Here is a 144,179-nt window from a genome sequence, read left to right on the forward strand (position 1 = left end):
GGGACGCCCAACCTTGCCCTGATTGGTCTAACCCTTGTGACGCGGATCGTGACCGCCGACCGTTGATCGTATGATCTAACGGGCAGGATAACCCATCTCTCTATCCGATCGGGGCCACCACCCTCTCTCTGTCGACGACTAGCTTCCTGTTGGAGATATGCCCAAGAGGCAATAATAAAGTGGTTATTATATATCTTTGTGTTTATGATAAATGTTTGCATATCATGCTATAACTGTATTAACCGAAACATTGATACATGTGTGTTATGTGAACAACAAGGAGTCCCTAGTAAGCCTCTTGTATAACTAACTTGTTGAGATTAATAGATGATCATAGTTTCATGATCATGAACATTGGATGTTATTAATAACAAGGTTATGTCATTAGATGAATGATATAATGGACACACCCAATTAAGCGTAGCATAAGATCACGTCATTAAGTTCAATTTGCTATAAGCTTTCGATACATAGTTACCTAGTCCTTCGACCATGAGATCATGTAAATCACTTATACCGGAAGGGTACTTTGATTACATCAAACGCCACTGCGTAAATGGGTGGTTATAAAGGTGGGATTAAGTATTCGGAAAGTATGAGTTGAGGCATATGGATCAAGAGTGGGATTTGTCCATCCCGATGATGGATAGATATACTCTGGGCCCTCTCGGTGGAATATCGTTTGATTAGCTTGCAAGCATGTGAATGGTTCACAAGAGATGATATGCCACGGTACGAGTAAAGATTACTTGTCGGAGACGAGTTTGAACAAGGTATGGAGATACCGATGATTAAACCTCGGGCAAGTAAAATATCGCGTGACAAAGGGAATCAGTATCGTATGTAAATGGTTCAATCGATCACTAATTTATCGTTGAATGTGTGGGAGACATTATGGATCTCCAGATCCCGCTATTGGTTATTGGTCGGAGAAGAGTCTCAACCATGTCTGCATAGTTCACGAACCGTAGGGTGACACACTTAAGGTTTGATGTCGTTTTAAGTAGATATGGAATATGGAATGGAGTTCGAAGTTTTGTTTGGAGTCTCGGATGGGATCCAGGACATCACGAGGAGGTCCGGAATGGTCCGGAGAATAAGATTCATATATAGGAAGTTATTTTCTAAGTTTGAAAATGATCCGATGTATTTATGGAAGGTTCTAGAAAAGTCCGGAAGAAATCACCATGGAAGGTGGAGTTCCGGAGGGACTCCACCAACCTTGGTCGGCCAGCCAAAAGGAGGAGGAGTCCCAGGTGGACTCCACCTTAGGGGGCCGGCCACCCCACCAAAGGGAAGGGGAGAGTCCCTGTCCCTCTAGGTTTCGTCCATAAGGCAGTTTTTGAATTGGGGTCTTATTCGAAGACTTTGGGCAAACCCTTGGTGATCCACCTATATAATGAGGGACAAGGGGAGGGGGCCGGCCACCACAACACCACCTTGGCTGCACCCCTCAAGGCACCCAGGCCGGCGCCCCCTCTCCCGAAACCCTAGCCGGCCCCCTCCTCGTACACCTCTAGTAGTGCTTAGGCGAAGCCCTGCCGGAGTTCTCCACCACCACCGCCACCACGCTATCGTGCTACCGGGGTTCCGAGGAGGATCTACTACTTCCGCTGCTTGCTGGAACGGGGAGAAGGACGTCTTCATCAACACCGTACGTGTGACCGAGTACGGAGGTGCTGCCCGACTGTGGCACCGTCAAGATCTTCTACGCGCTTTTGAAAGCGGCAAGTGATCATCTTCTGCAACAACGAGATCTAATCTCGTAGGCTTTGGAAATCTTCGAGGGTTAGTCTCATGATCTTCTCGTTGCTCCCATCTTCTAGATTGCATCTTCGCTTGGTTTTCGTTCTTGCGGTAGGAATTTTTTGTTTTCTATGCTACGAATCCCATCAGTGGTATCAGAACCGTGTCTATGCATAGATTGGTTGCACGAGTAGAACACAATGGTTTGCGGGCGTTGATGCTTTTGGTGTCTTTAGTTCGTGTACTTTGCATCTTGTGAGATGGTGGGATGAAGCGGCTCGGGCTAACTTTACATGACCGCGTTCATAAGATTTGCTCCACGCTCGACATGCAACTAGTATTGCATAAGTGGCTTTGCGGGTGTCTGTCTCTCCCACCATAGTGAAGACTCAATCTACTCTTTCTATTGACAATACTAGTATCACCGTTGTGGTTCATGTGTTCGTAGGTAGATTGGATCTTACTCGAAAATCCTAAACCACGTAAAATATGCAAACCAAATTAGAGGCGTCTAACTAGTTTTTGCATGGTTTGGTGATGTGATATGGCCATGATGTGATGATGAATATGTATGAGATGATCATTATTGTATTGTGGCAACCGGCAGGAGCCTTATGGTTGTCTTTAAATTTCATGTTGAAGTATTATTTCAAAGTAATTGTAATAGTTGCTACATGGGAGAACAACCATGAAGACGGCGCCATTGACCTTGACGCTTCGCCGACGATGATGGAGATCATGCCCTTTGATGATGGAGATCATGTCCGTGCTTTGGAGATGAAGATCAAAGGCGCAAAGACAAAAGGGCCATATCATATCACATATGAATTGCATGTGATGTTAATCCTTTTATGCATCGTCTATTGCTTAGATCGCGATGGTAGCATTATAAGATGATCCCTCTCACTAAATATCAAGATAATAAAGTGTTCATCCTTAGTATGCACCGTTCCTAAGACTTGTTGTTTCGAAGCATCACGTGATGATCGGGTGTGATAGATTCTACATGTGCATACAACGGGTACAAGCCAGTTTTGCACACGCGGATACTAAGGTTTCCTTGACGAGCCTAGCATGTACAGACATGGTCTCCGAACACGGGATATCGAAAGGTAGAGCATGAGTCATATGATTGATATGATGAACACTTTGAGTGTTCACCTTTGAAGCTACATCTTTTCTCGTGATGATCGGATTTGGTGTAGTGGATTTGGTTCGTGTGATCACTAAGACAATGCGAGGGATATTGTTTTGAGTGGGAGTTCACCTAGTTAATTTAAGAATTAAAATTTGAACTCAATTTATCATAAACTTAGTCTAAACTCTTGGCAAATATGTTGTAGATCATGGCGTCCCCATCAATCAGTTTTAACCAGTTCCTAGAGAAAGAAAAGCTTAAAAGCAATGGTAGCAACTTCACCGACTGGTTCCGTCATGTGAGGATTTTCCTCAATGTTGGAAATCTGCCATTTGTGCTCGAAGCACCGCTAGGTCCCCCACCACCTCCTGCAGTATCCGAGGACGAAAATAATGTTTACGAGACTCGGGTGATTCGATACTCTCAAGTTCAGTGTGCCATCCTGTGCAGCCTAGAGGTGGAGCTCCAAAAGCGTTTTGAGCACCACGACCCATATGAGATGGTCCATGAGCTAAAAGCTATCTTTGAAACTCATGCGGCCGTCGAAAGCTATGAGGCCTCGAAACACTTCTTTGGCTGTATGTTGGAAGAGTGCAGCTCCGTTAGTGAGCACGTGCTCGCTATGTCCGGGCACGCGAAGAAACTCAGTGACTTGGGGATAGTGATTCCTAACCAGCTGGGTATTCATCGTGTCCTCCAATCACTGCCACCAAGTTACAAGAACTTCGTGATGAACTATGACATGCAGAACATGAACAAAGAGTTACCTGAACTCTTCTCCATGCTGAAATCTACTGAGATTGAGATACAGAAAGAACACCAAGTGTTGATGGTCAACAAGACCACCAGTTTCAAGAAGCAAGGCAAACCTAAGAAGGGCAACTTCAAGAAGGGCGACAAGAAAGTTGTTGCGCCTCCTGTGAAGCCTAAGGCTGGCCCTAAACCTGATACTGAGTGCTATTACTGCAAGGAGAAGGGGCACTGGAAGCGGAATTGCCCCAAGTAGATGGCTGATTTGAAGAGCGGCCTTGTCAAGAAGAAGAAAGGTATATTTGATATACATGTTATAGATGTCTATCTTACTGGTTCTTGTAGTAGTGCCTGGGTATTTGATACTGGTTCGGTTGCTCACATTTGTAACTCGAAATAGGAACTACGGAATAAACGAAGCCTAGCGAGGGACGAGGTGATGATGTGCGTTGGAAATGGATCCAAGGTCGATGTGATCGCCGTCGGCACGCTCCCTCTACATCTACCTTCGGGATTAGTTTTAAACCTCGATAATTGTTATTTGGTGCATGCATTGAGCATGAACATTATATCTGGATATTGTTTAATGCAAGACAGTTATTCATTTAAGTCAGAGAATAATGGTTGTTCTATTTTTATGAATAATATCTTTTATGGTCATGCACCTGAGATGAATGGTTTATTCTTGTTAAATCTCGATAGTAGTGATACACATGTTCATAACATTGATGCTAAGTGAATTAAATTGAATGATAATTCTACTTATATGTGGCACTGTCGTTTTGGTCATATTGGAGTGAAGCGCATGAAGAAACTCCATTCCGATGGACTTCTTGAGTCAGTCGACTTTGAGTCACTTGATAGATGCGGAGCATGTCTAATGGGAAAAATGACTAGGACTCCATTCTCTGGTACAATGGAGCGAGCTACAGACTTATTGGAAATCATACATACCGATGTGTGCGGAGCAATGAGTGTAGCATCGCGCCATGGTTATCGTTATGTTCTAACCTTCACGGATGATGTGAGTAGATATGGGTATATCTATTTCATGAAACATAAGTCCGAAACTTTCGAGAAGTTTAAGGAATTCCAAAGTGAAGTAGAAAATCAACGTAACAAGAAGATTAAGTTTCTGCGTTCTGATCGCGGGGGCAAATATCTGAGTTATGAGTTTGGCATGCATTTAAAAAAATGCGAAATACTTTCACAGTTGACACCGCCGGGAACACCACAACGCAATGTGTCCGAACATCGTAATCGAACTCTCTTAGATAGGGTTCGTTCTATGATGTCTCTTACTGATTTGCCGTTATCGTTTTGGGGTTATGCATTAGAGACAGCCGCATTCACTTTAAATAGGGCACCATCTAAATCCGTTGAAATGACACCGTATGAATTGTGGTTTGGGAAGAAACCTAAGCTGTCGTTCCTTAAAGTTTGGGGTTGTGAAGCTTATGTAAAAAAGTTACAACCTGACAAGCTAGAACCCAAAGCGGAGAAATGCGTCTTCATAGGGTACCCTAAAGAAACTATTGGGTATACTTTCTATCACAGATCCGAAGGCAAAATCTTTGTTGCTAAGAACGGATCCTTTCTTGAGAAGGAGTTTCTCACTAAAGAAGTGACTGGAAGGAAAGTAGAACTCGACAAGGTTATTGAACCTTCTCTCGTAGATCAGGGTAGCGCAGTACCGGAAGATGTTCATGTGCAGCTTGCACCGGTAAGAGAGGAAGCAAATGATAATGATCATGAAACTTCGAACGAGGAAACTACTGAACCTCGTATATCTATGAGGGGACGTACCACTCCTGATTGGTATGATCCTTGTCTAAATGTCATGATTGTGGACAAGAATGATGAAGACCCTGCGACGTATGAAGAAGCGATGATGAGCCCAGATTCCAACAAATGGCATGAAGCCATGAAACCAAAATGGGATCCATGTATGATAACAAAGTATGGACTTTGGTAGAATTACCTGATAGCCGCAAGGCTGTCGAGAATAAATGGATCTTCAAGAGAAAAACAGATGCTGATGGTAAAGATTTATAGAGATAGATCAAGACGCCTAATAGGGATTTCACGGAGTACATACCTGGACAAGATTCTAAAGAAGTTTAGAATGGATGAAAGCAAGAAAGGGTTCTTGCCTATGTTACCAGGTAAGGTCTTGAGTAAAACTCAAGGTCCGGCTACGACAGAAGAAAGAGAGAGGATGAATCAGATCCCCTATGCCTCGGCAGTAGGCTCTATCATGTATGCCATGTTGTGTTCTAGACCGGATATCGCTCATGTTTTTAGTTTGACCAGCAGATATCAAAGTGATCCAGGAATGGAACACTGGACAGCGGTCAAGAATATCCTGAAGTACTTGAAAAGGACTAAGGATATGTTTCTTTGTTATGGCGGTGACCAAGAGCTCATTGTAACCAGTTACACCGATGCAAGTTGGAACACTGATCCTGATGACTCTAAGTCTCAGTCTGGGTACATGTTTATATTGAATGGTGCAGCAGTAAGCTGGAGTAGTTCCAAGCAGTGCACGGTGGCGAAGTCTTCAACTGAATTGGAATACATAGCGGCTTAGGAGGCTTCATCGGAAGCGGTATGGATGAAGAGGTTCATTGTTAAGCTTGGTGTGGTTCCGTGTGCATTGGACCCACTAGTCATTTATTGTGACAACATGGGTGCCATCGCCAATGTACAAGAACCAAGGTCACACAAGAAGCTGAAGTATATCAAGTTGTGTTTTCATTCGATTCGCGAGTACATAGAAGATGGAGAAGTAAAGATTTGCAAAGTACACACAGATCTGAATGTGGCAGATCCGTTGACTAAATCTCTCCCTAGGGCAAAGCATGCACAATGCCATGGGTGTTAGGTACCTTACAATGTAATCTAGATTATTGACTCTAGTGCAAGTGGGAGACTGTTGGAGATATGCCCAAGAGGCAATAATAAAGTGGTTATTATATATCTTTGTGTTTATGATAAATGTTTGCATACCATGCTATAATTGTATTAACCGAAACATTGATACATGTGTGTTATGTGAACAACAAAGAGTCCCTAGTAAGCCTCTTGTATAACTAGCTTGTTGATTAATAGATGATCATAGTTTCATGATCATGAACATTGAATGTTATTAATAACAAGGTTATGTCATTAGATGAATGATATAATGGACACACCCAATTAAGCGTAGCATAAGATCACGTCACTAGGTTCAATTTGCTATAAGCTTTCGATACATAGTTACCTAGTCCTTCGACCATGAGATCATGTAAATCACTTATACCGGAAGGGTACTTTGATTACATCAAACGCCATTGCGTAAATGGGTGGTTATAAAGGTGGGATTAAGTATTCGGAAAGTATGAGTTTAGGCATATGGATCAAGAGTGGGATTTGTCCATCCCGATGACGGATAGATATACTCTGGGCCCTCTCAGTGGAATGTCGTCTGATTAGCTTGCAAGCATGTGAATGGTTCACAAGAGATGATATGCCACGGTACGAGTAAAGAGTACTTGTTGGAGACGAGGTTGAACAAGGTATGGAGATACCGATGATCAAACCTCGGACAAGTAAAATATCGCGTGATAAAGAGAATCGCTATCGTATGTAAATGGTTCAATCGATCACTAAGTTATCGTTGAATGTGTGGGAGCCATTATGGATCTCCAGATCCCGCTATTGGTTATTGGTCGGAGAAGAGTCTCAACCATGTCTGCATAGTTCATGAACCGTAGGGTGACACACTTAAGGTTTGATGTCGTTTTAAGTAGATATGAAATATGGAATGGAGTTCGAAGTTTTGTTCGGAGACTCGGATGGGATCCAGGACATCACGAGGAGGTCCGGAATGGTCCGGAGAATAAGATTCGTATATAGGAAGTCATTTTCTAAGTTTGAAAATGATCTGCTGTATTTATGGAAGGTTCTAGAAAAGTCCGGAAGAAATCACCATGGAAGGTGGAGTTCCGGAGGGACTCCACCAACTTTGGCCGGCCAGCCAAAGGGAGAAGGAGTCCCAGGTGGACTCACCTTAGGGGGCCGGCCACCCCACGAAAGGGAAGGGGAGAGTCCCTGTCCCTCTAGGTTTCGTCCATAAGGCAGTTTTTGAATTGGGGTCTTATTCTAAGACTTTGGGCAAACCCTTGGTGATCCACCTATATAATGAGGGACAAGGGGAGGGGGCCGGCCACCACAACACCACCTTGGCCGCACCCCTCAAGGCACCCAGGCCGACGCCCCCCTCTCCCCAAACCCTAGCCGCCCCCTCCTCGTACACCTCTAGTACTGCTTAGGCGAAGTCCTGCCGGAGTTCTCCACCACCACTGCCACCACGCCGTCGTGTTGTCGGGATTCCGAGGAGGATCTACTACTTCCGCTGCTTGCTGGAACGGGGAGAAGGACGTCTTCATCAACACCGTACGTGTGACCGAACACGGAGGTGCTGCCCGACTGTGGCACCGTCAAGATCTTCTACGTGCTTTTGAAAGCGGCAAGTGATCATCTTCTGCAACAACGAGATCTAATCTCGTAGGCTTTGGAAATCTTCGAGGGTTAGTCTCATGATCTTCTCGTTGCTCCCATCTTCTAGATTGCATCTTGGCTTGGTTTTCGTTCTTGCGGTAGGAAATTTTTTGTTTTCTATGCTACGAATCCCATCACTTCCACCCTCTATGTATGCTAAATACCCAGTTTGCCACCAGATTTAGCAATTTTGGTTTTCTGTATTATTTTTCACGAGCTAAAAATTATAAACTCTTTTAGGCATTACTTTTCACGCAAAAAAGGATAAACAATCACCGATTTCTTGTACTCCCTCCATACCGGTTTATAGGCCTATTACGTGTTTCGAGAAAAACTTGGATCATTAATTTGGTCAAACCAATATAATTCATATGAAAAAGAAGTTTCCAACGATATAATGTTTGTGATATATATTTCATATTTTGTTGACCAAATTAATGGTCAAAGTTCTTCTCAAATCAGGAAATGTGCTTCTAAACCGGTATGGAGGAAGTAGCCATTACTTTTCACGCAAAAACTGATAAGCCATCACCAATTTCTTGTAGCCATTACTTTTCACGCTAAAAATGATAAACGAAACAATCTATCTATCTATCTATTTGAAGTTTGGGAGGGTTCACCATCTACTTATGTTAACTTTCGAGGTTTTGACCTGAAAATCAACTGGGTATTATAAAGGGAAATAAAATTCAAAAAAATGTGAAAAATGAAACAATCTACCTATCTTTCTATAGAAGATCATCTATATGAAATTTTAGTTCATTTAGAGAAGGTCGAAAAACCTAACTTGTTATAAAGCTGGTTTCAGTGAGACCAAACGGCATGCGCTTAAGCAAAGTGATTTTTTTGAACATCTCCAAATGACCCCAAATTTTCCATACATGATGCCATAAGTGTAACAACAAGGAATATCCAAAAAGTGTCAAAAAAAATTGCCAAACTGTATAGATCTATCATAAAGAACCTCACCATGGTGCCAATAAATTTTTTAGTTACAAACTTTCGTATCTAGTGAATGCGTATGCCGAACGTAGGCAGGTATACCTGACCTTTGATATTAAGCTATGATCTCTATTCTCTCTCTTGAAGTTCCCACAAAGCGACTCTGAACCTAAGACCGGGTTGTGGGATTTGATATTATGAACTAAGAAAAACGCAATTTGATTTTTTTTGATATCCCTATGATAGGAAATGAAAGAAAAGGTCGAGCTTAAGCCGATTCCATTGCGGAAAGAAATTACCTAACCTTCAACATGAAACTTGTTTCAAATTCATTTTGGCGTACAAGAAACAAATCCCACCTTAATTCGAGCACCACAGCCTCCAAACGATGCCGATGCTGATATCGGCATGGTTAGAACGGCTATGCTCGCCGCCACTGCTAGGTCACCGTCGAGATGCACCCTCAATCATGTCCCCTCATTCGATCACTGACACACCAGAGATACTACCGAGGCCAATGACAAACGTACATGTTGATGCCAATGTCGAACATGCACGTCGCTGTGGGCACGGCCATGCCGCCCCGCTATGCTGGATGCCACAGACCACCGCGAGGTCTTTCCCTTCGCCACCGCACTCCCCTAGCACCCATCTATACACGCCAGAAAGGAGAGACACTAGTTTTCTCTATATTGCTCGCGTTCGTGTCCGACACCGTTAGTCAAAGTGTTGAGGTAGTCGTCGATGTCCTCGACCATTTCTTCTCTTCTTTGCATGGTTAAACGCGTCTAGTTCATATCTATCTAATGCGTCTGGTCTCGCCTCATGCAGTTCTTTGTGGACGTCGATCTCATCTCGGCACCCCGCAGGCCACCTCCTCAGTGTCATCGCTGTAGAGCTCCGTTTAAAAATCTAATCCCACCCGTGTATTGTCTCTTGTATCAACGTCATGGCTCCACTTGTCATTCGATATACCGAAGCCCCACTCGTCCGCGTTTTGGTCAGGGATACGGCGAGGCTTACGATCAAACAAAGATGGATGGTCTGACATGTTTTCGCGAGCTCTACGTGGCCCCACTAGTCAGCAGATAACGGTCAAAGTTGTTGAACCGTCAGGCAACCGGCCGTTCCAGCACTTGTGAGGGTTTCAGATAATGGCTTGGACAAAAGTGAGAAAAAACTAAACGGCTGGAGAAAACTGAGCACAACTAAGGACCCGAGGGCACGAAAATAGAAATCCCTTAAAAATAACAAGAAAAATCATTTATAAAATTAGATTATCCAATGTGCAAAAATAGATATCATATGCGTACCATGTATTAGTAATACCACATCTTGCCCATCGAACTTAGTATGAAACCGGATGGATTGTATCTGAGTGTAAAAAAAACTTTACATATTTGGTACCACCAGATCCATAAATGGTTTTGATCCGTGATTATCTTAATCACTCTCACTCCTAGAAGAAACTAATGTATTTTCTCTGCACAATTAGAAAGCAACACATGTTAAATCATGACCATGTTAAAGTGCATGACGTTTACATGCATGAAGAAAGGGTCAAAACAAATTACGGATCCGTGGCAACGCACGGACATTCAACTAGTTGATCTAACATGCAAGCAATTTTTAGCATAATGGCAAACTGCTTAAATGGGGTAACATTGACTGTAAAGTTTCCTAAATATGACATTCTAGTAAAATTTCACCAAATTTGTATTATTTTTAAATTTTACAAAACTAATTTTTGCAAAGGAAAACAAAGTAGTACTGTACCAACAAATGTCAGCCTTAAAGGAGATGAAAATAGAGCGTTGGAATAGGAAGAGGAAGCAGACAACTCGAGCTGTAGCCTGTAGCTGTCGTCCACAGCTATGGCTCCACGGCATGGCTGAGTCACCTGGCCACTAAGACTACCCACAATGGGAGTATCATAGGTAGTATCGATTTAAATGCAACGAAAATCTTGGACGATGGCGATCTGCAATTAAGGATGAGAGAGAGTGTACTAGTATCATAGGTAGATACCGTATCATAGCACATACTACTAGAAAAAATAATATCAAGTAAATCTTGTACACATATTTGCATTGAGATTCTACAAAACAATTAATATATGGAGACTATGATACTAGTATATGATACCATGCATTGTGGAGATAGTAACAAGTAGTAGTATCATACGCATGATATTTCTATATGATACTATGCATTGTGACTAGTCTAAACAAATCCAAAATCCCAAGATAGCACCATAAATACGTCGTCACCATTTTACTTTTCGCATCCCCCTCCGACTCCGTTGCCACCCCAGCTCCTATATACCGCGGTATCAGCCCAGCAAACAAACAGGTCGCTGACACCGGGACCCCACCTCCCCGAGCCCCTTCTATAAATAGGGCCCGAATTTCTCCTCCATAGCCAAGCCAACCAGAGTACCAACCAGACTCCATTGCCGTCTTCTTGGACTCTGCTCCACTCCGTTACAGGACAATCGCGGTTGGGATCGGCAAATCTTGTCTCTGTGCAAGATGACCATCAGCATCGAGCAGCCTCAGTTTGGTGAGATTTCTCTTTTGTCATCTCATTTGTGTGTTTCCTTTTTTCTTTTGCTCCCTGGACACTTGCGTAGTTGAGTTTCGGTTGGTGTTTCTTGGAGATTGAGTGCATAAACAGAACACTCAAACCGGTAAGATACTGATTCAGCTGGGTTTCTTGTTGTAGATGTCGCGGCGGAGAGGAAGGTCGCCAGCGACCCGGCTGAGCTCGTGCTCGACGGCGGCTTCGCCGTGCCGGACTCCAACGCCTTCGGCCAGACCTTCAGGTAACCGGTCATGGCTTTTGGATATCCCAAATGAGAACAGTGGTGCCTGTGACATCAAAAGTTAATCAATTGCATGCATTGGTATGCTCCAAGTAAAAGCAAAATACATTTTCTGCTAGAAATCCAGCACCTTTATATTTTCCTGTTTCATATCAACGCTCCCTTTGTGAGCTGGAGGAATACAATCACATCTCGAAACGAAAGAGGTGTGATGTGTCGTGTGTGGCGATGTTGCAAATCCACTTCACAGAACTAACAAACCACAGTTTGTCCTCCTAGCCAAAAAGAAGAGGAGAAAGAACACTTTTTTCCTACCATTCTAGTGCCTCTGCTTGTAGTCCTCTCAAAACAACTTGTTTAGCGAAAACTCTGAACTTTACTCCTAGTTAAATATACACGTATTCAGAACTTTCTTTTGCTTCTCAACTTGGATTAGAGAAGCGTTTTTGTTATGTTAAGCTGGCCCAGAATCTCACCGTTTGTTAGAATCACTTCTAGGAGTGCTAAACTGGTCAACCGGCCGGAAACAGTTTCTTGTTAATCTTTCGAACTTCGATGCCTTGTCCCCACTCCCCCGCACGTGCTTCAGTTATACCTTCCCTGTTTTCAGAAGAATTGCGCTCGACCTTTTAAAAAACTCAAACATTGGTCAGATTGTGTTTCTTATGATTTCGGACAAACGAAATGAACTGTACTTACCTGAAGCTGGACACGACGTTTAACTTGCAGGGACTACGAGGCTGAGTCGGAGCGGAAGGAGTCGGTGGAGGACTTCTACCGCACCAACCACATCAACATGACGTACGACTTCGTGAAGCGGATGCGGGAGGGGTACGCGCGGCTGGACAAGACGGAGATGAGCATCTGGGAGTGCATCGAGCTGCTCAACGAGTTCGTCGACGACAGCGACCCCGACCTCGACATGCCCCAGATCGAGCACCTCCTCCAGACCGCCGAGGCCATCCGCAAGGACTACCCCGATGAGGAATGGCTCCACCTCACAGGCCTCATCCACGGTAACTGCATACGAACTCGCCTCAAATAGTCACCGACAGACCAGCCCCACATACAAGTTTGTTTCTCATTTGAGTTGTCACGATGTGCAGATTTGGGCAAGGTGCTGTTGCATCCTAGCTTTGGAGCGCTACCCCAGTGGGCAGTCGTAGGTAACCAAATAAATCCCCTCCTGCTGATCAAACCTGCCCAGAGCATGTGCCAAATTCAGCAGTGGCACCGGCCTGGACGGCTCCCACCCCTGAATTTCTGATGAATCATGGCAACTTTTCATCAGGTGACACCTTCCCCGTCGGCTGCGCGTATGACGAATGCAATGTCCACTTCAAGGTAAGCATTGAGCCAAATTAGGGCATATCCAAATCTTTCTCCCATTTGCCACAGTGATTCTTGCCAAGAAAAGAGCAAACACTGATTGAACCAATAGATGATCAGAGACTGAAGTTTTTACTATGTATCTGCAATGTGTGCAGTACCTGAAGGAGAACCCCGACTACCACAACCCGGCCTTCAACACCAAGTTCGGGGCCTACTCTGAGGGGTGTGGGCTGGAAAACGTGCTCATGTCTTGGGGCCATGACGACTACATGTACCTGGTATATACGCCCTCATTCATCGCCGTCGCTGTAGCATCGAAATGCAGTTCAATACTTGCATTGCACCTGCTCTGTTCTCTGAAACTGTTCTGCCCTTGTTCGTTTCAGGTTGCCAAGGAGAACAAGAGCACCCTTCCTTCTGCAGGGTTGTTCATCATCAGATACCATTCGTTCTACCGTAAGCATGCACTGTTATCTCACACCTGACAAGTTACAAAGTTAAACTTCAATGTGAGGCCACTGAATTTCTCGCAATTTTTGATATACGATTCAGCTCTTCACAAGCACGGAGCCTACATGCACCTGATGAACGAGGAGGACAAGGAGAACCTGAAGTGGCTGCACGTGTTCAAGTAAGCCGACATAGATGTACCAAATCAATTTATTGATTACTTGTGAAGACAGATTTCAAGTTCACGCTGAACCCAAAATGAAATACATCTTAAAGATTAGGAAAATGCAACAACTGAACAAGCTCTCTATGCATGCTTCTTGCAGCAAGTATGACCTGTACAGCAAGAGCAATGTCAGGGTCAACGTCGAGGAAGTGAAACCCTACTACATGTCGCTCATCGAGAAGGTATTGAATGTATTCTAGATAAGCTAATCATGGATGTTGTTTTTCAGCAACTACACTGACACTCTCTCTAGTGTCCTGTAAACAAAATTTCTGACGCCATGCTTCCGGTCTAAATTTTCCAGTACTTCCCGAACAAGCTGAGATGGTAAAGATGGCATGGAGGAAGGGAACCGACACAACATATCACCCAAAGTTTGCTCCAACTTCAGCACTTACCATAGAAAAAAAAACAAGGGAAAAGATTGTTCCTAGCTGTATACTATGTGATACGATGGATGTTCTCATGTCACATCCGAGTTGAGTGTGCATTACTAGTAGAGGGGACTGCACGAGAGCCATCAGCCATTTTTATTTTTGCGTACCTAATAAAAAGTTGCCGCTATTTGTTGTTTGCAAGTGTGCTCTGTTCTGCAATTTGGGAACCAAACAATTCCCTTGAAAGCCAAAAAAAAACGTGTGCAAATATATTTCAGGAAATCTGGAAGTTGTCAAGGAGAGAAAAGACCTTGGGGGCATTTTATAATATACCACACTTTTCTTTGATTCTCTATTATTTACCACATGACCACCACCTGTCATTGTCACTGACATGTGGTGGTCACATGGCAAATAATAGAGAATCAAATAAAAGTGTGGTATATTATAAAATATCCCGAGTGAAATGTTTGCAAATTTCGCATGGAGGAAAAAGAAAATTGACACTTTAACATCACTCCGGGCATAAAACCCGAATCCCGAACCCGAACCCGTATAGCCTGAACCCAAAAAGCCCGAACACATTTCCGGGTGTCAAATGTGATTACCCGAATTTATTTCAGGAAATTCGCGGCGTGGCCCACTACTCAATTCCTAGGCACGTTTTCTCGTTTTGCTTGTGTTTCCTGCCTGGAGCAACCACGAGCCCACTTCCTAGTAATCCCGAACCAACCACGAACCCTCTTCTCACTTATCCCCAACCAAGCACGACTTGGCCGCCGCCGCACACAACACATGGTCGCAGGCGGCGCAGCTCGCTCTACCCGGCCACCAGCTGTCCACACGCCCAAAACTGAACTCCGCGTCGTCCGCAAAAGATTAGACAATCACCTTCTTTTTCCCCAAAGCGGCGACGACGGCGAGCTGTGCGGCGCCTCCGAGCGCACCGTCGCCTCTGCCTCCGAGCGCGAAGCCTCCTCTTATCTGGAGCATGATGCCGAGGCTATCTTCCACGAGATGTGAAAGAAAGGATATTGTATTTCCGTTCGCTGTGTAAATGTGTGGTATATCGGGCAATTCATGATTACCCAAACCCGAACCCGAATTGTCGGGTACCCGAACTTTCGAGAGTTAATAAAATTGAACAAATTTCGGGTGCTATATTTGAAATCCCGACTTTTCTATAACCTGAATTACCCGTCCTAAAATTTCGGGAAATCCCGAACGCCCTCTGGTTCTCTTTTTCTCTTTCTCTCGGCTAGCCCCATGGGCCATATACCTTGGTACCTCCAAAGCAGGCGCAAAATAAAATGGTCTTCATTTCGGCCCACTATATTACTGGGCTGAAACATCCGCGGACAGAACGACGAATGGGCCAAATTTTCCCCTATTCTAAGACAGAACGATTTTATTTTCAGTTCATCCTCTCTTTTTTTTTTTGCGTAAAGGCCTAAGGCTATATATTACATTAGACAGGCACTTACAAGAACATCTTTACCAAGAAAAATAAAGCACAAGCACTTGAAAAAGTTCAGCACCATCTTTCTCGTACATCAGCATCTCTGGGTGGCTAGCCATGAGCGAATATCCATGTCATCTCTGGGCCTTTGGTATAGCGAAACTCGTGTTGGAGAAAGCTTGAAAAAATTAGATGCTTGTAGAAGCAGCTGCCGATAAGTAAAACCAGAAGATATCAGCTACCACGGTCTTGGGATATCGCTGTCCCGAAGAAGCTGGTATCGAAATGGGCCGGGAGACAATCCCAATTCTTTTTTTAGACTAATAGGGAGCGCTCCCCAGCTCCATTTTCTTTATTGAAAATGAAACACATAAGCGTTTTAACAGCAATGTAAACTAAAGATCCAGCCCACCAGCTAAGCTGAGGGTCTTAAAACACCTGAAAACTCCAGGAGAAAGGACAGACACCAACGGGAAAACGATCCACCCTAAAACTCTTACATTCCAGCTATTCCTAGCTTCCAAGAAGCAGAAACAGCAATAGCTACGAAAAAAGCACTAAAGCACTGCCCCCTTCACGCCAAAGCCATGCCATCAGATCACCACATGGATGTCGTCGGATTCCTCTGGGTGCTTCAGCAGGTAGGCTTCAGAGGCGCGTCCTTGATGGAGAGAAGCCGTGGATGACTTCCAGGTCGAAATCCAGTCAAAGGATGTGCATTTCAGTCCGGCATCAGCGACGGCACCATCCTCAGTCTTCTCACCAGGGCGCTTTTGAACTTTTCCACCAGTCCCCATTCCAAGTTTTTGAATGGGATCTGCCAAATCCTTAGGTAAGATAGGAGCAAGTCCCACACCTGTTTCATAGACATCCAAGTTTTCCTGTTAAACACCAAATGGTTCATGTTGTTCCAAATGCACCACATAACAGCAGATGAAACAAAATTGAACTGCTCAAAATTTTTATTGCAAAGCCATTTGGATGCAAGGGATAAGTAATCAACAATTTCTATATCAAAAATCTCTTGCACCACAGCCCAAAGCAATCTAGATACTAAGCAGTCAAAGAACAGGTGTTCAACTGATTCTAATTCACTACATAACTCACAAAACAAGGATTTTTGAATACCCCTATGTCTAAGATTGTCCCTAGTCATGATTTTGTTTTGGGATAACAACCAGAGGAAGATCTGCACTCCAGGTGGGATTTTTAAATCCCAGACAGAAGGCAGGTAAACTGGTTGAACCCCTCTAAAGTTGATGACAGCATAAAGAGACTTAGAGGAATAAACCCTTGTTGGCTCATATTTCCAGATAAGCTGGTCCTCTTCCACAGAAAAAAATGATAGTCTAAGCAATTTCAACTATCTCAAGCCACATTTCCATCATCTGTGGGGTAAAGGTTCTCCTAAAGTCACATTTTCATCTGCTGGTTAACCACAAAGTAGATGTCCCAGTACTGAGTGGACAAAGGTGCATTTCCAAACCAAGTATCTGATACGTCTCAAACGTATCTATAATTTCTTATGTTCCATGCTAGTTTTATGACAATACTCACATGTTTTACATACACTTTACATTATTTTGATGCATTTTCCGGTACTAACCTATTAACAAGATGCCGAAGCGCCAGTTACTATTTTTTGCTGTTTTTGGTTTCAGAAATCCTACACAGGAAATATTCTCGGAATTGGACGAAACAAAAGCCAAACCTCCTATTTTTCCGAGGGACACACGGAGCCAGAAGGGCAAGCCCGGGGGAGGCTCAGGGCCTCCTCCCCATAGGGGGGCGCGCCCAGGCCCCAGGCGCGCCGCCAGGTGGGGAGCCCACCTCGGGACTCCACCGACATCGCCCTTCGCCTATATATTCTCCCAGAAGTGAAAACCCCAAATCAATCAGTCATATTCCACGAAGAGTTCCGTAGTCGCCGCCATCGCGAAGCCAAGTTCGGGGGACAGAAGTCTCTGTTCCGGCACGCCGCCGGGACGGGGAAGTGCCCCCAGAATCCATCTCCATCGACTCTATCGCCATCTTCATCGCCGCTGCTGACTCCCATGATGAGGAAGGAGTAGTTCTCCCCCGAGGCTGAGGGCTCTACCGGTAGCTATGTGGTTCATATCTCTCTCCCATGGTGTGATCTTTATGTGATCATGAGCTTTGTATCACTATTAATCTATGTGCTAGTCTAGTGATGTTATTAAAGTAGTCTATTCCTCCTCCATGATGTAAAGTGGACAGCGTGTGCATCATGTAGTACTTGGCGTAGGCTATGATTGTAATCTCTTGTGGATTATGAAGTTAACTATTACTATGATAGTATTGATGTGATCTATTTCCCCTTTCATAGCTATTGTTGACAGTGTGTATGCTATGTTAGTAGTCGGTCTAAATTGCAACGGTATTATCTTGGATTATGATTTGATGAGGATATCCCTATGAGTGGTGTTTGTCAAGTACTTGATGAACTTTGAGTGGAGCTTTTGTAGCCACTACGTGATGATTAGTGATTCCAATAGGAGAGTAATTCAGAGTAGCACAAGTGAAGCGAAGTTATCTAATTGTTCAATTATGTGATCATTGTTGAGAGTGTCCACTAGTGAAAGTATGATCCCTAGGCCTTGTTTCTAAGCATTGAAACACCGTTTCCAACAAGTTCTGCTACATGTTCGCTTGCTGCCATTTTTATTTCAGATTGCAATTACTACTTATAATCATCCATATTACTTGTATTTCACTATCTCTTCGCCGAACTAGTGCATCTATACATCTGACAAGTGCATTAGGTGTGTTGGGGACACAAGAGACTTCTTGTATCTTAATTGCAGGGTTGCTTGAGAGGGATATCTCTGACCTCTACCTCCCTGAGTTCGATAAACCTTGGGTGATCCACTTAAGTGAAACTTGCTGCTGTTCTACAAACCTCTGCTTTTGGAGGCCCAACACTGTCTACAGAAATAGAAGCGTGCGTAGACATCAAGCTATTTTCTGGCGCCGTTGTCGGGGAGTTAAGGTAAAAGGTATTCACATCCTCCGACTACTAAGCTATTTCCTAGCACTGTTGCCGGTGTGTGAGTGCTAGAAGGTATCTCCTTTAGATTCTGCAATTATATCTTTTTGTTTCTTATTTTTATTTTCACTAGTTAGGCTTAATGGAAAACAACAACAAAATTAGAGATCTTTATGAACTTTATATTGAATTAGGACATGATGTGTTTGAAGAGAGAATTAAAAAACCCATGGAACTTTGTTTGCAAAATAGTTGTAGCAATGTTATTAGCATGAACTCTTTGAATACTATTATTGCTAATGCTATGGAAGAATTTAAGCTTGGGGAAGCTGGTTGTGATATTTTTAGTCCCCCAAGTTTTAAGGAGAAAATTTTCTTTGATGATACTTTGCCTCCCATTTATGATGATTATAATGATAGTGGTATTTTGGTGCCACCTACTATGGAGGATAAAGTTTATTATGATTATACCATGCCTGCAATTTATGATAATTACAATGATGGTTGTGATAGTTTTACTCCCACTATTACTAATAAAATTGATTATGCTTATGTGGAGAGTAATGATACTTTTATGCATGTGAATAAAAATGGTTTATGTGATAGTTATATTGTTGAGTTTGTTCATGATGCTACTGAAAGTTATTATGAGAGAGGGAAACATGGTTATATGCATCTTAATAATATTAAGTTTCCCCTCTTTATGCTGAGAATCTTGAAGTTGCGCTTGTGTTGCCTTTCTATGCTTGTTGCATTATGTTTACATGACTTGTTTATTTACAAGATTCGTTTTCATAGAAAGTGGGTTAGACTTAAAAGTGTTTCTTATTTGCTTTTGATGCTCTCTTTTGCTTCAACTCTTATTTCTTGCGAGAGCATCATTAAAATTACTGAGCCCATCTTAATGGCTATAAAGAAAGCACTTCTTGGGAGATAACCCATGTTTTTATTTTGCTACTGTTTTGTTGTGTCCTAGAAGTTGTTACTACTGTAGCAACCTCTCCTTATCATGTTTATTTCGTTGTTGTGCCAAGTAAAGTCTTTGATAGTAAAGTTGATACTAGATTTGGACTCCTGCGCAGAAACAGATTTTTAGCTGTCACAAATTTGAGTTGATCTCTCTGTAGGAAACTCGTAAAATCCTGAAAAAATTCATGCGTGATCCTCAAATATGTACGCAACTTTCATTCAATTTGAGCTTTTTCATCTGAGCCTGTTAAGTTCCTCGAAAAAATTCGTCTTTACGGACTGTTCTGTTTTGATAGATTCTGCCTTTTATTTCGCATTGCCTCTTTTACTGTGTTGAGTGGATTTCTTTGTTCCATTAACTTTCAGTAGCCTTGGGTAATGTACAGAAGTGTTGGGAATGATTGTGTCCTTGCTGAACATGTGAATTTTAGATTATGCACTAACCCTCTAATGAGATTGTTTTGAGTCTGGTGTGAAGGAAGTTTTCAAGGATCAAGAGAGGAGGATGATATGATATGATCAAGAAGAGTGAAAAGTCTAAGCTTGGGGATGCCCCCATGGTTCATCCCTGCATATTTCAAGAAGACTCAAGCATCTAAGCTTGGGGATGCCCAAGGCATCCCCTTCTTCATCAACAACTTATCAGGTCACCTCTAGTGAAACTATATTTTTATTCCGTCACATCTTATGTGCTTTACTTGGAGCGTCTGTGTGCTTTTATTTTTGTTTGTGTTTGAATAAATTCGGATCCTAGCAATCCTTGTGTGGGAGAGAGACACGCTCCACTTTTTCATATTGAAAGAACATCTCTCATATTATGTTTTGAGTGCTTGATGTCAATATATGTGATACACTAATGTTTGGTTAAGTGGTACAAGGATTATATAGATACATTTGTATGTGTGTTGGATGTGGTCAGTACCGTCAAAAAGGATCAGCAAAAAGTTCATCAGGCCGGATAATCCGGGCCGGATATTTACAAAATATCCGGCCCCCAGAAATTCGGCTAAGGACTTGAGGAAAAGCAGCTCAGTATAGGGGCCGGACAATTGCCCGGATATTGTCCCGGTTTTGTCCCAGGGCCGGATTATCCGGGCCGGACATTTCAAGAATATCCGGCCCCCAGAATTTCGGCTAAGGACTTGACGAAAAGCAGCTCAGTATAGGGGCCGGACAATTGCCCGGACATTGTCCTGGTTTTGTACCAGGAGGCTGGATTATCCGGGGGGGGGGGGGCGGATTATCCGGCCCTAACTTAGGCCGGATTATCCGGCCCCCCGGAAGGCTCAACGGCTGGATTTTGGGGAGGGGTATTTATACCCCTCTTCTTCTTCCTTCCCCCTTTGCTCAATCATTGCACAAGAAATCTGCCAAGCTTCACCTCCATTAGAGCCACCTCAAGAAACACAAGATTTGCAAGATCTCCTTCCTCCCCCAACCAAAGCTCTTGATCTTTGGAGATTCGAAGGAGAAGCCACCGATCTACATCCTCACCGAAGCGTTTTTCATTTCCCCCTCATTTGTTTGAGGGATCTCATGCTAGTGTTCCTATTTGGTTCCCTAGTTGATTTGTGTTGTTGTTGATTGTTATATTGTTACAGATTTGGGAGCCTCCAATTCGGTTGTGGATGTGTGCCCCAAGAACCTTGTAAAGGCCTGGTTTCCGCCTCGAGGAAATCCCTTAGTGGATGTGGGCTAGGCCTTCGTGGCATTGCTCACAGGAGATCTGAGTGAAGCCTTCGTGGCTGTTGGTTTGGCTTGCGTAGCAACCACACTCCTCCAAACGTAGATGTACCTTCTTGCAAAGGAAGGGAACTACGGGAATCATCTCCGTGTCATCGCGTGCTCCACTCTCGGTTACCTCTATCCCATTCTATCTCCTATATATTGCGTAGCTATATCTTGCTTAGTTGATAACCTTGTCATATAGGTAAATTCACTTAGTTGCATATCTAGAGAATTTACTTTTGTGTCAAGCCTAAATTGAAAAAGAACTAAAAATTGGTTAGCACCTATTCACCCCCCCCCCCTCTAGGTGCGGCATACGATCCTTTCAATTGGTATCAGAGCCTCGGCTCTTATTTCGGGCTTAACCGCCTAAGAGTATGCCGGAAGATGGGACTTCGGAAGAGGCCGGTAAGATGGTCACCATGGAGGACATCAATTCGTTGAGATCCTCCATGGACGCTCAAATGGAAAGCATGAGAAAAATGATTTCCGAGCTTTTGACTCCGGTCCTTCCTAAGGCTCCCACCGTAGAGGTAAAGGACACGGGTGTGTTAGAAGAGGGAGGTGCTTCGGCATTACCCTCCTCTACTAAACCCGTGGAAGGTGATAACTTAAACACTATCAAATCTCCCATTGCATCTCCTAGGGATACTAGTGGAGGTGAGAGCTACAATCGAGTAGCTCCACCTTTTCTATCTCCCGATATACCGGTTCCCCATCCCCATTTGAACATTCAAGGCGACCCACCTAAGTTTTCCGTTGAGAATTTCGATACTTGGCGATTTGAGTTTCGCTCTCATGTTTGCAGTGCCTCCAATGAACTTTGGAGAATCCTCTTGGAAGGCTTCAACCCTTACAACCCCGACAAGTTGACTAGAAGAGAAGCGGTTGATAGTCAACTCAACAACACCGCCTTGCACATGATTCAAACTAGTGTGGGGACAAAGGATTTGCCTTGTGTTCGGAACTACACCACCGCCAAGGAATCTTGGGAAGGTTTGGCCGCTAGTTGCATTGGAAGTGAGAGCACGAGAAGGAACAAGTATAATGCTCTTCGGAATCAAGCCGAAGGTTTCATGAGGCTACCGGATGAAGATCATCAAGTCATGTATTCAAGACTTCTCATCGTTGCCGATTCCTTCCGGCTTATTGGTGCCACCCACATCAATGACTCTTGGATCAAGGAGAAGTACATTGAATGCATGATGCCGTATGTACCCATTGATGTCAAGACCCTTGTTGGAAGAGAATGCTATTCCTCTCTCTCATCTCAAGATGCCGTGCACGAGATGCAAGCCCTCAAGGTGCTCGAGCAAAACTCTCATGATTCTCTCAATCGTGCCATTGGTATGTCAAAAGGGAACAATCTTGCCTTGATGGTCAACCCCGTAGAAGAAGTGTACCCTCAAGAGCAATATATGGCATCTTGGAGTATGTCCTTTCCGGAAGATTTGAAATGCCACTATCATGATCACATGGCCTTCCATGCTAAGTCTTTTTGGGTTGATCCTTACAAGGCCAAGGAAGACAACATCAAGAGAAACAACAAAAGTGGATTCACTAGCTTTGGTCCAAAAACAAGAACATGCTACAATTGTGATGCCAAGCGCCACTTCATCGCCGAATGCCCCTATGAGAATAGGGAGGATCATAATGGAAGGCTCATTCCCAAAGACAAGAGCAAAGACTCAAAGGGCAAATATTTAAAAGCCCCCAACAAGAAATTCTACAACAACAAGACCAAGAAGGGCAAGAGGCCCTCAAGAGTTGTGCTAGTGACTAGAGAAGAATACTCCTCCGATGAAGTTGAAAGTCCTAGTGATGATGAAGACGAAGAAAGCTCAAAGGAAGTGGCCGCCATTGTCACTACCAATATTCCCTCTTCATCTCTCTTTGAATCCCCCAATGAGAATACTCTTATCAAGAATGCACATTGCTTCATGGCAAGATCCACCTTGGACACATCTATTGTGCTCTCAACTCAAGAAGAATATACCTCCGGAGATGATGAAGTTGATGATGAAGAAGATGCAACCTCTAATGGATTGGTCGCTCTAGCCTCCCTCTCCACTAAATCTTCATCACCAAGTGAATCTCTCAATGAGGTCATTCGTGTGGAGGAAGAAAGTTGCCTCATGGCTAAATCCTCCGAGGTATCATCTCCTAGCCCCTCTATGCCTAATATATCTAGTGACCTAGGAGTTGATCATGCTAGTCTAATAGTGAAACAAGAAATGCTTGAGTTTGATGAATTCATTCTTAACTTACAAGGTAACACTAAAAAGCATGTTTCAAATGTCATGGCTCGTATAGCTCAACTAAGTGATACTCTTGAGAAAAAATGTCAAGTAGAGAGAGAAGACTCTCTTGAAATTCATGCTCTTAAAAATGCTCTTGAGGAAAGTCAAGAAACCATAGCTTCTCTTGAAGAGAGGCTAGAAAGTATTGAAGAGCCTCAAGATAAAATTAACAAGCTCACTAAAGCTAGAGATCTTGCTAGGGCTAAGAATAAAGTGCTTAAAAAGGAAAAGGCCCAATTTGGTGTTGATCATGAGAAACTTGTGAAGGATCTAGATGAACTAGACAAAGCTCACAAAGCTTTGAAGAGTGAATATACTCTCCTATCCAAGTCAAATGAGCAACTTCAAATTAGGCTTGCTTCATATGATGTGCCTAGTTCCTCTACCCCTTCATGTGATCATGCAAATGTTATTGAGGAAAATGCTAGGTTGAAGGATGAACTTGCTAAGGCCTCCTCTCCCCAAAGTAAACTTTCTTTGGATGATCTCTTGAGTAAGCAAAGATCAAACAATGGGAAGGAGGGCCTTGGTTATGGGGCCAAGGCAAAGAAGGCAAACAAGCAAAAGGTCAAGCCCGCACAAGAGAAGAAGAAACATATCACTAATGGTGAAGCCCCTAAGGGCAAAACCATGAATGATGATGATGCGGGAAATGCTAACCCTCACTATGTTTTATTTAAAGATTATTATGGTGATGTTTATGCTAAATATGTTGGCCCATATGATGGTTATGTTGCTTGGTCTATTTGGGTCCCAAAGACCCTTGTTGCTAACAAAAGAGGACCCATTGAGAAATGGGTACCTAAATCCAAGAATTGATCTCATGTAGGACTATGCCGCCGGAGGTTCAAAATGGGTACTTGATAGTGGATGTACAAGTCATATGACCGGCGGCAAGAACCTCGTCAAGGAGTTGAGGCCCAATATAAATGATATCACCGTCTCCTTTGGCGATAATTCTACATCCGAGGTATTGGGTTTTGGCAAGGTTGTGGTTGCACACAACATTACTCTTGTGGATGTCATGCTTGTCAAAACTCTTGGTTACAATTTGCTTTCCGTTTCCGCCCTTGGCAAGATGGGTTTCGCCGTCTTTATTGATAATGATATTGTGGTTCTCTTGTGGAGCAAGACTCTAAAAGTCGCTTTCGTTGGGTATCGCGAACATAACTTGTATGTGGTGGACTTTTCGGGGACCACCACTTCAAGTGCGATGTGCCTATTCGGAAAGGCGGATGTGGGTTGGTTGTGGCATCGCCGCCTAGCCCATGTCAACATGAGAACTTTGCAAAGTCTTCACAAGGGGAACCATATTGTGGGACTAATGGAAAATGTTTCTTTTGCCAAAGATCGTGTTTGTAGGGCTTGTGTTGAAGGCAAAATGCATGACTCTCCGCATCCAAGCAAGACTATCATCTCTTCCAAGAGGATCTTGGAGCTCCTTCATGTGGATCTCTTTGGTCCCGTTACTCATGCAAGTCTTGGTGCGAAGAAACATTGCTTGGTGATTGTTGATGATTACTCAAGATATACTTGGGTCTACTTTCTCAAGACGAAAGATGAGACTCAACAAATATTCATAGACTTTGCTACCGAGGTGCAACGCCAACACAACCTCCTCATTATGGCAATAAGAAGTGACAACGGCTCCGAGTTCAAGAACTATACACTCAATGATTTTCTTAGTGATGAGGGGATACGTCATCAATATTCCGCTGCTTACACCCCTCAACAAAATGGTGTTGCGAAGAGGACGAACCGGACTCTTATGGATATGGCAAGATCTATGATGGCGGAGTATAAATCCCGCTATAACTTTTGGGCCGAAGCCATCTCCACCGCTTGCCACTCTTCTAACCGGCTCTATCTCCGCAAGGGATTGAACAAGACTCCATACGAAATACTCACCGGCAACAAGCCCAATATCTCATACTTCAAGGTGTTCGGTTGTAAGTGTTTCTACAAAATCAAAGGAGTTCGTTTGTCTAAATTTGCTCCTAAAGCTTTGGAGGGTATATTTGTTGGTTACGGTGCCGAATCTCACACTTATAGAGTCTTTGATGTATCCTCCGGGATTATCATTGAATCTTGTAGTGTGAAGTTCGAAGAAAATGATGGCTCCCAAGTGGGGCAAGTTGATGTATGTGCAGGTGATGAAATACCTCAAGATGCCATAGTAAGAATGGGTGTGGGATTTTTCCGCCCCATTGAGGGACACGGTGTGGCGTCTCGGGAAGGACTATGCTCTACCACGGTGGAGCCCTCATCTTCTCAACATCAACAAACCCCATCTCTTGAAGCAAATAATGCACCAACCCAAGAACAAGAACAAAACCCTCCCTCTTGTGTGCAAGATCAAGGACAAGATCAAGGACAAGATCAACCACAGATTCATGATGGATCCGATGAATATCCTTTCAACATTCTACTCTCACCGGATAATGTCCAAGATCAAGCACATGAGGATGAGCAACCTCAAGTAATTGAGGAAGCTCAAGTTGAAGGTCAAGACGGGGACCCAAATGATCAAGTTGATCAAGTGACACCTCCAAGGCCAAGAAGAACCAAGGAGGAGATCGAGGCCCGTCGTTTAGCAAGAAGAGATAGGACCCTTGAAATTCGTGGACACACACATGACAAGGTCCTTGGTGATGTTCGAGCAAAAGTCTCCACAAGAAGGCAATTGGCTAACTTTAGCAATCATCATGCCTATATCTCCGTAGTGGAACCCAAGAAAGTGTTTGAAGCCCTTGAAGATTCGGATTGGGTGGAAGCTATGCACGAGGAACTCAACAAGTTCAAGCGCAACAAAGTGTGGACCTTAGTAAAGAAGCCAAAGGAGTGCCGCAATGTTATAGGCACTAAATGGATATTCAAGAACAAGCAAGATGAGTTTGGAAATATTGTGAGGAACAAGGCAAGATTGGTGGCTCAAGGTTTCTCTCAAGTTGAAGGAATTGACTTTGGAGAGACCTATGCTCCCGTGGCTCGCCTTGAGTCCATCCGTATCATTCTTGCTTATGCATCGCATCATAACTTTAAGTTACAACAAATGGATGTGAAAAGTGCTTTTCTTAATGGTCATTTGCATGAAGAGGTTTATGTTAAGCAACCCCCGGGGTTCGAGGATCTCAACTTTCCTAACCATGTCTACAAGCTTGATAAAGCACTTTATGGTCTTAAACAAGCTCCTGGAGCTTGGTACGAGCACCTTAAGGAATTGTTGGTAGACCGTGGGTTTGATGTTGGGCTAATCGACCCCACTCTTTTTACTAAGAGGGTCAATGGGGAGCTTTTCGTTTGCCAATTATATGTTGATGATATTATATTTGGCTCAACTAACAAAGCTTTCAATGATGAATTCTCAAAGCTTATGACCGATAGGTTTGAGATGTCTATGATGGGAGAGATGAAGTTCTTCCTTGGTTTTGAGATCAAGCAATTGAGGGAAGGAACCTTCATCAATCAAGCAAAATATCTCCAAGACATGCTCAAGAGATTCAAGATGACCGAGATGAAGGGTGTGGCCACTCCTATGGTCACCAAATATCATCTTGCTTTAGATCCCAATGGTAAAGAGGTGGATCAAAAGGTATATCGCTCCATGATTGGATCCTTGCTTTACCTTTGTGCATCTAGACCGGACATAGTGTTGAGTGTTGGTGTGTGTGCAAGGTATCAAGCTTCTCCTAAGGAGAGCCACATGATGGCTCTCAAAAGAATCTTTCGATATTTGGTTGATACCCCAAGATATGGTATTTGGTACCCCAAAGGCTCAAGTTTTATTCTCAATGGGTATACCGATGCGGATTGGGCGGGTGACAAGGATGATAGGAAATCAACTTCCGGGGCTTGCCAATTCCTTGGTAGGTCTTTGGTGTGTTGGTATTCTAAGAAGCAAAATTGTATATCTCTCTCCACCGCCGAAGCCGAATATGTTGCCGCCGCAAGTGGATGCACTCAATTGTTATGGATGAGGCAAACTTTAAAGGAATACGGTGTCATTTGTGACAAAGTGCCTCTATTATGTGACAATGAAAGTGCCATCAAGATTGCCTATAATCCGGTGCAACATTCAAGAACGAAGCATATTGAGATCCGGAATCATTTCATTAGGGATCATGTTGCCCGTGGTGATATTGAGCTTATCTATGTTCCTACCAAAGATCAACTTGCCGATATATTCACGAAGCCTCTTGATGAAGCAAGATTCTCTTATTTGAGGAATGAGCTAAATATCATTGATTCAAGGAGTATAGCTTGACCATCTTGCAAACACACCTTTGTCTCAAAACTTTATTTGGTTTAGATGTGGGCATGGAAATAGGGGGAGTGCGGTTTAAATTATTGAGCTATCCCTCCCCCCATAATGCCAACATTAAGAAATCATTCTCTTAATATCATATGTTGATATGTGAGCGTCAATGATGAGTAGTGGCTTGAACCCAAGATATATCTTCGCGGTGCCATGCCACAACACTCTTATATGGTGGCCTAGGCCACCACACTCTTCTTTGTGAAGAGTTGGAGTTATTTGGATCTTATCGCTTGTTATTCGACAACTCCTTGTTCTTATGGGAAATCACTCTAGTTTGGCCTTATTTGCTCATATCTTGCAAACTTGAGTGATCATGTACCATTAACAGTTTGAGTCTTCTAAACCTAAGCCTACACTCATCTATAAGCCATTTCCATCTTGCTCATTTGTCATGTTTGGTAAAAAAAAAACATGGAGTTTGAGGCTTCTCGCTCGGATGATCTAGGTTGCCCCATCTTATTGGTAAATATGCATCTTATATGTGAGGTGATAGTTTATTACATCACATATGGGTCCGCAAATAACCAACTAAAGATAGGCGGAATTGACGGTGTTCTGAAATTTTCCAGAACACCGGATAATCCGGCCCCCTGGCGACCCGGAAAATCCGGCCCGGCCGGATTATCCGCCCTAAACTAGGGCCGGATTATCCGGCCTGGGCTGATCTTGAAAGGTCTGAGGACGAGGCCGCGGGGGGCAAATGGTTCAGACCACCCCCCACGCGCCTCTCTCTCCTCTCAAGATCGCCGGAGCTTCTCCTCCTCGCCGGAGTCGCCCCGTCCACTCCCTCCCGGAGTTTTTGGGTGGATCGGGTGCCCCTCCCTCCTAGCTTCCTTCTCCTCCAAGCGGCTTTCGCAATGGATGCGGTATGACTCACAATCCCTAACCCTAGGTGTTGTGATTTGTATGTGCTATTTTCTTGGTGGATTTGGTGTCTAGTTGTTCCAAATTGCTTGTAGTGTACTCCTCTTGCATGCTATAAGGCCGATCTGTTCCAAGACAAGTTGTTGATTGCAAAATCTGCTAGATTCGCAGGGCTGGATTATCCGGCCCCCGCGAAGACCGGATTATCCGGTCTGGCCGGATTATCCGCCCCCTTGGGGCACCGGATTATCCGGCCTGGAGCTTCATCGCCGCTGCAGTTTTGATACAATCTATCTTGTGTTAGACTTGTACCAGCTTATAGTATGTTTCTAGAGTGCATTACTGTATCATACATGACTTATGAGCATTATCTTCTCTTTGCTATCCATCTTTGCTATTCACAGGTCGTACTTCTCGGGGTACTTCTCGGAGACGCCCAAGGGCTGATCGGTCAAGTGATGAGTTCGTGTCCAACGCTCCTCGCAAGTCAACCTCATCTAGGCACAAGAACAAGGTGTCAAGGGAAAACTACAAGACCATGGACCCAGTTTCTTATTCTGCTATCCGCATGAAGAACTGGTATGAAGACCTCCCAAGGGATGAAGAGACAGAGGGCAGAAAATACTGGTGCATGGAACAGGAGTTCATCTATAAGGATATCTATGAGCCCATGAAGAAAGTACGTCCCATGCAAGCTATTGATGTGGACGTTCTGGCAATCAACAATCACTTTGAGGATGCCATCTGGGTGGCTGGTAGGATGGGCTTGAAGGATTTGATGAAGATTCAATGTGACTATAGTCCAGAGTTGGTGAAGCAATTCTTTGCTACGTTGGCCATCAAGAAAGATGAGGACCGTACTATGGAATGGATGTCTGGCTCCACTCACTGTAGTGCCACCATGCACCATTTTGCTGCCATCCTTGGAGTTCCTGCAGAAGGAGGCCGTCGTCTCCATGGACCTCAGAGGGCAGATAAGAATGCACTGTTTGATCTCTATACATCTGCTGGAAAAGTGGGAGAGACCAAGGGGCTGCTTTCCATCTATAGTCAGTTGCTCAGGTTCTTTCGGTCCACCATCGCTCCTAGTGGTGGTAACAATGATGCAATCCGGGGATCTCTTGTGGACCTCATGTACCTCAGCTTTCGGTGTGCTCGTGATGAGAATGAGGAATGTAATCACACTATTGATGTCATGGACTTCATCTTCCATGAGATTCATGATGCCATGGTCTCCCGCACCACTATACCTTATGCGCCTTACATCCAGCTCCTCATCAACAACACTGCGGGCGTGCGTGGTGAAGACTTGAGCGGGTACCCTTTGATGAATCACACTGTCAAGAAGGCCTACAAGCTTAAGCCTGTCTCTTCTGCTGTACCTCCACCTGACTCCTTCATGGGTGATGCTTGTTCTAGTGGATTTGCTCCTGCTCGCCATCCTGACCTCCCTGCTATGAAGAAACAAGTGAACAAGCTCAGTTGGTTTCAGCGTTACATCCTTTGCATGAACATTGAGATCCATAAGGAGATCTTTGCGGCCAGCCGGGAGCATTCTGAAATTAAGCATACTCAGGCGGTTATTCTGCACAAGCTCAGTGGTGAGCAAGGACCCCCTCCTCAGCCTCCAGTTCACCCAGGTTACAGTGGGTGGCACTCTGCACAGGTTCCGTGGAGTGATCTTGATAGTTGCATTCAAAGGTCCAGCCTCACTCGCCGCTCTCCGGATGCACCTGACACTGATGAAGAAGAAGAAGAAGAAGAAGAGGCGCAAGAGTCCGATGATGAAGATGCCTCCGAGTGATCCCCATGGGGCGAGTAGCATCGCGCTTGTCCCCTTTTTGGCGTCTCGATGCCAAAAGGGGAGAAGCGTTCTATTAGGAACTCTCTCGGGGATTTACATGGTTTGGGCACAAGCATATGCGTTTATCATTCCTTTATTGCTTGTGTTCCCTCTTATTTGAACTATTTGTGTTGGTTGTGTCCCGTTTTAAACTATGTGCTATGTGGTGTGAGACATTGTTATGGTTTTCGGATTTCTATATGTTCAGATCAAGGATATTATGTTATGTGTGATGATATATCTCCGTATCATATATCTACACATGGGTATGATTTCTTGCATCCTATCTCAACTTCATATTTGTATATGTCTCTTGTTAGAGCTCATGATGGATACCTCTTGAGTTGAGGCACCTCGCTCCTATGTGTTGTGTATTTGTATTCAAATGCAAATTACTTATATGCACACATGTAGGGGGAGTGCCTCTATGTTTTGCCATCATGCTTGTCTCTATAGTGATTTTCTTGCAAATCCGTATATTGTCATCAAACACCAAAAAGGGGGAGATTGAAAGAACATCTCTCATATTATGTTTTGAGTGCTTGATGTCAATATATGTGATACACTAATGTTTGGTTAAGTGGTACAGGGATTATATAGATACATTTGTATGTGTGTTGGATGTGGTCAGTACCGTCAAAAAGGATCAGCAAAAAGTTCATCAGGCCAGATAATCCGGGCCGGATATTTACAAAATATCCGGCCCCCAGAAATTCGGCTAAGGACTTGAGGAAAAGCAGCTCAGTATAGGGGCTGGACAATTGCCCGGATATTGTCCCGGTTTTGTCCCAGGGCCGGATTATCCGGGCCGGACATTTCAAGAATATCCGGCCCCCAGAATTTCGGCTAAGGACTTGACGAAAAGCAGCTCAGTATAGGGGCCGGACAATTGCCCGGACATTGTCCTGGTTTTGTACCAGGAGGCCGGATTATCCGGGGGGGGGGGCGGATTATCCGGCCCTAACTTAGGCCGGATTATCCGGCCCCCCGGAAGGCTCAACGGCTGGATTTTGGGGAGGGGTATTTATACCCCTCTTCTTCTTCCTTCCCCCTTTGCTCAATCATTGCACAAGAAATCTGCCAAGCTTCACCTCCATTAGAGCCACCTCAAGAAACACAAGATTTGCAAGATCTCCTTCCTCCCCCAACCAAAGCTCTTGATCTTTGGAGATTCGAAGGAGAAGCCACCGATCTACATCCTCACCGAAGCGTTTTTCATTTCCCCCTCATTTGTTTGAGGGATCTCATGCTAGTGTTCCTATTTGGTTCCCTAGTTGATTTGTGTTGATGTGTTGTTGTTGATTGTTGTATTGTTACAGATTTGGGAGCCTCCAATTCGGTTGTGGATGTGTGCCCCAAGAACCTTGTAAAGGCCCGGTTTCCGCCTCGAGGAAATCCCTTAGTGGATGTGGGCTAGGCCTTCGTGGCGTTGCTCACAGGAGATCTGAGTGAAGCCTTCGTGGCTGTTGGTTTGGCTTGCGTAGCAACCACACTCCTCCAAACGTAGACGTACCTTCTTGCAAAGGAAGGGAACTACGGGAATCATCTCCGTGTCATCGCGTGCTCCACTCTCGGTTACCTCTATCCCATTCTATCTCCTATATATTGCGTAGCTATATCTTGCTTAGTTGATAACCTTGTCATATAGGTAAATTCACTTAGTTGCATATCTAGAGAATTTACTTTTGTGTCAAGCCTAAATTGAAAAAGAACTAAAAATTGGTTAGCACCTATTCACCCCCCCCCCTCTAGGTGCGGCATACGATCCTTTCACATATGAACACTAGTGTTCTTCGCTTTTACTTTTAATGTTCAATGGCAAAAGTTGAAAGCCGCTGCGCTTATTATTATTTGGTTGGAAACAGAAAATGCTTCATGTGGTAGTTGGTATATTGTCTTGAATAATTTGATACTTGGCAATTGTTTTGAGCTCTCAAGTAGATCATGTTTAAGCTTTTTGCATCATGTAGTTTAAACCTATTAGTGGAGAACTACTGTAGAGCTTGTTGAAATTTGGTTTGCATGATTGGTCTCTCTAAAGTCTAGATATTTTCTGGTAAAAGTGTTTGAGCAACAAGGAAGACAGTGTAGAGTCTTATAATGCTTGCAATATGTTCTTATGTAAGTTTTACTGTACCGGTTCATACTTGTGTTTGCTTCAAACAACCTTGCTAGCCAAAGCCTTGTACTGAGAGGAAATGCTTCTCGTGCATCCAAAACCTTGAGCCAAAACTTATGACATTTGTGTCCACCATAACTACCTACCATGTGGTATTTTTCTGCCATTCCAAAGTAAATTGCTTGCGTGCTACCTTAAAAAAAAATTCATTCCTTGTCTTTGCAATACATAGCTCATGGGAAAGTAGCCTAAAAACTATTGTGGTAATGAATATGTCGCTTATGTATCTTAGTTCTTATAAGTTGCTTGTTGAGCGGTAACCATGTTTCTGGGGACGCCATCAACATGTTACACCTTTGTTGAATATCATGTGAGTTGCTATGCATGTTCGTCTTGTCTGAAGTAAGGGAGATTTCTCATGATTAAATGGTTTGAGTATGCATATTGTTAGAGAAGAACATTGGGCCGCCAACCAAAGCCATGTATCATGGTGGAAGCTTCAGCTTGGACATTAATCCTCAAATCTCTTATGAGAATATTATCTGTTGTTGAATGCTTAGAGCATAAAAGAGAAGTCCATTATCTATTTTCTATATTGTCCCGGTATGGATGTCCTCAAGTTGAGATCTATCAAAATTGAGAAATCAAATGCGATCTATCTCCTTGGACCTTTGTATAGGTGGCATAGAGGTACCCCTTTGTGACACTTGGTTGAAACATATGTAATGCAATGATAATCCATGGAAGTCCGAGCTAATTAGGACAAGGTGCGGGCACTATTGGTATTCGATGCATGAGGCTTGCAACTTATAGGAGGTTTTATGCATAACACATTTGAATTATTACTACCGTTGACAAAATTGTTTCCATGTTTTCAAAATAAAAAGCTCTAGCACATGAGTAATCCCTGCTTCCCTCTGCGAAGGGCCTTTCTTTTACTTTATGTTGAGTCAGTTTACCTACTTCCTTCTATCTTAGAAGCAAACACTTGTGTCAACTGTGTGCATTGATTCTTACATGCTTACTTATTGCACTCATCATATTACTTTGTGTTGACAATTATCCATGAGATATACATGTTGAAAGTTGAAAGCAATTGCTGAAACTTAAATCATCCTTTGTGTTGCTTCAAAACCTTCTAATAAGAATCTATTGCTTTAAGAGTTAACTCTTATGCAAGACTTTTTGATGCTTGTCTTGAAAGTACTATTCATGAAAAGTCTTTGCTATATGATTCAGTTGTTTAATCATCATCTTTACCATTGCTTTGAATCACTTCATTCATCTCATATGCTTTACAATAGTATTGATCAAGATTATGATAGTAGCATGTCACTTCAGAAATTATCCTTGTTATCGTTTACCTACTCGAAGGCGAGTAGGAACTAAGCTTGGGGATGCTTGATACGTCTCAAACGTATCTGTAATTTCTTATGTTCCATGCTAGTTTTATGACAATACTCACATGTTTTACATACACTTTACATCATTTTGATGCATTTTCCGGTACTAACCTATTAACAAGATGCCGAAGCACCAGTTCCTGTTTTCTGCTGTTTTTGGTTTCAGAAATCCTACACAGGAAATATTCTCGGAATTGGACGAAACAAAAGCCAAACCTCCTATTTTTCCGAGGGACACACAGAGCCAGAAGGGCAAGCCCGGGGGAGGCCCAGGGCCTCCTCCCCATAGAGGGGCGCGGCCAGGCCCCCAGGCACGCCGCCAGGTGGGGAGCCCACCTCGGGACTCCACCGACATCGCCCCTTCGCCTATATATTCTCCCAGAAGTGAAAACCCTAAATCAATCAGTCATATTCCACGAAGAGTTCCGTAGCTGCCGCCATCGCAAAGCCAAGTTCAGGGGACAGAAGTCTCTGTTCCGGCACGCCGCCGGGACGGGGAAGTGCCCCCGGAATCCATCTCCATCGACTACATCGCCATCTTCATCGCCGCTGCTGACTCCCATGATGAGGAGGGAGTAGTTCTCCCCCGAGGCTGAGGGCTCTACCGGTAGCTATGTGGTTCATCTCTCTCTCCCATGGTGTGATCTTTATGTGATCATGAGCTTTGTATCACTATTAATCTATGTGCTACTCTAGTGATGTTATTAAAGTAGTCTATTCCTCCTCCATGATGTAAAGTGGACAGCGTGTGCATCATGTAGTACTTGGCGTAGGCTATGATTGTAATCTCTTGTGGATTATGAAGTTAACTATTACTATGATAGTATTGATGTGATCTATTCCCCCTTTCATAGCTATTGTTGACAGTGTGTATCCTATGTTAGTACTCGGTCTAAATTGCAACGGTATTATCTTGGATTATGATTTGATGAGGATATCCCTATGAGTGGTGTTTGTCAAGTACTTGATGAACTTTGAGTGGAGCTTTTGTAGCCACTACGTGATGATTAGTGATTCCAATAGGAGAGTAATTCAGAGTAGCACAAGTGAAGAGAAGTTATCTAATTATTCAATTATGTGATCATTGTTGAGAGTGTCCACTAGTGAAAGTATGATCCCTAGGCCTTGTTTCTAAGCATTGAAACACCATTTCCAACAAGTTCTGCTACATGTTCGCTTGCTGCCATTTTTATTTCAGATTGCAATTACTACTTATAATCATCCATATTACTTGTATTTCACTATCTCTTCGCCGAACTAGTGCACCTATACATCTGACAAGTGTATTAGGTGTGTTGGGGACACAAGAGACTTCTTGTATCTTAATTGCAGGGTTGCTTGAGAGGGATATCTCTGACCTCTACCTCCCTGAGTTCGATAAACCTTGGGTGATCCACTTAAGGGAAACTTGCTGCTGTTCTACAAACCTCTGCTCTTGGAGGCCCAACACTGTCTACAGGAATAGAAGCGTGCATAGACATCAGTATCCTCCCAGAATCTAGCAGTCCTACCATTCCCAATTTTCCATTTATAACCAAATTTAACTGCTCTAGATGCCCACATCACACCCTCCCAGAAAACAGAAGGGTTTATGTCTTGGCAACAAAAGATATTAGGATTTCTAGTGTTATATTTAGCATCTACTATCCTTTTCAAGAGACTACCTTCCCCATATATATATATATATATATATATATATATATATATATATATATATATATATATATATATATATCTCTCTTAATCCAAGAGCCAACTAAACAAATGTTTGAATCTTGGAGATTTGGTATACCAAGTTTGTAAGGGTATTTTACTCTTATCCATTATTTTGGTTATAATGACACCGTGCTAGAGTATTTGGTCTAATACATGTTTGTAAGGATAATCCCAGATATTAGCCAAAGAGGCATAAATGGTGTATCAAGGAACAAGAAGGCTAAAGGAGACCCCCACTTCGACAACAATCAAAAGGGGTTCTCCAGTGAGCTGGTCATAGGCCCGGTTGGACCGGCCCGGCGCCGGCAGCCTCCGGTCTGCCGCCCGAGCTGACCGAGCTGGCCGGCGCTCCGGCGCCAACCGGCCCCTGCGCTGACGCCAACCGAGCGACGTACTGGAAGACACGAAGTTGCCCCCGGTCAAGGTCCGGTCTGCGGCCCGGTTTGGACCGGCGGGTTCGGTCCGTGGCCCGGTCCGACCGGGCTCCCGACCGGGCACCCCGGCGCCAACCGAGCTCTACGCTGACAGCAACCGGAGGGAGTACTGGGCGACATTTCAAGGCTCTGGTTGGGGTCCGGTCTGCCGCCCGGTTTGGACCGGCGGGTCCGGTCCCTGGTCCGGTCCGACCGGCCCCTGCGCCGGACGCTCCGGTCTGTGGTCCGGTTGACCGGGATTCTCGGGAGGAAGCTGATGTGTCAAGTGAGCAATGGCCATATTTCAAGTGACACTATAAATAGCCCTTCTCCTACCTCTGAAAGCTTAGGCACCACACTACAAACTGTTCTTGAGCTCTCTCTCTCATACTCCATTGCTAGAAACACCAAAAGCCTCAGATCTCCCTCCTCCTCCACCCAAACTCAAATCCCACCGGGGAAACGATAGAGGAGGACCCGATCTACTGTTCTACCAAGCCAAATCTCATTCCCCCTTGTATTCATCAAGAAGCTTGCTCTCTAGGGTTCCTTGGAAACCCTAGGTGGGCAAGAGTGGTCCGGAAGCATCCGGGCTGTGGATTTGCTCCTGACAAGATTGTGAAGGTTTGGAGGCTACCTCAAAGTCTACCACAAGTGAGTGAGCTATTCCTTCGTGGGATAGGCTCCGGAGAATAGGGTGAGCCTTCGCGGCGTGGGGAATCCTTCATGGGACCTCCACTCCTCCAAACGTGACGTACCTTCTTGCAAAGGAAGGGAACACGGGAATACATCCTCGTCTTCGTGTGCTATCAGTTATCTCTAACCGAACTCCTTACTTGTGATATAACTGCCTGTGAGAGCCTTCGTGCTTAAGTTACTTGTATCCTCATATAGGTTGTTTCACCTAGTTTGCATTAGGCTCATCTTTATATTCCGCAAAGCCTAATATTGCAAAGAAAGAATTAAAATCTGTAGAAACCTATTCACCCCCCCCCCCCCTCTAGGTTTACCATCTCTGAACTTTCAATTGGTATCAGAGCCCGGACTCTTATTAAGGGCTTCACCGCCTTAAGAGTGAGATGGAAAAACTATTCGAGGGTCTAGATGAAGACTCTAACCTTTCGGTTAGAGAAATGAAATCTAGATTCTTGGCATATGATGCCGAGAAGAAGAAAAAGGAGGATGACCTACAAAGCCAAATGGCAGAGATGACTGCCATGCTTAAGAACTTGACTAATGGGAATCCTAGTGGGGCTTCGGCCTCTCAAGGAAGTTTCCATCAAGTCAACCATGACTATCCCAAAAACACTTCACCCATGCCTCATATAAACCATAGTGGGATCGTTCCCCATTTTGATGGAACTCACTTTCCTTTTTGGAAATCTGCTATGGAATCTCATATTCGCAGCTGCAGTGTGGAGCTATGGGAGATCATTGTTCATGGATACCGGGAGCCACATGATCCCATTCGGTTGACCTCTACCGAATTCTACAACCGTCAACTCAATGCCTCCGCACGTGACAAGATTAGAAGTGGCATCAACCGCAAGCTCCTTGATCAAGTCAATGACATTGACTTCGCTAAAGAGTTGTGGGATCGGATCGTAGTACTCCAAGAGGGAACCGATTTGATCCAATCAGCTCTTTATGAGTCCGCAAAGCAAGAGGCCACCATGTTCATGATTAGAGAAGGAGAATCCGTGGCCGATGCCTATGCAAGGCTTGGTGCTCTTAGAGTGAGGGTCAAGGGACTTGGAGTTGAGAAGTACAATGACGGCTTCGAGATGAATGAAGCATTTATAAAGTCCAAGGTCATTGCGATGATTGCAGTCAAGCAAGAAGACACCAACCTTGCACTCAACTTGCAAATCATTACCAAGAGTGCTGATTTGAACTCCGATGATCTAGTCTCCTATGTGGCCGCCAATGAAAACATGGCCAAGACAGGAAAAAGGATCATGGCGATGAACCGTGCGGATGAAGCCTCACGCAACCATGAAGCATCACCCAACCTTGCTCTCAAAGCTAGAGCTGACCATGGAAGAGAAGAAGACTATGAAATCGAAGAAGATGAAGAGATGACCTCAACTAGTGACATTGCTACCGACTTTGCTTTCTTTGCCAAGAAGTACAAGGCAAAGTTCCCAATGTTCAATGACAAGAAGAAGAAGAGAACTTGCTACAACTGTGATGAAGATAGCCACTTTGCAAACGAGTTCCCTTATGAGAAAAGGGTAGACAAGCCAAAGTTCATTAAAGGGATCAAGCCAAGATTGAAGCCAAACCCAATCAACGATCGATACAAGAAGAACAAGGGAAGAGCTTTTGTTGGGGCCGAGTACATCTCCGATGAAGAAGAGGAAGATGAGGAGAAGGAGGCCGGAGTGGCCGGTTTGGCTTTCTCCAAGCCCGGGTCACTCTTCACATATGACTACTCCAAGGACTACTCCACGGAGAATGATGTCGGTTCTTCCTTTATGGCAAGAATAACTCAAGATGATGACTCCGATGATTCTCTCCCCTCTACGATCGTTGGCTCTTGTCTAATGGCAAGAGAAACCAAGGTTATGGAATCTCCACCTTCTCTAACTAGTGTTCTTGATGATGAATCTGAAAATCAAGAAGAATTAGCCATGCTTAAAGAACTTTACAAAGTTAGATGCACCCTTCGTGGTGAAGCTCTTGTCAAGTTTGATTTCTTGATGGACTCCCTCAAAGAAAAGGATGAGTCCATTGAGGAATTAGAATATCATTTGAACGATAAGGAACGGAGATTCAATCTCCTAAGACAAGAGCTAAAAACCGAAAGGTGCATATCTCAAGGTCTTAAGCAACAAATTGAAACTTATGAACTAGATAAAGTTAAGGATCATGAAACTATTGAAAGGGCTCAATCATTGACCCAAGAGCTTAATGCCTCAAAGGAGGAGCTTGAAGTTGCTCATGCTTCTCTCACTAGGGATCTTGACCACCTTGAAAGAGCTAACAAGCTTGTTAAGGATGAGCTCAAGAAACTTGGAGAGAACCATGATCTTCTCCAAGAAACCTACACGAAGGCTCTTGAATCAATGAATGATCCCATTATTGATAAAGATGTTGCTAGTTCCTCCACCTCTTTCACTAGTGAGCATGCTAAGCTTGTTACGGAACATGTTCGTTTACAAGAGGAACTATCTTTGCATGTTGAGACCAATACATATCTTGAATCTTTGGTAATTCATCCTAATGAATCGGCTTGTGAGCAAGCAACTATTCTTGAGGAAAATGTTAGGTTGAAGAAGGAACTTGCCAAGTTCACCAGGACCAAGAATAAGATGAGATTGGATGACCTCTTGAGTAAGCAAAGGTCAAACAATCAAAAGCATGGACTTGGGTATGTTCCCAAGCCCTACAAGAAGAACAACTACAAGAAGGAGAAGCCCGCTCAAGAAAAGAACAAGAAGGTGTTGCGGTCAGAAACCCACCGGCGAGCAACGACGGGCAACACAGGAGAGCCGGGAGCAACTTAGGGCTGCGGCTGGCCCTGGTCCCTCCGAGCGACGGCCCGCAAAGACTTCGGCACGCACGTCCGATGCTGGTGCAAGGGCGTGCCACCTGACCTATACCTGGTCAGGAAGGTGATGAAGATGCCTCGCTTAGTTTCCTGCATGGCATACACGTAAACATTAAATACGAGCCTCGATCGGCTCTCAGGTTATCCCGTGAATCGGCTCAAGGAGCCGATCCACCCATGATTCGCACGAGGTGCACGAATATATGGTGGTCCTGCTTGATCAAGATAAAGCTAAAATGATCTACGACGATTTAGGGTTTTCACCGCATAATCGGATCATCCTACTCACGATTGGGCCTCACGGTCACGCACGGTGATCGTAAGCCGATCCTAGACAAGGCCTAAAAACCAACACGAGGTTGATCCCCGGAACATCCTGTCTAGGGCTAGCAAACTTCACCCTACGCGTCGCTGGATCCTCCAACCCTTTGTAAGGCCTAACTATGCAGATATTAAACTAATCCTTGAAGAACAAGGAGCAACCATAACGGATCGGATCTACTAAATAATGATCAAGCGGGGTGCCGCCCCTACACCTAAGATAGGTGTAAGGGCGGCTAGATGTCTAAGGGTTGCACTACGATAGCATGTGATACGAAGAACAATGCTAACCCTAACACATCTAAGATAACTACGTTGCTCGCCATCAAAAAGGCTTCGATACGAGCAACGCATGAGCAACGAATAAACATCTTTGCGCCTAGATCGCAAGATGCGATCTAGGCAGCATGATGCTTACCCGGAAGAAACCCTCGAGATGAAGGAGTTGGCGATGCGCCTAGATTGATTTGTGGTGAACGATGATTGTTGTTTATTCCATAAACCCTAGATACATATTTATAGTCCAGGGGACTTTCTAATTTAGGCGTGCACCTAACCGTGCACGGGTTAAACTCTATCTTTTAATCTAAGATGCGATCTACTATATTACAGATACACGGGCAATCTAGCCCAAACTCTTCGTGCAAGGCCGCTTCAGAGATCTTCCACGTGTAATCTTCCAAGCCCATCTCCCTTACGGCCCATCTCTGACTCGATCAAATTCTGGTGATAACACATGCCCCCCTGGTTTTGGAATTGATAATTCCAAAATCACTCTGCTTTTTCTTCGTCGGGTCATGTCGTGGCAGAGCAGAACCGTCGCAGTATCCTTCATCATGATGCCTTGTCTTCTCAACTTCTCTGCAAAATTTGATAGCTTTAGCATCACTTCCTCGGAAACTGCAATGGCATTAAATCTCCACTAGGCTCCTCCTTATTTAACCGTGCCGATTGATTAGCCCTCTTCATCCCCTTCCTCTGTTCTAGCTATCGGCACCGAAAAACCCTCTTTCCCTGTAGCAATGTCTTCCTCTTCCTCCGTCTCCTCTGGCCTCTCCCTCCAATCTTCCTCCTCGAGCGAGCCGGAGTGGAACTTTGACCATGTGCCAGACGGCCCGCCCGAAGCACTCGTCAAGTCAGATGGCGATCTGCCTCTGACCGATGGGGAAGACGACCTCAAGTTCCTCATCGAAGGGGAGCTGATAAGCGAAAGCGAAGACGACCTCCATCCCTGGGTGAAACCCACCTCCTCCGACGGGAAGGAGGAAGAAGAAGAAGTAGAGGAAGAAGAGGGAAAGGAGGAGGATGATTCCTCCTCCCCCGCTAAGCTTCCGCCGGCAAAGCGATTCCGCGCTTGGGCAGACAGCGAGGACGATGATGATGACGAGGAGGAAGAGGAAAAGGAGGAGGATGAATCCTCCTCCTCCGCCGGATATCCGCCGGCAAAGCGCTTCCGCTCTTGGGCGGACAGCGAGGATGATGATGATGACGAGGAAGAAGAAGCTCCGGCCGAGGGCTGGGGCAGCAGCGACGAGGAACTTCCTGGGAGCAGCGCCGACGGCAGCGACAACGGCGACGATGAGGACAGCGACAACTAGTAGAGTAGGATTAGTAGTAGCAGTGCACTAGGCACCAGATCCCCCTTTTGAGAGCCATCGGCTCTTTCCTGTAAAGCCGCTCCTTTGAATTAATAAGAATTGTTCTTCCAATTTGTCTTTCAATTAATCCAATTTCAAGCCTTCCGCTCGCCACACCAAGACCGATAGCAACGTATCGGATTTTTCTTTAGACGCCCATGAAGCCAGACTCAGATATCGATTAGACCGTCAGTCAAGCACTTCTCAAATTCAGACCGTGATTTGATACCTGACCATAATATTTCGCAATCCTATAGCCGATGACTGTTCATCGGCTATTTTGAGAATCCAGTCTCCTTCCTTTTCTTGCAGCAACAGGACGGTCCAAACCCTGTAAAAGACGACGACTTCCCTTTCCGGCTCCTCTCCGTAGCTTTAGCAGTCTTCTTCTGCAACAACTCACCGCTTTCGGAGAAGGTTATGATGCAGGGTCAGCCGATGCAACTCCAATCGGCTCGAAGAACAGAGTATCTACCAAATCGGCTGCCCCCCGAGCCTCAGTTAAAGTGAGAACAGTGGCGAGGATGCACAGTTCAGTCCAAGGGCCCTGAACTCAGGCAAAATGAGACAGCCGCCATGCAGAGGTCCTAATCACGCCTACGAGCGCAGCTGGAACCGTGGCCAACTTAGCCAGGTCGACGGTAGATGCACCAGAGCCGATCATCCTTGTTCCTTTGAAAGCCGATATTGCAGATGAAGTACCAACGCTTAATGAGCAAAGGGCTGCCTTGTGCCAAAACTGATGTTTCCGCTAGTACTGCTGAACTGGCGCAAAGGGTTTGGAAGCTCTTGACAAGAAGGGTCAGGCACCAAACATCGGCTCATTGCAGCTGAACTGAACTTGGTGAAGATTCGATGGCTGTACATCGGCTTTGTATCTTTTAGCTCTAAAGTCGATGTCCTTGCATCGGCTGTATATCGTGATTTTTTTTTACTGGCCGTTTTTTTCTATCGGCCCCCAACATTTCACTACACACATGTTCATCTGCACATGTTCATCCGATTAGGTGCCCCCCGAGCCGAATCTGTCAGGGAACTGCAGATATCGGCTATGTAGTTAACCAAGGGACATGTATTTGCACGTCGGTTCTGGTAGGACCAATGTTGATTCTTCTTAACTCATCAGCCGACGTAAAACCGCTGCCCAGTAGATCGATGTTGAACACAAGCAGAACATGTGGTGAGGATAATTTTGGCCGATTGCTGGAATCGGCCTCCATATTAATCGAAGCACTCAATGAAGGTTTTGTAATGTTCCTTCATAGATCTTTGGGGCCGATCCCAAGGATCGGCCTCGCCACGTTTGCTCATCGGTTTGTTCTTGCTACACGGTCAGGCCAGTGGATAAGACCAGCCTAACCCTGCCCTTCGTCACATCGATGCGCTCGCAGTCGTCCAAATTGATACCTGAGAGTGGCTCTTGGCCTGCTGTTTCCCAAGCGTTCATGCCAACCATTGAAATCTCGGCTGAGTCATCGGCCTGGACGACCTCTACCTCATCTCCATCCCACTGTATCACGCATTGGTGCATCGTGGAAGGAATGCAACAGTTGGCGTGGATCCAATCTCTTCCTAGCAGAACAGCATAGGTGCTCTTGCTATCGACGATGAAGAATGTCGTAGGGATAGTCTTCCTTCCTACGGTCAGATCCACGTTCAGAACACCTTGTGCGTCAGACGCTTGGCCGTTGAAATCGCTCAATGTCACGTTGGTCTTGATTAGATCCGAGCTAGAGCGTCCCAACCGACGTAGCATAGAGTATGGCATAATGTTGACTGCCGCTCCGGTGTCCACCAGCATCTTATTGACAGGCCTCCCATCGATATAACCTCGCAGGTACAGGGCCTTCAGATGTTTGTAGCTTCTTTCTCGTGGCTTCTCAAAGATAACCGACCGTGGGCCGCAGTCAAGTTGTGCCACAGGTGCCTCGTCTAATCCTGGAGCACTGAACTCCGAAGGAAGGATGAACACCATGTTTGTGCCAGCCGATGTTTCATCATCGGCTTTCCTTTGCTTGGGGCGCCACTCCATTTTTTGTGGTCGACCCTCTTCATCCAAGGTTCGCTGAATTTTTGCGGCCAGATCAGGCCGCGCCTTCCTTAGCGTGTGCAGGTATAACCTTTCGGCTTCCTCCAAGCCGCGCAATCGCTGAACCCTACGCTTTTGGGAACGGCTGAGTCCATCAGGGCACCACCTTGGCCGGTGGTACCTGTCTTCTTCTTCTTCTCCCTCGTCTTCCAAATCCTCGAGATCTTCCATCCGAGGGGACTCAGCGTGTTTGCTTCGAGGCGGGAGAGGCCCTAAGCGTTGGAACACGGACACGTTAGCTGCCTCCTTCTTATTTTGCTTACATTCTGGGCAGTTGCCGATTGTAGGCAATCGGCTCATTCCTGAATCCCAGCAGTGTCTGAAGAAGGGGCAGTCCCAGTGCCTATCCTCGTCGTCTTGCTCCCTTGCTTTTTCCTTGGCACGGCGCTCGTACTCCTCCTCATTGCGATCATGCCGACGATGTCTCCTGGCGTCCCTAGCCAGACGGTCTCTATCATCATCGTCGCTGGATCGTCGGCGTTGGCTATATTGACTCACGTACTTGTTGAGGAGGTGATCAGAGAAAGGTTGCTGATATCTTACGTTCCTCACTTCTCCCTCTGTGATGTATGATGACGCGTAAAGCACACGCTCGTTGGGAACCCCAAGTGGAAGGTGTGATGCGTACAACAGCAAGTTTCCCTCAGTAAGAAACCAAGGTTTATCGAACCAGTAGGAGTCAAGAAGCACGTTGAAGGTTGATGGCGGCGGGATGTAGTGCGGCGCAACACCAGGGATTCCGGCGCCAACGTGGAACCTGCACAACACAACCAAAGTACTTTGCCCCAACGAAACAGTGAGGTTGTCAATCTCACCGGCTTGCTGTAACAAAGGATTAACCGTATTGTGTGGAAGATGATTGTTTGCAGAAAATAGTAGAACAGTATTGCAGTAGATTGTATTTCAGTAAAGAGAATTGGACCGGGGTCCACAGTTCACTAGAGGTGTCTCTCCCATAAGACAAACAGCATGTTGGGTGAACAAATTACAGTTGGGCAATTGACAAATAAAGAGAGCATGACCATGCACATACATATCATGATGAGTATAGTGAGATTTAATTGGGCATTACGACAAAGTACATAGACCGCCATCCAACTGCATCTATGCCTAAAAAGTCCACCTTCAGGTTATCATCCGAACCCCCTCCAGTATTAAGTTGCTAACAACAGACAATTGCATTAAGTATTGCGCGTAATGTAACTAGTGACTACATCCTTGAACATAGCACCAATGTTTTATCCCTAGTGGCAACAGCACATCCATAACCTTAGAGGTTCTTGTCACCCCTCCAGATTCACGGAGACATGACCCCTCTATCGAGCATAAATACTCCCTCTTGGAGTTACTAGCATCAACTTGGCCAGAGCATCTACTAATAACGGAGAGCATGCAAGATCATAAACAACACATAGACATAGCTTTGATAATCAACATAACAAGTATTCTCTATTCATCGGATCCCAACAAACGCAACATATAGAATTACATATAGATGATCTTGATCATGTTAGGCAGCTCACAAGATCCGACAATGATAGCACAATGGGGAGAAGACAACCATCTAGCTACTGCTATGGACCCATAGTCCAGGGGTAGACTACTCACACATCACACCGGAGGCGACCATGGCGGCGTAGAGTCCTCCGGGAGATGATTCCCCTCTCCGGCAGGGTGCCGGAGGCGATCTCCTGGATCCCCCGAGATGGGATCGGCGTTGGCGGCGTCTACGGAAGGTTTTCCGTATCGTGGCTCTCGGCATCGGGGTTTCGTCACGGAGGCTTTAAGTAGGCGGAAGGGCAAGTCAGGAGGGGGCACAGGGGCCCCACACCATAGGGCGGCGCGGCCAGGGGGGCCGCGCCGCCCTAGGGTTTGGGCACCCTGTGGCCCCACTTCGTTTCGTCTTCGGACTTCTGGAAGCTTCGTGGAAAAATAGGCCCCTGGGCGTTGATTTCGTCCAATTCTGAGAATATTTCCTTACTAGGATTTCTGAAACCAAAAACAGCAGAAAACAGCAACTGGCACTTCCGCATCTTGTTAATAGGTTAGTTCCAGAAAATGCACAAATATGACATAAAGTGTGCATAAAACATGTAGATAACATCAATAATGTGGCATGGAACATAAGAAATTATCGATACGTTGGAGACGTATCAGCATCCCCAAGCTTAGTTCTGCTCGTCCCGAGCAGGTAAAACGATAACACAGATAATTTCTGGAGTGACATGCCATCATAATCTTGATCATACTATTTGTAAAGCATATGTAGTGAATGCAGCGATCAAAACAATGTATATGACATGAGTAAACAAGTGAATCATAAAGCAACGACTTTTCATGAATAGCACTTCAAGACAAGCATCAATTAGTCTTGCATAAGAGTTAACTCATAAAGCAACAATTCAAAGTAAAGGCATTGAAGCAACACAAAAGAAGATTAAGTTTCAGCGGTTGCTTTCAACTTGTAACATGTATATCTCATGGATATTGTCAACATAGAGTAATATAATAAGTGCAATAGGCAAATATGTAGGAATCAATGCACAGTTCACACAAGTGTTTGCTTCTTGAAGTGGAGAGAAATAGGTGAACTGACTCAACATTGAAAGTAAAAGAATGGTCCTCCATAGAGGAAAAGCATCGATTGCTATATTTGTGCTAGAGCTTTGATTTTGAAAACATGAAACAATTTTGTCAACGGTAGTAATAAAGCATATGCATCATGTAAATTATATCTTATAAGTTGCAAGCCTCATGCATAGTGTACTAATAGTGCCCGCACCTTGTCCTAATTAGCTTGGACTACCGGATCATCACAATGCACTGTTTTAACCAAGTGTCACAAAGGGGTACCTCTATGCCGCATGTACAAAGGTCTAAGGAGAAAGCTCGCATTGGATTTCTCGCTATTGATTATTCTTCAACTTAGACATCCATACCGGGACAACATAGACAACAGATAATGGACTCCTCTTTTATGCATAAGCATATAACAACAATTAATAATTTTCTCATTTGAGATTTGAGGATATATGTCCAAAACTGAAACTTCCACCATGGATCATGGCTTTAGTTAGCGGCCCAATGTTCTTCTCTAACAATTTGCATGCTTAACCATAAGGTGGTAGATCTCTCTTACTTCAGACAAGACGGACATGCATAGCAACTCACATGAAATTCAACAATGAATAATTGATGGCGTCCCCAGTGAACATGGTTATCGCACAACAAGCAACTTAATAAGAGATAAAGTGCATAATTACATATTCAATACCACAATAGTTTTTAAGCTATTTGTCCCATGAGCTATATATTGCAAAGGTGAATGATGGAATTTTAAAGGTAGCACTCAAGCAATTTACTTTGGAATGGCGGAAAATACCATGTAGTAGGTAGGTATGGTGGACACAAATGGCATAATGGTTGGTTCAAGTATTTTGGATGCATGAGAAGTATTCCCTCTCGATACAAGGTTTAGGCTAGCAAGGCTTATTTGAAACAAACACAAGGATGAACCGGTGCAGCAAAACTCACATAAAAGACATATTGAAAACATTATAAGACTCTACACCGTCTTCCTTGTTGTTCAAACTCAATACTAGAAATTATCTAGACCTTAGAGAAACCAAATATGCAAACCAAATTTTAGCATGCTCTATGTATTTCTTCATTAATGGGTGCAAAGTATATGATGCAAGAGCTTAAACATGAGCACAACAATTGCAAAGTATCACATTACCCAAGACATCTACATGTATCATTTTCCAATTCCAACCATATAACAATTTAACGAAGGAGAAACTTCGCCATGAATACTATGAGTAGAAACTAAGGACATACTTGTCCATGTGCTACAGCGGAGCGTGTCTCTCTCCCATAAAGTGAATGCTAGGATCCATTTTATTCAAACAAAACAAAAAACAAAAACAAACCGACGCTCCAAGCAAAGCACATAAGATGTGATGGAATAAAAATATAGTTTCAGGGGAGGAACCTGATAATGTTGTCGATGAAGAAGGGGATGCCTTGGGCATCCCCAAGCTTAGACGCTTGAGTCTTCTTAGAATATGCAGGGGTGAACCACCGGGGCATCCCCAAGCTTAGAGCTTTAACTCTCCTTGATCATGTTGCATCATACTCCTCTCTTGATCCTTGAAAACTTCCTCCACACCAAACTCGAAACAACTCATTAGAGGGTTAGTGCACAATAAAAATTAACATATTCAGAGGTGACACAATCATTCTTAACACTTCTGGACATTGCATAATGCTACTGGACATTAGTGGATCAAAGAAATTCATCCAACATAGCAAAAGAGGCAATGCGAAATAAAAGGCAGAATATGTCAAAACAGAACAGTTCGTATTGACGAATTTTAAAATGGCAACAGACTTGCTCAAATGAAAATGCTCAAATTGAATGAAAGTTGCGTACATATCTGAGGATCATGCACGTAAATTGGCTTAATTTTCTGAGCTACCTACAGGGAGGTGGACCCAGATTCGTGACAGCAAAGAAATCTGGAACTGCGCAGTAATCCAAATCTAGTACTTACTTTTCTATCAACGGCTTAACTTGGCACAACAAAACACAAAACTAAGATAAGGAGAGGTTGCTACAGTAGTAAACAACTTCCAAGACACAAAATAAAAACAAGGTACTGTAGGTAAAAACATGGGTTGTCTCCCATAAGCGCTTTTCTTTAACGCCTTTCAGCTAGGCGCAGAAAGTGTGTATCAAGTATTATCGAGAGACGAAGTGTCAACATCATAATTTGTTCTCATAATAGAATCAAAAGGTAACTTCATTCTCTTTCTAGGGAAGTGTTCCATACCTTTCTTGAGAGGAAATTGATATTTTATATTACCTTCCTTCATATCAATGATAGCACCAACAGTTCGAAGAAAAGGTCTTCCCAATATAATGGGACAAGATGCATTGCATTCAATATCCAAGACAACAAAATCAACGGGGACAAGGTTATTGTTAACGGTAATGCGAACATTATCAACTTTACCCAAAGGTTTCTTTGTAGAATGATCAGCAAGATTAACATCCAAATAACAATTTTTCAACAGTGGCAAGTCAAGCATATCATAAATTTTCTTAGGCATAACATAAATACTTGCACCAAGATCACATAAAGCATTACAATCCAAATCTTTAACCTTCATCTTAATGATGGGCTCCCAACCATCCTCTAGCTTTTTAGGAATAGAGGCTTCGCGCTCTAGTTTCTCTTCTCTAGCTTTTATGAGAGCATTTGTAATATGATGCGTGAAAGCCAAATTTATAGCACTAGCTTTAGGACTTTTAGCAAGTTTTTGCAAGAACTTTATAACTTCAGAGATGTGGCAATCATCAAAATTCAAACCATTATAATCTAAAGCAATGGGATCATCATCCCCAATGTTGGAAAAAATTTCAGCAGCTTTATCACGAGCGGTTTCGCGCTTTTAGCAGATTTAGCAGTTTTTCGCGCTTTGCACTAGAAGTGGAAACATTGCTAACACCAATTCTTTTATTATTATTAGTAGAAGGTGCAGCAACATGTGTAGCATTAGCATTACTAGTGGTGGTAATAGTCCAAACTTTAGCTACATTCTTCTCTTTAGCTAGTTTTTCATTTTCTTCTCTATCCCACCTAGCACGCAGTTCAGCCATTAATCTTATATTCTCATTAATTCTAACTTGAATGGCATTTGCTGTAGTAGTAATTTTATCATCTAAATCCTCAGGTTTAGCAGCCATTTTATTAATTAAAGAAGATTGCGATGCAGACATGTATGAGATTCGGGTTTCAGCATTAGCAAGTTTAGTTTGCAACCCCGAGATCTCCCTATTCAGATTTTGAAGTTGATTCCCTATATTCTTCAACAAGGTAGATTGCTCATTCATAGTTTTAGTAAACAATTTATTTTGCTCATATTGTGATTGCATAAAGCTCTTGGTGGATCTTTCAATTTCTAGCATCTTTTCTTCATTAGGTGAAGCATATCTACCATAAGAATTACCATTAGCAGGGTATGGCCTAGAATCATTGTGATTGTTATTTTTAATGAAATTCACATCAACATATTCTTTTTGTGCAACCAATGATGCTAACGGAACATTATTAGAACTAACATTAGGCCTACCATTCACAAGCATAGACATAATAGCATCAATCTTATCACTCAAGGAAGAGGTTTCTTCGACAGAATTTACCTTCTTACCTTGTGGAGCTCTTTCCGTGTGCCATTCAGAGTAGTTGATCATCATATTATCAAGAAGCTTTGTTGCTTCACCAAGAGTGATGGACATAAAGGTACCTCCAGCAGCTGAATCCAATAAATTCCGCGAAGAAAAATTTAGTCCTGCATAGAAGGTTTGGATGATCATCCAAGTAGTCAGTCCATGGGTTGGGCAATTTTTAACCAGAGATTTCATTCTTTCCCAAGCTTGAGCAACATGTTCAGTATCTAATTGTTTAAAATTCATTATGCTACTCCTCAAAGATATAATTTTAGCAGGGGGATAATATCTACCAATAAAAGCATCCTTGCATTTAGTCCATGAATCAATACTATTCTTAGGCAGAGATAGCAACCAATCTTTAGCTCTTCCTCTTAATGAGAAAGGGAACAATTTTAGTTTAATAATATCACCATCTACATCTTTATATTTTTGCATTTCACATAGTTCAACAAAATTATTAAGATGGGCAGCAGCATCATCAGAACTAACACCAGAAAATTGCTCTCGCATAACAAGATTCAGTAAAGCAGGTTTAATTTCAAAGAATTCTGCTGTAGTAGCAGGTGGAGCAATAGGTGTGCATAAGAAATCATTATTATTTGTGGTTGTGAAGTCACACAACTTAGTATTTTCAGCGTTGGCCATTTTAGCAACAGTAAATGAAGGTTTTGTAATGTTCCTTCATAGATCTTTGGGGCCGATCCCAAGGATCGGCCTCGCCACGTTTGCTCATCGGTTTGTTCTTGCTACACGGTCAGGCCAGTGGATAAGACCAGCCTAACCCTGCCCTTCGTCACATCGATGCGCTCGCAGTTGTCCAAATTGATACCTGAGAGTGGCTCTTGGCCTGCTGTTTCCCAAGCGTTCATGCCAGCCATTGAAATCTCGGCTGAGTCATCGGCCTGGACGACCTCTACCTCATCTCCATCCCACTGTATCACGCATTGGTGCATCGTGGAAGGAATGCAACAGTTGGCGTGGATCCAATCTCTTCCTAGCAGAACAGCATAGGTGCTCTTGCTATCGACGATGAAGAACGTCGTAGGGATAGTCTTCCTTCCTACGGTCAGATCCACGTTCAGAACACCTTGTGCGTCAGACGCTTGGCCGTTGAAATCGCTCAATGTCACGTTGGTCTTGATTAGATCCGAGCTAGAGCGTCCCAACCGACGTAGCATAGAGTATGGCATAATGTTGACTGCCGCTCCGGTGTCCACCAGCATCTTATTGACAGGCCTCCCATCGATATAACCTCGCAGGTACAGGGCCTTCAGATGTCTGTAGCTTCTTTCTCGTGGCTTCTCAAAGATAACCGGCCGTGGGCCGCAGTCAAGTTGTGCCACAGGTGCCTCGTCTAATCCTGGAGCACTGAACTCCGAAGGAAGGATGAACACCATGTTTGTGCCAGCCGATGTTTCATCATCGGCTTTCCTTTGCTTGGGGCGCCACTCCATTTTTTGTGGTCGACCCTCTTCATCCAAGGTTCGCTGAATTTTTGCGGCCAGATCAGGCCGCGCCTTCCTTAGCGTGTGCAGGTATAACCTTTCGGCTTCCTCCAAGCCGCGCAATCGCTGAACCCTACGCTTTTGGGAACGGCTGAGTCCATCAGGGCACCACCTTGGCCGGTGGTACCTGTCTTCTTCTTCTTCTCCCTCGTCTTCCAAATCCTTGAGATCTTCCATCCGAGGGGACTCAGCGTGTTTGCTTCGAGGCGGGAGAGGCCCTAAGCGTTGGAACACGGACACGTTAGCTGCCTCCTTCTTATTTTGCTTACATTCTGGGCAGTTGCCGATTGTAGGCAATCGGCTCATTCCTGAATCCCAGCGAGAATACAGAAGAAGGGGCAGTCCCAGTGCCTATCCTCGTCGTCTTGCTCCCTTGCTTTTTCCTTGGCACGGCGCTCGTACTCCTCCTCATTGCGATCATGCCGACGATGTCTCCTGGCGTCCCTAGCCAGACGGTCTCTATCATCGTCGTCGCTGGATCGTCGGCGTTGGCTATATTGACTCACGTACTTGTTGAGGAGGTGATCAGAGAAAGGTCGCTGATATCTTACGTTCCTCACTTCTCCCTCTGTGATGTATGATGACGCGTAAAGCACACGCTCGTTGGGAACCCCAAGTGGAAGGTGTGATGCGTACAGCAGCAAGTTTCCCTCAGTAAGAAACCAAGGTTTATCGAACCAGTAGGAGTCAAGAAGCACGTTGAAGGTTGATGGCGGCGGGATGTAGTGCGGCGCAACACCAGGGATTCCGGCGCCAACGTGGAACCTGCACAACACAACCAAAGTACTTTGCCCCAACAAAACAGTGAGGTTGTCAATCTCACCGGCTTGCTGTAACAAAGGATTAACCGTATTGTGTGGAAGATGATTGTTTGCAGAAAACAGTAGAACAAGATTGCAAGAGATTGTATTTCAGTAAAGAGAATTGGACCGGGGTCCACAGTTCACTAGAGGTGTCTCTCCCATAAGACAAACAACATGTTGGGTGAACAAATTACAGTTGGGCAATTGACAAATAAAGAGAGCATGACCATGCACATACATATCATGATGAGTATAGTGAGATTTAATTGGGCATTACGACAAAGTACATAGACCGCCATCCAACTGCATATATGCCTAAAAAGTCCACCTTCAGGTTATCATCCGAACCCCCTCCAGTATTAAGTTGCTAACAACAGACAATTGCATTAAGTATTGCGCGTAATGTAACTAGTGACTACATCCTTGAACATAGCACCAATGTTTTATCCCTAGTGGCAACAGCACATCCATAACCTTAGAGGTTCTTGTCACCCCTCCAGATTCACGGAGACATGAACCCACTATCGAGCATAAATACTCCCTCTTGGAGTTACTAGCATCAACTTGGCCAGAGCATCTACTAATAACGGAGAGCTTGCAAGATCATAAACAACACATAGACATAGCTTTGATAATCAACATAACAAGTATTCTCTATTCATCGGATCCCAACAAACGCAACATATAGAATTACAGATAGATGATCTTGATCATGTTAGGCAGCTCACAAGATCCGACAATGATAGCACAATGGGGAGAAGACAACCATCTAGCTACTGCTATGGACCCATAGTCCAGGGGTAGACTACTCACACATCACACCGGAGGCGACCATGGCGGCGTAGAGTCCTCCGGGAGATGATTCCCCTCTCCGCAGTGGTGCGGAGGCGATCTCCTGGATCCCCGAGATGGGATCGGCGTTGGCGGTGTCTCTGGAAGGTTTTCCGTATCGTGGCTCTCGTGCGGGGGTTTCGTCACGGAGGCTTTAAGTAGGCGGAAGGGCAAGTCGGGAGGGGCACAGGGGCCCCACACCATAGGCCGGCGCGGCCGGGGGGGCCGCGCCGCCTAGGGTTTGGGCACCCTGTGGCCCCACTTCGTTCGTCTTCGGACTTACGGAAGCTTCGTGGAATAATAGGCCCCTGGGGGTTGATTTCGTGCTATTAAGAGTATATTTCCTTACTATGATTTCTGAAACCAAAACAGCAGAAACAAAGAATCGGCACTTCGGCATCTTGTTAATAGGTTAGTTCCAGAAAATGCACAAATATGATATAAAGTGTGCATAAAACATGTAGATAACATCAATAATGTGGCATGGAACATAAGAAATTATCGATACGTTGGAGACGTATCAATGTAGCGCTTGCCACCGTGCCGGAGCCGATCGCGTGGAGCGGCCTCCTCTGTGTCCTTGCTACGAGAGCAGCTGCCCTCGTCTCCATCCTTGCCAGAGTGGTGTCCAGGTCCTACCATGTTGATGCTGAACGAGGATCCTGGCTGGCAACCTTCAGGGTAAGTGCACTCCACCATGTTAACGGCGGGGAAGGGGTGGGTGTCGACCTTCATGGCGTACTGGTTAAAAATCAGACGTCCTTGTTCTATCGCCATTTGGATCTGCTGACGCCACACCCTGCAGTCGTTGGTGGCATGGGATAACGAGTTATGCCATTTGCAGTATGGCTTTCCGTTCAGCTCCTGTACCGTGGGGATTTTGAGGCCTTCGGGTATCTTCAACTGCTTCTCCTTGAGTAAGAGGTCGAAGATTTGCTCAGTTTTAGTCACGTCAAAATCAAACCCTCTGGGCGGACCTGGTGGCTTTACCCATTTGCAGGACACGGGGGTTGCCCCCCGAGTCCATTCAGCCACTGCTACCTCTTGATCTCCCGCAGAACCTTCGTCTTCATCTGCCTCAACCAGGACTACCGCACGCTTGAATTTGTCCTGGTACAAGTCCGGGTGGCGCTGTTCATATGCCGACGCTTTCGAACCATGTGCGCCAGTGAAGGGTAGTCTGCTTGGGAGGCCATGTCCTTGATTGGTGACGCAAGGCCCACCACTGCCAACTCGACTGCTTCTTTTTCAGTCACACGAGCCGAATAACATCGGTTCCTTAGATTTCTGAAGCGCTGGACGTATTCTGCCACGGTTTCTCCACGCTTCTGACGTATTTGAGCTAGATCGGCAATGCCGGCCTCGGAAGCCTCTGAGTGAAACTGCATGTGGAACTGTTCTTCCAACTGCTTCCAAGTCCGGATCGAGTCTGGTGGCAACGAAGTATACCACCCGAAAGCCGATCCCGTGAGGGACTGTGCGAAGAACCTCACGCGTAGTGGATCCGATGCTGAGGCCGTTCCTAGCTGTGCCAAATATCGGCTCACATGCTCGATGGAGCTGGAACCATCTGATCCATTGAATTTGGAGAAATCAGGGAGCCGATATTTGGGTGGTAGCGGGACCAACTCGTACTCGTCGGGGTACGGCTTGGAATAGCCGATTGTCCTCCTTTTCGGCACCATGCCGAACTGGTCTCTCAGGATCGTACTGATTTGATCCGCGGTGCTGGCTGCAGGAGTCGAACTCTGAAGATTCGCCGGAGTGGCATACTTAGCCAGCCATGCTTGCTTCTCCAGCTCTGAGCCAACTGCAGGAGCTGCGCTCTGGAGGTTTGTTGGAGTGGCGTACTTAGCTAGCCACGTCTGCTTCTCAAGATCTGTCGCTGAAGTTCCTCCTGCTTTCCCAGAAGTCTCTGCTGTTGCGGCCTGGTTTGTGAGTGCCCAGTTACCGCAGTCTGGCACGTATGTGCACGTGTATCCGTGAGGGATCTCCTTAGGCGCGTCGTACAAGAACTGGTAGTCGCTGGGGTCACCACCGATCTTGTAGACGACGAATGCCGGTGAATTCGGCACTTCTGGTGCTACCAACGCGAATGGCAGCGGTGGACGGGACTGGAGTGGCATCTCTCCCTGGTATGTCCCGAGAGCTGGTCCTGACGGAGAGTACTGGTGCCTCATGATCTCCTGGATCACCCGAAGAGCGACATGCTCCAAAGTGTTCACCAGGTTCTCAGAGTGGCGGTGCAGCGAGTGAGCCACCATGTAGTTGATCTCCTGACGCAGGGACCTGGTGCGTTCTTCTGACGGGGCGGACAGGTCTATTCCATCGAGCGCACCATCAGGCGAGAACCCTTTCCACCTGATGCCATGTGACCGGGTTCTGTGAAAAGAGCCGATGAGGTCGGCTTCGAGGATAGCTTTGACCTCGTCATACTTCTTCTTGAGCTCGTCGGTCAGATCCTCGTACGTAACTGGAGTGCCGTCCGCCATCTCAGACGTAGATGGCGATGTGGTTGATGTCGAAGATTGTCCCACCGGGCGTGCCAGAATGTGTTGCGGTCAGAAACCCACCGGCGAGCAACGACGGACAACACAGGAGAGCCGGGAGCAACTTAGGGCTGCGGCTGGCCCTGGTCCCTCCGAGCGACGGCCCGCAAAGACTTCGGCACGCACGTCCGATGCTGGTGCAAGGGCGTGCCACCTGACCTATACCTGGTCAGGAAGGTGATGAAGATGCCTCGCTTAGTTTCCTGCATGGCATACACGTAAACATTAAATACGAGCCTCGATCGGCTCTCAGGTTATCCCGTGAATCGGCTCAAGGAGCCGATCCACCCATGATTCGCACGAGGTGCACGAATATATGGTGGTCCTGCTTGATCAAGATAAAGCTAAAACGATCTACGACGATTTAGGGTTTTCACCGCATAATCGGATCATCCTACTCACGATTGGGCCTCGCGGTCACGCACGGTGATCGTAAGCCGATCCTAGACAAGGCCTAAAAACCAACACGAGGTTGATCCCCGGAACATCCTGTCTAGGGCTAGCAAACTTCACCCTACGCGTCGCTGGATCCTCCAACCCTTTGTAAGGCCTAACTATGCAGATATTAAACTAATCCTTGAAGAACAAGGAGCAACCATAACGGATCGGATCTACTAAATAATGATCAAGCGGGGTGCCGCCCCTACACCTAAGATAGGTGTAAGGGCGGCTAGATGTCTAAGGGTTGCACTACGATAGCATGTGATACGAAGAACAATGCTAACCCTAACACATCTAAGATAACTACGTTGCTCGCCATCAAAAAGGCTTCAGTACGAGCAACGCATGAACGACGAATAAACTTGTACTGCCTAGATCGCAAGGCAGCATGATGCTTACCCGGAAGAAACCCTCGAGATGAAGGAGTTGGCGATGCGCCTAGATTGATTTGTGGTGAACGATGATTGTTGTTTATTCCATAAACCCTAGATACATATTTATAGTCCAGGGGACTTTCTAATTTAGGCGTGCACCTAACCGTGCATGGGTTAAACTCTATCTTTTAATCTAAGATGCGATCTACTATATTACAGATACACGGTCAATCTAGCCCAAACTCTTCGTGCAAGGCCGCTTCAGAGATCTTCCACGTGTAATCTTCCAAGCCCATCTCCCTTACGGGCCATCTCTGACTCGGTCAAATTCTGGTGATAACACAAGGTCATTAATGATGGCAAAGCCCCAAAGGGCAAAGCCACTAGTGGTGACCGCACGGGGCCAAAAAATCACTATGCTTTATTTATTGATTATTATGGTGATGTTTATGCTAACTATGTTGGCCCTCGTAATGGCTATGCTTATAGAGAGTACTCAATTTGGGTACCAAAAGATATTGTTGCCATTGCAAAGGAACCCATTAATCGATGGGTTCCTAAATCCTCTACTTAATTGTGTAGGGGTATTCCCTCCGGTGGTCCAAAATGGGTGTTTGATAGTGGATGCACCAATCATATGACCGGAGGAAGAGGTGTGCTTGATCAATTCATTGAGGATATCAACAAGAAGTCAAGCATCACCTTTGGTGACAACTCAAAGGGAAAGGTACTTGGGTATGGCAAGGTGGCAATCTCTAAGGACTTGTGCCTTGAGACGGTCATGCTTGTTGAATCCCTTGGCTATAATTTGCTTTCTATATATCATCTTGCCGATGCCGGTTACAATTCATATTTTACTAATTATTGTGTGAAAGTCTTTAGGAGTGACAATCTCAAATTGGTCCTTGTTGGATATGTGGAGAACAACCTTTATGTGGTTGACCTCTCGAAAGAGAGCCCCTCTCCCTCCACATGTCTAATGGCGGCCAAACATGACGAAGGTTGGTTGTGGCATCGCCGCCTTGGTCATGTCAACATGAGAAATCTTAAACAACTCCTAAAGGGTGAGCACATTGTTGGACTAACCGGCATTTCTTTTGAGAAAGATCGTGTATGCAGTGCATGTGTAGCCGGAAAACAACTCAAGAAGATTCATCCTATCAAGAGCATCGTCACCACATCTAGGCCTTTGGAGCTCCTTCATTTGGATCTATTTGGGCCATCACATTATGATACTCTTGGTGGGAGCAAGTATGGACTTGTCATTGTTGATGATTACTCAAGATACTCTTGGGTCTTTCTCCTTAAGTCTAAGGATGAGACCCATAGAGAGTTCATCACCTTCGCCAAGAAAGCTCAACGTACGTATGAATCCGAGATCAAGGTGATTAGGACCGACAATGGCACCGAGTTCAAGAACTACACCATGCAAGAGTTCGTTGATGATGAGGGCATCAAGCATGAGTTTTCGGCGCCATACACCCCTCAACAAAATGGTGTTGTTGAAAGGAAGAACCGGACTATCATTGAGATGGCAAGAACCATGTTGAGTGAATTCAACTCACCCCACAACTTTTGGGGAGAAGCCATCTCTACGGCCGTCCACTACTCCAACCGGCTCTTCCTCCGCCCCCTCCATAACAAAACTCCATACGAGCTTCTCACAGGTAACAAGCCTAATGTCATGTACATTCGTGTCTTTGGATGCAAATGTCTTGTTAAGAACAACAAAGGGAAGCTCGGTAAATTTGAAACTAGAACCATAGAGGGCATATTTGTTGGATATGCGGAGAACTCTCACGCCTATAGATACTACAACCGGTCCACTGGGACTATTGAAGTATCTTGTGACGTGGTGTTCTTGGAGGATAATGGCTCCCAAGTGGAGCAAGTTGTTCCATGTGTTGCAGGTAATGATGATGATCCATCTAGTGCCATCAAGCATATGGGCATTGGACACATCCGTCCCATGGAAGTTCATAATGATGATCAAGATGATGGAATAGAAGTATCAAGCTCACCTCAAGTTGAGCCTAGCCCAACTCAAGTTGAGCCATCAAGTGCAACTCAAGATTTATCCTCTACTCAAGATGAGTCACTTTCCGAAGAACAAGAAGAAAGCCCTCAACCCACTGAGCAAGACCATGATGATGATCAAGAAACATCCTCAACTCATGTTCAAGCTCAAGTTGTCCCTCATGATCAAGTACTAGCAAGAGATGAATTCATTGATCATGAAGGAACCATTCGGAAGATCAAGGCGGCTACAAGGGCAAGTGACATGAAAGTAGATCAAGTCCTTGGAAGCATCTCAAGAGGAGTGGTAAATCGTAGACACCATGCATTACTTATCACTTATTGTCAACATCATGCTTTTGTGTCTAGCTTTGAGCCACTCAAGGTACATGAAGCCTTGGTTGATCCGGATTGGGTTATTGCCATGCAAGAAGAATTGGAGTGTTTCACTCGTAATGAAGTATGGTCTCTAGTTGAGAGACCCAAGGATCATCGCATCAATGTTATTGGGACCAAATGGGTATTCAAGAACAAGCAAGATGAGAATGGCATTGTCATTCGAAATAAAGCAAGGTTAGTGGCGCAAGGGTTTGCCCAAATAGAAGGTATGGATTTTGAGGATACCTTTGCGCCGGTAGCCCGTCTTGAAGCTATTCGTCTTTTGCTTGCATTTGCATCTTTCCACAATTTCAAACTATGTCAAATGGATGTGAAAAGTGCATTTTTGAATGGTCCTCTAAAAGAAACTGCATATGTAGCTCAACCCCCGGGTTTCGAAGACCCATGCCGACCCAACCACGTGTATTTACTCCATAAGGCACTCTACGGTCTCAAGCAAGCTCCACGTGCTTGGTATGAGTTCCTTAGGGATTTCTTACTACATGATGGGTTTTGCATGGGTACGGTCGATTCCACCCTTTTCACCAAACGGGTTAAAGGGGGTGGCTTATTTATATGTCAAATATATGTTGATGATATTATATTTGGTGGAACTAACCCCAATCATAACAAAGCTTTTGAGCTATTGATGACTAGGAAATTTGAGATGTCCATGATGGGAGAGTTGAAGTTCTTCCTAGGCTTCCAAATGAGGCAACTTGCAAAAGGCACCTTCATCTCTCAAGAAAAGTATGTGAAGGACATGCTCAAGAAGTTTGACATGAACAATGCAAACCCAATGAAGACACCCATGCCCGTAAAGGGGAAACTTGGCTCATGTGATGGTGAGAAGGATGTGGATATAAAGGTATACCGTTCCATGATAGGATCCTTGCTCTACCTTTGTGCCTCTAGGCCGGATATCATGCTAAGTGTAGGGATGTGTGCTCGTTTTCAATCCGCTCCTAAGGAGAGCCATTTGATGGCGGTCAAACGGATTCTAAGATACCTTGTTCTCACCCCTACTCTCAGGCTATGGTATCCAAAGGGGTCAACCTTTGAACTCATTGGCTACTCGGATTCCGATTGGGCCGGTGATAAGGTTGACCGGAAGTCTACCTCCGGGGCTTGCCAATTTATTGGCCGGTCATTGGTGAGTTGGTCATCCAAGAAACAAAACTCCACCGCTTTATCCACCGCCGAAACCGAATACATATCTGCGGCATCTTGTTGCACTCAATTGTTATGGATGAAGCAAACCTTGAAAGACTATGGTGTGTCTCTTGGTACGGTGCCTCTTCTATGTGACAATGAAAGTGCAATAAAGATCGCCAATAACCCGGTTCAACATTGTCGCACCAAACACATTGACATTCGCCATCACTTCCTACGTGACCATGTTGCCAATGGGGACATTGCTCTCACTCATGTGGGGACAACATACCAATTGGCGGATATTTTCACTAAGCCTTTGGATGAAGCCCGGTTTGTCAACTTGAGAGGAGAACTTGGTATTCTTGATCCTAAAAACTTGGATTGAATAACTTCTTGCACTATATTCTTGCATTTATCTAACTATCTAGCTTAGAGGCACAGCACATATGGGGATAGTCATCTTACCATGTCTTGGTATATGATGCATACCTATGTGTGCAACATAAATAGACCCAATGTCATTATATGGACCCAAGCATGTCTCTTCGAGCTCTCATGACATTTGCGCTTTCACATAGGGGGAGTAATCCCCCGCCCCTCATTAAGCCTCAATTGCAACTTGATTTGACTATATAAGGCTAAATGATCTTATTGCAAAAATCATTTCAAAAAAATGACTTATGATTCTTGATATATATTTCGAATCATGCCCATTGTCGCTATTTACATCTTGTTTGGATTTTCACTCCAATGGGTATGCTTAGAGAACTTTGTGTTTTCCACCCCATGTCTATGCTCATCTCATCATCATCTATCTATCTATATGTACATGTCATCATCTGAGCATTCATACACATTTACACAAAGAATAGGGGCAAAACGAGGCAAAACGAGACAAAACTGGGCAGAATAACCCTGGGCGGTCTCTGGCCCGGTTGGACCGGCCTCATACGGCCGCCGGCCAGTCTTGGCCGATCAAGGTAAACCGGCCACGCGGCTGGTTATGTTTGGAGGAGGTTACCCCTTGGGGGTCTTCTTCCTCACTTTTCCCCTTTCACCATAGCCTCCATGGCCGAGGCCTCCACCATCTCCACCTCTCCCTAGGGCCTTCCCACCACTAGAATCCCCTCAAACTTCACCCAGTCATAGATCGGGATCTCTCAAGCATCTCCACCAAGGGATTTGGTGTCTCTCAAGCCATATTTGGAGATTTTGGGATTTTGGCCCTCAAGATCTACCTTGGTGTTCTTCTTGTTCCTTTGAGCAAGGAGGACCATGTCTTCGGGCAAATTGTTCTCCCTCTCCCTCTATTTCCTAGTCCTCATCACACATTGCACATCTTTGGGAAATTTTGAGGAAATTTTAGGGTTAGGGTTAGGGTTTGTAAAGTCCTCATGCCATTAGAGTGTCTCACAACACTATGCACATATTCCACTCTATTGCTATAGTCAATGTTCAAGTTTATGAGTTTTTGCATGATTTTGTGGTAGAAATTCTGGGCGAACCCTCACAAATCGACAGACCCGGTCACAGGCCCGGTCAACCGGCCTCTCAACCGGCCGGTCCTGCGCGTGGCCCGGTCAACCGGATGGGCAACCGGCCAGCCCATACGCCGGGTCGCCCAGTTTTCGCACAACTTCGTCAAAACACTTGAATATATACTATGCTTTTTGGCCTCCATATTTAATGATGACATGTACACTTACCCCACTGCTATCCTCGCTCTATTTGCTGATTCACAGGTGGTTCGAGTGGTGATGACCGTGGTGGTCTTGCCAAGAGAGGAAGGCCTGCGCCAAGGCCTCCTGGCTGTCGTACTAGCAGCCGCAAGCCTTCTAAAGCACCTCAGACTACTGGCACTGGCAGCTCCAAGACAGTTGGCGCAAAGAGGAAAGATAAACATGCAGCCCAAGATGAGGATGAAATAGTGCCAGATTACAATGTGGGCACAACACATATTGGTGATTGGCAAAGTGTGAGGAAGGAAAATCCGCATCGCTTTGAGCAACGGACTTACACTTGTGGGGATAGGTTCTTCTGGACCAAGACTCAAGCAAGCTTATGGGAAGAATTCTACAACACTAGAGAGTGTATGAAGAATGGTGCCATTGTGATGCCCAAGGCCATCAACACTGACGAGCTTGCCTTGCATGAAGCCACAAAATACAGCTCTGTGGTTGATACCTTGAAGGGAATGGGACTATATGATCTTGTGTGCCTGAAGCCCGATGTTAATCAAAGAGAAGGCACCTATTGTCCCCTTCTTGTCCGTCAATTCCATTGCACCGTATTCTTCCATGATGATGAGGATCGCACTATGACTTGGATGACTGGCAAAGAGAAGTACTCATGCACCTATACTCAGTTCTGTGACGCCATGGGTTTTGGTGGTGGCCTTGCTCAAGGGTTTAGGATTCATTCTCGGCCTAAGCTTGCTAAAGGTGACATTTCCTTTTGCTATCCCCCGAACCCTACAGCTGGGCCTCCCGCTATCTCTGGGATGTACTACTCTTATCTTGTACTTGCCAAGATGTTCCGTGAGAGTCTCATCAGCAAGTCAGGCGACACCAGTGAAGTCAGGAACTACCATCTGAATCTGATGTACTATTGCCATCCTGACAACATAAGGAAAATTGATGGATGTGATCTCATTCACTGTGAGCTGAAGCGCTCTGTTCTGGGCCGCATGACTCCCAACTATGCCCAGTACGTACAGCGGCTCATCAACAAGATAGTACTTCCTCCCAACAACACACTAGATGAAAGGATCATCATGGACCCATTCAAGTTCCCCGTTCAGGACACACGTCCGGAAGTCCCTGCCATGATGCCCTCTGAGCGTCGTTCCAAGGAACGCCATGATCATGATGCTAGCTCCAGCTACTCTAGGCGCCCCAAGCACGGTGCCTCTCGGTTCTTCTCCAGCTTGTGGCAAATGTGCAAGAATACCAACGATGTTGCACATCAAAGTCTTGCTTTGAACCAGGAGACAAGGAGGCGACAGAATGAGTTCATGGCTACAATGAATGCCCATGTTCCTCCTTCTGGACCTGAGATGGAGCCTGTGGTTGCACCTCAGTGGGAGATGCCTCACATTACCGATGAGATGATCCAGAACTTCGACTTCTCCATGTATGCTCATGGTGGTCTTCCTCCTAGGACTGCTCGTGCCCCTGCTGATGCTGATGCTGCTGAAGAGGAAGAGGAAGAGGATGAAGGTGATGAGGATGACGATGACGAGCGCGATGGCGAGGGCTCATATTCCACTGGGCATGAGTTCTACTGATGGGTGCGCTAGCATCTCTCCTCTTTTCTTCGCCTTTTTGGTGTTCCGATGCCAAAGGGGGAGAAGAGAGTAGAGTCTAGGACCACGGGGTTCTTTGGTTGTCACAAGCCATGGGTGTTGCTTTATTTGATTCTTATATGGCTTGTGCTTATTTGCTTTGCTTTCTCAAGAACCATTTGCTACTTTGAATAATTCGTGTATGGACAAGTATTTGTATGCTTAATCACTCTATTAGGATGATCATGCTTTATGCTTATATATGTTGATATACATGTCCATACCATGCTTGTTTCCTAAAGATATTGGGGGAGCTTCTCATGTTCCACAAATGGTGCACTTTGCATTCAAACGCAAATTCTCCAAGTGCACACATTATGGGGGAGCTGTCGTAATATCTTATATGGAATCAAGGTTTAGAGCTTATCATAATATCTCTATGTGACTCTAGCTCGGTTTGTCATCGTATACCAAAAAGGGGGAGATTGTAAGGGTATTTTACTCTTATCCATTATTTTGGTTACAATGACACCGTGCTAGAGTATTTGGTCTAATACATGTTTGTAAGGATAATCCCAAGTACTAGCCAAAGAGACATAAATGGTGTATCAAGGAACAAGAAGGCTAAAGGAGACCCCCCCACTTCGACAACAATCAAAAGGGGTTCTCCAGCAGGCAGCCGGTCATAGGCCCGGTTGGACCGGCCCGGGCGCCGGCAGCCTCCGGTCTGCCGCCCGGTCGACCGAGCACTGGGCCGGGCGCTCCGGCGCCAACCGGCCCCTGCTCTGACGCCAACCGGGCGACGTACTAGAAGACACGAAGTTGCCCCCGATCAAGGTCCGGTCTGCGGCCCGGTTTGGACCGGCGGGTCCGGTCCGTGGCCCGGTCCGACCGGGCACCCCGGCGCCAACCGGGCTCTACGCTGACAGCAACCGGAGGGAGTACTGGGCGACATTTCAAGGCTCCGGTTGGGGTCCGGTATGCCGCCCGGTTTGGACCAGCGGGTCCGGTCCCTGGTCCGGTCCGACCGGCCCCTGCGCCGGACGCTCCGGTCTGTGGTCCGGTTGACCGGGATTCTCGGGAGGAAGCTGATGTGTCAAGTGAGCAACGGCCATATTTCAAGTGACAATATAAATAGCCCTTCTCCTACCTCTGAAAGCTTAGGCACCACACTACAAACTGTTCTTGAGCTCTCTCTCTCATACTCCATTGCTAGAAACACCAAAAGCCTCAGATCTCCCTCCTCCTCCACGCAAACTCAAATCCCTCCGGGGAAACGATAGAGGAGGACCCGATCTACTGTTCTACTAAGCCAAATCTCATTCCCCCTTGTATTCATCAAGAAGCTTGCTCTCTAGGGTTCCTTGGAAACCCTAGGTGGGCAAGAGTGGTCCGGAAGCATCCGGGCTGTGGATTTGCTCCTGACAAGATTGTGAAGGTTTGGAGGCTACCTCAAAGTCTACCACAAGTGAGTGAGTTATTCCTTCGTGGGATAGGCTCCGGAGAATAGGGTGAGCCTTCGTGGCGTGGGGAATCCTTCGTGGGACCTCCACTCCTCCAAACGTGACGTACCTTCTTGCAAAGGAAGGGAACACGGGAATACATCCTCGTCTCCGCGTGCTATCGGTTATCTCTAACCGAACTCCTTACTTGTGATATAACTGCCTGTGAGAGCCTTCGTGCTTCAGTTACTTGTATCCTCATATAGGTTGTTTCACCTAGTTTGCATTAGGCTCATCTTTATATTCTGCAAAGCCTAATATTGCAAAGAAAGAATTAAAATCTGTAGAAACCTACTCACCCCCCCCCCCCCCTCTAGGTTTACCATCTCTGAACTTTCAGAAGCCCACCATACTCTTTTCTCATACAAATAGAGGGCCAGTTAGCTAAATGTATTTTCTTATTTCCATCTACATCATCCCACATACAATTAGCTATCTAGGTATTGATAAGATCTTGAGCCCATTTTGGGAATTGAAAAAAGGAAAGCATGTATACAGGGATACTAGATAAGACAGTTTGAATGAGAATTCCTTTTGCCTCCAAAGAAAACAGTTTTCCCCTCCATCATGCCATCCTGCTAAGGAGGCTGTCAACCAGAGGTTGCAGATCTTCTCTTTTTAGCTTACTAAAATGTAGAGGAAGACCTAAGTAGACAATCCCAATTCTGGCCTGACAAAGATGGACTTCACGGGGTTCCATATGCATGAATGTGCAAAAGAGAAGTACGTTTTTCTGGATTTTGCGGTATCTTGTACGGACTTACTTTGGCACAAAACCATAAAACGGCAGTTAACTTGTGGTTTTCCCACTGCTAGAGGTGTTCTTATCGTGTGAGGATTCATTTCGCTATTCAATCAAGTCACGTGAGCATCTACTAATCGTGAGAAATATCAGACTCGACAATACATGACTTTTGGCATAGGATATACTCTCACTGTCCCGTGAAACTAGTCTTCTAAATTTAGACACATTCACATACTGGATAGTGTCTAGATACATCTAAATTTAAGATAAGTTTTATAAGACGGACAAAGTATTTAAGTTGGGAAACGGTTTGAAATTCTTATGTTAGACTGTGTGGGCGTGCATGAATCACAAACCCAAACTCGCAGAGAAGGGTTTGTGATCATCACTAGTCACTCCGATACAGATATAGATTTGTCGAGCCTCTCGTATGCCATATGCAATCTCAAATCTCATATTCACATATGCCACAATCCCGGTGTACCAGACATGGATGTCAGTTTTGCACAATCAAACTATATACAGCCCATGGGTCTACAAAAAAACTGGCAACAAATAAATCATCGCCACATCCGCTAAGAAAACAGAGCAAACACGGCTGGGTCACTAATTGGCGAAGCTGTCAGGTCATATAATTGTTAAACATCACCTCAAGCTGATGTCAAGAAAAGAAGCTCTTCAACATCCACATCAGGTCACTAGGTGGCGACTCGATCAGCTTTTGGACGTATTCATGCGTAGGCACCTTGTCAACTGCGGAAACATCAGAAAATACAATCACAACCCAAATTCAGTTTCAGCGCATGAAAGGGGACAGGGTGCAGCGCAGACCATCTCCCCAGCTCGCCATGGTAGGGCACGAGGACAGCATCTTTTGTGCAACCGATGTGATATCGTCCAGAGTCACTTCGTCAATGCGCTCCAACAAGTCCTGGCTCGCCTTCCTATTATAACATTGACGGAAAAAAAAGCATACAGGGTTTTCATTAATTATCCACAAGAGAAGCAGGTTTAGTTAGAGATAAAGGGTAATATCAGTTTTACCCTGAACTATCAACCAGGATTTGCCTCCCCATGTCCTCTGCATGATTGTCCTGTGGAAAAATAACAAATCATGCTGAATATGACGAGTAAAGTAAAGCGAGAAAGGGGGAGCAAGATTGCTCCGAAAATAAAAGATAAAGGGATAAAGAGAGGTTTTCAGGTGTTCTCTGTTGTTATTACTCTGGATTCGAGGTTCTGTAGAATGGATGAAATCGTCAAGTTTTTTGCTCGACCGAGCTCTGCTTCTGTAACTGTATAGCAGAGACAACTTCGACAGGTTTCAAACAGGAAGATATGGTAAATATGTAAGGAAGGCATGGCCAGCTTGTACCTTCGCCAGGTCTTGCAATTGCTGTCAATTCTCTAATAGCAATATCAACAGCCTCAGCGACAAGATCGGATGGCTGGATCAGTTTAAAATGAGAAGGCAGCTAAATGACCGGACAGATAAGAACTATGCTGCTGTATGCACACCTTTCTTTAGCATTACAATTCGAGCCACTTCTAACTACAAACCTCAACTGGATGGTGTTTTCAGTAAAATGATTGAAACAAAAGCCACATTAAGTTCAAGTGAATATAATATTAGGAGGAAGAACAAGATTTATCTCACCGCGGCCAAATGAATACCAAACAGACCAGTGTCATCATATACAGTACTAAATGCTGAAATTGATTGCATCCAATCATACTCAACCATAACCCGGAGATCTGAAAATAAACAATTATTCCCTTAGCCTCTATGCAGAAGCTATCCATTTTTCTTCAAAAGGTGCACAATAACAAGAAATGCAGCTACGAGTTGTTAAATACAAGCAAAAGAAATGAATCACCAGACATCCAATTGCACTGTGATGAAATCAGTATCATAATTGATAGTTATAGTGGGTTCAAAACTTACAAAGACGGGACTGCATTCCTTTCCCGGGACCACCACTGGAGTATGAAGCTCCGCCACCCATCAATGTCTGTAGATAGTTTTAACAAATAGGCTCATGAGTTTCCTATTTACTATGACACTACAGCAGTTGATGAGTTAATCAACCACATAATTCTTTCCATGACATCGTCACACCTGCATGACTTTCATGATTATAGCTGCTTTCTCCTGATGCCAGCCTCCTGGAACTTCAAACGCCATTGCCACGTGCGTCATCTGCACAAGAGGAGCACGACACTGATCTAAAAGAGTAGAATTGAAACAAGCTGAAAGCTAGAACAGGAGAGGGCGGAAGCATCTAAAGACAGAGGAGCTTATATATCAATCACCTCAGAGTCAGATTTGTGCCTGAAATCTCCACCAGTATATGCCGACTTTGGTTTGTGGACAGGCGACCCCTTGGGCAGATCAGACAACAAGGGTGCTGCAATGTCGAGCAAATGCTGGTGGTTCACGCCTGATGCAGCTAAAACCAAGCGGTCCGCAGTATAGTTTTCCTGTTACAGTAATAAAGATTGCTCTATATATTTATTTAGCAATTGGCTTTAACAGTTAAGCTTACAAGAAAGCTCAACAATCTTTCTTTCTAGTAGGAATCAACATATTAATCACTGACATGAATACACGAAACCATTTTGCAGGTCTTCATGCTATGAGAATCTTGCCGTTGTTGATGTTAAGGTTACTAGAAGTCTACAATGGAAAATCCCCCTGAACTTATACCATACAAATAATGTTGTAGAATTGTACCGAGTCTTAATCTGCCACTTTCAGGCACTCATCAGAGCAATTCATAACAACAGAATGGTTGTGGATTGATGTTCTTTATTTTTGTACAGAGCTGCTACCGAATAAGAGACACTGTGATCAATATGATAAACACAGTTGAATACAGATTAAGATAGAATAGAAACTTACGAAGTAGAAACTGCGAATGGCAGCACGATCAATCCTCGCGAGGGCTTCCTTTGTAGGGAACAGCGGGTTTCCAAGGGCGCCTGAATAACCAACACGGTGCAGCGATTCCCGGAGAAACAATTCAGGATCACTCTCCAGGAACGACAGCTCCTCCCGAGCTTCAGCCACCTGAAGAAGAACAAATCATCTGAATCAATCGGCACAGAATCAGATATCCATTGCATCTACATTCCAAAGAGACTTTTTTTATGTGTGGCAAATGTGCAATTCCCCCTTAATCTGAACTGCAGATCGTCACCTTGCTCCGAACTTGGTTGCGGAGGAAGGCGGGGTTGCGGACACAGTCGAGGAGCACCTCGACGGTTAGCGCCAGGCTGGCCCTGAGAGCGCCGAACCTGTAGAACATCCTCTCCCTCTCGGCCTCCGCGCCGAGCTTGCCCCCTGTGGCCTCAACACTGAGCGCGATCTCCCCGAGGCCGCGGTTCTGGGTCTCGTGGAAAGCCAGCTTCTCCAGCATGTAGGCGGCGCCGGCCGACGAGGGAGTCTCGTGGACGGAGCCTGCGGCGACCGTCACGCTGACGCAGCACAGCGGACCCTAAGCGCCGGACCCAAATCCCACAGCAGCGATCAGCAGTGGCAGTAAGGAAGAGGAAGCAGGAGAGGGCGCGCGTGGCGTGGGTATAGGTACCGGGATATCTTGCGAAGCGATCCTGACTCCGTTGGGAAGCGTCGTCACCTCCGTGCGCGGCAGCGACGGCGGCGGAGGGGACTGCTGGTACTCGTCGTGGGGGGCGGGTGGAAGGTGGAGGCCCGGCAGCAGGTCGAGCAGGGAAGGGAAGCGCTCCGCGTAGGTCCTGCTCCTACCGCCGGCGAGACTGCGGAGCCGCCTCATTGAGCCCGTTCGCCGCCGGCGAGACTGCAGCCCGTGTGCTTTCCGCCGCCGCTACGGAGCCGTGGACGTGGGAGACAGAAGTATTTTGTGGGCCTTTGCTACGTGTAGGGAAGGCCCAGTAGCTAGTGATTTTCCAAGCTCACCTCCCAATTTGGGCTGAAAATAAGAAAATCCTATTGCACGCTCAGTGCGTGCAGTACACACACAAGCTCACGAGGTCGATCGACATGGGCCAGCCCATTTAATGGGTAGTGGTATTCTGTTGTGTTGGTTTTTTAACGGTTTCGGGAAGATTCCACAACCTTTCTTCAGTCCTCCGGTTTTTCCTTTTTCTTTCTGTTTTCCTGTTTGTTTCTTCTTCTTATTTTTTTCTGTTTTTTCTTTTTCTTTTCTTGCACTAAAAAGTCCCAACATTTTAAATTTTTCAACATGCTTTAAGGCTGAACACTTTAAAATATGAATATTTCAAATTTGAATATTTTTTAATCTGATCTTTTTGAACTTCAATTTTTTTTATTTGAACATTTTCCAAGTTTGAATAATTTTTATATCTGAACATTTTTCAAAAAAAATTATCTGTATTTTTTTACTTTCACTTTTTCAAATTTGAACAATTTTTATATATGAACCTTTTTGAATTCTGTGAAAACCATGAACAAAATGTGTTCCCAACTTGAGGTCTCCCATCCGGTATCAAGGAACGAACCAACCGGTCTATGTGGTGGATCAGTGGATGTTGGTATTATTCAGGCGTGTGGACTTTTGAACACAATCGAAACGTTGACACTTTAATGGACCAGCCAATTCGGGCGAATCTCTTTCCCGCACGCACCAGGTATCAAATAGGAGCTCCCATGAAAATACGTTAGGACAGATGTGTCGTGGCCGGACTACTCGTTATAGTGTAGTCCTTGGGCCCGCCCGGCAGCGAGCGAGTGGCCGCTTCGCCTTCTTCTCTATCATCAAAGCCGACCGCTCGGCTCATGTGCACGACATTGATGACGGTTCGTCTGATGTCCTTTTTAAAGACAAGCGGTGACAAGCACAAGTCCCTGCATCAATTGACATTGCCCTTTCAGCCTTGCTTGCTTCCGGAACCACCGACGGATGAAGCATTCTCACCCATCGTCGGCATTAATAGGCTATGGTTGTCCTAGCACGAGGCCACCAATTGCGTCAAATACAACATACTCGTGCTGCCAAAACTGACGGTGTCGAGGGGCTTTGCCATCAGCCTTGGAGGGCTGCCCCTGCCGCCACTGCATGTCAGCAAGGATTTCACCTATGAGGACTTCCGCCGCACGCATAAACATGCCTTGTGGCTCGACCCAAAGTACGACACCGATATCGGCTGCTGGCCCGCGTTATTTCGGGAGGAGCAAGAGGTGGCGTTGAACCATTTTGACAGCGAGCACCTACTAGAGCACCTACTACTGGAGAAGAACATGGTCTAGATTTTGGCCAAGGCCCGGTCTCACGTGAAGGACGTCGTCGAGAACGCCCGCAGTGTAGCCTTCATTTCAATCGGCTACAGAGGTCAGCATCGTCACCCTCGACTCCGACGAGGAAGAATATGGGGTTGTTGGTGGCCTATGGCGGCACGGGCACCTGACCCCAGGGATGAGCATCCGATGACAAGGACTTTACCTTCCTTTTAGTTGATTTAATAACCTTTTGTTTCTTTCTCTTTCTTCATTTTTTTCTATGAGAGATTTCCCATCTTAAAAAAAACAAAATGTGGTGTTTTCTATCTTATGCGTTGGGTCGCTGAACTAACCAACCTAAATAGACAAGCGAGACGTGTGTAAATTTTGTGTTTGCGGCCCAATCCAAATTAAGCAAAAAAAAAAAAAAAAAAAAAAAACGAGTGCACGTATTACATCACCCCTCCACTTGATCTTTGACTGGAAGCTATGTAGCTGCCCAGCCGCGTGCGGAGCAAATATCGTCGATGCATATGCTACCACCACCACCAGTCAAGCTATGTTGGCCGAGCGCATGCCGCCGATCCCCTTCTTCCCCACGGGCGCGACTCTGTGTACCCCCTCCGTTCCGATTAAATGGATACGAGTGCATGCCAGTTTTAGGTTAGCATCCTTGTGAAAGGCAGTTTCGATCTCGTCGATTAAATAGAAACAGAGGTAGTACTAGTCTGTCGTCGTAGCAGTACTAGTGTTGGCGTGAACTAATCCGTGGCAAAATAACACTAGTTAAATGATATTGTTTGCTAAAATAAAAGGATATAGCGGAAAATGTGCATAGAAGCGGACTAATGGGTCTCCTAACTGGGTACACTGGACGGAGGCATTTTTATGTGCAGGTGATCCAAACGGATAAAAACGAACATTTTTTTGTGAGTGTGCGTACACAACCAATTAATCCTGGGAGACGAGCAAACAAGAAGCCAGCTTGTTCCCTGCGGCAGCATAAACACAGCCATCACCACCACCGGCGACGTCGATTCATTTGAAAATGAAGGAGCTATACGTCAAGAGCACGGTAACAGAGGACAAAAGGTTGGCGAGCGTCCAATCAACAAGGACAGTTTCCCTTGCGACGCAACGCGGACCGGAAAGCCAAGTCTGGCTGAGGCCGAGCCTAGTGGAATCAAAAGCTGAAAATGTGAAACTGCACTGCAGCCGATTTGGCGTTTGACCGGCCGGACGTCCGCCACCGCCGTCCGCCGCGGTGCGCGACGGCCGAACCACACCCATCCGATCCGATGCCTCCACTCGAGCTGGAGAAGAAAACAAATCTACCGCTAGCGCCAGCCGCGGATCGACCTCGGCTCTAAATAATGCTCAGATGTCAGATCTCGGTGGGTGGCGGCCGGCCAAGTGAGGTACGCTCCCACCACCGAGGATAGTGTCCTATCACCTGCAAGCTGCCTCCTTTGTTTCGGAAAGGCCACCATCCTCGTCGTCGTCGTCATTAACGTAGGATTTCATTGCTCTGGACGTGAGCTTCGATGTTCCTGGAGGGGTCTATGTTGTTGCTGTTGATCCTCAGCTGCAATTTGCTACTGACACGCTCACATGCTATCTTGCTTTGCGACAAAACTACGAGCCTCGTTCTCATTCATAGGTCATTTATTTTTCCCCGCGGCATGGTTTTAGCCGTATAATTTCGAGAAGGACAGTACTGGGCGTCCCTGAATTTGATTTAAATTTCCGCCCATCTTTGACGCTGTCTTTTTTCTTGAGGCAAGAAAAAAAAATCCGTTTTTGCTTCTGATGTAGCAAAAACGGTTCATCCTGAAAAGAAAAGAAAGAGGATGAGCTCGCCGGATAGACCACCGGAGACTCGCCGGAGAGCCCGTAGCAAAAATATATGCAATTGTAGCAAAAATGGATATCGTCAAAAACATCAACGGGGAACTCGCCGGAAACCCAAGTAGCAAATATATTGTGCAATTGTAGCAAGACCGTAAAAAATATTGTAGCAAAAATTCATTTATACGTTGCAAATCCAAGTAACAGAGACCTCGTCAAAGACAGCGTCACAAATCTCGTAGCACAATTTATGTACTAAACTAGCAAAACTACAGAACTATTATAGCAAAAGATCAATGCTATCATAGCGAAACCTTCAATAATTATACCGGAAAATTATGCACAATTTAGAACTGTCGTAGCAAACATTTTAATGCTATGATGCCATTCCCTAGAACATATGGTGCAAAAACATAAAAAAGTTGTAGCAAAAACGTTAGCGACCTATGGACTAGTGGTAGGTAGGAACATTGGAAAATTGGACTCGTCGGAACACACACAGGAAACCACACGTGGGATCACCGGGAACACCATTGACGGGCGGCAGCTTGGCGTCGAGGCGGCGCGCTGCTGGTTGCAGCAGGAGGCGGTGAACCGGTCGGCTGGCCGCGGCGGTCATGGCCGGAAGCCGGAGCGGTAGATGTCGTCGTCCGCAGTTCCCGCCCCCACGCTCATCTCGCCGAGAGCCGACGTCGCGCCGGTACACGGGATCCGCGCATCAGGAGGCGGTGAAGCGGTCGGCGCTGGTCGCGGCGGCCATGGCCGGGAAGCCGGAGCGGTAGATGCTGATCTCGTTGAGGCAGCAGCCGACGTCGACGCCGGCTCACGGGATCCGCGCGGACGATGGGGAGGCGGCAACGCCATCGATGAAGCCCTGCTGCCTAGGATCCATGGCGGTCGCTCTTGCTGCGGGGCTCCTCCGATGGCCCCCGGCGGCGGAGCTTCCTGCGGGAGGCGCGTGAGGCTAGGGATGCAGCGTGCGTGGCCGGAGCTGCGGCTGTGTGTGTGGTTGGGGAGCAGCGGCGCGTGGCCGAGAGAAGGGGAGAGGAGCGAGCGGTCGTGCTCCTCATCAAGAAGATAAGGCTGGATCCAGGAAAGAAAAAAAAAATTGAGCGGTGGAACGTGGTTACGTGGGAAAAGGTCGTCCGCACGATCGGTTCCATCGGACGGAGCCGCATCAGGAGGTTGCCAGGACGAAATCCCCCGGGGGGATTGGATCATTTTCCTTTCGAGAAACGGAGCAGAGAAAATAAAGAAAAATGTCCTAATATGTCATTTTGAAAAGGGAAATGCCCAGGAAATTTACAATCCAATTTGTTCTACAACTCCTAGGGAGTACCAAGTATGAGACCGATGTAATTGTACTTTCACGTATATATGGTTTGACTCGTAGGGAGTACCAAGTATGAGACCGATGTAATTGTAATATGTTTTTTTTCATTCATGTTTAGCCAAACAGAGGTTTTATGAAATTTGGCCCTCTCTGGTTCGCATATTTTTTTGAAACGTGGACTAAAAAAACACCATAATGCAGTGAGAGGACATATGCAAAGAAGATTATTTAAAACACTATTTCGTAAGAGCAAAATGCACATGTGATCTTTATGCGGTTGCAAGCGGGAGAACAAAAATGTCCTAATATCTCATTTTGAAAAGGGAAAAGCGTAGGAAATTTACAATCCAGTATGTTTACAATTCCTAGGTACCAAGCATGAGACCAATGTAACTGTACTTACACATATGGTTTGACCTTGATTTGATCATGCTTACTGTGACTTTTTATTCATGTTAAGCCAACTAGAGATTTTATGAAATTCGGCCCTCTTTCGTTCGCAGATTTTTTGAAACGTAGAGTAAAAAAACACTAGAATACAATGAGAGCACATATGCAAAGAAGAAGATTTGAAAACACTACTTTATGAGAGCAGAATGAATACATGGTCTTTACGTGGTTGCATTACTTAGTACTCCAATTCCTAAAAAAATATTTGGTTCTCTAAACTCTACAAAGATCACTAAGTTATACACTTTCGGGAGATTTCAATGGTGTAATCAAACACCTTTCGATGCATATTCAAGCAAGGATGTTACCACATTACAACGATGCAACATCGTATTCCTGTAAAGAAAAAGTTGATTTTAAACCTTGAACTCGTAGAGGATGTACGACTCGAACATCAAAGTCGAAATCCCTGCTGTTCGCACACTAAAATATGTAAACCCAATCTCTAAATAAATCTTCAAACGATAGCCAAACAAAATTATCGACGTGGCAAATGGATAGCCGACATTGGTGGTTCTGCGCCAAGCGCTAGCATGGAAAATACTAGGCCCACTTAGTGAGGCCTAACGGCCGAGCGTGTCTCCTCCGCATCCCCTAGCATTACACAACCTGCTTTGGCGATGGCCATGGAAATGGGTAGTTGGTTGGTGGGTTTGCAACGATCGTGACGTCACGATGACAGTGAAGGTAATGTCCTGGACGCCCTCCTCCTCCAGTCACCGTAGAATAGCTTCTAGTTGCTGCAATAGAATGTTTGCAATAGCGCGCTCTGAATCGGACTCTAAGTTTGCATTGTCAACACCGCCAACTATCGGTAACAAATTCTGCACTTCGCCAACATGAATTCCATATGTTGGCACTGGGTTATGATCATGCCTTGGAGCTGCCAAAGATTGACTTGGATTCAACACTTGAGAAAGCGCAACTCGAGTCAATGTCACTTCATCTTGTCATGATCAATAGCTAGTGTCCTTCTATTTTTTTTTGGGTTTATTGGGCTAATAATTACTTATTTAGTCACACTATTTCATTAGGAATAAGCACATAAGTGTTGGATATTCAACCTGTTTAGTAGCAACCATGGCAACATCTGGTTCTTCATCACTCAATGCCGTAACTTTTTAAGAGCTCAAGGCCACAATTTTATCCCCCGAGTCACTCTTGATCACGGTCATCCTCCTCATGATACTCAGCATACACACCAACAACTAGAGGCTATTCCAAAATCTGAGGAGGAGGGCATCTAGGACATTAGAATTCAAAATCCAACCTTTTTCTCTCACCGAAATCCCCCCCTCCCCAAATTTCTTGGCCTAAACCCTAACAATACTGCGCAACTAGAGGCTAAACTACGGCAATCCGAGGAGGAGGGCATCTGGGACATTACCCTAGTCATCGCCGCATGGTCACAATCGTCGCCACCCTAGGGAATTTCGTGGAATGCCCGAGACGCAGAGGAGAAAAGGTGGAGTGCCGAGCCTCACTCTGCCGGCCCAGTCTTCTTAGGGTTTAATTTAGACCAGGATTACACAAGTGAACTCCGAGTTGAGGGTCAGGTTGTCAAACCTCTATACAAGTTCAAAGTTTAAAATCGAGGACACTTCATATCTTTCTGTATTCTTCCGTCATCATCATAAATACAGAGGTAGTTAGTTGGATTTACCCAACAGCTCGGAAGGAAGGAAGGAAGTGATACCATAACTGACCCCATTAACAAAAGAAATCCTTCTACAAATGTCTACTCCTTCCGCCCGCCGCACCTGCACTGCACACTCACACACGCACAACGCACGCATTCCATCCCCTCTTTCTCTCTCTCTCTGCGTGCGTACGGTGCGCGCGGCGCATTTCCTCTCTCTCTCTCTCTTCCACGACACGACGCACGTACGCGCGCTCGCTCGCTCCCAAAATCTAAACCCCACGCACCGACCACTCCGCCGGCGATGCCGCCGCGCCGCCGCCGCCATGGCCCGGCGCCCCGCCTCCTCGCGCTCCTCCTCCTCCTCCTCCTGGCCGCGTCCGCCCGCGCCGCCGGCGACGTGGGCGACGAGGAGCGCGCGGGCGAGGCGGCGGCCGCGGTGGCGCGCGCGGAGGGCGTGGCCGCGGCCCTCGAGGCCGGCGGCGAGGCGGCCCGCGGCAATGCCACGGCCAAGGGCGAGGGCGAGGGCAGCCTCGCCGACATGATCGACCGCGCGCTCGAGAAGGAGTTCCCCGACTCCGAGGGCGACCAGGGCGGCGGAGGTGCGTTGGATCTGGGTTCCCGGGTGCCCCACCCGCCTCGAGGGCTCCGCCCGCCGCGCGGGATCTGGTCCTGCCGCGGCGCGGCGTGGCGTGTGTCGGTGGCCGACCGCCTAGATCTCGGCCTCGGCGGCTCCGCTGCTGGGAATTTTGGCCGATTGTTGCAGCGTCTGTGTGTTTCTTTTGAGGTCTTTGGGTTGAGCTGGCTCGTGCTGACCTCTGCTGCTGTGGCATTTTTGCAGAGACGGACCCCGGCAGCTTCAACAACACGGTGGCGGAGAAGCAGGTGATTCATCTCTTGTGACAGTTTACTTCGTTTTCATTTATTACGGAATCTGGTAATTTTTTTGCATTGTGGAGGTGTTCCAAAGGTTGAAATGTCCGGGTCTTGCTTACTCGCTCTAGGTTTTGGAGGCTACCTCATTATATGTGCGGTTTTCATTAATTGTGGAATCTGGTTAAAGTTTTGCATTCTGATGCTCATGGAGCTTCCAATCCAAAGGTTGAAACGTCCGGGTTCTTGCTGACCCACTCTAGGTTTTGGGGATTGGCTCATTATATGTGCGGTTTAGTTTCTAAATATAACGGCTGTAGTCGCGTAGATACGATTACATGCGAGTTGCATACTTGCATGTGCCAAAGATATTTGATACTATCATGAATGTCTAAACTGGACGGAGCTGACATTTGGACAGAGGTTACTGTGCTAGGTTCGATTGTAAATCAACAAAGACCCGTGTATGGTACCCAAGCAACTTTGCAACACAATTAGTATTTGCTTCTGGTGAACCTAAGCTACTAACCTGCCATACATATAACTCATCTGAGTTTTGCATAAAACCCGTTTTCCCAGCTCACATTCAGTTAGACATTTGATCTTCTGCGTTGCTTACACTAAGGAGCTGCACTAACTTGCATCCCCTTCTCCTATCATATTTCTCAATTTCGAGCAACATATCCGGTTGCATTCTCAATTTGTTAATGTACTACCCTTTCCATTTTGAAGCATAGAAGCAGATTTGCCATATGATCTGAATTCCGAAGTATGCACATATGGCCCAATACAAAATTGAAAGACTTACTCATCAGATAATATTGCGGTTTGATGTGGATACATTGTAAAAAATGATGAACTTGTATCTACTATTGGGGCACTTTGTATGTGTTTGCTACTGTCTAGTACTGGTGGTTATATATATAATGCTCATCTTGTTCTTGTACTAATCTGCCAGGGTGTCCTGGAAACTGTGGCCAGAAGAGTAACGAAGAAGAATGAGACCAAAGACAATAAGTATGTTCCTAATCTACATTTGAGTCTTCTGTTTTCACTTGTAATGAGTTAACCTGGATTGATTTCACAATCACTTGTAACTATCCCAAATTTGTGAATTCATCCCTAGGTCGTTTCCATTTAAAGAAGTTTTCTTGGACCGGTCAGAGCAAGAGGATGTTCCCACATTGATTGATCGGAAGGTATGGTTGCAGATTTTTTTTTGTAAGCTACTTCTGTGAGTGTTTTCGTATTTTACTCTGTTTCACCTGTGTTCTGTATTGGCACAACTGCAATTCCAGGATAATGTATTTATTATATCGAATCGGAAGTCAAAGTACCCTGTACTGCAGCTGGACCTTACGTATGTTGCCTAATTATCGCAGATGATGTGCAAAGATCAAGTATCTGCACAGCATCATAACTTAGTTTTTTGAATTACTGTAGGTTGATATCAGATCTTGTTGTTGTTATTGTATCCGCTACATGTGGTGGGATCGCCTTTGCTTGCCTTGGGCAACCAGTGAGTGCTTCTTTTGTCTTGGTCTCATTTCTTCCCAATTATGCATATGGCCCGTGTAAGACATAATTCATCCGGCTATTTGTGACGCACTATGTAATATTATAGGCGACCTAAAGAAACTCCATAAATATATTGCAGGTGATTACAGGTTATTTACTTGCAGGATCCATAATTGGCCCTGGTGGTTTTAGCTTTGTCAGTGAAATGGTCCAAGTAAGGTGCTTTTGTCTTTGTTAACCTTTTCTTGATGCTTAATCTAGTTCGAATGGAAGTTGCATGCGCTATTACATGCAATTAAAGAGTACATGTGTACTTTCCACATGTTTCTGCTCAAGTTTTCATACCCTGCCAAGTTTATGAGAACATTTCGTAACGAGTATATGGCTTGTATTTATTTCACACAGTTAATAATATGATTTCTTCTTTTCTATCCAGGTTGAGACAGTAGCCCAATTTGGTGTTATATTTCTCCTGTTTGCTCTGGGACTTGAGTTTTCTACAGCAAAAGTATGTATCTTTGATAGTTTGATTTTTATATGCAATTGCTCATTTGCTAGGTATTCGGATCCAGGTCAATAGGCACCTAATATAATAATAAGTGATGTTTCAACTTTGTCTCAGCTCCGAGCCGTACGTGCGGTTGCTGTTCTTGGAGGATTGCTCCAAATTATACTATTTATGTTCCTTTGCGGCATTTCGGCGACGGTATGTTTTATTTTCTGTTGATGTTATGAATATTGATCACGTCAAATGTGTTATTGTATGTTTTTATATCCAAGCACCTTGATTCGTAGTAATTTCTCAATGAAAAATGATTAGAATAATAGTTGTTTGGTGCATCCATAGAACTTAACGTTGAGACTCATTTGAGTGTTCTTCAACTAAAGGTGAAGAGATCATGATATGCCATTGACACAGTCAAAGTTGTACAACAAATCACTATATCATTTGGGTAGCTTTTGGCTCTCCTGTATTTGTTTGATACAAATTGAAGGTGGTTTAGCCCTAGACTTTTCTTCTTTTCCTACAGTTACATAGTGCTTTGATTTTATAATTCTATCCCTGAAAGCATGCTGAGCAATTCTATTGTATTTTGCTTATTCTCTTAAATATCAAATTGCAGCTATGTGGAGGCAAAACTAAGGAAGGTGTTTTCGTTGGTGTTCTTCTTTCTATGTCTTCGACAGCAGTGGTAATTGCTAAGTATTTGATGTCGAGTCTTCAAATTTGCACCTCTCATCTAAGTTGGGAATTGATATGTAGTAACTGACCTATAATAATCAATGGTTTTGTACACGAGAATTCGGACACGCATCGAAACCAACGCACGTGCAGCACACGGACTCACAGAAGCATGTGCATTGTCCCCTTGTTTTTTAGCGACGATTCACCATTTATTTTTTGTGTTTTGTGCCATGCATTCTCTCGATTGCACGCTAGCTTTGCTGTAAACAAACTTATCGTTCGATAAATAACACATGACAGGCAGGTTTCACTTCTTTACTTATTTGGTCTATGATGCTTGACCTGACCTGACTCCCCCCATATTTAATAGGTTTTCTGAATGGTGTATCACTTACTGTTGCTGATCTTCATGCTGTATATCCATTTCCCTTTTTTCATCTTAGTGAAACTTTTTTTGGCTGCAGGTTTTAAAATTTCTGATGGAAAAGAACAGTATTAATGCCCTTCATGGTCAAGTGACGGTAGGCACACTCGTACTGCAGGTATTGTAAGGATACATATTTGTGGTATGGATGGATGACTAAAGCCTGGCGCAAAAATGATTGAATTTATGTCAGTTGCACTGTATTGACATGCCTTCCTCTCAGGATTGTGCTGTTGGTCTTCTTTTTGCACTTCTTCCAATTTTGAGTGGCACATCTGGTCTTCTTCATGGTGTCGCATCAATGGCAAAGTCGTAAGTGCAATTCATTTTCCCTAAAACTTATGTTAATCAATATGTAATTTTATCAGAACTCGAATATGTCGGCAATAGGTATTCTCGATGTCTAAATGATGGGTGTATTACTGTATTTGACATAGCACTATAGAGTGCCTGCCTGTGCCTCGTATCAGCAATAGTTTATGACTTTTCTCATATCATATGACATGGCTTATCATATTCTCCTATGTATATTTGGTTTGCCTGCTCATGTAGAAGTTTCTTACCAACCTAATCAGGTATTGGAGTTAAAAAAAAATCTAACACAAAACTTCCAATATTCTCAGGCTTGTCATGTTGATATCATTCCTTGCAATTCTCTCTATCCTCTCCCGGACTTGTGTGCCTTGGTTTCTTAAGCTGATGATAAGTCTTTCGTCTCAGGTGAGTATAATTGCGGGCAAACAGAACATAAGATCTTTTTGAAAAATTAATTTTAGTTTCCTCTAGAACATTACACTGACCTTATACTAATGCTCTGATTGCTGCATTTCTTGCAGACAAATGAACTTTATCAGTTGGCAGCGGTTGCATTCTGCTTGTTATTTGCTTGGGTGAGTTTATCTACTGCTTGTAGGATACTGTATTATGTAATAACAGTGGAAAAATGATTATATTTTGAACACTGCTGGTAAGAGTTTGCATGTAGAAGATGTACTAAAACCTGGACAAAAGTTGCTTCCTAAATGTATGCAGTAAAGTAGGGCTGAAAATGGCTACATTAGCCAGAAACTAGCCAGAGCAGTAAAAACGCAAGTCTTTTGTTGGAGTTGACTTTATTCAACTATACTTGGATCGATTATTGCATATGGGTTTTTATGGACATGTAGCTGATATGCAATCCAACACTGCCTCCCATCTTTCCTTAGCTGCAATCCAAATTTTCACACTTTATTGTACATGCCTTTTCAGTTTTCACCAACCTTTTCTTTGTTCTTATTGGTTTACTTACATATTGTATGAATAACAGGCATTTGTATATTTGACATTTTGTACTCTTCAATTTTAAACCATCTCTTGTAGGAGTATGTTAATATTTCTAATTATTTATGTGTGGCCTTCCTTCTATGATGCAGTGCAGTGATAAGTTGGGCTTGAGTCTAGAGTTAGGATCATTTGCAGCTGGAGTGATGATATCAACAACTGACCTTGCACAACACACTCTTGAACAAGTAATTCCTTGCTGTTATCTTAGTCTTTTTTTTGTTGCTTTGCAAGGTTCTCCACCTTTATTATAGTTCAAAGGGCAACTATAAATCAGTATTTGGTTTCATCTTTCTCCTACTGCTTTAGTCAAACTCATAGCTAGACTCTTGTAGTTAGTAATTCATTATATGCTTTCTTATTTCAGGTTTGTTCTTTCTGCAGATCGAACCTATTCGAAACCTCTTTGCTGCTCTTTTCCTTGCCAGCATTGGGATGCTAATTAATGTCCATTTCCTGTGGAACCATGTGGATATACTTCTTGCAGCTGTTATTTTGGTGATAACTATAAAGACATTTATTGTATCTATTGTTGTAAAAGGGTTCGGCTATAGCAACAAAACGTCTCTTCTTGTAAGTATTCATTATGCATGTTTACTATAGCTCTCATTTAGTCACGCACTAATCTCATCTTTTTTCTACAGGTTGGCATGTCTCTTGCACAAATTGGGGAGTTTGCTTTTGTTCTTCTTAGCCGTGCTTCAAGCATCCATCTGATTGAGGTTATTTATTCATATATTGTTCCTGATGTAATTACAAGTTAAAAACTCTTAAGATGACAAGCATAAAATATCTGCATGAAATCGTTACTTCAACTCTTACTTTGCTTCTCAGCATAGTTTGCTGGTACTACTTGTCTTGTTTGGTCTATTTGACACTAAGTTCACAGCTATGTGTACTTCCGTTTGACAGCTGCATTAATTTTCTTCAGGGCAAGCTATATCTACTTCTTCTTGGAACCACTGCACTTAGCTTGGTACCTATCTAATCTCTGAACTCTTTGTATGTAACCTTATTTGTGTCAAATATGCCAAGTAGAGACTCGAATGAGATCATGGTCATGAACTCACTATGCCCACTCTTTAGTCATTTGATTCACTGACAGCCTTTACCCTTTGATTACATTATGTCGTCATGAAGTATGTATAGTGAACTTACTGCTTTATGTGTAACTCTGAAGGTAACAACACCCCTGCTATTCAAAATGATCCCAGCAGTTGTCCACCTTGGTGTTCTTTTGAGATGGTTTTCTGTTGATAGCAATCAGGTGGAGGTACACATTCATCTCAATTGAGTTCATCTATCGATTGTTTTACTCTGGGCATGGTTGCCAATCAATTCATCGGTTCTTCCCTTTCAGTTGGGCTTAAAAGGTGACGTCATCCGCATTGATAGCGGCAAGCGCATAAATGTGATAGTCCAAGGCCCGCATGACTCATGACATACTTGGCACACTGCAAACTACGTTTAGTATGGCGTAATTTAACAAGCTCTGTAAAGTGTATTCACAGCATGTACCTAAGAGTTTATAGCACATATGCGTGGCCAGGAGGGAGTGGAGGCAAAAGAAATCAGATCACGTTCAAGGTGTGCGGGATCGATCCTTAATCCACATAGTTCTGCGGGCATTGGAAGAGTGGTCTCCTGGATGATTGGCACACTGTTGCTAGCAGCTGAAGTGTGATCCCTCTAATGAGGGTTTTCTGTAGTATAAGAATGTATGCTGATCAATTGATCAGATTAGTGTGATAGGATTTAGGTTTGACCCTTACACCATTGTATTCATTCCACAAATTGTACGTAGAAAACAACCTGATCATGAATCTTGCTGTAGTGAGTTTGACAGTATGATTTCCCCATGTATGTCCCACATCTGCAGCTCAAGGGGAGGGTTTGAACAGAAATCATTTTGTATGTGTTTTTACTCTTCGCAAGAAATCTGATTAGGACTACTTTGATTAAAAAGATTTTGTAGGACATGAATCCTAAGAATCTTTTTCTATGAATGTCATTTGATTAGATCTTTAGGAATCTTTTCAAGGATTTCTTTGTACCCAATTTTTGGAGAAAACTTCTCCTGTTACAGTTCCTTTATTTTTCCTATTTATCAGACACCTATTGTCCTATTTCCTCTTCGTATGTTCTAGCATCACTTGAATCAAAGAGGCCATATTCAATAGCCGACGATACTATATTTTCTGTTGTATACGTACTGCTGCGAACGGAAAATTTATGGATGCCACCTTGCATCTCTCTGTGTGCTGAACTGATGGCTATTAGTTCATTTGTTCAGTTTCATAAGAGCTTTTTGGTAAGATTAATTTGCTGCTTCTCGTCTTGTAGATGGTTATAATTCGCATCCGCTAACATCAATTGTAACGATTTTTTGTAAAAAAGGACCATCCTCCCCAATTCATTGACAAAAAGAACCACCTGTGAGTAGAATTGATAAAAAGGACCACCTCATGTGTGGCGGCAGAGCCCCCAGGCAACACGTGTCGCCTGCCGCCGCCGTTGCCCGTGGCGGCATGTCCACCATAATCAATGAATAGTATCCTGATTGATGAACAATGCACGTTAGCTACAAAATTTGTTGAATTTGTCTTTTTTGCTGAGCCCAAAATACAACGTAATTTTTAGTGAATTTTTGCACGATTGTAGTGCCTAGAGTTAGCTACATGTAGGTATTTTTTTCGAATTTTTTGAGATGTTTAAAAAAAATTCAAAACGGGCTACTATTAATAGATCATGATAATGTGGACATGCCGCCACGTGCCACGGGCAACGGCGGCAGGCCCTGCCGCCTCCGACTGTGGCGGCAGGCGACACGTGTCGCCTGGGGGCTCAGCCGCCACACAGGAGGTGGTCCTTTTTGTCAATTCTACTCACAAGTGATCCTTTTTGTGAATGAATTGGGGAGGGTGGTCCTTTTTGACAAAAATTCCAATTGTAACTCATAACATAAATCTCAGCTTGTAGTGTTGATCAAATTGTCCTCCACTTTGGTGTTCTTCCTACCTGCCCTTCATTCCCTCTCCCGTCTTTCTTCACAAGACATTATCATCTGTGGGCGCCAATATTACTCTTTCCGTTCTAAAAAGATACGTATAAAGTTAGTCAAGAGTCGATGCATGATTGAAATATGTCCATGACACATCTTTTCAGACCGGTCCTTTGAAGGTGCCAGGCGCCAGGTCTTGACGCTTTGTCTTCCTTTTTACAACGGAATTATAGCATTGTCAAAGATGATGTGATAGCTGGTGTTCCTAGATATTTTGTTGACGGAATAATGCCTGATAAACTGAATGACACATCCATTTGTAATGATACGAAGAAAAATGATCCAGAAATACTAAAGGACTATCGGCCTAACAATCCATGCATGCAATGTTCTCTTCAAGATCGTGTCTAAGGGTGTGTTCGGTTCTGGAATGGCGTGGGATGGAATGGAATGGTTCCGTTTCAGAGGAATGGAATGGTTCCATCCCCGTGTTCGGTTTGGACAAAAAAGAGGAACGGAATGATACCGTTTTTTGTTCGGTTGGAGGAATTGGAGAGCATAACGAAATGTGGTTAAATTAAACTTTTGTCTCAAAATCGTAATTAACAATGGCAAATAGTAATTTAAATCTCAAAATTGTAATTAACAATGCCTAATGACCTTTTTAATCTCAAAATCATAATTAATATTTTTTTTTCGGTTGGGGGAATTTGGAGAGTAGAACTAAATGAGGTTAAAGTTTAATCTTTTAACTCAAAATGGTAATTAATAGTGGTAAATGGCCTTGTTAATCTCAAAATCGTAATTAACAATGGCTAATTATTTTTCGGCCGGATTAGTGGAGTGCTTCGTAATTAATAGTGGCTAACTAATAACCATTCCACCACATTCCACCGATTTGGTGGAATGGGTGCATTCCGCATATGGAGAGAATATTCCCTTTCGAGGAACCACTCGATTCCGTTCCATTCCACAACCGAACACAAGAATTGGCTTTAGGTGCGGAATGGTTCCGTTCCAGTCCACTCGGTTCTAGAACCGAACACACCCTAAATGCCCTGTAAATCGCCTAAGACCCCTCCTGCAATGTATTATTGCATCATCATATCAGAGTGACTGATAATGCTCTCACTGCGTTTGAGTGCATAATGCGGTACATACTGGATCATCGGTGCTTATCAAGTTTTGTGCATATAAACTAGATACAACAAGGCAAGGCATATGATGAGGTGAACTGGAGGTTTTTGAAAGGTGCTATGGTGAAAGGGCATTCATAAGTCAGTGGATACAGTGGATTATGACATACGCTACACTTGGTTTGCTTCAGTGGAAATTTTACCCCTACTCAAACAGGAAGCTGAGAGCGCTGCTTTGCATGAACTCAAGATCCATGGTAGAGCCCCGAAAATATCTACCGTTCTTTGAGGGTTCGTTCCAAGTTCCAACATGTGGAGGTGGTGAAATCAAATTTGGACAAATATAAGAGAGGAGCATGAGAATTGACAAGCCTTGGTAAATGCTCAATTCTTTATGGAAACCAATTCTCAGATGACAACCAAAATGCAATCAAGAGCATGCTAGGCTACTTGCTTGCAAATGTGCGGCAGAACTGGCAAAGGAACTGGGGTTGAGAAGCTGAAGAGCAATGAGCAATGAGCTGTACCGATCTTGCCACGTTCCATCAGTCTAAGAAGTGAAAGGCATTGCTAAAGGATTTTGCCAATCATTAATTAAGTTCGACATGTGAAATGTGTAGCTAATGAGTGCTGCGACAATGAAGTGTGTAAGATCTGGTTTGGGTTACCACCAGAATTGTGGTATTAGAGGGCACTAACACAGTAACACTAGTAGAAAAATAGCCTTTAGTCCCGATTTGTGAAGGCTTTTAGTCTCGGTTGTCTATCCGAGACTACGCAATCGAAACCCTAAACTCTACCCCTTTTAGTTCTGGTTGTGTTACCAACTGAGACTAAACTGTATGAGGGCATGTACATTAGTACAGACGTATGGTGTCTATAAGAGGTATCCACGTCACCTAAAGACATCCATAAAGACAATACGTACAGCGGCGGATCTGTTTTGCTGTCTATAATAGTTAAACCGTTGGTAAAACGTACAAGCAGAAAAAGATGGTTTCTGCGCAATCCTTGGCGGCCTCTCGTACAATGGTAACAATGCCGTCGGTAAGAAGCGACTTACGCGGGATTAGACCGTCTATAATTTAGCAGATGGCCTCTTTCGTTTTACGTTCTCTCTCCTTTCCAGATCGGCAAATTTCTTGCGTGGCCTGTACTACAGACGGCTGACTGGATGTTGTTGTACATGCCCTAAGACACAATTTAGGGAAAAAAGGCACTTTTGCAGCATGGCTTATTGAAAATCATGTATTAGTGAGATATATTCTTTTACCATTTTTTACATTCAAAAGTTGTCATAGTGTCGTGAGAGTGCATGTCATAACATTTGAACTTGCTGAAGTCTAGCTCACTTTGGAAGAGAAATTGCATGACATTATTTAAGATACATTGTTGCTTGTTTGATGGCATGAACACTTTGACCCGCAAGCTGATACAAAAACTGTTTATGATGCCCTTAGGAAGGAAAATATTCACTTTCGAAGTGTGATAGATTGAAAATCATGTATTGAAGACATATAATTTGACCTTCTTTTTACACTCATAAGTCATCATACAAGTGTCTTGAGAGCCTGCGTAACATTTGAAGTTGCTGAAATCCAGTTCTCTTCAGAAAAGACGATGTGCTTGATAATAATTTTCTAGTATCAAGTAGAGAATCATGTGTTACACCTGAGATCGGCCATTTTTAAAGAGTAGGTCGTAGCCCTGCCTTAAATTAATAAGACCCTTTTCGGCAGATACAAAGTGCATTACAAAGCTTACAAGCCTCAAAGAAACAAGCAAAGGAAAGATAAGAAAGAAGCTTTGCTTGAAGCACCAAGACCGTCGTCTTCCGAAATGCCGACACAGGGGAGGAGGGACCATAGGAGGCAGCATCAACGGAAGAAAACCTCACATCGCTTCGAGATGAACAAAATCCACCCGCTCACGGTCTCTGACTCCAAAGAGGGATCCCATCCCTCTCGCTCAGGATCGCAGAGCGCCGCACTGTCAAGAATCAGAGAGGTTCCCCCAAGAACACTCTAGAGCAGAGTTGAGGTCCATTGAAGAGATCAAGGTCAGCTGCTGCGTCTGACAACACACCACAAGCACCTCCAACCCACAGCACCGCCACCAGGAACACGCAAGCCGACGAATGAAGACGCATCAGGAAGAACGACAAACAGGAAGCAGCAACCATCACAGGACCGGAGATTGACAAGCAACCTCCCGCCTGATAAATCACCGCAGATGAAGCACCGCCAAGAACCAACACCGACAAACGGGAACTCGCCAACCATCCAAGCAGCCCCGGACGGTGCCTTCAAGAAGGGGAATGACGCCAGGATGCCGCCACCGCCCACACAGGGGTTAGGGTTTTCACCCAAGGCAGGGGTTGGGTGGGGGAAGATGGGACCTCAACGAAGCCTCAAAGGAGGGAACCGACGCCAATGGCATCGACAACGCCGTGGCCACCGCCAGCCAGGGGTTTCCCCCGGTCCCAATCACCCCACCACCATCCACCCGACCAAATCACAGATCCGGTCGGGGAACAAGAGCTTCACAGGTCGGGGGCAGAGATCTCCTAGATCTGAAGCCGAAGGCCAACGGAAAGGCCCGCACGCCACGCCATCCGCTCGCTGCAACCCCGCCGCCCACATGGCCGAGGACGCAGGCCAAAACCCACGGCCGCCGCTCGCCGCAAAGCCGCCGCCGTCGCCACCACCCGGAGCCGCCACCTCCTTGGGCACCACCTGCAGCACCTCCGCGCCGCCAGAGGCCGCATCTAGACCTTCATCCGGGAGCCACCCACCGCCACGAAGGGAACGTCCGGCCGCTGGGTTCCAGCCTGGGGAGAGACACAGAGGAGGACAATGAGGCCGCCGAACAACATCCTCAGACATGGCGAGCTCGACGTGGCCGCCTCCCTCCCCGCGACCGCGCTGAGATGCCAATTGCCGAGGCCAGGAGCCTAGGGTCAAATCGCCGCCGCCCCCTTCACCGATGCCGCGGCCTTTGGCCAGCAACGCCTCCGGGGGTGGGAGGAGGGGGGGGGGGGGGGGGGGGCTGGGCAGCGGCGGGCTAGGGTTTTCCCCCTCGGTCGCCTGGAGGAGACAACCCGAGGGGAGCGAACGGTTCGTAGCTGCCGGCTCAGATCAGCCATTTTCATACTCAACTACTGGTGGCTACAAAAACACGATAAAATCATACTCTTGAAGACGATAGTAAATGTGAAGATGATGAATTGGAGGGGCTACTATAAATTCATATAAGACAACATACCATGTTGCCGATATGATAGATATTATTTTTTATTGGAGATTCTAACTAATATACTAACTTATGTATCACAAATATAGATTTCCATAAATATGAGTCTTGTTTGATCAATTCTTCGCACAAAACCTTAGAAGGCGCGTTAGTGTTGTGTCGCCCTATCTAACCCTGTAGTGAAAGAGTGTCACCAAGAATGAAGGCAAGAGTGTCACCAAGAATGAAGGCACCTTTTGATGCGGCCCCACTTGCCTGGAACATTGTTGCAATGCATCCGTCGTCTGGCTCACAATTGCCACATGCATGATTTTCATGTGAACATTCCTACGCAACGAAACAGCGCGACACAACAAGATGTGAAACCTCATCATTCTCCCCATCCTCTGCGAATACTCCTTGTATTAGCCGCCAACTGTAAGCAGTCTCAAACTTGACATGAGCATGTGAGATGGTACATTCAAAGCATTGCCGATATTTTTCAAATATGACCGCCTCGATAATCTCTACGATGGCACTTTGGTAGTCGTGGCGGTAGATATTACATTGTCGGCATACCTAATAGTGTCGACGTACCAAATACTTTCGACATCGCACGGGTGAACGTTGCTAAGGATCACCTAGGCTGTAGGTGTTGGTAACACATTCAAACACATCAAAGAGGCGATGCCATGGTGGATAGGGAGGCAAGAGGTCGCTACCGGCTATTGGAGGTGGGAGCTAACCCACTGCGGCGTTGGCCATTGAAGGCGACACCGCCAAGCCACGGAAAGTTCGCTGGGCCAACATAGCCAGTTAGCAAGGGGATGGACAGCCGAGGAGAGACCTTCGGGTGGGTCGCGCCGGAGCTCGATCCAAGGTCGCTCTGCGAGACTACTCGGGAGGTTAGGGTTTTCCGAAATCAACTGAACCCCTGCTTGTGCTTACGTGGACCTGCATTCCAAGTGCATCTTTCTATTTTTGTGTGGTCAAAGACATGAAAATAGATAATACTTCAGTGATCTCCCTTTGGGTCCTTCGAGAGAAAAGGCCAGCACACCAATTTTGTAGGCAGAGATGCAAAACTACCATATCTTCCCCACGTGGAGAAATTTTCTAGTATCATGATCCGACCTTCAGAAAAGAAATAAGATCACGATCTGCATTATTTGCATCGGGATCTTAATGTCAGGTGCAGCGGGAGCCAGGAGGATAGTTTCTGCGCAAAGACCGCAACCTCCTCTCCAGCCCTTGGCTCGAATTTATCGATAAAAGGAATATATTAATATCGCGAAGATACCAATTACACCCAGCCTCTGCAATAACGTAATGCTCTAGCAGTATTACGGATGCACACAGCGAAAAAAAAATTACAATAAAAGAAAAGTCCCGCTACAGTGATTTTTTTTTTTTGAGAATCAGTGATCTATTTCTTGAAGCAGCAGTACTAACACCAACAAGATAGCACTAGAAGTTCAGCTTCTCCAAAAGCGACGCCTTCAAGAAGAAAACAGTGCACAAGCGCCGTCGTCGCCCGATCAAAGATCTTAGGTTTTCACCCTGAAGAAAATCTTAGCTCACAAAACAACGCCTTCAACAAGGTCATTGTCAGGCACAACCAATTAAGGTCAAACCTTGAATTTTCACCCGGAGAGATAAAACCTTGAACTTCTCTTGTGCTGACGCCCCCACTTACGATGCCGCTGCTCCAACAAACATCCCACCAAGCCAATTCCTCGTCACCACAAAGACTGGAACCACCACAACTAGTTCTCAGATCTTGACCTCAATGACATTCCCCACCGGCTGACTTCACCACGAAACGAGAAAGCATGCTCCATGATAGTCAAAGCCAGCAAATCTTCGCAACGCTCCCTCTGAAACCAAACGGCCAGAGAAAAATATGGGTGCGCACGATCGAATCCCACTCGATCCAGCAATCTCCAGGCATGAATCGCCCAATGGAGTTCGCCGACGGCGCCTTCCGGAACACGACACTCCAGCCAGATCAACGGAAACTCGCAACAGGCAGATCTTCATCTTGGCGTGATTTGGAACCCTAGGACAACCACCATTATTTGGCCAGGTTAGCAGCCCCCCACCGCCGGCCGGCTTCCGGCTAATAGATGGAACGGGTCGACCCCTGCTGGCCCAGATCGGGATCCAGGTCATCCCCAGATCGAGCATGCGAGTGGTACCGAGGGCAGGACTGCACGCGAGCGCCGCCGTCCGCCGCCGCTGGCCCACCATCGTGGGCGCCCATCACTATCTCCTCCACGCCTCCCTGTCACGCGCCAGCAAGCGCCGTCGCCACGCCGCCTCGACTCCACTTGCGCTGCCCCGATGTCGACCCCCCACGCGAAGGGAGCCCGACGGGCCGCGCCATCCCTGCCCGCCGCCCTTCGACAGCATGGCGTGGCCGCCACCGCCGACATCGGCGGCGGCAGCGGCCGGTGGGGGAAGATCGGGCTCTGGTGCTCTTGGGGAGGGTGGCCTCCGGAGCTGCCCTCGCGTGAGCGGGCCGGGAGTCGCGTGGATAACACTGCAAATAAAACTTCATTCTCACTCTCTGTAGAAGGTATTCCAAAGACAAATTGGTATTCCAAAGCATCGAAAACATCATTCCTTCACTCTCTGTAGAAGGTACCTCTGTCTTCCTTTTTACATGTCTCTTTCCTGGTCTTGCTTTGATGTCAATTATGTCTTGGAGAGAGACTTGGAGAAGGAAGTATATCCGCCTGGAAAATTTTAACACTTGCACTTGTGGATCTCCAAAAAGGTGCCAACAATTATATAGTTAGATATATGCATCGAAATTGTATGCTAGAAATTTCATTCAAAATTCGTTGTAGTTTGGAAAATACAAAAAATACGACAAATTTCTGATAGGAAATACTCGTATTTTACTCCTACATACTGTTAGAATTTGTTTCTATAGCCCAAAACATAACGAGTTTTCTACCAAAACTTCGCACGGATATACAAACCATATATGCATATTCCCAATTTTAAAAAATATTTTTAAACTAAAAAATTACAATTTACAATTTTTGAAAAAAGATCACACCGATGCTCACCGGTAGAGGACAAAGCAGAATCTATGAGTAGAAGAAACAGACAACTGCTGCCGTGATCTGCAGGCTCCACATGATATCTGCAGCGAAGAATAGAGTCACCAGAAGATCAAGAATTCAAGATCTCTCCATTTGTCACCACATGCAACTTACGTAAACAAACCCAAGACGGGATTGGCTATGCTCAACGGTGAGTCAGTGACAGTGCACTTGGAATTGTTTCTGCACGTGCCTATCACGGATGCGAGCAAGTGACATCAGCCCTGGTTGTTGCGAATATATGCCTATCGAGTATCGACGTACTACATGGTATTTGACTTTTTGCTGATACAAAATGCATCAGCAAAAGTCGGAATATGGAACTAGCTAGGATGAGATTGCCCATAGAGAAGGATCTGGAAGGGAAATAAAAGAAGCTGAAAGTATACCTTGTTCATAGTTACAGATCACAACTGGAAGCTGTCAGGCACGATTGGGCTGGGAAACATTTGGAGCCAGCTAGTCGTGTTTCATCTCTTTTGCGCGCTGTCATGTTTGAGATTTTTTTTTTTTTTTTTTGCATATGTTGTAACCGGCTAACCGCATCCTCCTGGATGCCGGCAACACATTAGCCCGTTGCTTTTTTTCTTCCAATAATGCAAGGACACACAAAGCTTTTGCTTGTTCGCAAAAAAATAATTACAGATCACGACGATTAGAAAGTGCTTAAATGTTGCATGAATGCGTGACGAAACCTCCATATATAGACATATATGCTATATAGTTAACCATGAGCTCTGTCTTCTCGCTGTTCGTGGTAAGATTATGGGCAAAGCAAGTCGGTCATCATCGGCTTTGCATAGTGTGTGTTGTTTGCCTCTCGGCAATATATCACATTAAGTGCGTAAGCTGTAGCTTTCTTGGCGTTGTATCAACCGTCTTGGTTTTCTTTTATACAATTAATACGCCTTTGAGGATGCATTCTCAAGAGAAATATAGTTTTGTAAACTAACATAGGAAATGACACGTGTGAGCTCTAGCAAACACTATCCTCTTACACCCTACGATCAGATACAATATACTCCTCCAGTCCTCTTCCTCGAAACTGGCTTTCACCCCGCTTTATAAATAAAGCCACAAATGGTCTGACCGATACAAGATGGTGAGGAAACCTTCTTACAAAGCAAGCCAAAAGAAAGACAAATAAGGGGGAAGAAAAAGCCCCCAACTCCTAGTCGAGCATGAAAACTGAAGAAGCCACACCTAACACTAGACAACCTAGACTACTGAGCGGAACGAAGCCGCGCCTCTTGACAAGTTAACGGACAGCATGTATTGTACACACCAAGCAACTGTTGGAGAGGGCCGCCTGCCCTCTCGCTCGTGGACGCGGAGCGCAGATCCTATCCGCAGATGACGAGGAATGAGAACTATGACAATGAAGTACCTGTACAAGATAAGAGGCCAACGAGGTCATCCCATGCTGAAAGTCAAAGAAGCTTCACATCAAGACAAAGCATACTCGACAGGCACCTGAGCTCCCACGACAATGCCCTCAAGAGGGTAATGACGCATAGCGCCGCTGCTGCTAAGTCTGAAGATCAGACTAGGGTTTCCGCCCGAAGCCCTAGCATGGAGAGGGTACCTACTGTTGTGAAGTGTATATGTGGATTGCCTAGCCCTTTTCATCAGTTCGGACTTTTGGTTCAAGTGGCTAGTGCATGAAGCTTAACATGGTATCAGAGCCCCAGGTCTCACGTTCAAATCCTAGCTTTCACATGGTTTTCGCAATTAAGCCTAAAAATTGATGTTTCCCCCTCTTTAGCCACCGCTGTTTCGGTGTGCTCTTCTTCTTTCACGTGTTGACTTTCTCTTCTCCCGTCACACGCGAGTGGGGGTGTTGTGAAGTGTATATGTGGATTGCCACTCTTTCCATCAGCTTCTGACTTTTTGCTCAGTTACAATGCACGTTTTAACACCTACAACGATGCCCACACGAGGGGTACGACACCCATAAGTGTCGCTAAGCTTTCGCTCGGTACCTCACCGGTGCCACCCAATGGTCACCGAAACAAACGAACAGAGGGACCACCGTCGCCAGATCAAGTTCTCCAGATCTACACTAGGGAGCCGCCACTTCATGGTCAGACACACATGCTCAAGCACATGGCCCAAAATGACACCCTAACCCCACAAGCAACGATGAAATGACTTCATCTACTGTGTTCACTGCTGCCAGTCGACTCCACACGTCGATGTCGATGCATCATGCATGGGCAGCTATTGCGAGTCAGTTCTCATGGATCTCTAGCTGCCGCATGTATCCAAAGGGCACGGTTGCCTAATGCCTATGCATGCTCCAAATTCGCTGAAAGTTAACCAAGTGAGACATTCGGCGTAGTATACTTTATGGAGAATCAGTTGGGCAGAATATAAGGGTCAGGGCTAATCAAACAATGGCAACTACGCATGTCATGTCAGACAACAGAAACTTCGTCGGTCGCTAGCTAGACCTAGCAGCCCTTCAAAGACGGCATTCACGTTCACGTCAACTCTATTTTGAGTTTGGTGTCAGCATGCTCTTTAAACTAATCGATGAGATAAGATGTAGATGTCGTCTGAAGAAAACAACTTGCAGCTATCTCGTGAGTGACGATCGAGCTGTCGATCAAACCGGCATCAAACTGGACCGCCAGTGAGTGATTCCCACGGATAGTCTAGGTGAGTGCAATGTACGCTTACTTGCATTGAATTTCAAGAGCAAACAGCTCACTCTGGTCGTTGGTGATATGTGTGCGTTCGTAGGCCACGCCCTGTGAATCGATGGACCTGGCTCCTTCAATTCTGTGCAGCCAAGTTACACCTCATGTTGCTGTACCGTTGTCCCTAGATGTACTGTATTGTCATCTTCGGATTAAAAGAACTATAATATCTTCCTTACGTGGAGAGACTTTCTCGTATCACGATCTGATTTTCAGAAAAGAAGGAAGATCAGGATCTGCTTTCATTTGCATCGGGATCTTAATGCCGGGTGCAGCACTTCATCAGGAATAGATATACGTCAGTTCTGCCTTTTGTTTTGATTCCCTGTGGGCGTCTGTGTAGGGAGCTCGCACAAAAGGCGTAAGCTCCTCTACAACCCTTGGAATGAATAAATATTCAGAAGTATTGAAAATATCATACTTCAATCTCTGTAGAAAGGTACCTTCCAAGTCTTGGTTTGATGTCAATTATGTCGGCCCAGCTGGTTGGTAGTGACCACATGTACAATAGGCATATGAAACGAAACATGTGCATTAACAGGGCAACCAAAGATCGTCTGAGTAAAAACGTCCTCTTTCAATGGTGACAACCGGAGAAAAGTTCTTTGACAGTTTCATCACATGTGTTGCTATAGATCCGTACACCACTCCGACACTACAGGAATGGACGCATACGCCGACGGCCAGCTGCCCTCGGCGTAGGCTACGCCGACAGCAGCCCACGGCGTATGGCGTCGGTTTTTAGGTCCCTCGGTATAGACAATACTGCCGTCGGCGTAGCCCGGCCCTCGGCGTAGCACGCTACGCCGACGGCAAAACCGTCGGCACACAAATTTTACAAATCTGAATTTTCTTTTTTTCGAAAAAAAGTTCAAAAAAAAATTCGAAAAAATAAAAAATTTATATGCGGACGGCAAAAGAGTTTTAATCTTTTTAAAATTTTACTTTTTTTACACAATTTTTTTCCTTTTTTTACTTGTTTATCTTTAACCCATACACTTTTAACTCTAAGTACACTTAATCTTAGGTCAAATTACAATCATAGTTAAGAGCATCTCCAGCCGCGTCCCCCAAAGCGTCCCCCAAACCGCGCCGGATTGAGCGTTTGGGGGACGTGTTTCGTTCGTGCCGTCTTTGGGGGACGTCGCTCCCCAGTCGCGTCCCCCAAACAAAAATTCGGAAATTTTAAACTTAACGAGATTCGACTAAGATTCGTCCAAACTTACATAGATTCGAACGAAATTTGACTAAATTTAAACTAAACCTAATCTAGAACCACTTGCGGCGGCCGGAGGCGTCGTAGTACTGCTGGAAGTTGTACATGTCGTCGGTGACGACCTCCTGCTTGACGCGCTCGCCGACGGGCTCGTCGACGGGCTCGTCCTTCACCGCGCCGCTTGGTCCTGCCTCGCCGTCGTCGGTGAGGTCCACCAGCGGCTTGCCGGAGTCGCGGATGGACAAGGCGATCGCCGTGTCGAGGTCGCCCCTCTAGGCGTCCTTGTCGTTCATGGACGCCAAGAACGCCGCCCGCAGACCTGGGCAGTCCTCGGGGTCGTCGCTGCTGGCGATGAGCCGCTGCTGCCGCTCGTACTCCGCCAGCAGCGTCGCCTGCGACGCTTCCTCCGGCTCCTCCTTCACCTCCGGCTTCGGGATGAGGAGGGCGCCGCCGCGCCTCCCTTGCTGCCGCCGGCTGCCGCTACCGCTGCCGCCACGCCTCGTGTTGACGGGCGTCGCCGGCTCCTCCTTCACCTCCCGTTTGGAGACGGTGTACGGCGCCGACCGGTAAGACGAGGCCGGTGTCGATCGCGCCGGTCCTGAGGAAGAAGAGTGCGAGGAGGAGGAGTACGTCGTCCTCCTCGGCTGCCATTGAGGAGACGGCGGCGGTGACGACGGCATCTCCAGCCTTGGAGCGCCGTTGCGGATGCCGCGGATGACGTTCTCGAGGGTGCGCCCCGGAACGCCCCAGAACAGGGCGCGTCCGTCCTTGTTCCAGCTATTGGGGCCGCCGACGAGCCCGTCGGTGCTGTGCATCTCGATGTTGTACTTCGTCTGGAAGTACGCCGTCCACCAGGCGTCGTTGTTGTTGGCCGCCCACGTCGGATCCAACCGCTCCTCGGCGGTGAGTTGAGCCCGACGGGCCTTGATGCCGTCCCTCCATTGGTCCGTGCGCGGCTTCGGCGGCGGCGGAACGCCAACGCCGTTCACGGCCATCCTCCAGCCGCCGCTGCTTGGCAGCCGCATGTCCGGCGGGACTGGATAGCGGGCGTTGTACAGCGCCCACGCCTCCGCCACGGTGAGGCTGCCGCGGCCGAAGCCGTTCATCGCGGCGATCTTGCGGGAGGACGAGCTCGACATTTTTGGAGCGGCGAGGATAAGATCTGGGAGGGGGGAGGCGGCGGCGACGAGATGGTTTCTGAGTGGTGAGAACTGTCGGGCGTCTTTAAACAGCGGCGGCAGCGAGTGGTTGCACACAATAACGCCGGCGCGGACGGCCACGCGGCCATGCACGGCGAGACGCGTCCCTGCGTCGCCTGGGACAACAGGGACGCCATTAACGTCGCTTGACCAAAGGTAGGCGACGGGGTTTTAGGCTTCCGAGCCGCTGACGCGTCGGGCCCGCGTCGGTTCGCCTCGCTTTTCCTTGTGTCCGGCGTGCCCGGTGCGTCCCCTGTGGGACGGGGACGGGCTCGGGACGCCGGACACCGTACGGGGGCGCGCCGGACAAAAATGGGCTTTAGGGGACACGCGGCTGGAGATGCTCTAAACTTCCCAGTCGGTCACCCATCCTCACACTACTCCAGCCTTAGCACGCTTAACTTTTTGGTTCCATTCGGATGAGCTTCCCTTAAAGAATTGACACCTTGCTGATAATAATAGCCTATCAACCCTATTAATCCTTGGACCGTGATGTCACAACTCATTATTTTTGAATTCCAAACAATTACTTAAGTAAATAATAATGAATATATAAGTAACAATGATTAATAATATTGAATTCAAATAAAAATAAAATTATTTTATTTTTGGGTCCTTTTTCTATTTAATATGGAACAATTAATATCTTTAAATTGGAAAATCGAAATTCCACAAATAATATGTCTAAATCGACCAGAAAAATGAGAGGAATCTAAATATAAAATCCATATCATCATTTGAACCTAAAAATTAGAGGAATCCAAATATGACGCCCAATTTGCCATGTGACCAAAACAGCCCCCTCGAGAGATGCGAAATGGCCGTATCGGGCGGGCTGGTGCACCGTTCGCCAACACGCTAAACGGACAAAAATTAGCACATAAAGTGATGTGTTATAGACCTAAAACCATTTTTTGTGAAATTTATTGAGCGATGGAAAGTGTACCCCTAGTTCAAATTGTAGGGATTCGTTGCATAGAAAACAAAAAAAATTCCTACCGCGAGAACGCAATCCAAGCCAAGATGCAATCTAGAAGACGGGAGCAACGAGGGGATGATCGAGACTCACCCTTGAAGATTTCCAAAGCCTATAAGAGTAGGCTCTTATTGCTGCGGTAGATGATCACTTGCCGCTTGCAAAAGCGCGTAGAAGATCTTGATCACGGTGCCACGGTCGGGCAGCACCTCCGTACTCGGTCACACGTTCGGTGTTGATGAAGACGACGTACTTCTCCCCGTTCCAGCGGGCAGCGGAAGTAGTAGCTCCTCTTGAATCCGGCAGCACGACGGCGTGGTGACGGTGGTGGTGGAGAACTCCGGCGGAGCTTCGCTAAGCGTGCGGGAGCGTTGGAGGAGAGAGGGGGCGGCTAGGGTTTGGGAGGGGGTGGCCGGCCACTAAGGGGGTGCGACCAGGCTGTGGTCTTGGGGTGGCCGGCCCCCTCCCCTTGGTCCTCATTATATAGGTGGAACACCCAAGAGTTGGTCTACAAGTCTTCGAATAAGACCCCAAACCAAAACCTTCCATATGACATGAAACCTACCCAAGCTAGGACTCCCACTAGAGGTGGGATTCCCACCTTCCCTTGGGAGGGGGTGGCCGGCCACCTTAGGTGGAGTCCACCTGGGACTCCACCCCTTAGGGTTGGCCGGCCATGGTGGTGGAGTCCCTTCGGGACTCCGCCTTCCAAAGTGAATTTCTTCCGGAATATTCTAGAACCTTCTAGAACCTTCCATAAATGCACCGGATCATTTTCAAACTTATAAAATGACTTTCTATATATGAATCTTATTCTCCGGACCATTCCGGAACTCCTCGTGATGTCCGGGATCTCATCCGGGACTTCGAACAAATCTTCGAACTCCATTCCATATTTCAAGTTCTACCATTTCAACATCAAACCTTAACTGTGTCACCCTACGGTTCGCGAACTATGCAGACATGGTTGAGTACTCTCTCTGACCAATAACCAATAGCGGGATCTGGAGATCCATAATAGCTACCACATATTCAACGATGACTTTAGTGATCGAATGAACCATTCACATACGATACCAATTCCCTTTGTCACGCGATATTTTGCTTGTCCGAGGTTTGATCATCGGTATCACTCTATACCTTGTTCAACCTCGTCTCCTGACAAGTACTCTTTACTCGTACCGTGGTATGTGGTCTCTTATGAACTTATTCATATGCTTGCAAGACATTAGACGACATTCCACCGAGAGGGCCCAGAGTATATCTATCCGTCATCGGGATGGACAAATCCCACTGTTGATCCATATGCCTCAACTCATACTTTCCGGATACTTAATCCCACCTTTATAAACACCCATTTACGCAGTGGCGTTTGATGTAATCAAAGTACCTTTCCGGTATAAGTGATTTACATGATCTCATGGTCATAAGGACTAGGTAACTATGTATCGAAAGCTTATAGCAAATAACTTAATGATGTGATCTTATGCTACGCTTAATTGGGTGTGTCCATTACATCATTCATACAATGATATAATCTTGTTATTAATAACATCCAATGTTCATGATTATGAAACTAATCATCCATTAATCAACAAGCTAGTTAAGAGGCATACTAGGGACTCTTTGTTGTTTACGTATCACACATGTATCAATGTTTCGGTTAATACAATTATAGCATGATATATAAACATTTATCATAAACATAAAGATATATAATAACCACTTTTATTATTGCCTCTTGGGCATATCTCCAACAGTCTCCCACTTGCACTAGAGTCAATAATCTAGTTCACATTTGTAAAGATATAATACCTTGGCCTTTCGGTGCATTATCATGTATTGCTCACGGGAGAGGTTTTAGTCAACGGATCTGACATGCTCAGAAACGTATGTATTTTGTAATTCATTTGCGTCTCAACGCATCACTCATTTCCAAATGAGTCGGCATTAAATATGTTTGGTCTTCTGGTGGAACCTTAATTCCGCGGTCTGAAATATGTCACTAATATTGTCACACACAATATAGCTTCAAAGTTCTGACTCTGTCGGAACTACACCAAGTTCTTAAAGAACCTTGATGACCCACAAGTATAGGGGGTGTATCGTAGTATTTTCGATAAGTAAGAATGTCGATCCCAACGAGGAGCAGAAGGTGTTGACAAGCAGTTTCGATGAAGGATTCACTGTAAATGCTCACAGACAAGTATTCAGGGGGGTTTGATGTAACAGTTGAATAAAGTACGAGTAAGTAAAGTGCGAGAGTAACAATTGCAGCGAGTGGCCCAATCCTTTTTAGCACAAAGGACAAGCCGGTTTGTTTACTTATAATGACCAAACGTTCTCGAGGACACACGGGATTTTAGTCTAGTGCTTTCGCTACATACGGCTAAATAATCTTCATTGTTATGATAAGTGTTGTGTGGGTGAACCTATGCTAATGTACCGCCCTTCCTAGGACTAATACATACTTGTGATTATACCCCTTGCAAGCATCCGCAACTACAAGAAAGTAATTAAGAATAAATCTAACCACAGCCTTAAACTCTGAGATCCTGCTATCCCTCCTGCATCGATATACCAACGGGGGTTTAGGTTTCTGTCACTCCGGCAACCCCGCAATTGGCAAACGAATACAAGATGCATTCCCCTAGGCCCATAAATGGTGAAGTGTCATGTAGTCGACGTTCACATGACACCACTAGAAGAATAACACCACAACTTAAATATCATACCATTGAATATTACTCAACCATAGTTCACTACTAACATTTAGACTTCACCCATGTCCTCAAGAACTAAACGAACTACTCACGAGACATCATATGGAACATGATCAGAGGTGATATGATGATAAATAACAATCTGAACATAAACTTGGTTCAATGGTTTCACTCAATAGCATCAACAACAAGTAGAGATCGATCTGGAGAGTTTCCCCTATCAAACAATCAAGATCAAACCCAAATTGCTACGGCGATGACGGTGTCCAGCGGTGGAGACGGCGGTGATGATGGTGGAGATGATGATGATGGTGATGGAGATGATGTCCAGCTCGATGATGGTGACGATGGCGTCGATTTCCCCCTCCCGGAGGGAATTTCCCCGGCGGATTCCTGCCCGCCGGAGAGCTCTTTTCTCTCTGGTGTTCTCCGCCCCGCAGAGGCGGCTGTAACTCTTCGCGAGGTACCCTCTGTGGCTTAGGTTTTCGGGACGAAGGATTTCGCGAAGAAAAGGAGGCGAAAGGGGCTGTGGGCCCCCACACCACATGGCGGCGCGGCCAGGCCATGGGCCGCGCCGCCCTAGGGTGTGGGCCCACCCTGGGTCCTCCTGGCTCCTCCTTCTGGCTTCCTTCGTCATCTTGAAAAATAGGATTTTTGGTATAATTTCCTTCCACAGTTGATCTTCCAAAATATTGCGTTCTGACGGTGCTTTTTCCCGCAATCCCTGGCTCCGGTGCTTGATCCTCCAATAATGATGAAACATGCAAAATAGATGAAATAACATAAGTATTGTGTCCCAATATGAAATATATCAATGAATAACAGCAAATTATGATATAAAATAGTGATGCAAATTGGACGTATCAACTCCCCCCAAGCTTAGACTTCGCTTGTCCCCAAGCGAAACTGAGCTCGATAAACAGGACCACATGTTTATGGAGTGAAGAGTCGATAAATAAAATACGGACAAGAAGCATCATATTCATTCGCACAAGACATTATAGTAAACAACTTCCTCATATAACTCAACTTGAAACAAGTATAAGGTAATCACAAGTAAAGGTGCATAAGAAATCATAATTGGTGATGGCAAACTTCGTTCTTGGTCAGAGAACAATTAACAGATTATATTTATCTCATTGAGCAGCGCTCTCATGCTAAAGTTTATAAGGCACAACTTGCATACTCAATCATAATGGTCTCTTCATAATCATTGATAACTTGCAAAGCTATATTCATTCAGATAAAACTTGTACTAAACAAGGAAGAATAAAAGACATGATGAAGCAAATCACAATATAATGGTTGGATCACAACTACTCAAATGCTTGCTTGAGATGGAGGGAAATAGGTTTACTGACTCAACATAAAGTAAAAGACAGGCCCTTCGCAGAGGGAAGCAGTGATTAAATCATGTGCTAGAGCTTTTTCAGTTTTGAAATCATATAGAGATAATAAAAGTAACATTCTGAGAGGTGTTTGTTGTTGTCAACGACTGGTAGCGGGTACTCTAACCCCCTTGCCAGACAACCTTCAAAGAGCGGCTCCCATATTATTTTCATTTTGTGTGGCACTCCTTCCAACCTTTCTTTCACAAACCATGGCTAACCGAATCCTCGGGTGCCTGCCAACAATCTCATACCATGAAGGAGTGCCTTTTTATTTAGCTTTATTATGATGATGACACTCCCCCCAACCTTTGCTTACACAAGCCATGGCTAACCGAATCCTTCGGGTGCCGTCCATCAATCACATACCATGGAGGAGTGTCTATTAGTTTAATTAATTTGGGACTGGGAATCCCATTGCCAGCTCCTTTTGCAAAATTATTGGATAAGCGGATGAAGCCACTAGTCCATTGGTGAAAGTTGCCCAACAAGTTTGAAAGATAAAACATTACATACTTCCTCATGAGCTATGAAACATTGACACAAATAAGAGATACTAAGTTTTGAATTGTTTAAAGGTAGCACATGAAGTATTTACTTGGAATGGCAGAAAATACCATGTAGTAGGTAGGTATGGTGGACACAAATGGCATAGGTTTGGGCTAAGGTTTGGATGCACGAGAAGTATTCCCTCTCAGTATAGGTCTTTGGCTAGCAAGGTTAATTAGCAAGCATAAGAGTTGAGGGAAACAAACAAATATACATATGATAGAAACAATCATGCATCTTCCTTGTAAGCACAAACAATTTTAACTTCAGAATAATAAGCTATGAGCTAACAAGAAAGACAATGAAACATCTACATGTATTTCTCTTTTCTACTTAAACCTCAAAGTGTTGTTGCTATTGACCGATGCTAAGTTTGCCAAAACCAAATAGATTTATTCAATGCTCCCAAAGTGATACCAATACTAATGACAAGGTAAATCATATAGTAGAGATTGCGAACTAAAATAAGATGTGCAAAATGTAAATGATAAGACTTCTCATTAATATTTCATAACGATAACTCATACCAAGGGATACATAGATAACCAACTAAAGGAGAGATACTTCCAAACTGCAACCCATCTTATATGATAACTTCCCTACTCATGATATGACACTACTTGACAATAAAAGTAAAAGGTAGTGATGATGTGATACCGCGGCACTCCCCCAAGCTTGGAACAAACCAAGGGGATGCCAATACCGATGATGAATTACTCCTGCGGAGATGGTGGTGATGAACTCCTCCCGCGCTTCTTAATAAACTCCTTCAACTTCAGTTTCTCAGCTTGACAATTCTGCACTAAGACTCGAAGAGATTCATTGTTATCTGAAGTTGGCGATGACGACCTTGTGATGCGAATCGAGTGGTATTCCAGCATTCTTCGGAGACGGCAATTCTCCTCTTGGAGTATCTCCACTTCTCTTCTTAGAGCCCGATATTGATCACAAAACTCATCGGTAGTCCGTAGAACTTCTTCCAACATGGGGAAGGAGTCGAGGCTAAGAGCGGGTGGTAAAGGTCCCTGCAGGTTATGAGAAAAAGAACATCGAGTGTCAACAGATCCCACCAAGATTTGCTTGCTCCCTCCGGCTTGCTGCTCTTGTCTTGATGGCACCTCCTTTACTTCTTCTTCCGAAAGCCCCTTGCCCTTGTTGTTGGAGGCCATGGTGCTTCTAGACCGAAAACAGATCCTGGCAGAAACAGCTCGAAACAAAACACGTCGAGAACACGATATACGGACCTCCAGGGGTCCGGGGGATTATATAGCAAAAATTTTCACGACAAACAGAAAGTACCAGATCGAACCAGAGTCGGAAAGGGGCGACGGGGCGGCCAGACCATAGGTCGGCGCGGGCCCAGGCCAGGCCGCGCCGCCCTATGGTGGCACCCCCTCGTGCGTCCTTTCCACTCCGTTTCGAACTCGTAATTTTTCATATTTTCCAAGAACAGCAAAAATATTGTTCGGAAAGTAAATTGCGTACTTTTCATTACCAGTACTGTTACCTATTCAAAGTCGAGTTCTGGCGGACTGTCAATTTGCCCTTTGATGAAAGCCTCCGGTGTTTCCACTTGAATAATATCAACATCAACATTATAAGAATCACCTGAGATATAATGCTTGAGTCTTTGTCCATTCACCACTTGCGTGGCATTGCCTTGGAGAGAGCTAATTTTAATTGCTCCTGAACGATACACCTCCTCGACAACATATGGTCCTTCCCATTTCGAGAGTAATTTCCCTGCAAAGAATCTGAGACGAGACCGATACAATAGGACTTTATCCCCAATATTAAATTCTCTTTTGATAATCCTTCTATCATGCCATTTTTTAACTTTCTCTTAAAGAGTTTAGCATTTTCATAAGCTTCACTTCTCCATTCATCTAGAGAACTTAATTGCAACAACCTCTTATCACCGGCAAGTTTAGGATCTTTATTTAATTCTCTAACAGCCCAATAAGCTTTGTGCTCTAGTTCTAAAGGTAAATGACAAGCTTTCCCATAAACCATTTTATAAGGTGACATTCCCATGGGATTTTTATAAGCAGTTCTATAAGCCCAAAGTGCATCCTTCAATTTACTAGCCCAATTTTTTCTAGTTTTATTAACGGTCTTTCCCAAAATAGATTTAATCTCTCTATTCGATAATTCTACTTGACCACTAATTTGAGGATGATAAGCGGAAGCAATTCTATGATTAATACCATACTTAGCAAGAGTTTTCCTAAAACCTCCATGAATAAAATGAGAACCTCCATCAGTCATAATATATCTAGGCACTCCAAATCTAGGAAAAATAATATCTAAAAGCATTCTTAAAGAGGTCTCACCATCAGCACTTTTTGTAGGTATAGCTTCCACCCATTTAGTAACATAATCAACAGCAACAAGTATATGAGTGTTACCTTCTGAAGACGGAAAAGGTCCCATGAAGTCAAATCCCCAACAATCAAACGGTTCAATAACAAGAGTATAATTCATAGGCATTTCATTACGTCTGGAGATATTACCAACCCTTTGGCATTCATCACAAGATAAAATAAACTTTCTCGCATCCTTGAAGAGAGTTGGCCAATAAAAACCTGATTGTAGAACCTTTTGCGCGGTTCTTTCTCCGGCGTGATGTCCTCCATAAGCACTACCATGACATTTACTCAATATTTCTTGTTGTTCATATTCGGGAACACATCTTCGCATAATACCATCCACTCCTTCTTTATATAAGTGTGGGTCATCCCAGAAATAATGCCTCAAGTCATAAAAGAATTTCCTCCTTTCTTTGAGCTGAAAAGGTTGGAGGCAAGTACTTGGAAACAATAAAGTTAGCATAATCAGCATACCAAGGACTGTCTCGCGAGCTCACCTTTATTACAGCCAATTGTTCATTTGGAAAACTATCATTAACAGGAACAGGATCATAAGCAATATTTTCCAATCTAGACAAATTATCAGCAACAGGATTATCAGCACCTTTCCTATCCACAATATGTAAATCAAATTCTTGCAAAAGAAGTACCCATCTAATAAGCCTAGGCTTAGCATCTTTCTTTGTCATAAGGTATCTAATTGCAGCATGATCAGTATGAATAGTAACTTTTGAATCAACAATATAAGATCTAAATTTATCACAAGCAAAGACTACAGCTAATAATTCTTTTTCAGTTGTAGCATAATTTCTTTGAGCAGCATCAAGAGTTTTACTAGCATAATGAATAACATTCAGTTTTTTATCTACTCGCTATCCAAGAACAGCGCCTACAGCAAAATCACTAGCATCACACATAATTTCAAAGGGTAAGTTCCAATCAGGAGGTTCAACTATAGGAGCAGTTGTTAAGGCTTTCTTTAGAGTTTCAAAAGCTTCCTTACAATCATCATCAAAAACAAATGGTACATCTTTTTGAAGAAGATTAGTAAGAGGCTTTGAAATCTTGGAGAAATCTTTAATAAATCTCCTATAAAACCCAGCATGACCAAGAACACTACGAATACCTTTAACATCCCTCGGATAGGGCATCTTCTCAATTGCTTCAACTTTAGCTCTATCAACTTCAATACCTCTCTCGGAGATTTTATGTCCCAATACAATTCCTTCATTAACCATAAAGTGGCATTTCTCCCAATTAAGAACAAGGTTAGTTTCTTCACATCTCTGCAAAACTTTATCAAGGTTTCGCAAGCAACTATCAAAAGAATTCCCATAGACGGAAAAATCATCCATGAATACCTCTACAATACTCTCACAAAAACCATGAAAAATAGCAGACATGCATCTTTGAAAAGTAGCAGGAGCATTACATAAACCAAAAGGCATACGTCTATAAGCATAAGTTCCATAGGGACAAGTGAAAGTGGTTTTCTCTTGATCCTTAGCTTTAACAGCAATTTGTGAAAACCCAGAATAACCATCAAGAAAACAAAAATGAGTATTTTTAGACAATCTTTCTAGCATTTGATCAATAAATGGTAAAGGGTAATGATCTTTCTTAGTAACTTTATTAACTTTTCGAAAATCAATGCACATTCTATACCCTACAACTACTCTTTGAGGGATGAGCTCATCATTATCATTAGGCACAACAGTCATTCCTCCTTTCTTGGGAACGCAATGCACGGGACTAACCCATCTACTATCAGCAATAGGATATATAATACCAGCTTCAAGAAGTCTTAATACCTCATTCCTTACCACTTCCTTCATCTTCGGAATTAGACGACGCTGATGTTCAACAACAGGCTTTGCATCATCTTCCATATTAATAGCATGTTGGCATATAGAAGGAGAAATCCCTTTCAAATCATCAAGAGTGTAGCCAATAGCGCCTCGGTGCTTCTTCAATATTTCCAATAACCTTTCTTCTTCAATCTCTGAAAGCTTAGAACTAATAATAACAGGATATATTTTCTTATCATCAATATGAGCATATTTAAGATTATCAGGCAAAGGCTTTAAATCAAAAACAGGATCTTCCTTTGGTGGCGGTGTTGTACCCAAATCTTCCACCGGTAAATCATGCTTGAGAATAGGTTGGCGAAGAAAAATTTCCTCAAGCTCATCTCTTTCTTTCCTAAAAACTTCACTCTCGCTTATCCTCCAAATGTTGCTGCAAAGGATTATTAGGAACAAGAACAATAGATGCACACCGGCTCCATTTTAAAATCATTACTAGGCAAATCAGCTTTATAAGGAGTTTTGGTAAATTTAGAGAAGTTAAACTCATAAGATTCACCAGCAAATTTAGTCAAAATTTTCTCTTTCTTGCAATCTATAATAGCTCCACAAGTATTTAGAAAAGGTCTACCAAAAATAATAGGACAATAATCACTAGCAGCAGAACCAAGTACCAAAAAGTCAGCAGGATATTTAATCTTACCGCATAGAACTTCCACATCTCGAACAATACCAATTGGAGAAATAGTTTCTCTATTAGCTAGCTGAATAACCACATCAATATCTTCAAGTTCACAAGAATCAATTTCATGCATAATCTCCGTGTAAAGCTCATAAGGAATAGCACTAACACTTGCACCAATATCACATAATCCATAATAGCAATGATCACCAATTCTAACAGATATCATAGGAACACTAGCTTGTTTGGGTTTATTAGGATGTGAAACAATATTAGAAGCATCTTCACAGAAAATAATATGACCATCCTCCACATTTTCAGTCACAAGATCTTTAACTATTGCAACGAGGTTCAACTTTTATTTGTTCTTCAGGTTCTACAGGTTTCTTTTCACTTTTATGAACCGCACTATTTATAACAGAGTACTCCTTCATTTTAGCAGGGAAAGGAGTTTTTTCAATATAAGCTTCAGGAATAACATGATCAGCAGTTTCAACTACAACGCATTTATTAATAGATGAATCAATTTTATCCTTATACGGTTCATGATACTTATCAAAATTCTTCTTTGGCAATTCATAATGAGAGGCAAAAGCTTTATAAAGATTTACAGCAACTTGAGAATCAAGACCATATGTAGCACTCATATTACGAAATTTATCAGTATCCATAAAAGCTTCAATGCATTTATAATCATAAATTATACCTGATTCTCTATCCTTGTCGTTCTCCCAACCTTCAGTATTTTCTTGGATCCGATCAAGAAGGTCCCTTTTAAACTCTTCTTTGTTGCGTGTAAATGATCTAGAACAAGAAGTATCCAGCAAGGTCTTGTCTTGAAAAGAAAGTCTTGCATAGAAATTATCAATAATAACATTACCAGGAAGCTCATGAATGGGGCATTTGAGCATTAAAGACTTCAATCTCCCCCAAGCTTGGGCAATACTCTCTCCATCATGAGGCCAAAAATTATATATGCGATTCCGATCCTTGTGAATTTCACTTGGAGGATAGAACTTAGAATAAAACCGGGGCACAATATCATTCCATTCAAGAGAATCCCCATTATCCAGTAATTTATACCAATGCGCCGCCTTACCGGACAGCGATAAAGAGAATAGTTTCTTCCTCACTTCATCCATAGCAATACCTGCACATTTGAATAAACCGCATAATTCATGCAAAAACAGTAAATGATCACCAGGATGGACAGTTCCATCCCCTTCATAGCGGTTATCCATAACACGTTCAATAATTTTCATAGGTATTTTATATGGTATCACTTCCTCACCTGGCGCCTCATCCATTACCCTTGCAGTAGTAGTAGATTTCCCAAATAAAAATTGAAGAGAAGATCTCTCCATAATGACTTATAGCAGCAGGCAGAAATAAAATCAGCACAAACAGTAAAGGTTTCCCTTACCAATTCCACTTACCAATAGCGCTTCACTCCCCGGCAACGGCGCCAGAAAATAGTCTTGATGACCCACAAGTATAGGGGGTGTATCGTAGTATTTTCGATAAGTAAGAATGTCGATCCCAACGAGGAGCAGAAGGTGTTGACAAGCGGTTCGATGAAGGATTCACTTGTAAATGCTCACGAGACAAGTATTCGGGGGGTTTGATGTAACAGTTGAATAAAGTACGAGTAAGTAAAGTGCGAGAGTAACAATTGCAGCGAGTGGCCCAATCCTTTTTAGCACAAAGGACAAGCCGGTTTGTTTACTTATAATGACCAAACGTTCTCGAGGACACACGGGATTTTAGTCTAGTGCTTTCACTACATACGGCTAAATAATCTTCATTGTTATGATAAGTGTTGTGTGGGTGAACCTATGCTAATGTACCGCCCTTCCTAGGACTAATACATACTTGTGATTATACCCCTTGCAAGCATCCGCAACTACAAGAAAGTAATTAAGAATAAATCTAACCACAGCCTTAAACTCTGAGATCCTGCTATCCCTCCTGCATCGATATACCAACGGGGGTTTAGGTTTCTGTCACTCCGGCAACCCCGCAATTGGCAAACGAATACAAGATGCATTCCCCTAGGCCCATAAATGGTGAAGTGTCATGTAGTCGACGTTCACATGACACCACTAGAAGAATAACACCACAACTTAAATATCATACCATTGAATATTACTCAACCATAGTTCACTACTAACATTTAGACTTCACCCATGTCCTCAAGAACTAAACGAACTACTCACGAGACATCATATGGAACATTATCAGAGGTGATATGATGATAAATAACAATCTGAACATAAACTTGGTTCAATGGTTTCACTCAATAGCATCAACAACAAGTAGAGATCGATACCGGGAGAGTTTCCCCTATCAAACAATCAAGATCAAACCCAAATTGCTACGGCGATGACGGTGTCCAGCGGTGGAGACGGCGGTGATGATGGTGGAGATGATGATGATGGTGATGGAGATGATGTCCAGCTCGATGATGGTGACGATGGCGTCGATTTCCCCCTCCTGGAGGGAATTTCCCCGGCGGATTCCTGCCCACCGGAGAGCTCTTTTCTCTCTGGTGTTCTCCGCCCCGCAGAGGCAGCTGTAACTCTTCGCGAGGTACCCTCTGTGGCTTAGGTTTTCGGGACGAAGGATTTCGCGAAGAAAAGGAGGCGAAAGGGGCTGTGGCCCCCCCACACCACATGGCGGCGCGGCCAGGCCATGGGCCGCGCCGCCCTAGGGTGTGGGCCCACCCTGGGTCCTCCTGGCTCCTCCTTCTGGCTTCCTTCATCATCTTGAAAATAGGATTTTTGGTATAATTTCCTTCCACAGTTGATCTTCCGAAATATTGCGTTCTGACGGTGCTTTTTCCCGCAGAATCCTGGCTCCGGTGCTTGATCCTCCAATAATGATGAAACATGCAAAATAGATGAAATAACATAAGTATTGTGTCCCAATATGAAATATATCAATGAATAACAGCAAATTATGATATAAAATAGTGATGCAAATTGGACGTATCAAACCTCTTGACTTAACATCCTCTGTCATTGTCAAAACAATGACATACTCTGCCTTCTTTTGTAGAATCCGTCACAATATTTAGAACTCTTCTAAATCTAGCATAGACAACTTCTAGCTCATTTTGCTACCTTTTAAACCATACTTAGTCTAATTTGAGATTGAAATTTTATTTTCATATGTGACAAAACAAATATCGGTGCAACACCTTACAGTGATTTGTTTGTCATTTCTCCATACAAAACTATATATATACTTGGTTCTTCTTAAGTACTCAAGAATATTCTTACTGTTTTTCAATGATCATCACATGAATCATTCTGGTACATGCTCATAACACTTTTAGAGCATAGGACATCTGATTGTGTAGATTTTATTCGTGATCTATAATCACTCATGTGTTTTTACTCATTGAGTGTCAAATACACTCAAGTCTTGTTAAACCTTCACATGACAAGAACATTTTCTTAATATTTCTATATTGAACTACTTCAATATCCATCCTATGTACTTTGACTTAAACTTATTTATATGTTTCAATCTATTTTCGTAGATCTTTGACACTAAATTTGTTTCAGTCCATATCCTTTCATTGAAGTTAATTCTCAATGAAACCTTTTAATCAAGTATATAATTACATCATTTATAACCAACTATATGTCATCTACATAAAGTATTATAAATATGTCTCAACTCACTTAATTTCTTGCAAATGCAAGCCTCTTCATCGTCTCTAATGAAATCAAAAACTCTTTGACTATTTCATCTGGTGAAGATTCCAACTCCGTGATACTCACTTCATCCAATTGAAGTTTGTATACCTATCTAGTATTCCACGGACCAGCAAAACTCTTGGTTGTATCTTGTATACACCTTTTAATACACACTTCTGATAAGTTATGTATTTTGCCATCCTACAAACATATCTCATAAAAGAAATATGTAGTGATTACTAGAATAATCCACATAGACTATAAGCATTGCTATGGAAGATCTAATCTTATCGTAGTCAACTCTTTGAACTTTGTCGTAAACAACTTTTCGACAAGTCGAGCTTCTTCAAGGATATTTCATCCAAGTCCATCAATTTTATAGATCTATTTTACTTTCAAAAAGTATTTATCTATCTTGGATTTCATGGCGTATAGCCATTTTAACGGAGTCAAGGCCCATCATAACTTCTTTGTTTGTAGTTGGTTTATCATTGTTCAAAATCAATCCTTTGTCCACAAATCATTTATTTGATCACAAAGTAAACCATACCTACAAGGTTCAATATGTACTTCGATCTCCATGGCTAAAACACTTTGTAGTCATGGGAGCCATGATCGTCGTGGCCGCTTCCGGAACCAATTCCGATGCTGTACTACTATGATCATTATGCTCAGGTTCATAAACTTTATCAAGTTCTATTGTCCTCCCACTCAAAAACTTCGCTAGAAACAATTTCTTGGAAATAAGAAACATTGACAAACACTTTTGTCTTTGTCTCCATAGTGGGAAGAATTCCCAATCAATTATCTGGGATAACCAACAAAGACATTCATCCGATTTTGGTTGTAAACTTATTTACTTATGCTATGCATACCAAAATTTAAGAAAGGACTATTAGGGTTCATACCCATGCCATAACTCGTATGATGTCATTTCTACGGATCATGATGATGCTCTATTCAGTGTAAAAGCGGTAGTCTCTAAAGCATACAAAAAATATAATGGCTTTATTTTATTTTATCTCATCATTAATCCAACAAAGTTTGGATACATCTCTTGGATACTTCATCATCACTATGATACTCCAAGAAACGTGAGTTGTAGAACAATTTCATGACTCTCTTAGATGTTCGCTAAAACTCGTAATTCAAATATTTCCACCATGATCCAATCATAGATATTTGACTTTTCTATTACGATGATTTCCATTTCATGTTGAAAATTATTTGAATCCATTCAAATGTTTCAAACTTCTTCCTTATCGAATATATCCACATATATATACTCAATTCATTGTTGGAAGTTTTCATGAAGTAGAAGAATCTCCCGCACACAACTATGCCCAGTGAACCACATACGTCATCATGTATTTTTCCACTAAGTTTGTTGCTCGTTCAACTCTTGGCCTATGAACGGTATTTTAATCATTCTCTTTAGAAAAGATTTGCAAGCGCCAAATGATTCAAAAATCAAATGACTCCAAAAATCCATTTGCATGGAGTTCCTTCATGCGTTCCTTTCTAACATGACCTAAATGGCGGTTCCACAAATAAGTGGAATTCAAATCATTTGCCTTATGGCATTTTAGCGTCAGTGTTATGTATGTATGTTTCACCATTAAGATTTATAATAACTTATCCATCATACATGGAGTAATGTCATAATTTGAACAACTCATTGTTTTCATTTGACCAGAGCAAAATAACAATTATTAAGTTCTTTATTATAAATTCTAAGGGCTAGATAGAATGCTAACGACGAACAAAATAACACTTTATTTTGTTCCAGACGTGCATTTCTATCATATTCCTTGTCATTCACTTAGGCCATTGTATTCTTGTATTGCGTTGTTTTGTATGACACTTCATACAAACCAATATAGTACTAATACCCAAGAATTTCATAGTGTGACTTAACTAGGAATACAACCATAACATGTATATCATTTATATACACCTGAGCTAGACTTTCTAGTCTTTTCTTTCTTTCTGCCAATAATCTTTTGTAATTTCTCTTTTAGCTTTCCTCATTATTCAGAAAAACACTTCAACATCAATAACTTCTAGGTTTGTTGGTCAAATACCAATAACCTTGAGGTTCTTACTTTGTAGTTGATCATCATATGACAAGTGTTCCGAATTTCACTATTAGTAACTTTGTAATATGATGAACAATTTCACTCATAATTTTATCCATTGTATCATGATGACTTTCTGAGACCATGTCTGTACATGCTAGGCTCATAAAGTTTAACCTTAGTATTCGCATGTGCAAATCTGGCTTGCACCTGTTGTATGCACACGTAGAATCTATAACACCCGATCATCACGTGATGCTTCGAAACGACGAGTCTTAGCAACGGTGCATATTAAAGACGATTACTTCATGGATATGCGAATATTGTTAGTGCCCCAATAGTTGGAGGATTGGGACGCCTTGCGTCTTCAATCTTCGTACATTCCCATAAAACTTATGAGTTTATGTAGTCTCACCAAATTATATTCTATCATCTTGCAATAAGGTCTTAGATATCACATATATCTCATACCTTGATTATTTCTGAAAACTAAATTTTCAGCTCCTTACTTTTTCAAACAGATTTGAACTTCAAGTTTCATGGAGACAAGATAACTTCAGGTACTAATTGAAACCATAGCTCATTGAATCAACAATATGAGGTTTACTAAAAGTTTGCAATAGGACTTAATCAATTCTTGATTCTTTAACAATACGGTACCAATCCGTAAAGTTTCTTATCAGATTTTAACAGTATTTCTATCTCAATTACAAGACTAGCGCACAGTAGTAAACGGATGCGAATACTACAAAATTAATTCAAAATACTACTCAGACTCTGTTTATGATAATTAGTTCATGTTTTAATCTAATTACTAATGAACTCCCACTTAATACAACATCCCTCATAGTTGTTAAGTGGTACACGATCCAAATTCACTACACCAAAACCGATCATCACGTGAGATGATGTAGCATCAATAGTGAACATCAACATGTTGATCATATCATCCATATGACTCGTGTTCAACCTTTCGGTTTCCGTTGTCCCGAGGCCATGTCTGTACATGCTAGGCTCGTCAAGCAAACCCAAGTATTCCGCGTGTGCAACATGGCTTACACCCGTTGTATATGAACGTTGAATCTATCACATTCGATCATCACGAGATGCTTTGAAACGACGAACTTTGGCAACGGTGCATACGAGGGGAGAACACTTTATTATCTTGATATTAATGTGAGGGGTCATCTTATAATGCTACCGTCGCGTTCTAAGCAAAATAAGATGCATAAAGGATTAACATCACATGCAATTCATATGTGATATGATATGGCCCTTTAGTCTTTGCGCCTTCGATCTTCATCTCCAAAGCACGGACATGATCTCCATCATCAACGGGCATGATCTCCATCATCGTCGGCGTAGCGTCAAGGTTCATGGCGCCGTCTTCATGGTTGTTCACCTCATGTAGCAACTATTACAACTACTTTGAAATACTACTCAACATGAAATTTAAAGACAACCATAAGGCTCCTGCCAGTTGCCACAATACAATAATGATCATCTCATACATATTCATCATCATATTATGGCCATATCACATCACCAAACCCTGCAAAAACAAGTTAGACGTCTCTAATTTGGTTTGCATATTTTACGTGGTTTAGGGTTTTCGAGTAAGATCTAATCTACCTACGAACATGAACCACAACGGTGATACTAGTGTTGTCAATAGAAGAGTAAATTGAATCTTCACTATAGTAGGAGAGACAGACACCCGCAAAGCCTCTTATGCAATACAAGTTGCATGTCGAACGAGGAACAAGTCTCATGAACGTGGTCATGTAAAGTTAGTCCGAGCCGCTTCATTCCACTATGCCACAAAGATGCAAAGTACTCAAACTAAAGACAACAAGAGCATCAACGCCCACAAAACCATTGTGTTCTACTCGTGCAACCATCTATCCATAGAGACGGCTCTGATACCACTGTAGGGATTCGTTGCATAGAAAACAAAAAAATTTCCTACCGCGAGAACGCAATCCAAGCCAAGATGCAATCTAGAAGACGGGAGCAACGAGGGGATGATCGAGACTCACCCTTGAAGATTTCCAAAGCCTATAAGAGTAGGCTCTTATTGTTGCGGTAGACGATCACTTGCCGCTTGAAAAAGCGCGCAGAAGATCTTGATCACGGTGCCACGGTCGGGCAGCACCTCCGTACTCGGTCACACGTTCGGTGTTGATGAAGACGACGTCCTTCTCCCCGTTCCAGAGGGCAGCGGAAGTAGTAGCTCCTCTTGAATCCGGCAGCACGACGGCGTGGTGACGGTGGTGGTGGAGAACTCCGGCGGAGCTTCGCTAAGCGTGCGGGAGCGTTGGAGGAGAGAGGGGGCGGCTAGGGTTTGGGAGGGGGTGGCCGGCCACTAAGGGGGTGCGGCCAGGCTGCGGTCTTGGGGTGGCCGGCCCCCTCCCCTTGGTCCTCATTATATAGGTGGAACACCCAAGAGTTGGTCTACAAGTCTTCGAATAAGACCCCAAACCAAAACCTTCCATATGACATGAAACCTACCCAAGCTAGGACTCCCACTAGAGGTGGGATTCCCACCTTCCCTTGGGAGGGGGTGGCCGGCCACCTTAGGTGGAGTCCACCTGGGACTCCACCCCTTAGGGTTGGCCGGCCATGGTGGTGGAGTCCCTTCGGGACTCCGCCTTCCAAAGTGAATTTCTTCCGGAATATTCTAGAACCTTCTAGAACCTTCCATAAATGCACCGGATCATTTTCAAACTTATAAAATGACTTCCTATATATGAATCTTATTCTCCGGACCATTCCGGAACTCCTCGTGATGTCCGGGATCTCATCCGGTACTTCGAACAAATCTTCGAACTCCATTCCATATTTCAAGTTCTACCATTTCAACATCAAACCTTAAGTGTGTCACCCTACGGTTCGCGAACTATGCGGACATGGTTGAGTACTCTCTCTGACCAATAACCAATAGCGGGATCTGGAGATCCATAATGGCTCCCACATATTCAACGATGACTTTAGTGATCGAATGAACCATTCACATACGATACCAATTCCCTTTGTCACGCGATATTTTACTTGTCCGAGGTTTGATCATCGGTATCACTCTATACCTTGTTCAACCTCGTTTCCTGACAAGTACTCTTTACTCGTACCGTGGTATGTGGTCTCTTATGAACTTATTCATATGCTTGCAAGACATTAGACGACATTCCACCGAGAGGGCCCAGAGTATATCTATCCGTCATCGGGATGGACAAATCCCACTGTTGATCCATATGCCTCAACTCATACTTTCCGGATACTTAATCCCACCTTTATAAACACACATTTACGCAGTGGCGTTTGATGTAATCAAAGTACCTTTCCGGTATAAGTGATTTACATGATCTCATGGTCATAAGGACTAGGTAACTATGTATCGAAAGCTTATAGCAAATAACTTAATGACGTGATCTTATGCTACGCTTAATTGGGTGTGTCCATTACATCATTCATACAATGATATAATCTTGTTATTAATAACATCCAATGTTCATGATTATGAAACTAATCATCCATTAATCAACAAGCTAGTTAAGAGGCATACTAGGGACTCTTTGTTGTTTACATATAACACATGTATCAATGTTTCGGTTAATACAATTATAGCATGATATATAAACATTTATCATAAACACAAAGATATATAATAACCACTTTTATTATTGCCTCTTGGGCATATCTCCAACACAAATTCGGTCAGTTTCCAGCAGATGCGGTATGGCCGTACCGGGCGCGCTGGTGCCCCCGTTTACCATCGCGCTAAACGGAAAAAAATTTGCACATAAAGTGATATGTCATAGACCTAAAAATATTTTTCTCGGAATTTATTGAGCGACGGAAAGTGTATCCCTAGTTCAAATCCTGTCACTTTCCAGCAGATTTGGCGGGACACCGCAGGAAGCCGCATGGATTCCCAGATAGCTAGCACGCATATATGGCATGTGATATGTGGTGCGAAGGCGGTGTCCTACAACTACGCGGAGGTCTCGCGCAATACTAAAATGCGCCCCATGTAGCTGCTTCACAAAAAAAAACGTTTTAGCACCCCGAAAATGAAAAAACCATCGTCCATGGGTCGGATGGGAAATCCGCTCCTGGGGCCTTGCTTCCCATCCCAGGGACCACGCACGTGCCAAATATGGCCTCGTTCCGATAAACTATGCGGTGTCACGAGCCGTTTCCTACTCATTTGCCCTAAAAGCCATAGAACTCCGGACGTGATAGCCCTGTTTGTGAAGAGTTTTCCAAAATAATTGGCGTATCATAATTCCATCTTTTGGAGTGGTTACTAGGACACATAAAATGATGCCATGTGGCTTCGCGAGATTTTTTGACTTCGTTTAAATTGCCATCTGGTTAAAACGGGAACCTGAGGACATATAAGAAAGTGATTGAATTGTTTCTATATTAACAAGGTACTTTACATGATTCAAATATGCATGATTTTGACATAAACGGATAGAACATTTTGATACCTCATACGCATTTTCTGACATCATATGAATTAGTTATGATTTTTACAAAATTAGACAAATTTGAAAAATGGCTACGCCGAGGGTGGCCGTCGGCGTAGCCCTGTCTACGCCTAGGGCCAAAGATATGCCGAGGGCTGCCCTCGGCGTAGACCTCGCTACGCCGACGGCCGCGCTACGTCGAGGGTCAGATGAGGAGGCTGGCCAGGCCAGGCCATACGCCGAGGGCCCCGACTTTTGGTCGTCGGCGTATAAAAGGCCCTCGGCGTATCGCGCCATTCCTGTAGTGCGAAAGTAGTTAGATACTTGTAGTTATTAAATCACCAAGTCCGCATTAGTAGCTAACTACTCTTCGATCCCTCCGTCCATGAAAGAGTGTATTTCCAAGTTTTTTCGAAAGTCGAACTTTTAAAAGTTTTACTGTATTTATACAAAAGGCACCAAGTATACTACCAAAGTAGTAGCATTAGATTAGTGATCAAGTACTGTATTTTCATCATATATCTATTTTGTATCATAATATTGTTATATTTTTGTATGAACTCTCGCAATATTTGAAATAGTTTGACTCTCCAAGAAAGTTTTAAGTACACTTATTTTGTGAATGGAGGGAGGATATAGTCGAACAAAAATTAGTCCCATTATATAGATCCGGATAAGTCTTTTGCAGTATTTTATCAGTCAAATAATTTAAAATTTGATTATCTATAAAAGAAGAATTACTAGAATCTACAAAAACGACGAGTATATTGCTAAATTTAACATAAATATATACTTCTACAATGTATATTTGTCATGTGATGCAACATGTCTCATTTTTGGCCAAAAAAAAGTGATGCAACATGTTTCCACATAAAATAATGATTACAATTTGTATTTTGGATCTAGATGACGACATTGTAATGTCCTAAAAGGTAAGGTCGTGCCCTACTGGGGAAGGATGTATATTCACTTATTCGGAGATAGTTTTGTGGCCCTCCTCCAAATACAAAAAATGAAGAGCTTGATGCTCACAATTTTGCAGTCTTGTTTTGAAAGGTTAGTGACTACCTGTATATATTCTAAATTTTAATCTTTGATTACAAGTGGTTAGCATAGTGGATTTCTATGTGGTTCTGCCTACAACCAACGAAGAAGCGAGAGGATACGGATACTGAATGCAACCAGCTGAAGATGTTTGCTCAGAATTTCTTAGCTGGTGCAACTAGGGTTTTGATTTTTGGGTACCATTTGTTGTCCTTTCTTTTTAGATAACCGATACATATAAAGTCCTTATGTGACTTATTAGGAGAACCTTCTATAATAATTAGCTTTTAAAATGAAATATATAATAAATGATTGCATGCATCAATCGATGCAGATACCAGGATATCTTTTTGAAAAACAAATGGTTATCACACACATAAGGCTAATCATATCTACATGCAACCAGAACAGATAAACTAGTGATGAAATCTATAAGTAGAAGAAACCGGTAGCAGACAAAGACTGTCGTGATCCGCAGGCTCCACATGATATTCTGCATCAGAGAATAGAGGAAAGATCATGAAGGTTGCCTACCACACAAGATCTCTACATTTGTCACATGGAACTTACGCAAACAAAGCCGAGTCGGGTCGGGATTGGCTATACTCAACGGTGAGTCAGTGACAGTGTATTTGGAATTGTTTCTGCACATACCTATCACGGATAGGAGCAAGTAACACCCCTGGTTATTGAAAACGTGCCTGTCGACGTACACGGTGTTGACTTTGGCTGATCAAAAATTGCATCTGGGCAATAGGACGAAAGACTGCTCACAGAAAGAATAGTCAAAAAAACGATGATTAGAATGTGCTTAAAATTTTCATGATGCAACCTCTAGGGCAGTCTGCACAGTCACACCGGCAATGACACGTATGAGTTATATCAATGTTCAGGGAAAGGTACACAAAGACGATGAAATAACTCCCCATCCACCTGTTCACTGTCATGGGCTACTGTCGATTAATCAAAGGGCACAGTTGCCCGTGCATGCTGCAGCTTCGCTGAAAATAAACCAGTGTCAGTTGTTTTGCTGGCTTATTTCTCAAAGCCAACAAAGAAACTGAGACTGGAGTTTAGATGATTTAACTAATATGTCAGATGGCTTATGGGAGAAACGAGATAGTAGGTGGCTTAATTTTCAAGCTGTGAAAAGAACTGGGCTCAAGTTTGGCCATCGGCTTATGTTTTATGGACAATCAGTACGCAAGAACATGAGCCGATGCTTATAAGTAGCTGGAAAGACAAATTACTATTCCTACAAGCAAGACTCATACTCATTGAACTAATATGAGTCTTGCAGCGTTTGGATTATCTACGATCAAGATTCAGGCTAACTAGGTGGGGAGTTGTGTGTCGGCCTAAGGATCAAGGGGAGCTCGGCGTTCATGACCTCGAGGTTAAAAAAAAGACCTATGCTTGGTAAATGGATGACCAAACTACTCACTGAAGATGAGGTTTGGCAAACCATTCTAAAGAGGAAGTATGTTGGCCCAAAGGTGATATCCTAGGTATATTAGAAAGCAGGGATTCAAACTTTTGAGCTAGTCTTATGGCGGCGAAGAGGCACTTCTTCCCATTTGGTTCTTTCTCTATTAAGGATGGATCTCAGATAAAGTTCTGGGAGGACACGTGGATGATGGATTCCACTCTCCGAGACTCCGAGAGCAATATCTGTCTTTATACAATATTATGCGTCATAAAGGGGATACCTTGACCAAGGTGTTGGAGACTTCTCCACCCTCTATTATGTTCAGAAGGGATCTTGTTGGGGAGTTCCATTTAACGCAAGGGTTAGATGAGTTTCATTGGAATCTAAATGAGAATGGCAAATGAAGATGCTTTGTTGTTTGTGTTTGGCTTCTGTCCATTTAACGCAAGGGTCAGATAAGTTTCATTGGAATCTAAATGAGAATTCTATGTTGATTCCATGTATTTTCTGCATTTTCTGCAGTAAATTCACCACTAGGTACATAATTAGTAGTATGAGAATTAAGCAAACGATGAAAACGGTTATTATCCTCCCATGGTCAAAAGGACGCAACTGCTCAGGAAAAAGTAAAATTTCTTTGCGAAGTTGAGCTCCTGCATTTGGTAGAAGATGTTGAAATGTAAAAAATTGTTTCATCAGATACTACATCTCTGGAAATATAGACCCGACCTGTTTGAACATCGAGACATTTCAATGCCTTGAGCATGGCACAATATCCAATAAACACACATTGTTTTGATCGAAAGGATAGCTTGCGAGTATTGTAGGGCCTAAGGTTTGGCCAACACGCGCACCCGAAAACACGAAGTGTGGTGTAATCAGGAGTTTTGTTAAAGAGACACTCGAAAGGTGTATGAAAATAAATCAATTTTGAGGGAAACATATTTATGAGATGTGTGACAGTAAAAAAAGCTTAATCCCGAAATTCTAGTGGCATAGGGGCCTTAGCTAGAAGTGCTAAGCCTACTTCTACGATATGATGATGCTTTGATGGTCATGACACATGAAGAGAGATACCGATTCTTTGAATAAAACAATTTAAATTTTTCATATTTGCCTTCCCAATCAGATTGGAGAGTAAGAATTTTTCTCCCAGATTTACGTTCAACGAGTGCTTCAAAATTATGAAAAATGTTGAAGACATCAGATTTCATTTTAATGAGATAAATCCATTTGAAATTGCTGAAATCATCAATAAAGCTCACATAATAATTGTGTCTACCAACATACATGGGTGTTGGCGCAAAAAACGTTCAAGAGGTGAAGTGGAAACACTTGTGGAAATCGAATAAGAAAGTTGATGTATTTTTGCCCTCTGGAAAGAATCACACATTGACTCTAGCTTTTCATGGAAAGGAAGCTTGTTATTCCTAAGCACTCGCTCAACAACTGAAAAAGACGGATGACCAAGACGACTGTGCCACCTCGAGGAAGAGACTTTGGTGACTCCAATGGCTTTTTTATTGGGAGTTTTATCATGCGGAATCAAAGGGTATAGACCTCATCTATACCTGCCTCGGTAAATTACCTTCCTCGTGACATGATCCTTAATCAAAAGAATATTGTCCAAAATTCAATATAAGCATGATTATCAAGGGTAGCGATTGATTGAGGGGTTTTTTTTGGAGGCAGCTGGCACATGTAGAATATTGTTCAAGAGGATTTTGTGAGTGGGGGTTTTAATAACTGAATGACAAATATGGTTAATTTTCATACTTGCACCGTTTGGGGTGGTGTGAATTTGTTCCTGTCCACGATACTTGCCGCGGATGGTCACCTTCTCCAGCTCACTTGTGACATGGTCTGTTGCTCCGCTGTCCATGTACTAGTTTGTATCGACTCCATATGAGGCGATGTTTCCGGTGTGCTCTTCTTGATCACTGCAACGATACCAACAATCCCGTGCGCTACGGTTGGGTTTGCCACAAACTTGCAGGGGATCTTGATGTGATCCGCGCGTTTTTCACCACCACCATGTGAGTTGTTGCGAGATGGTGTTGGAGATATGCCCAAGAGGCAATAATAAAATGGTTATTATAATATATCTTTAAGTTTGTGATAATGTTTATATACCATGCTATAATTGTATTGACCGAAACATTGATACATGTGTGTTATGTAAACAACAAGGGGTCCCTAGTGAAGCCTCTTGTATAACTAGCTTGTTGATTAATAGATGATCATAGTTTCATGATCATGAACATTGGATGTTATTAATAACAAGGTTATGTCATTATATGAATGATATAATGGACACACCCAATTAAGCGTAGCATAAGATCACGTCATTAAGTTATTTGCTATAAGCTTTCAATACATAGTTACCTAGTCCTTCGATCATGAGATCATATAAATCACTTATACCGGAAGGGTACTTTGATTACATCAAACGCCACTGCGTAAATGGGTGGTTATAAAGGTGGGATTAAGTATCTGGAAAGTATGAGTTGAGGCATATGGATCAACAGTGAGATTTGTCCATCCCGATGACAGATAGATATACTCTGGGCCCTCTCGATGGAATGTCGTCTAATTAGCTTGCAAGCATATGAATGGTTCATAAAGAGACCACATACCACGGTACGAGAAAAGAGTACTTGTCAGGAGACGAGGTTGAACAAGGTATAGAGATACCGATGATCAAACCTCGGACAAGTAAAATATCGCGTGACAAAGGGAATCGGTATCGTATGTAAATGGTTCAGTCGATCACTAAAGTCATCGTTGAATATGTGGGAGCCATTATGGATCTCCAGATCCCGCTATTGGTTATTGGTCAGAGAGAGGTCTCAACCATGTCTACATAGTTCGCGAACCGTAGGGATACACACTTAAGGTTTGATGTCGTTTAAGTAGATATGGAATAAGGAATGGAGTTCGAAGTTTTGTACGGAGTCTCGGATGGGATCCAGGACATCACGAGGAGGTCCGGAATGGTCCGGAGAATAAGATTCATATATAGGAAGTCATATTCCAAGTTTGGAAATGATCCGGTGCATTTATGGCAGGTTCTAGAAGGTTCAAGAAAAATCCGGAAGAAATCACCATGGAAAGTGGAGTCCCGGAGGGACTCCACCTTGCATGGCCAGCCAAACCCTAAGGGGTGGAGTCCCAGGTGGAATCCACCATAGGTGTCCGGCCACCCCACCTAAAGGAAAGGTGGGAGTCCCACCTTGGGTAGGACTCCCCCCTTGTGTAGGTTTCCCACCTATGGGAGGTTTTGTTGTTGGGGTCTTATTCGAAGACTTAGACTACAACTCTTGGGGATTTCCACCTATATAATGAGGAGGAGAGGGAGGGGGCAGCCACTCTTGGCCGCACCACCTAGGGCTTCCCATGGCCGGCACCCTAGCCACCCCCTCTCCCCAAACCCTAGCCTCTCCTCCTCCACATAATACTCCCGCAGCGCACAGGCGAAGCCCTGCCGGAGTTCTCCACCACCACCGCCACCACGCCGTCGTGCTGCCGGGATTCCGAGGAGGATCTACTACTTCCGCTGTCCGCTGGAACGGGGAGAAGGACGTCGTCATCAACACCGAACGTGTGACCGAGTACGGAGGTGCTACCCGATTGTGGCACCGTCAAGATCTTCTACGCGCTTTTGAAAGCGGCAAGTGATCATCTACCGCAGCAACGAGAGCCTCCTCTCGTAGGCTTTGGAAATCTTCAAGGGTTAGTCTCGTTCATACCCTCGTTGCTCCCATCTTCTAGATTGCATCTTGGCTTGGATTGCGTTCTCGCGGTAGGAATTTTTTTGTTTTCTTTGCTGCGAATCCCTACAGTGGTATCAGAGCCGTGTCTATGCATAGATGGTTGCACGAGTAGAACACAATTGTTTTGTGGGCGTTGATGCTTATGTTGTCTTTAGTTTGAGTACTTTCCATCTTTGTGGCATAGTGGGATGAAGCGGCTTGGGCTAACTTTACATGACCGCGTTCATGAGATTGCTCCACGCTCGACATGCAACTTGTATTGCATAAGTGGCTTTACGGGTGTCTGTCTCTCCTACTATAGTGAAGATTCAATTTACTCTTCTATTGACAACACTAGTATCACCGTTGTGGTTCATGTTCGTAGGTAGATTAGATCTCACTCGAAAATCCTAAACCACGTAAAATATGCAAACCAAATTAGAGACGTCTAACTTGTTTTTGCAGGGTTTGGTGATGTGATATGGCCATAATGTGATGATGAATATGTATGAGATGATCATTATTGTATTGTGGCAACTGGCATGAGCCTTATGGTTGTCTTTAAATTTCATGTTGAGTAGTATTTCAAAGTAGTTGTAATAATTGCTACATGAGGTGAACAACCATGGAGACGGCACCATGGACCTTGACGCTACGCCGACGATGATGGAGATCATGCCCGTTGATGATGGAGATCATGTCCGTGCTTTGGGGATGAAGATCGAAGGCGCAAAGACTAAAGGGCCATATCATATCACATATGAATTGCATGTGATGTTAATCCTTTATGCATCTTATTTTGCTTAGAACGCGACGGTAGCATTATAAGATGATCCCTCACATTAATATCAAGATAATAAAGTGTTCTCCCCTCGTATGCACCGTTGATATAGTTCGTCGTATTGAAGCATCTCGTGATGATCGGATGTGATAGACTCAACATTCACATACAACGGGTGTAAGCCATGTTGCACACCCGGAATACTTGGGTTTACTTGACGAGCCTAGCATGTACAGACATGGCCTCGGGACAACGGAAACCGAAAGGTTGAACACGAGTCATATGGATGATATGATCAACATGTTGATGTTCACCATTGAAGCTACATCATCTCACGTGATGATCGGTTTTGGTGTAGTGGATTTGGATCGTGTACCACTTAACAACTATGAGGGATGTTGTATTAAGTGGGAGTTCATTAGTAATTAGATTAAAACATGAACTAATTATCATAAACATAGTTTGAGTAGTATTTTGAATTAATTTTTTAGTATTGGCATCCGTTTTTCTACCATGCGCTAGTCTTGTAATTGAGATAGAAATACTGTTAAAATCTGACAAGAAACTTTACGGACTGGTACCGTATTGTTAAAGAATCAAGAAATGATTAAGTCCTATTGCAAACTTTTAGTAAACCTCACATTGTTGATTGAAGGAGCTATGGTTTCAATTAGTACCTAAAGTCATCTTGTCATCGTGAAACTTGAAGTTCAAATCTATTTGAAAAGTAAGGAGCTGAAAATTTTGTTTTCAGAAATAAGCGAGGTATAAGATATATGTGATATCTAAGACCTTGTTGCAAGGTGATAGAATATAATTTGGTGAGACTACATAAACTCATAAGTTTTATGGGAATGTATGAAGATTGAAGACGACAGGCATCCCAATCCTCCAACTATTGGGGCACTAACGATATTCGCATATCCATGAAGTGATCGTCCTTAGTATGCACCGTTGCTAAGACTCGTAGTTTCGAAGCACCACGTGATGATCGGGTGTTATAAATTCTACGTGTGCATACAATGGGTGCAAGCCATATTTGCACATGCGAATACTGAGGTTAAACTTTACGAGCCTAGCATGTACATACATGGTCTCGAAAATTCGTCATGATATGATGGATAAAATTATGAGTGAAATTGTTCATCATATTAAAAGGTTACTAATAGTGAAATCTGGAACACTTGTCATATGATGATCAACTTCAAAAGTAAGAACCTCAAGGTTATTGGTATTTGACCAACAAATCTAGAAGTTATTGATGTTGAAGTGTTTTTCTGAATAATGAGGAAAGCTAAAAGAGAAACTACAAAAGATTATTGGCAGAAAGAAAGAAAAGACTAGAAAGTCTAGCTCAGGTGTATATAAATGATATACATGTTATGGATGCATTCCTTGTTTGGTCACATAATGAAATTCTTGGGTAGAAGTACCAGGTTGGTTGGTATGAGATGTCATACAATACAACGCAATACAAGAATACGATGGCCTAAGTGACTAATAAGGAATATGGTAATAATGCACGTCTGGAACATAATAAAGTGTTATCATGTTTGTCGTTGGCATTCTACCTAGCCCTTAGAATTTATAATAAAGAACTTAATAATTGTTATTTTTCTCTGGTCAAATGAAGACAATGAGTTGTTCAAATTATGACAATACTCCATGTATGATGGATAAGTTATTATAAATCTTAATGGTGAAACACACACACATAATACTGACGCTAAAATGCCATAAGGAAAATAATTTGAATTCCACTTATTTGTGGAAGCGCCATTTAGGTCATGTTAGAAAGGAACGCATGAAGGAACTCCATGCAAATGGATTTTTGGAGTCATTTGATTTTTGAATTGTTTGGCGCTTGCAAATCTTTTCTAAAGAGAATGACTAAAATACCGTTCATAGGCCAAGAGTTGAACGGGCAACTAACTTAGTGAAAACATACATGATGATATATGTGGTTCACTGGGCATAGTTGTGTGCGGGAGATTCTTCTACTTCATAAAAACTTCCAACAATGAATTGAGTATATATATGTGGATATATTCGATAAGGAAGAAGTTTGAAACATTTGAATGGATTCAAATAAATTTCAGCATGAAGTGGAAATCATCATAATAGAAAAGTCAAATATCTATGATTGGATCATTGGGAAAATATTTGAATTACGAGTTTTAGCAAACATCTAAGAGAGTTATGAAATTGTTCTACAACTCACATTTCTTGGAGTATCATAGTGATGATATAGTATCCAAGAGATGTATCCAAACCTTGTTGGGTTAATGATGAGATAAAAATAAAATGATGCCATTATATTTTTGTGGATTATACTTTAGAGACTACCGCTTTTACACTGAATAGAGTATCATCATGATCCGTTGAAATGACAGCATACGAGTTATGGCATGGGTATAAACCCAAATAGTCCTTTCTTTAAATTTTGGTTTAAGAGTTTACAACCAAAATCGGATGAATGTCTTTTTTGGTTATCCCAAAGTGTTGATTGGGAATTCTTTCCACTATGGATACAAAGACAAAAGTGTTTGTCATTGTTTCTTATTTATTTCCAAGGAATTGTTTCTAGCGAAGTATTAGAGTGGGAGAACAATAGAATTTGATAAGGTTTATGAACCTGAGCATAATGATCAAAGTAGCGCAGCATCGGAATTGGTTCCGGAAGCGGCCACGACGATCATGGCTCCCATGACTACAAAGTGTTTTAGCCATGGAGATCGAAGTACATATTGAACCTTGTAGGTATGGTTTACTTTGTGATCAAATAAATGATTCTTGGACAAATGATTGATTTTGAACAATGATAAACCAACTACAAACAAAGAAGTTATGATGGGCCCTGACTCCGTTAAAATGGCTATACGCCATGAAATCTAAGATAGATGAATACTTATTGAAAGTAAATGGATCTATAAAATTGATGAAGCTTGACTTGTCAAAAATTTGTTTACGACAAAGTTCAAAGAGTTGACTACGATAAGATTAGATCTCCCGTAGCAATGCTTATAGTCTATGTGGATTATTCTAGTAATCACTACATATTTCTTTTATGAGATATGCTAGTAGGATGGCAAAATACATTACTTATCAAAAGTGTTTATTAAAGGTGTATACAAGATACAACCAAGAGTTTTGCTGGTCCGTGGAATACTAGATAGGTATACAAACTTCAATTGGATGAAGTGAGTATCGCGGAGTTGGAATCTTCACCGGATGAAATAGTCAAAGAGTTTTTGATTTCATCAGAAACGATGAAGATGCTTGCATTTGCAAGAAATTAAGTGGGAGCGCTGAGACATATTTATTATACTTATGTAGATGACATATAGTTGGTTATAAATGATGTAATTATATACTTGATTAAAATGTTTCATTGAGAAATTAACTTCAATTAAAGAATATGGACTTAAACATATTTAGTGTCAAGATCTATGAAGATAGATTGGAATACATAATAAGTTTAAGTCAAAGTACATAAAATGGATATTGAAGTAGTTCAATATAGAAATATTAAGAAGGTGTTCTTTTCATGTGAAGGTTTAACAAGACTTGAGTGTATTTGACACTCGATGAGTAAAAACACATGAGTGATTTTAGATCACGAAGAATATGTACAAAATCAGATGTCCTGTGCTCTAAAGAGTTAGGAGCATATACCAGAATGATTCATGTGATGATTATTGGACAAACAGTAGGAATATCCTTGAGTACTTTAGAAGAACCAAGGATATATATATATAATTTTGTATGGTGTAATGGCAAACAAATCGATGTAATGTGTTGCACCGATATTAGTTTGGTCGCATATAAAAATAAATTTCAATCTCAATTAGGCTAAGTGTTGTTTAAAAGGTAGCACAATGAGCTAGAATAAGTCTATGCTAGATTTAGATGTGTTCTAAATATTGTGACGGATTCTGCAGAAGAAGGCAGAGTATGTCATTGTTTTGACAATGATTAAGGATGTTAAGTCGAGAAATTCTTTGAGAACTTGGTGTAGTTCCGATAGTGTCAGAACTTTGAAGCTATATTGTGTGTGTGATGACCCACAAGTATAGGGGGGTGTATCGTAGTATCTTCGATAAGTAAGAATGTCGATCCCAACGAGGAGCAGAAGGTGTTGACAAGCAGTTTCGATGAAGGATTCACTGTAAATGCTCATAGACAAGTATTCAGGGGGTTTTGATGTAACAGTTGAATAAAGTACGAGTAAGTAAAGTGCGAGAGTAACAATTGCAGCGAGTGGCCCAATCCTTTTTAGCACAAAGGACAAGCCGGGTTGTTTACTTATAATGACCAAACGTTCTCGAGGACACACGGGATTTTAGTCTAGTGCTTTCGCTACATACGGCTAAATAATCTTCATTGTTATGATAAGTGTTGTGTGGGTGAACCTATGCTAATGTACCGCCCTTCCTAGGACTAATACATACTTGTGATTATACCCCTTGCAAGCATCCGCAACTACAAGAAAGTAATTAAGAATAAATCTAACCACAGCCTTAAATTCTGAGATCCTGCTATCCCTCCTGCATCGATATACCAACGGGGGTTTAGGTTTCTGTCACTCCGGCAACCCCGCAATTGGCAAACGAGTACAAGATGCATTCCCCTAGGCCCATAAATGGTGAAGTATCATGTAGTCGACGTTCACATGACACCACTAGAAGAATAACACCACAACTTAAATATCATACCATTGAATATTACTCAACCATAGTTCACTACTAACATTTAGACTTCACCCATGTCCTCAAGAACTAAACGAACTACTCACAAGACATCATATGGAACATGATCAGAGGTGATATGATGATGAATAACAATCTGAACATAAATCTTGGTTCAATGGTTTCACTCAATAGCATCAACAACAAGTAGGAATAGATACCGGGAGAGTTTCCCCTATCAAACAATCAAGATCAAACCCAAATTGCTACAGCGGTGACGGTGTCCAGCGGTGGAGACGGCGGTGATGATGGTGGAGATGATGATGATGGTGATGGAGATGATGTCCAGCTTGATGACGGTGACGATGGCGTCGATTTCCCCCTCCGGGAGGGAATTTCCCCGGCGGATTCCTGCCCGCCGGAGAGCTCTTTTCTCTCTGGTGTTCTCCGCCCCGCAGAGGCGGCTGTAACTCTTCGTGAGGTACCCTCTGTGGCTTAGGTCTTCGGGACGAAGGGTTTCGCGAAGAAAAGGAGGCGAAAGGGGCTGTGGGGCCCCCACACCACAAGGTGGCGTGGCCAGGCCATGGGCCGCGCCGGCCTGTGGTCTGGCCCCACCTTGGGCCTTCTCAGCTCCCCCTTCTGGCTTCCTTCGTCATCTGGAAAAATAGGATTTTTGGTATAATTTCCTTCCACAGTTGATCTTCCGAAATATTGCGTTCTGACGGTGCTTTTTCCAGCAGAATCCTGGCTCCGGTGCTTGATCCTCCAATAATGATGAAACATGCAAAATAGATGAAATAACATAAGTATTGTATCCAAATATGAAATATATCAATGAATAACAGCAAATTATGATACAAAATAGTGATGCAAATTGGACGTATCAACTCCCCCCAAGCTTAGACTTCGCTTGTCCCCAAGCGAAACTGAACTCGGTAAACAGGACCACATGTTTATGGAGTGAAGAGTTGATAAATAAAATACGGACAAGAAGCATCATATTCATTCACACAAGACATTATAGTAAACAACTTCCTCATATAACTCAACTTGAAACAAGTATAAGGTAATCACAAATAAAGGTGCATAAGAAATCATAGTTGGTGATGGCAAACTTCGTTCTTGGTCAGAGAACAATTAACAGATTATATTTATCTCATTGAGCAGCGCTCTCATGTTAAAGTTTATAAGGCACAACTTGCATACTCAATCATAATGGTCTCCTCATAATCATTGATAACTTGCAAAGCTATATTCATTCAGATAAAACTTGAACTAAACAAGGAAAAGTAAAAGACATGATGAAGCAAATCACAATATAATGGTTTGATCACAACTACTCAAATGCTTGCTTGAGATGGAGGGAAACAGGTTTACTGACTCAACATAAAGTAAAAGACAGGCCCTTCGCAGAGGGAAGCAGGGATTAAATCATGTGCTAGAGCTTTTTCATTTTTGAAATCATATAAAGAGAATAAAAGTAACATTTTGAGAGGTGTCTGTTGTTGTCAACGACTGGTAGCGGGTACTCTAACCCCCTTGCCAGACAACCTTCAAAGAGCGGCTCCCATATTATTTTCATTTTATGTGGCACTCCTTCCAACCTTTCTTTCACAAACCATGGCTAACCGAATCCTCGGGTGCCTGCCAACAATCTCATACCATGAAGGAGTGCCTCTTTATTTTAGTTTTATTATGATGATGACACTCCCCCCAACCTTTGCTTACACAAGCCATGGCTAACCGAATCCTTCGGGTGCCGTCCATCAATCACATACCATGGAGGAGTGTCTATTTAGTTTAATTAATTTGGGACTGGGAATCCCATTGCCAGCTCTTTTTGCAAAATTATTGGATAAGCGGATGAAGCCACTAGTCCATTGGTGAAAGTTGCCCAACAAGATTGAAAGATAAAACACCACATACTTCCTCATGAGCTATGAAACATTGACACAAATAAGAGATAACAAGTTTTGAATTGTTTTAAAGATAGCACATGAAGTATTTACTTGGAATGGCAGAAAATACCATGTAGTAGGTAGGTATGGTGGACACAAATGACATAGGTTTGGGTTAAATTTGGATGCACGAGAAGTATTCCCTCTCAGTACAGGTTTTTGGCTAGCAAGGTTAATTAGCAAGCATAAGAGTTGAGGGAAACAAACAAATATACATGTGATAGAAACAATCATGCATCTTCCTTGTAAGCACAAACAATTTTAACTTCAGAATAATAAGCTATGAGCTAACAAGAAAGAAAGACAATGAAACAACTACATGTATTTCTCTTTTCTACTCAAACCTCAAAGTGTTGTTGCTATTGACCAATGCTAAGTTTGCCAAAACCAAATAGATTTATTCAATGCTCCCAAAGTGATACCAATACTAATGACAAGATAAATCATATAATAGAGATTGCAAACTAAAATAAGATGTGCAATATGTAAATGATAAGACTTCTCATTAATATTCCATAACGATAACTCACACCAAGGGATACATAGACAACCAACTAAAGGAGAGATACTTCCAAACTGCAACCCATCTTATATGATAACTTCCCTACTCATGATATGACACTACTTGACAATAAAAAGTAAAAGGTAGTGATGATGTGATACCGCGACACTCCCCCAAGCTTGGAACAAACCAAGGGGATGCCAATACCGATGGTGAGTTACTCCTTTGGCGATGATGGTGATGAACTCCTCCCGCGCTTCTTACAGATCTCCTTCAGCTTCAGTTTCTCAGCTTGGCAATTCTGCACTAAGACTCGAAGAGATTCATTGTTATCTGAAGTTGGCGATGATGACCTTGTGATGTGAATCGAGTGGTATTCCAGCATTCTTCGGAGACGGCAATTCTCCTCCTGGAGTATCTCCACTTCTCTTCTTAGAGCCCGATATTGATCACAAAACTCATCGGTAGTTCGTAGAGGTTCTTCCAACACAGGGAAGGAGTCGAGGCTAAGAGCGGGTGGTAAAGGTCCCTGCAAGTTATGAGAAAAAGAACGTCGAGTGTCAACAGATCCCACCAAGATTTGCTTGCTCCCAACGGCTTGCTGCTCTTGTCTTGATGGCACCCTCTTCACTTCTTCCTCCGAAAGCCCCTTGCCCTTGTTGTTGGAGGCCATGGTGCTTCTAGACCGAAAACAAATCCTGGCAGAAACAGCTCGAAACAAAACACATCGAGAAAACGATATACAGACCTCCAGGGGTCCGGGGGATTATATAGCAAAAAATTTCACGACAAAAGGAAAGTACCAGATCGAACCAGAGTCGGAAAGGGGCGACGAGGCGGCTGATGGCGTGTATTTCACACGTTCGTTGGGCAACCCCAAGAGGAAGGTATGATGCGCACAACAGCAAGTTTTCCCTCAGAAAGAAACCAAGGTTTATCGAACCAGGAGGAGCCAAGAAGCACGTTGAAGGTTGATGGCGGCGAGATGTAGTGCGGCGCAACACCAGGGATTCCGGCGCCAACGTGGAACCTACACAACACAACCAAAGTACTTTGCCCCAACGAAACAGTGAGGTTGTCAATCTCACCGGCTTGCTGTAACAAAGAGTTAACCGTATTGTGTGGAAGATGATTGTTTGCAGAAAACAGTAGAACAAGTATTGCAGTAGATTGTATTTCAGTAAAGAGAATTGGACCGGGGTCCACAGTTCACTAGAGGTGTCTCTCCCATAAGACGAACAGCATGTTGGGTGAACAAATTACAGTTGGGCAATTGACAAATAAAGAGAGCATGACAATGCACATACATATCATGATGAGTATAGTGAGATTTAATTGGGCATTACGACAAAGTACATAGACCGCCATCCAACTGCATCTATGCCTAAAAAGTCCACCTTCAGGTTATCATCCGAACCCCTCCGATATTAAGTTGCAAGCAACAGACAATTGCATTAAGTATGGTGCGTAATGTAATCAACAACTACATCCTTAGACATAGCATCAATGTTTTATCCCTAGTGGCAACAGCACAACACAACCTTAGAACTTTTCTCACATCGTCCCGGTGTCAATGCGAGGCATGAACCCACTATCGAGCATAAGTACTCCCTCTTGGAGTTACAAGCATCTACTTGGCCAGAGCATCTACTAGTAACGGAGAGCATGCAAGATCATAAACAACACATAAGCATAACTTTGATAATCAACATAACAAGTATTCTCTATTCATCGGATCCCAACAAACGCAACATATAGAATTACAGATAGATGATCTTGATCATGTTAGGCAGCTCACAAGATCCGACAATGATAGCACAATGGGGAGAAGACAACCATCTAGCTACTGCTATGGACCCATAGTCCAGGGGTAGACTACTCACACATCACACCAGAGGCGACCATGGCGGCGTAGAGTCCTCCGGGAGATGATTCCCCTCTCCGGCAGGGTGCCGGAGGCGATCTCCTGGATCCCCCGAGATGGGATCGGCGGCGGCGGCGTCTCTGGAAGGTTTTCCGTATCGTGGTTCTCGGTACTGGGGTTTTCGTCACGGAGGCTATTTGTAGGCGGAAGGGCGGAGTCGGGGCCGGACGAGGGGCCACACCATAGGGCGGCGCGGGCCCCGTGGGCCGCGCCGCCACGTGGTGTCGCCACCTCGTGGCCCCACTTCGTGTGTTCTTCGGTCTTCTGGAAGCTCCGTGGAAAAATAGGCCCCTGGGCTTTGATTTCGTCCAATTCCGAGAATATTTCCTTACTAGGATTTCTGAAACCAAAAACAGCAGAAAACAGCAACTGGCACTTCGGCATCTTGTTAATAGGTTAGTTCCAGAAAATGCACGAATATGACATAAAGTGTGCATAAAACATGTAGATAACATCAATAATGTGGCATGGAACATAAGAAATTATCGATACGTCGGAGACGTATCAGCGGCCAGACCATAGGTCGGCGCGGGCCCAGGTCAGGCCGCGCCGGCCTATGGTGGCACGCCCTCGTGCGTCCTTTCCACTCCGTTTCGAACTCGTAATTTTTCATATTTTCCAAAAACAGCAAAAATATTGTTCGGAAAGTAAATTGCGTACTTTTTATTACCAGTACTGTTACCTATTCAAAGTCGAGTTCTGGCGGACTGTCAATTTGCCCTTTGATGAAAGCCTCCGGTGTTTCCACTTGAATAATATCAACATCAACATTATAAGAATCACCCGAGATATAATGCTTGAGTCTTTGTCCATTCACCACTTGCGTAGCATTGCCTTGGAGAGAGCTAATTTTGATTGCTCCTGAACGATACACCTCCTCGACAACATATGGTCCTTCCCATTTCGAGAGTAATTTCCCTGCAAAAAATCTGAGACGAGACCGATACAATAGGACTTTATCCCCAATATTAAATTCTCTTTTGATAATCCTTCTATCATGCCATTTTTTAACTTTCTCTTTAAAGAGTTTAGCATTTTCATAAGCTTCACTTCTCCATTCATCTAGAGAACTCAATTGCAACAACCTCTTATTACCGGCAAGTTTAGGATCTTTATTTAATTCTCTAACAGCCCAATAAGCTTTGTGCTCTAGTTCTAAAGGTAAATGACAAGCTTTCCCATAAACCATTTTATAAGGTGACATTCCAATGGGATTTTTATAAGCAGTTCTATAAGCCCATAGTGCATCCTTCAATTTACTAGCCCAATTCTTTCTAGTTTTATTAACAGTCTTTTGCAAGATAGATTTAATCTCTCTATTTGATAATTCTACTTGCCCACTAGTTTGAGGATGATAAGCGGAAGCAATTCTATGATTAATACCATACCTAGCAAGAGTTTTTCTAAAACCTCCATGAATAAAATGAGAACCTCCATCAGTCATAATATATCTAGGCACTCCAAATCTAGGAAAAATAATATCTAAAAGCATTCTCAAAGAGGTCTCACCATCAGCACTTTTTGTAGGTATTACTTCCACCCATTTAGTAACATAATCAACAGCAACAAGTATATGAGTATTACCTTCTGAAGAGGGAAAAGGTCCCATGAAGTCAAATCCCCAACAATCAAACGGTTCAATAACAAGAGTATAATTCATAGGCATTTCATTACGTCTGGAGATATTACCAACCCTTTGGCATTCATCACAAGATAAAATAAACTTTCTCGCATCCTTGAAGAGAGTTGGCCAATAAAAACCTGATTGTAGAACATTTTGCGAGGTTCTTTCTCCGGCGTGATGTCCTCCATAAGCACTACCATGGCATTTACTCAATATCTCCTGTTGTTCATATTCGGGAACACATCTTCGCATAATACCATCCACTCCTTCTTTATATAAGTGTGGGTCATCCCAGAAATAGTGCCTCAAGTCATAAAAGAATTTCCTCCTTTGCTGAGCTGAAAAGGTTGGAGGCAAGTACTTGGAAACAATAAAGTTAGCATAATCAGCATACCAAGGACTGTCTCACGAGCTCACCTTTATTACAGCCAATTGTTCATTTGGAAAACTATCATTAACAGGAACAGGATCATAAGCAATATTTTCCAATCTAGACAAATTATCAGCAACCGGATTATCAGCACCTTTCCTATCTACAATATGTAAATCGAATTCTTGCAAAAGAAGTACCCATCTAATAAGCCTCGGCTTAGCATCTTTCTTTGTCATAAGGTATCTAATTGCAGCATGATCAGTATGAATCGTAACTTTTGAATCAACAATATAAGATCTAAATTTATCACAAGCAAAGACTACAGCTAATAATTCTTTTTCAGTTGTAGCATAATTTCTTTGAGCAGCATCAAGAGTTTTACTAGCATAATGAATAACATTCAGTTTTTTATCTACTCGCTGTCCAAGAACAGTGCCTACAGCAAAATCACTAGCATCACACATAATTTCAAAAGGCAAATTCCAATCAGGAGGTTCAACTACAGGAGCAGTTGTTAAGGCTTTCTTTAGAGTTTCAAAAGCTTCCTTACAATCATCATCAAAAACAAAAGGTACATCTTTTTGAAGAAGATTAGTAAGAGGCTTTGAAATCTTGGAGAAATCTTTAATAAATCTCCTATAAAACCCAGCATGACCAAGAACACTACGAATACCTTTAACATCCCTCGGATAGGGCATCTTCTCAATTGCTTCAACTTTAGCTCTATCAACTTCAATACCTCTCTCAGAAATTTTATGTCCCAATACAATTCCTTCATTAACCATAAAGTGGCATTTCTCCCAATTAAGAACAAGGTTAGTTTCTTCACATCTCTGCAAAACTTTATCAAGGTTTCGCAAACAACTATCAAAAGAATTCCCATAGACGGAAAAATCATCCATGAATACCTCTACAATACTCTCGCAAAAACCATGAAAAATAGCAGACATGCATCTTTGAAAAGTAGCAGGAGCATTACATAAACCAAAAGGCATGCGCCTATAAGCATAAGTTCCATAGGGACAAGTAAAAGTGGTTTTCTCTTGATCTTTAGTTTTAACAGCAATTTGTGAAAACCCAGAATAACCATCAAGAAAGCAAAAATGAGTATTTTTAGACAATCTTTCTAGCATTTGATCAATAAATGGTAAAGGGTAATGATCTTTCTTAGTAACTTTATTAACTTTTCGAAAATCAATGCACATTCTATACCCTACAACTACTCTTTGAGGGATGAGCTCATCATTATCATTAGGCACAACAGTCATTCCTCCTTTCTTGGGAACGCAATGCACAGGACTAACCCATCTACTATCAGCAATAGGATATATAATACCAGCTTCAAGCAGTTTTAATACCTCATTCCTTACCACCTCCTTCATCTTCGGAATTAGACGACGCTGATGTTCAACAACAGGCTTTGCATCATCTTCCATATTAATAGCATGTTGGCAAATAGAAGGAGAAATCCCCTTCAAATCATCAAGAGTGTAGCCAATAGCTCCTCGGTGTTTCTTCAATATTTCCAATAACCTTTCTTCCTCAATCTCTGAAAGCTTAGAACTAATAATAACAGGATATATTTTCTTATCATCAATATGAGCATATTTAAGATTATCAAGCAATGGCTTTAATTCAAAAACAGGATCTTCCTTTGGTGGCGGTGTTGTACCCAAATCTTCCACCGTAAATCATGCTTGAGAATAGGTTGGCGGAGAAAAATTTCCTCAAGCTCATCTCTTTCTTTCCTAAAAACTTCACTCTCGCTATTCTCCAAATGTTGCTGCAAAGGATTATTAGGAACAAGAACAATAGATGCACACTGCTCCATTTTAAAATCATCACTAGGCAAATCAGCTTTATAAGGAGTTTTGGCAAATTTAGAGAAGTTAAACTCATAAGATTCACCAGCAAATTTAGTCAAAATTTTCTCTTTCTTGCAATCTATAATAGCTCCACAAGTATTTAGAAAAGGTCTACCAAAAATGATAGGACAATAATCACTAGCAGCAGAACCAAGTACCAAAAAGTCAGCAGGATATTTAATCTTACCGCATAAAACTTCCACATCTCGAACAATACCAATTGGAGAAATAGTTTCTCTATTAGCCAGCTGAATAACCACATCAATATCTTCAAGTTCACAAGAATCAATTTCGTGCATAATCTCCGTGTAAAGCTCATAAGGAATAGCACTAACACTTGCACCAATATCACATAATCCATAATAGCAATGATCACCAATTCTAACAGATAGCATAGGAACACTAACTTGTTTGGGTTTATTAGGATGTGAAACAATATTAGAAGCATCTTCACAGAAAATAATATGGCCATCCTCCACATTTTCAGTCACAAGATCTTTAACTATTGCAACAACAGGTTCAACTTTTATTTGTTCTTCAGGTTCTACAGGTTTCTTTTCACTTTTATGAACCGCACTATTTATAACAGAGTACTCCTTCATTTTAGCAGGGAAAGGAGTTTTTTCAATATAAGCTTCAGGAATAACATGATCAGCAGTTTCAACTACAACGCATTTATTAATAGATGAATCAATTTTATCTTCATACGGTTCATGATACTTATCAAAATTCTTCTTAGGCAATTCATAATGAGAGGCAAAAGCTTTATAAAGATTTGCAGCAACTTGAGAATCAAGACCATATGTAGCACTCATATTACGAAATTTATCAGTATCCATAAAAGCTTCAATGCATTTATAATCATAAATTATACGATTCTCTATCCTTGTCGTTCTCCCAACCTTCGAGTATTTTCTTGGATCCGATCAAGAAGGTCCCTTTTAAACTCTTCTTTGTTGCGTGTAAATGATCCAGAACAAGAAGTATCCAGCAAGGTCTTGTCTTGAAAAGAAAGTCTTGCATAGAAATTATCAATAATAACATTACCAGGAAGCTCATGAATGGGGCATTTGAGCATTAAAGACTTCAATCTCCCCCAAGCTTGGGCAATACTCTCTCCATCATGAGGCCAAAAATTATATATGCGATTCCGATCCTTGTGAATTTCACTTGGAGGATAGAACTTAGAATAAAACCGGGGCACAATATCATTCCATTCAAGAGAATCCCCATTATCCAGTAATTTATACCAATGCGCCGCCTTACCAGACAGCGATATAGAGAATAGTTTCTTCCTCACTTCATCCATAGCAATACCTGCACACTTGAATAAACCGCATAATTCATGTAAGAACAATAAATGATCTCCAGGGTGGACAGTTCCATCCCCTTCATAGCGGTTATCCATGACACGTTCAATAATTTTCATAGGTATTTTATATGGTATCACTTCCTCACCTGGCGCCTCATCCACTACCGTTGCAGTAGTAGTAGACTTCCCAAATAGAAATTGAAGAGAAGATCTCTCCATAATGAGTTATAGCAGCAGGCAGAAATAAAATCAGCACAAACAGTAAAGGTTTTCCTTACCAATTCCACTTACCAATAGCGCTTCACTCCCCGGCAACGGCGCCAGAAAATAGTCTTGATGACCCACAAGTATAGGGGGTGTATCGTAGTATCTTCGATAAGTAAGAATGTCGATCCCAACGAGGAGCAGAAGGTGTTGACAAGCAGTTTCGATGAAGGATTCACTGTAAATGCTCACAGACAAGTATTCAGGGGGTTTTGATGTAACGGTTGAATAAAGTACGATTAAGTAAAGTGCGAGAGTAACAATTGCAGCGAGTGGCCCAATCCTTTTTAGCACAAAGGACATGCCGGGTTGTTTACTTATAATGACCAAACGTTCTCGAGGACACACGGGATTTTAGTCTAGTGCTTTCGCTACATACGGCTAAATAATCTTCATTGTTATGATAAGTGTTGTGTGGGTGAACCTATGCTAATGTACCGCCCTTCCTAGGACTAATACATACTTGTGATTATACCCCTTGCAAGCATCCGCAACTACAAGAAAGTAATTAAGAATAAATCTAACCACAGCCTTAAATTCTGAGATCCTGCTATCCCTCCTGCATCGATATACCAACGGGGGTTTAGGTTTCTGTCACTCCGGCAACCCCGCAATTGGCAAACGAGTACAAGATGCATTCCCCTAGGCCCATAAATGGTGAAGTATCATGTAGTCGACGTTCACATGACACCACTAGAAGAATAACACCACAACTTATATATCATACCATTGAATATTACTCAACCATAGTTCACTACTAACATTTAGACTTCACCCATGTCCTCAAGAACTAAACGAACTACTCACGAGACATCATATGGAACATGATCAGAGGTGATATGATGATGAATAACAATCTGAACATAAACCTTGGTTCAATGGTTTCACTCAATAGCATCAACAACAAGTAGGAATAGATACCGGGAGAGTTTCCCCTATCAAACAATCAAGATCAAACCCAAATTGCTACAGCGGTGACGGTGTCCAGCGGTGGAGACAGCGGTGATGATGGTGGAGATGATGATGATGATGATCGTGATGGAGATGATGTCCAGCTCGATGACGGTGACGATGGCGTCGATTTCCCCCTCCGGGAGGGAATTTCCCCGGCGGATTCCTGCCCGCCGGAGAGCTCTTTTCTCTCTGGTGTTCTCCGCCCCGCAGAGGCGGCTGTAACTCTTCGTGAGGTACCCTCTGTGGCTTAGGTCTTCGGGACGAAGGGCTTCGCGAAGAAAAGGAGGCGAAAGGGGCTGTGGGGCCCCCACACCACAAGGTGGCGCGGCCAGGCCATGGGTCGCGCCGGCCTGTGGTCTGGCCCCACCTTGGGCCTTCTCAGCTCCCCCTTCTGGCTTCCTTCATCATCTGGAAAAATAGGATTTTTGGTATAATTTCCTTCCACAGTTGATCTTCCGAAATATTGCGTTCTGACGGTGCTTTTTCCAGCAGAATCCTGGCTCCGGTGCTTGATCCTCCAATAATGATGAAACATGCAAAATAGATGAAATAACATAAGTATTGTATCCAAATATGAAATATATCAATGAATAACAGCAAATTATGATACAAAATAGTGATGCAAATTGGACGTATCAGTGTGACAATATTAGTGACATATTTCAGACCGCGGGATTAAGGTTCCACCAGAAGACCAAACATATTTAATGCCTACTCATTTGGAAAATGAGTGATGCGTTGAGACACAAATGAATTGAAAAATACATACGTTTCTGAGCATGTCAGATCCGTTGACTAAAACCTCTCCCGTCAGCAAAACATGATAAAGCACCAGAAGGCCAATGTGTTATATCTTTACAAATGTAAACTAGATTATTGACTCTAGTGCAAGTGGGAGACTGTTGGAGATATGCCCAAGAGGCAATAATAAAATGGTTATTATAATATATCTTTGAGTTTGTGATAATGTTTATATACCATGCTATAATTGTATTGACCGAAACATTGATACATGTGTGTTATGTAAACAACAAGGAGTCCCTAGTAAAGCCTCTTGTATAACTAGCTTGTTGATTAAAAGATGATCATAGTTTCATGACCATGAACATTGGATGTTATTAATAACAAGGTTATGTCATTACATGAATGATGTAATGGACACACCCATTTAAGCGTAGCATAAGATCACGTCATTAAGTTATTTGCTATAAGCTTTCAATACATAGTTACCTAGTCCTTCGATCATGAGATCATATAAATCACTTATACCGGAAGGGTACTTTGATTACATCAAACGCCACTGCGTAAATGGGTGGTTATAAAGGTGGGATTAAGTATCTGGAAAGTATGAGTTGAGGCATATGGATCAACAATGAGATTTGTCCATCCCGATGACGGATAGATATACTCTGGGCCCTCTCGGTGGAATGTCGTCTAATTAGCCTGCAAGTATATGAATGGTTCATAAAGAGACCACATACCACAGTACGAGAAAAGAGTACTTGTCAGGAGACGAGGTTGAACAAGGTATAGAGATACTGATGATCAAACCTCGGACAAGTAAAATATCGCGTGACAAAGGGAATCGGTATCGTATGTAAATGGTTCAGTCGATCTCTAAAGTCATCGTTGAATATGTGGGAGCCATTATGGATCTCCAAATCCCGATATTGGTTATTGGTCAGAGAGAGGTCTCAACCATGTCTACATAGTTCGCGAACCGTAGGGATACACACTTAAGGTTTGATGTTGTTTAAGTAGATATGGAATAAGGAATGGAGTTCGAAGTTTTGTTTGGAGTCTCGGATGGGATCCCGGACATCACGAGGAGGTCCGGAATGGTCCGGAGAATAAGATTCATATATAGGAAGTCATATTCCAAGTTTGGAAATGATCCGGTGCATTTATGGCAGGTTCTAGAAAAGTTCGGAAGAAATCACCATGGAAAGTTGAGTCCCGGAGGGACTCCACCTTGCATGGCCAGCCAAACCCTAAGGGGTGGAGTCCCAAGTGGAATCCACCATAGGTGGCCGGCCACCCCACCTAAAGGAAAGGTGGGAATCCCACCTTGGGTAGGACTCCCCCCTTGAGTAGGTTTCCCACCTATGGGAGGTTTTGTTGTTGGGGTCTTATTCGAAGACTTAGACTACAACTCTTGGGGATTTCCACCTATATAATGAGGAGGAGAGGGAGGGGGCAGCCACTCTTGGCCGCACCACCTAGGGCTGCCCATGGCCGGCGCCCTAGCGACCCCCTCTCCCCAAACCCTAGCCTCTCCTCCTCCACATAATACTCCCGCAGCGCATAAGCGAAGCCCTGCCGGAGTTCTCCACCACCACCGCCACCACGTCATCGTGCTGCCGGGATTCCGAGGAGGATCTACTACTTCCGCTGCCCGCTGGAACGGGGAGAAGGATGTCGTCATCAACACCGAACGTGTGACCGAGTACGGAGGTGCTGCCTGATTGTGGCACCGTCAAGATCTTCTACGCGCTTTTGAAAGCGGCAAGTGATCGTCTACCGCAACAACGAGAGCCTCCTCTCGTAGGCTTTGGAAATCTTCAAGGGTTAGTCTTGTTCATCCCCTCGTTGCTCCCATCTTCTAGATTGCATCTTGGCTTGGATTGCGTTCTCGCGGTAGGAAATTTTTTGTTTTCTATGCTACGAATCCCTACAGATGGCAGTGCCCCTGTTGTTGTTGTAGAAGGGGGTCGACCACCACGGTTTCGGCCATGAACTCTATTGCCGCATCCACGAGGTGGACCTCCACGTCCACGTGGTGCGAAGTAGTTTTCCGAGGAATTGAATCCACCATTGCTGTCCATGGTTGATCCCCCGAGGAGTTCAGCGCGCTGGTCAACGTTCGACATTTGCACGAACAACTCAACGAGAGTGACCTCCTCCGTGCATACATCCATGGCCGACACAAGAGGATTGTAGTTCTCGTCGAGGCCTGCTAGAATATAGGAGATGAATTTGTCTTCTTCAAGTGGCTTACCATCCATGGAGAGCTCTTCAGCATATCACTTCATCTCCGCGAATTAAACTGCCACTATCTTGTTTTCGTTCCGGCCGTTGTCAAGGGCGATGCGATGGTTGTTAATCCGTGAGCGTGAAGTTGAGGTGAACATGCTGCCGGTTGCATCCCACACAGACTTGGAGCTCGTAAGTGATACGCGTGAGACACACGTCCGTTGGGAACCCCAAGAGGAAGGTATGATGCGTACAGCAGTAAGTTTTCCCTCAGTAAGAAACCAAGGTTATCGAACCAGTAGGAGTCAAGAAGCACGTGAAGGTTGATGGTGGCGGAGTGTAGTGCGGCGCAACACCAGGGATTCCGGCGCCAACGTGGAACCTGCACAACACAATCAAAGTACTTTGCCCCAACGCAACAGTGAGGTTGTCAATCTCACCGGCTTGCTGTAACAAAGGATTAGATGTATAGTGTGGAAGATGATGTTTGCAAAGAACAGTAAGAACAAGTATTGCAGTAGATTGTATTCGATGTAAAAGAATGGACCGGGATCCACAGTTCACTAGTGGTGTCTCTCCAATAAGAAATAGCATGTTGGGTGAACAAATTACAGTTGGGCAATTGACAAATAAAGAGGGCATAACAATGCACATACATATCATGATGAGTAGTGTGAAATTCAATTGGGCATTACGA

General features: G+C 43.8%; 3 protein-coding genes, 1 long non-coding RNA gene and 1 other non-coding gene across 7 annotated transcripts; 2 read left to right on the forward strand and 3 right to left on the reverse strand.

Annotated features, from left to right (window-relative positions):
- The first annotated feature begins 11,517 nt into the window (after window positions 1-11,517).
- Window positions 11,518-14,523, forward strand: LOC127313163 (probable inositol oxygenase). Its single transcript, XM_051343711.2, has 10 exons — window positions 11,518-11,680; window positions 11,843-11,942; window positions 12,672-12,958; window positions 13,049-13,108; window positions 13,234-13,286; window positions 13,430-13,552; window positions 13,661-13,730; window positions 13,827-13,905; window positions 14,051-14,132; window positions 14,255-14,523. The coding sequence occupies exons 1-10, from the start codon at window positions 11,650-11,652 to the stop codon at window positions 14,279-14,281; spliced, it is 912 nt and encodes a 303-aa protein (XP_051199671.1). The 5' UTR covers window positions 11,518-11,649; the 3' UTR covers window positions 14,282-14,523.
- LOC139833146 (uncharacterized) lies at window positions 11,842-12,164 on the reverse strand. Its single transcript, XR_011748292.1, has 2 exons — window positions 12,073-12,164; window positions 11,842-11,988 (listed from the first exon to the last, which is right to left on the reverse strand). It is a non-coding gene; the product is annotated as an uncharacterized lncRNA (long non-coding RNA).
- Window positions 14,524-16,114: 1,591 nt separating the features above from the next.
- On the reverse strand, window positions 16,115-69,771 carry LOC127313165 (mitochondrial-processing peptidase subunit alpha). 2 transcript variants are annotated; one of them, XM_051343713.2, is made up of 13 exons: window positions 69,477-69,771; window positions 69,087-69,383; window positions 68,789-68,956; window positions 68,200-68,367; window positions 68,006-68,086; window positions 67,832-67,898; window positions 67,544-67,641; window positions 67,262-67,334; window positions 67,111-67,181; window positions 66,931-66,980; window positions 66,718-66,830; window positions 66,536-66,639; window positions 16,115-16,642 (listed from the first exon to the last, which is right to left on the reverse strand). In XM_051343713.2, the coding sequence occupies exons 1-12, from the start codon at window positions 69,678-69,680 to the stop codon at window positions 66,548-66,550; spliced, it is 1,482 nt and encodes a 493-aa protein (XP_051199673.1). In that variant the 5' UTR covers window positions 69,681-69,771; the 3' UTR covers window positions 16,115-16,642; window positions 66,536-66,547. The 2 variants fall into 2 exon arrangements, with proteins under 2 accessions (XP_051199673.1, XP_051199672.1); XM_051343712.2 differs by lacking the exon at window positions 16,115-16,642 and having other exon boundaries at window positions 66,298-66,639; window positions 69,477-69,770.
- A 6,772-nt stretch (window positions 69,772-76,543) lies between these two features.
- LOC127313166 (K(+) efflux antiporter 6) lies at window positions 76,544-83,722 on the forward strand. Of its 2 annotated transcripts, none has more exons than XM_051343716.2 (20): window positions 76,544-76,976; window positions 77,216-77,259; window positions 78,206-78,264; window positions 78,374-78,446; window positions 78,546-78,607; window positions 78,691-78,766; window positions 78,905-78,979; window positions 79,202-79,273; window positions 79,388-79,471; window positions 79,890-79,958; window positions 80,416-80,493; window positions 80,599-80,687; window positions 80,999-81,095; window positions 81,212-81,265; window positions 81,788-81,883; window positions 82,080-82,268; window positions 82,340-82,417; window positions 82,627-82,671; window positions 82,876-82,962; window positions 83,056-83,722. In XM_051343716.2, the coding sequence occupies exons 1-20, from the start codon at window positions 76,679-76,681 to the stop codon at window positions 83,134-83,136; spliced, it is 1,806 nt and encodes a 601-aa protein (XP_051199676.1). In that variant the 5' UTR covers window positions 76,544-76,678; the 3' UTR covers window positions 83,137-83,722. The 2 variants fall into 2 exon arrangements, with proteins under 2 accessions (XP_051199676.1, XP_051199674.1); XM_051343714.2 differs by having other exon boundaries at window positions 76,551-76,976; window positions 82,876-82,968.
- Window positions 83,723-143,363: 59,641 nt separating this feature from the next.
- On the reverse strand, window positions 143,364-143,502 carry LOC127318209 (small nucleolar RNA Z247). Its single transcript, XR_007861763.1, has one exon. It is a non-coding gene; the product is annotated as a small nucleolar RNA Z247 (small nucleolar RNA).
- Window positions 143,503-144,179: the final 677 nt, after the last annotated feature.

This window comes from Lolium perenne, chromosome 7 (assembly GCF_019359855.2).
Source record: "Lolium perenne isolate Kyuss_39 chromosome 7, Kyuss_2.0, whole genome shotgun sequence".
NCBI lineage: Eukaryota > Viridiplantae > Streptophyta > Magnoliopsida > Poales > Poaceae > Lolium > Lolium perenne.

What these genes read in the sequence shown, in the direction of transcription:
- LOC127313163 (XM_051343711.2), top strand. Translation starts at nt 11,650, where the DNA reads ATGACCATCAGCATCGAGCAGCCTCAGTTTG. An exon ending in CATCGAGCAGCCTCAGTTTG is followed by an intron (nt 11,681 to 11,842) that starts GTGAGATTTCTC and finishes TTCTTGTTGTAG; the next exon opens with ATGTCGCGGCGGAGAGGAAG. An exon ending in GCCTTCGGCCAGACCTTCAG is followed by an intron (nt 11,943 to 12,671) that starts GTAACCGGTCAT and finishes TTTAACTTGCAG; the next exon opens with GGACTACGAGGCTGAGTCGG.
- LOC127313165 (XM_051343713.2), bottom strand. Translation starts at nt 69,680, where the DNA reads ATGAGGCGGCTCCGCAGTCTCGCCGGCGGTAGGAGCAGGACCTACGCG. An exon ending in GCAACCAAGTTCGGAGCAAG is followed by an intron (nt 68,957 to 69,086) that starts GTGACGATCTGC and finishes GTTCTTCTTCAG; the next exon opens with GTGGCTGAAGCTCGGGAGGA. An exon ending in GGCACAAATCTGACTCTGAG is followed by an intron (nt 68,087 to 68,199) that starts GTGATTGATATA and finishes CCTCTTGTGCAG; the next exon opens with ATGACGCACGTGGCAATGGC.
- LOC127313166 (XM_051343714.2), top strand. Translation starts at nt 76,679, where the DNA reads ATGCCGCCGCGCCGCCGCCGCCATGGCCCGGCGCCCCGCCTCCTCGCG. An exon ending in TCTGCTTGTTATTTGCTTGG is followed by an intron (nt 81,266 to 81,787) that starts GTGAGTTTATCT and finishes TCTATGATGCAG; the next exon opens with TGCAGTGATAAGTTGGGCTT. An exon ending in TTGATAGCAATCAGGTGGAG is followed by an intron (nt 82,969 to 83,055) that starts GTACACATTCAT and finishes CTTCCCTTTCAG; the next exon opens with TTGGGCTTAAAAGGTGACGT.